Genomic DNA, 142,884 nt, shown 5'->3' with positions numbered 1-142,884 from the left:
CACTGTGTGAGTTAGAGAAAAACTACTGACACATTTAGGACAACTACCTCAGCAACATCAACATTAGTATCACATTAGTGTTACTTTGTTGAGCCGCAATTATGTAATAAATTCCCATGATGTAATAAAAGTTCAAAATGTAATAAGAATGTCACGTCATCTTGTAATAAAGCTGCATGTAATAAGCTGACACATTTTGTAATAACGACGTCAACGCATTATTTAGTAAATTTTTTTCACATTATGTAGTAAGTTATTACAGTTTGAGAAATGTATTTAAAAAAATGCACTTGACACATTTTTATTTTTTAAAAAAAGTAATAACTTGGGTCATTATGTAATAACAATCCAAATTAATATAATTTCAGAGCAATTTAGAAGAAATTAGTCACAGGAGCTACAAGTAATGTAATCAGAACTTTAACCACACAGTTTAAAGATTAATTTAGCACATTACATTTCCTTAAAATAAAAATGTTTCAGGTACATTTTGTAATAAATTTCTCAAATTGTAATAACTTACTACATAATGCAAAAAAAATTTACTACGTAATGCATTGAGGTAGTTTATTACAAAATGCATCAGTTTCTTACATAATGCAGCTTTATTACAAGATGACGTGACCATTATTATACATTTTGAACTTTCATTACATAATGGGAATTTATTACATAATGCGGCTCAACATACCTCCTCTGTCGTCTACATGTTACTTTACATTACTGACTTTCTTCTTCTCAAAAAACTTTACTCTTCTTCGTGGGTATTTGTCCAGCATGGTTAATTCAGAGTGGCGCCCCCTGGTGGATTGATTGACAAACGCTCATTCCAACACATTAAGGGCTGGCTCTACTAAGATCCCAATTTGCATGCACTAATTTGCTTAAGCAATCTAAAATTTTGTGTGTGGGGTATAACTGTGGTTTGCGGGTTGATTTACTAAGATTGCTTGCGCTAATTAAACAGGTGAAAAGTCTGCAGACCGCCCTATTTAAATGAGGGTTTTGCATGCGCTACTGGAGACAATGCGCTGTAAAAACTGCTGTGGGATAAACCAGCACTAATGGGAAGAGTGCGCTGAATGATTTGGTCATAGAAGGTATTGCATGACTCATTCATTCATTCGTTTTTCATTTTAAAGGTGTATGTGTGTGTGTGTGCGTGGGGGGGGGTTAGTTGAATTGAATGACTGTCAGACACATAATTTAATCACACTGTAGCCTAATGTCGGTGCGTAATTTTAATCACAATCAACAGGAGTGGAAAAGAGTCCCATAAAGTGTGTGTGTGTGTGTGTGTGTGGGGGTGCATACGTCTCAATTATTTTTTCTTCCGTCATTCCAAAAATGTTCATACGAGGGTGAAAAATTCGTTCTCTGCATCTGGTTTCATCATTTCTTTGTCTTCTAACCACTTCCATGTGTGCGCAATTACGCATCCAAACCGTTTGACCTCCTTTTGAGACGTGTTAAATATAGACACAATTCTCTGAGCAAAATTGCTTTCGGTTTGATAATCACTTTGCGTGTGCTAAATTGATATATTTACATTTCTCCTCCCACGCCCCATATTTCATATTCATTGTGTAAAATGTACTAACTGGATGCAGACGCGCTATTTTGCACCTTTGAAAGACGAAACCCTTAGTGCGCACTGTTAGTACATCAGTTTGTACATGTTTTTTGCAGGTGCAATGAGTTTGCACATGTTTAATACACGCAGACCTTTAATAGATCCAGCCCTAATGTCAGTAGCAGCACTTAGTTCCAGTCAGACTAATGACAACGACAGTAAAGCACATTTCAAAAGAAACTAGGGACTGGAATGGGATTATTAAGTACTCATATCGGTACTTCGGTATTGACAAGTACTCAAATGTAAGTACTTAAAAAGTGGTGTCGGTGCATCCCTACTTTTGCTGTTAATATCCTATTTTTGGACCTTGCAGATTCAATGCTATGTAATGTATGTGTGAACTAACACTATTTAATGTGTGGGTGTAGCCATAATTTAAAAAAATATTTCTAATTTTATGAATGCTGGTATTTTACATCTTACCCAGGGACAACAGTTGAAAAATAGCTTTTTTTTTTTGCTGATACTGGCACATTTACAGAACTGTTCATTAATGTGTACTGTCCCTGCTAAATAAACAAATAAATAAAAAATAAATTCATCCTGTGGGCCGGATTGAACCCTTTGGAGGGCCAGTTTTAGTCCGTATGTTTAACGCCGTCTCTTTTGAGGATGTTTTATGACTCTTATGAATATTATGTCTGCTTTGCAAGATTTACATCCAGTTTCCAAGTTTAGATTCTGTCTGTAAAATGATGCATCAATACAAAGTATAATGAAATAAGATGTGAAACAGTAACACAAATAGACATTTATTACTGGTAATAAGTCATTTACATTATGGTTAACACAGTATGAATTGGCAGGAGCTCCTCTCTTTCTGTTTTGATTTGGTTTTGATCCGACTGCCTTCGTCCGTCACAGTGGAAGAACTTTTTTCTTTTGTGGATAAGTGAAAAAATGTAAATGAAAATAAGCTGTTAAACCAGCCGTGATACTTAAACAGCGAGTCAGAGCAAATGAAAACACAACTTCTATAGAGGTAGAAGCTGAAGATGATGGAAAACATGTGTGACGTTCATTTTGTTTTGTCAAACTGTTATACAATTATTGGTCGTTTTTAGAAACTTAGGGACTGTTGACTTGGATCGGTGCAGATTCCCGCTCCATGTTTTCATTCTGATGGGAGTTATTAGAAAACCTACAAGTGAACGAAATGATCTTCTAAAAGTCAAACATGAAAAATCAGCTTTAAAAATAGGTTTTCGTTCCTTTCCAGAGCTGCGAGGATATCTTTTTTTTTTTTTTTTGACTAACTGTAAAATATTGCTGTGTTCTTTGAATAAAAGCAGAGAATACGCTCAGCTGCAAAGAAAACCTTCATGATACTGACACATTTTGGCAAGAAAACCCTCATAAATGAAAAAGGTTATGGTTGTTGACTTGTAAATGGATGTTTCCTTCACTGTCACTACCACTGAGTGCATTTATTCAGTCTAATATAGTCACTCTTTCAGGTCTATTATACAATACTTACACTTTTTTCAACCTCTGCTATAAAATCATCATATATCAGAATTTTTGCTGCATAAATTTCTTAAATGTGACTCCAAATTTTTCTCTGTGTTTTAATTTTTAAAAGGAAAATTACATGAAGATGTTTACATTTACAAACTATCCAAACAAAAAGTGTGGAAAAACCTGCACCAATATGAACAACCTGAAATGTCTTAAGAAAAATGTGTAATTGTGTCAATATTCTGTCTGTTATTAAATGCTTTGTAAATAGTAAGTAAGTAACTTTTAGTTCATAGAGCCCTTTTCACAGAGTCATAAAGTGCTTTACAGCGCAAAATACGATTAAAATACTATTTAAAAATACAAAAAAAAATTTAATTAAAATGCAATAAATACAGAAAGTGCAGTCGGTTTGTGGCAGCCCTGAGTCACTTTGGAATGAAAATGTCTGCTTGAACAAGAGTGTCTTGAGATGTTTTTAAAATTCTCAACAGAGTCCGTGGAACTTGGTATAAAGGGAGATCATTCCTGAGACGCGGCGCCACATCTTTAAAAGTTTTTATGTATTTGTAGATCTTCTGTGATCCGTAAGTTATAAAGTACATATAATGTAAATGATAAACTGAGGCAGAATATTGTTAAAATTTCACGTATTTTTCTTAAGAAATTTGAGGTTGTTCATGTTTTTTTTGAAGATACATAGGTAGATATAAATGTTTTCATATTGTAATTTTACTTTTCTCAGTTATTATGTTACTTCGTCTTTTTTTTAATTGCACTCTTTTTCTTTAGAAATTTCAGGTTGTTTGTTCTATTCACATTTTTTCAAGGGATAGTTTGTACATGTAAACATTTGCATGATGTAAATTTACTTTTTTCACTTTTAAACAGAGAAAGTTGAGTTGTCATTACTTGTAGGTTATTCTATTAGTATTTTACTGGTTTCTGACCCACTTTAGATCACATTGGGCTGAATGTGGAACCTGACTAAAATGAGTAACAGCTTGTTTCGAACGTTAATTTATATATCGGTTTATAAGCGTTAACTTAATGGACTTTTGAGACACCACATGCAGGGACCTTTAGTCTCTTAAAGGACCATAAGGGACATTTTTTCTGCATCTAAGTCTAAATAACAGGGTTCCTGCAGGGTCTTAAAAAGTCTTAGAAGCCTTGATTTTACAAATATGCATTTAATACCTTAAAAAAGTGTTTAAAAGGTATAAATTTGATATGATAGGTCTTAAGTTGTTTGCGGTGTTGTGTTTAAATTTCCAAATTGCAAAGAAAGTAAAGTTAGTCAACTCAGTTCCAGTCCAACTATTTATAGTGAAACTAGGAACCAATTATCGCTGAGTTTGCAGAAATGATCACAGAACATTCAGTCCAACACACGTGCACCCAAGAAAGCTGAGTTTTGGAACTTTAAGGGATTGGTTCGCAAGCAAAAAGTAAACATGAGGAAGTGCAACTTTAATAACGCTTGGTTGGAGAAACCATTATTCTTGACCTGGTTGACATGAGTTCTCCTAATTCTAGGTGTCACAAATTCTTGCCAGTTAGCTGTGAAACGGACATTAAATTCTGTTCTACGTAGTCTTAAAAAATCTTTCAAAATGCTTAAATTAACTTGTAGAAACCTGTAGGAACCCTAGAATTAGGAAATAACCTTAGTGTGGGACTTTAAAGCGGTTTAATTAATGTCCTACTGAAAAAACATGTCACTGCGACGTATATTTCCTGGTTTTCAGAGACAGTACCGTTTGCAGGTTGAATTGTTGCTATAATCCTTTTCAACACCTTTACGTAACTCTTTGACAGAGACTTCAAGGTAAAGTGGGAGGAGTTGTGTGCACTCCTGATGGATTATACGGACCTTATATCTGTCCTCACGGCTAACGTCACCAAGTCAAACAAACAGTCCATTCATCTAAATCTACACATTAGTTCTGGCACGCAGCTGTTAACCCGCTGATCGACCAGATTAGGCCATTACTCTATTTTATTATGACTGTATGGCTCAACAACCACAGCTAATGTTTGAGGTTTACTGTAATTGCTGTGACTAAACCCTGGACGACGACCAAATCATCAGCGGCGCTCTTTAAATGTGGGTTTTTCATTTGTCCCGGAGCGAAACGTGGAGCACTTGCCGAGGATTTTAAGGTCAGGCGTATGTTAGTGGAGCCATTTGTATTCGATAAAAAAATAAATAAAAAAAAAAAGTCCTTAAATGTATAAGAGAAGACGGGTTATAGTTACTTTTATTGAACCCCTCCTTCTATAACCTTATGTTTAAAGGGACTAAATCAAATATTTAGATCGCAGAGTTTCCACAGATCCATAAAAAGTCTGAAAGTTCCAATAAAAAAAAATGTCCCAAATAGGATTAGTTCAGGTCTTAAAAAATGGATTTAATGCTCAGTTAAAGCCAAATAATGAATTTGCAGCTTGTGGAAGAAAACTGTCCAAATTAAGAACGTTGGCATAAACATAAAAAACTAAAAAAGCTGTTGGGAAAATGCTGCCGTCACCCAGTATTGATCCGTTTTCACATCAGGATCATCAAAAGGGTCCTTAATTCGTACTCGTAATAGTCTTAAACGTTGAAACCTAAAGTTGAACCTTTTGAAACCTTAAGTGTTGACACCAAATTCAGATTTTTGTGCCACAATGTAAAAAAATTAGCTTCTGGCAGAATTTAAAGAGTAAATGGAATATTTTTTCATTCACACCGTTGTCCTGAGGGAATCATCTTTTTTGTAAATTAACCCATAAAGACCCAGTTCTACTTTTGTGTCAGTTCCTAAATAAATTTTTCTCTCTATTTAACCTTTCTTAAGTGGTTTATCACCACCTATTATAATATTATCCTCTGTGTTTGTATTTTTCCAGTGAAAATTAGATATTTTCCTATATTTAAGTCACTGATCATGTAGATGTTCATTAAAGCTCAGATTAAAGTTGAGAGTTTATTATATGAAAAATGAGAAAAACGGAAGAAAAACAGACTTTTTCAGCAAAAATATCGATAACTGAACAGCATTTTACACCAATTATTTACATGTATTGATCGGATTAGTGGATCAACAGGTATTAAACAGTTTATATCAGTAGCTGGTTTTGGTCGACAGTGGATATTTAATGTCTTCGAGGGTTAAAAGAACAATAATGCAATAATTTACACTTGACGCAGCTGCTTTTATTCAAATTGGACAAAATCAGCAGTTTATATGGAAGGAAGGTGTGATTTTTACATTGATGGAATCTGTAAAAGCCACTAAAACCACTGATATAAATGAGAGTTAATCAGACATGACGTACACTTCAAACTCAAACTACATGTAAATGAGACTAAAAGTGCTTTTTCCGTCTAATCTCTCATTAACTGAACATAAACACAGTGTGTCCATCCACTGTCATTGATCCAACTCCATGGGTTTTACTGCTGAATCATGTTGAGAAGATGACGGTGTTTCCGTGCTAACTACGCAGTCTCTGAACGTCGTGAATGGGCCACATCTGATGATGATTTAGAAGTGAGAAACTGTATTTTACCTCAATTCTTTACATGGATTCGGATAATGGATCAACAGGTATTAAACAGTTTAGATCAGTAGATGGTTTTTGGTCGGTGGTGGATGTTTGGGGTCTTTAAGCGTTAAACAATAGAAGCATCAAAATCCAATCATAAGGTGCTTAATATTTGTCTTGTTTATGTGACATGAACCTCTGCAGCAGATACCAACCTTTTACCAACCTTTTACTGGATTTTGATGCTTTTTCTATTTCATTTTGATATTATGCAGAATAATTAACATTTTTTTTGCCAGTAGGTGCATATTATGTGACAAATGACTGGTAACTGTGTTGAATTTTTCTGTATAATACGGAGCGTCTGATGATGATGACCATGAGAAGATGAAGAACTGTATTTTACACCAGTTATTGACATGGATTGATAGGATTAGTGGATCAACAGGTATTAAACAGTTTAGATCAGTAGATGGTTTTGGTCAGCGGTGGATGTTTGGGTCTGTATGGGTTAAATTAATTCTGGTAAAGACCTGTCCAACATCTCTCATTCCTTCCTCTGCTTCTGCGTCCACTGGACCGTGTTTCACTCACCGTCTTTCTTCTGGTCCTCATCTTCCATCCGTTGTCTTGGTTTTGTATTCCTCTGTCTGTATTTCGTGTAGATTTTTCGGGTCTGTCTCTGTCGCTCCAGTTTTTCTGCCGGTAAGGGCTTGTCTGTAACTGGATAGCGTTCCTCAGATGCCTCAGTTTCCAGGGCTTTCAGGTCTTGTTGTGTCGGACTCGTGTTGGCATGGCTTGCGCTGCGTTCGCGGTCTGCGAGGACGATTGGCCGCTCGGTCGGCTTTGTTTCCTTTACCACGCTTAGATCTGCAGTGGAAACTCAGCTGCAACGCTGCCTTCGAAGCAGTGAGCTCACTCCTGATTGTAAAAAAGACTTTCTGTACAGATGAGCTTCGCTGTGACCTTGTTTCAACCAACAGGGAGTTAAAATGGAAACTGTTCTTCGGGCCAAAGTCAGACAGTTCCCATGTTTTCAGTGATTTGTCAAGTTATTTTAGACCAAACGCTGCTTTTTACACGGGATCTTCAGCTTGAAGTCACGTGACGCCGGTGGTGAACTTTGTCCATCTCGCTTTATTGTTTGGCATAAACCTGTCCACAGCTGATGTATGAAGGAACGCTTCTGCTCTTGGTGTTTTTATTCCGTCACACTCGAACACCCATTTGGAAGAGCCTCAAATGCCTGATGTTAAGCAGGACCTCCTGACTGTAGCTCTGACACCATGTGACTTTGCTGCTGCCGGATGGAAAACCTGTCACAACTGAAGAGATTCGCAGAAGCCAGACCCATTATCAGAGCGATGACAGTGCACCTATCTAATTAACCCTTTAACCCCCGAGACAGTATTCAGGTCTGTTTCAGGTTCATTAAAGCGGCTGGGAGTATGTGTTTGTGTTCCTTTCTTCAGTGGTTTTGTTTTACTGTGTGTTTTATGGTCAAAACAGGTGGAATAACAGAAAAAAGACAGAGAGGAACTGAAGTTGACAGGTGTGGACTAAATAAGGCACTCAGAATGGAAATCAATAAGAGATTTAGGATGTTGAACATGAACTGTGAACTGGAACACACTGAACAACAACAAGGATTTGAATTTGAGCCCAGTAGTTTTAGTTTTGTGCTGTTTTTTTTTTTTTTTTTTTTTTTATAAGTCAGTCCAGCTGCTTTTTGACACCTGGTTTAACTCCAAAAAGCAGTTGCACGGTCAAAAAAATAAATAAAATAAGCAACAAAATGAAAAAAAAAACAGCCAAAGGGATCAATAAAATGAACAAAATGATTAATAAACCAACAAATAATAGGTAACATGAGCAAAATAAGCCACAACCGAACAAAATTGATTAAAAAATGATGAAAAATAAAAACAAAAATGCAGAAAATAAATAAGCAACTAAATGAACAAAACAGCCAAAGTGATCAATAAAATGAACAAAAAAGAATAATAACCAACAAAATAATAAGTAGCATGAACAAAATGAGTCACGAAGTGAAAAAAATTTAAGAAAAAAATAAAAAAGCAAAATGAAGAAAAATAAATAACATAAGCAAGTAAATGAACAAAAACAGCCAAAGTTATCAATAAATGAACAAAAATGAATAATAAACATACAAATAAGTAACATGAACAAATAAGCCACAAACTGAACAAAATTGAAGAAAAAATTTTAAAAAAATAAAAAACAAAATGTTTTCCTAAATCAGTCCAGTTGCTCTTGACATACCATTTACATTGATCCTTGAATAATCCGACAACTCTAGAAATCCAATAATGATCAGATCATTATGTGGATGTAAATGGGCTCAGTGTTTTGTAGATGGAGCTCAGACTGAAGCAGACTGAAACCAAAAAGATTTTATTCCTAATTCAGTCCTTATCTTTGGAAACAGTTCAAGTGGTCACTGAGCGGAGGTATAACTTCAATGATTCCAGGTGAATAAAAAAAACCCTGGAATTATGGACAATAACAATAAAAGCTCCTCAGTAGTTTCCTTTGTGTATTCTAAAAGTACACAATAGTCTGGCAAATATGAAAAAACCCCATAAAGACTGCACTGGAGTTCAGAATGATGGAGGTTTTTCACCTCGCTGTGTTTATATACGATCAGGTACCGAGTGGCGGTACGTCATCGTCATAGCCCGTCATCCTTAAGTGCTTCAGTATGGGCTGAATATACAGGACGTCTGTGGATGGCGTTGCCGAAAAACCACAGAACTAAACGGCTGTGGACCTACTGTGCGTTACTGATCTGAGGAAAAAGCTGTTCGGTTCACAATATGGACTGGACTCTTCAACTGCCCAGGACGTAAACAAAACATTACTGCGTTTATTGTTTATTTAAAAAGCATTAATAGGCAAATTAGTCGTAGAAATGAACGCAAGAAAAGAAGAGCAAAAGTGACAACAACTGGAGCACACAACACTGGATTAAAACTCCTTTCAATATATGTGGGGATTAGAACATGTAAGAAACAGTGTGATGTTAATAGAGACAAACCTTAGACAGTGGTTCTCAGTCTTTTTCTGTTGTCCCCCCCTTTGTTGGACGAAAAATCTCCAAGGTCCCCCGTCAACCCCAACAACACTGTAACAGTGGTGCATTATACTTTTATTGAAAGAAACATCAATATTGTAACAACACTTTTGCTTTCCTTGAGTAATTTTTGTTCAAATTAAAATACGTAGATTTTTGCTTGAACAGTACAATAAACTCCAACCAGACTGCCCCCTGAGACGATATTTGTCCAAATAAAAATAGGAAATTTGCAATTATCTACGACTATGACAATAAAGTGACTTTTTTTAGAACAACAAACACATTTTGGAACCAAAGACGAACATGTGACCAATATCAGTGGGTCAGCGAGCTCGTTTCCATTGGACATCTGGGAACATTAAAGTCCAAACTGGTCCAAAACACAAACATGTCTGTCCATGTGTCTTTTCCAGTCCTTGTCCAAACCTAAACTCTTTGTCTCGTCTAGTGACAGATCACCATGGCAGTAGATTTAGTGTGATGGACGTCCATAAAATAAGTCCAAAACATTTGTTTCAGCTGACATATGTTTCTAACCTGAAGAACAAAAAAACCCCACCCAGGAGTGATCCATGGCCTGCCCCACAGTTGAGAAACACTGACGTAGAAGGAGGTGTTTGAGATTAAGGTTGCACTGATCCAACATGAGGATCGCATATTGGCCCTGATATCAACATTTTAGCTGGATTGGGGATCAGTAAAAGTAAACAATCCATAAGACCGATCCTTCCCCTTTAAAATTTATGACATGAGCTATGTCATGCATGCCGAACATAATTCTAAAAGTAACGCAATGGAACAAATGTGTTGAACGTATAAAAACAAACTAATGAAACACAGACACCTGAACTTTATCCATAGGCCTGGATTTGGAACTAATTTAATCCTATTAATCCATGTCAGTAATTGGTGTAAAATACAGTTCTTTATCTTTTCATGGTCATCAGATATGACCCATTTGGACGTTCAGAGGCTCCATAGTTACCGTGGAAACACCATCATCTTCTACAACATTGACCTCACCAGTAAAACCATGGAGTTGGATCAATGACAGTGGATGGACACACTGGGTTTATGTTCAGTTAATGAAAAAGTCATTTTTTCTTCAGTTTCCTCTGTTTTTGATGTAATAACCTCAACTTTAATATGAAGTTTTACGAACATCTACATGATCAGTTTTTTTTGTTTTTTTTTTTTAAATTTAACCTTTATTTAACCAGGAAAAAAGATCCCTTTGAGATTAAGAACCTCTTTTCAAGGGAGTCCTGGCCAAGACAGCATGAAACACATCACATAGTTACAACATACAATTACCTCATACAGTTACAACAAACAAGTGAATTAAATATAAGAAAAATGCAAAATGCAGAGGATAATATAACAATAAATGGTCATAAATCACTTCAGAAAGGTTAAATAGAGAGAGAATAATACTTTGGGAACTGCAGTAAAAGTAGCTCTGGGTCATAATAATAATAATAATAATAATAATAATAATAATCATGGATTAGAATTTCTATAGTGTTAATTTTGACAGCACCACTCATAACCTTACCCCATTGTAACAGACCTCACCTGTAGACTGTGGAGTAGAACTCTCATATCTGACAGTTTTACTGCCTTGCTCAGTGAGTGACTTCACTGTTGTTTTTTCGTTCGTCCTCTGGGCCACCCGTATGAAAATCACAGTCATTCCCTGCAGTTCAAGGTGTCGGAACGGGCCGACGGTTGATGGAACATATGGAGGAGCCAAGTTTATCCAAACTAATAGGCCCCAGACTTTCCACTGGACTGAGAGGCTTGGGCAGCAGGGAGTCCCAGACGAGTCCACGCCTCTGCCTTTGTGTCGGACTCGGCTGCTTAGAAACCGGCGTTCGGAATTAAGACCCGTACAGAAGGTGACAGGTGGACGCTCAGCAGCAGCCGCAAAGACGCCTTTTTCTGGAGCTTCAAGACAATGTGCAGACAGTCTGTTAGTGGTAAGTCCTCAACCACAACAGCAGACGAGCTGCCTGTCAGGAAAACAGGTTGATTCAATAAACACAAGCTCAGAAAGTCTGACTCTGCAGGCAGCCAGCTGTCAATCACAGCTGTCAATCAAAGCCTGAGACAAAGCAGACGTCGACGGAGGAGTAATCTACCAAACGACCACCGGGACACTCATTAGTGGAGTCCAAATAAAGGGGATGAAACCAGAATGACTGTTCTAGAAGTGACAGCACCCAGTGGCCGTCGTTGGTACTACACTTTATTACATGTAAGCATTAGTTGGTTTCACACATTTAACAATGAAATGTAACCCCAGCTAACTATCACATAACTTTACAACTAATTTATTTATCACAAGTCATATCACCATCACAATATTGAACAGTGCAAAACATCTGCAAACTTCACCCATAAAGACCCAGTGCTTCTTTTGTGGTAGTTCCAAATGAACTTTTCTGTCTATTTAACATTTCCTAAGTGATTTATCACCATTTATTATAATAGTGTCCTCTGTATTTTGTGTTTTTTCAGTGAAAATCAGGTATTTTCCCTCATTTAATTCGCAGATCATGTAGATGTTCATGAAGTTCAGATTAAAGTTGAGGTTTATTACATCAGAAACAGAGAAAACTGAAGAAAAGTTACTTTTTTTCATTAACTGATCATAAACCCAGTGTGTCCATCCACTGTCATTGATCCAACTGCATGGGTTTTACTGGTGATTCAATGTTGTAGAAGATGACTGTGTTTCCATGGTAACTATGGAGCCTCTGAACGTCCAAATATGGTCATATCTGATGACCATGAAAAGATGAAGAACTGTGTTTTACACCAATTATTTACATATATTGATAGGATTAGTGGATCAACAGGTATTAAACAGTTTAGATCAATAGATGGTTTTGGTCACGAGTGAATGTTTGGGTCTGTAGGGGTTTAAATAGTGCACAGACATAAAATACCATTGATAATAAAAAAAAATACACTTTACTCTTGCATTTAGGCTCTAACAGTGATAGCATTTACATACACACTAGTCAGTTTTCTATTGACCCTCAAATTGTGTGAATATAAGTTGCGCATAAAACTTTACCTAATGGAAAAATGACGATTTTGGCCAAAACTCTTGTTTTTTCGATTAAAAGTTTTTGCTCTGGTAAGAGGTGGTTTTTTAGGTGTAGCGCAAATGGTATATCATGCAAAACTGCAATGGAAAGACCTTTTTTCGCAGCTAGAGCCGATGTTGACGGACAAGCAGTATGTGTGGACACATCAGGAAACCCAATCATTTTTTAATTTAGTACAAGATAAAGGGGTGATATATAATAATAATGAATATATCTGTAAATCAACACCATATTTACGTTCGTCGCCATGTTTATGGAATGACTTCTCGTGTCATCTCGCAATAATAAATAAACAATTTATCGCATTTGTGATTAATGGAAAAACCGACATTATGCACTTCTGTTTTTTCGACATTTAGTAAATGTTGGTAAAGTTTTGTGCAGATGTCCAGTGGAAAAGTAACTACTGAGAGTCTGTTTTTTCCTAAATTATATTCCCTAAATAAGACAATATTCTAAGCTAATATCGGAGAATATTGTTTTTTTGATGAAATCAGGCTGAGTCATGTTATCGCTCTTTTTCTTCATGTGTAACTCAGTTACATAACTTCACCACCACAAAGATGCTCTAACATTATCATTAATACCTTTATCATTACCAGCTTTATTTACTTTTACAGTCGATCATCTGTTCTTGTCCAGTGAAAACCACATATTGTCTGATGTGTTCATGTTTCTGTGATAAACTATAGAATGAGTCTTTCCTTAACAGGATTTTCCTGCTTCTAAAAGTGAATGAACTCTGTAAAAATGATACTTGCAGGCTTTTACGGACAGCGTAGTATGTTCCCAGAGTGTTTTAGTACTTAAAGTAAGAAGAGCAGCTGTAGACGGACATAAAGAGACACTATAGAGATAAATGGAGGTAGTTTGATGCAGTGCAGACTTTACACAGACAGACAGAAACATGGATAAATGACTGAATAAACAGATGCATGGACGTGTAATAGGGAGGAGATAGACAGTTGGATGGATGGTTGAATAGATCAATAGACAGATAATGGATGGATAGACGAGTGGGACGGTGGGCAGCAGTGGAAATATCTTCAGAAGTGCATTAAGTTTCCTGTGGTTTTTTGCTCAGATTTGCTCAGTGATGGACTGTGGAAAAATAGGTTTGATTTGAGGCGTCTGCAGAGCGCCACATATTCCACACTCACATGTGACGGCTGTCTGTGGCCGACTCCAGCCTCAGCTTCTTCCACAGTAAGACAGCGGCGCTCGAAACACATGATAAAAAATGCGGAGGCCGTGGAGAGCTCCCAGATTCATACTAATGGAGGCTGCAGTGGCGTCTGTGTGGTGACGACCGCACCACGGCAACGACCCCACTGCACATGTGCAAAAACAACCCAGTACATGCATCAAAGCAGCAGCACAACTGAGGCATTGACTGGAGAAGTATTACAACATCGATCAAACTGAAAGCCTGACCCGACTCCTTCTGCAGCTTTGACAGCCTGGATTAACTCTTTAAACGCCAAACTCTCAATATTATGACAAGTAAAATAACTGACTGAAACAGACCATAATAACTCCAGATAGTTCCCAAATGTGATACCACCTCCCAACCAATAGATGGCAGACATGTGCCCCTTCAATCCTAACACCATTTTAGGACATGTTTCTGTTCAAAGAGAAGAAGAAAATCCAGTTAAAGCATGGTTTAGTAAGGAAGTAAAGCTTATTTTGTTTTAGTTTGGATAAATAAGGACAGATTTGATTAAAAACACTCTATTAATGTTTAAGTTAATTTATTTAACCTCCTAAAACCCAGCTATGGGTTTTCTGTCCACATTTGTGGACAAGAGTTTCACAACTTTATACAATAAAAAAAAAAAAAAAAAGAAAGAAAACTGTCCACCACAAAGGACATTCTATAAAACTGTTAAAAACTGCATCTGAAAAAACTGTTGCATTATGATGTTTCCAATATAGACACTTATTTAATAAAAAACAAAACAAGCTTGTACTGACATTTCCTGGGTCTTAGAAGGTTAAGAATAAAATGACAAAAAACCAAAAAAACCAAAAAACCAAAACAAAACAAAAAAAACCCACAAAGAAAACATCAACGTAAATATGTTCAGAACTTAATTTTACTACAATTTCAATTCAATTCAATTCAATTCAATTCAACTTTATTTGTACAGCCCAATATCACAACAAGGTTATCTCAAAGGGCTTTACAGAGTCAGTTGGAGTAAACAACAGTCAAATAAACAGCAAGAAAATGAGTAGTGTCCAGGGCATCCCCCGTCCTTAGACCCCTCCTTCTCGGCAAGGAAAAACTCAAACCCAGTGGGAAAAGGGAGAAACCTCGGGGAGAACCACAGTGAAGGAGAGATCCACTCCCATGGACGGACAGGCTATAGATGCACCAGGACTGATGGACGTCCATTTGCAGATGTAGTTCTAGTCTGAAGGAGCAGTAGGGTGGACACAATTTACATTATCCAAAATAGAAGGTCGATTGATATGCATTTTTCCTAAGGCCGATGCGGATTTTTAAAAATTTGGTCAACCAATGGCCGATACCTGCAGTTGATTTTTGAGGCTGATATTTAAGGCAGATTTTTTTTTAAAGCACATTGACCATAAAATACAATGAAACACTCAAATAATTAAGATTTTTATGCAGCAATATAAATGAAATTATTAATACACATAGACATAGTACTGTTTTAACATTTATAGAACCTTAAGGTGCTGCCCACACAGGTGCCAGATCAAATATCTTCTCACATTTTTACTACTGATCAAATATCGGCTTTAATGAAGGCCAATGGTCAATATAAAAAAAAATCAATATATCAGTCTAGCTCTAATCCAAAATGGCTGCCTCCCTGTGACGTCACCATATGCAAATTTATTGAGAACATTTACTCCCATTGTAAACTTTGGGTCCATACCCAATATTTTTCTCATTTACTTTATGACTTTATCTCTAAACACTTCCAAGATACAGCTTTTTGAAATCTTAATATAAAAATTTAATATTTTTTGATTTTTTTTGTTTACTGAACCATATTAAAAACATGTCATAATTTTGACCTGCTCAAAAGTAAGAATTTTTACTCATGTTTTCCTACTTAAAAAGTTAATTAAAATAGCATTTATAGTTTTATTTTTCAATATTTTCAACATTTTTGTATATGATGTTTTAAAAATGAGCAGAAACTGATAAATCGTGATGCTTTTTTTATTTATTAAGTCATGGTTTTTAATTAGAAAATGAAAAACTGGATGTTGAGGTAATATGAGAATATCAGAACACACCTTTGACTCATGGTTTTGTGGTTCATGGTGATAATTTTGTCAATTTTCTCGGAAAGCTGAACTTCTGTACGTCCATTTCGTATTCCGTGTGTTATTTTTATGCACATGTGAACTTGTAATGTTAGTTTTTGTTGATTCGAACTCAGTGTTTGTGTCGTTTGTAACAGTTGTGGGTTCGTCTGTTTTCTGTATCAGTTGGCCCAGCCTTCAGTCTGATTTATGTGGGTCTCCGTCTGCTGATTACACGCCTGGATCTGATGGTTGGTGATAATTATCACGCTGTGGAAACTTGGCACATCAGTCTTTCCAGCGCCTCTTCCGCACAAACCGTCACCTTCTCTAAACTGAAGGATTATAATTCGATCACGGGCCTCCTTCATCCTCCTCCATTCACAAATATTTCCAGTGGTCTGCCGTCTGCGTGTAGGAAAGACAGCGAATGTCCAAAGTGCAGAGGATTAGATTTGGTCTCAGTTGGTTAAAACAAATCTATGAAGGTTTGGCTTCTGTGTGAGTCAGCGCTTCAGAAAGATGAGACGAGGTGAAAACGCCTCAGCTCCGTCTGCATTGGTTTCATGTGTTCTGAATATGGGTCGGTGTCATTTTTTTTTTTTAAATTTTAACCCATAAAGTTCCAAAATATGTTTTTTTTTTCTATATTTTAGTTTTCTTAAGTAATTTATCAGCACTTATCATAATATTATCCTTTCTATTTTGCTTTTTTTTTGTGAAAATCAAGTATTTTCCTGTATTTAATTCACTGATCATGTAGATGTTCGTGAAATCTTAGGCCCAGTTTACATGACAGCGCTCTCTGGTGAAAACAGTCAAATATTTGATCAGATGGGCCTTTTGTTTAGACAGCAGTGGCGGTTTTGGGGGTTGAAAATGCAAGAAGGTGAAACCACCTTCCAGAGTGTAGATCTTCAAAATGCTCCACTCTCGCGTCACGGTCTAAAGGGTTGAAAATGCAAAACTGCGTGCATACTACATCTATAAAATAGGACATTTCACACACTTTTGCATGTCCGTATGCATACAGATTTTCCCCCCAAAGCGCACGTGTAAATACATAATTAAAAGTGAGAACGCAATGCCACTTTTTCGTTTTTGGTTCAGATTATTACCATCTAAACATAGTCTTAGAATAAAGTTTAGGGTTATTAAATTAGAAACAGAGAAAAGTGAAGAAAAAGTGTCTTTTCAGTCCAATCTGTCATTAACTGAAAATAAACCCTGTATTTAGCATTTTTTTCAGTGAAAATCAGGTATTTTCCATTATTATTTTACTGACCATGTAGATGTTCATAAGATCTTAGATTAAAGTTGGGGGTTATTTTATCAGAAACAGAGAAAACTGAGGAAAAGTGACTTTTTCAGTAAAATCTGTCATTAACTGAACATAAACCCAGTGTGTCCATCCACTGTCACTGATCCATCTCCATGGGTTTTACTGGTGAATCAATGTTGTAGAATATGATGGTGTTTCCACAGTAACTATGGAGCCTCTGAACGTCCAAATATGGTCATATCTGATGACCATGAAAAGATGAAGAACTGTATTTTACACCAATTATTTCCATGTATTGATAGGATTAGTGGATCAACAGGTATAAACAGCTTACACCAGTAGATGGTTTTGGTCGACAGTGGATGGTTTTGGTCTTTAAGGGTTAATGACCTTTATGGTCACAATTAATGATTCATATCAAATTGCTATCACTATATTAGCATAAAAAACACAGGGAAGCTTCTGATCCCTGTATTCAACCCCACAACAAAACCACTGAATGATCCAAAGAAACAAAAAACAACCAGATAAACCAAAGACAACATTTCTATTGCATATATTTAAAGCTAAAATAGTGTCACCTAATGGAGCGTCATTCACTAATTCCAATTCTTTATCTGTTCAATTGTGATTATTCTTCAGAATCCTTGTAAAATTAACAGTTTGACATTTCTGGGAAAAATGTCTCTAATAGTTTATATCTGAAACATGTTTACATCCTATATCTCAAGTTTCTGTTTTCCGATTTATATCTTGGTGTTTTTATGTCAGATCCTCATGAACGGGATATCTTACAGCTGTAGACGTGATGTGTCCCAATATTTATGTCCATATAATTTAGAAACATCAGTATTTCCTTAAAGTTTAATGGGAGATTTTTCTTCTTCAGTGACATGTGAAGAAAGTCGATGGTTAGTTGTGGTAGAAAATTATTATTTACAGTCAGAGCAGGAAAAACATTTTAGAAACTTAAAGGAAGAACATTAAAATCATAGTCATGGATAAAAAAACACAAACCAAAAAACCAAATCAGTGTTGAGAGAAATTAAGTCCAAACCATCTCTGAGGCATTTTAGAAGCAAGATAACAATTGAACCCAGACTAACCAATGCATGATATTATTATCCCATAATATAAAACTATATTCTGACATCAGTCAATATTGTTTTGTTAGAAAAGAAAACACCTGAATTCAATGTGTCCACATACTTTTGTCCATATAATGTAGTTCAACAAAGGTCGAGGGATCATTAGAAAAGGATACATCTCAACCACTGTCATCGCCAACACTGCAGTTAATTTGGAAAAATTCATTCAGCTTCGTGGCTGCAAAAGACACGAGTTCCTGAAGTTGAAGTCAGTGGAAAGAATGTTGAAGTCTGTCATGAAGGAATGGACTAGAGTGAGTAAAAAAGGCCAATAAACTGTAAGCAGAGTGGTTCCTTTCAGTGTTCTTCTTCTGGCTGAGTCCATGCTCCGGGTTCAGTCCGGTTCCTGACATGTTTATGTCGTCTTTCTCTGACGTCTCCGTCTCTAACGAAGCCCTCCTTAGCGTGTGTTCTTCAGTCCCGTCTGTCCTTTATGGCTGTGGTGAGATCAGCGCTGCGGTCCAGTCGATGGCCTTTTAATAGTTTCCATTTCTGAGGAGAATCTGATCTGCCAGCACAGCCAAAGGGAGCTTTTGTTGTAAAGGGAAGATGAAGCTTAAAAAAAAGGGACAAATACTGGACAGAACACATGAGCAAACCCGGCCTGTACGACTTTATATGACATAAAAACTGTACAGCTGAGTTACACAACATCAACTGGAGGGAATTTCACACAAATAGTAGTTGCAAAATCAGTCAACCCTGTAAGGCCTACCGTTATAACAGGCTGTTTATTTATGTATTTTGTTTATTTATCTATTTATGTTGTTTTTGCAATAGTCTTTTTGCTGATTCTTTTGCACTTTTTTTTCCAGGAAAAACTCAGCTTTCAATATCTGACCATTAATTATCATTATTATATGTAATAAATATTCAAAACAGTGTGTTACAGCAAAAAAAAAATTAAATTGTAAATATTTCATGTTAAAAATGCTTTTTAGAGCATTGTCACCATGTTGCAGCTGCTTTTAATTACTCACTAAAACGCTGCTAAAAGTAATAAAAATGTTCCATCTCTCACAGACTGCACTCTGCTGCTCTCTGCTCCGCCCACTTCCACTTTTCTCCCTCAGCCAAGGCATACATTTATATAATATTTTAAGTACAGCTATCAATGAGCTATACAAACTGGAAAAATACAGTTTAAAAACTGTGAAAATAATGCAAAACCCCAGCAAAACTCACAAAACATGTCAAAACACACTAGTAGAACACTTAAAAACAGAACTTTCACTTTTAAATACAATTATTTCAAGAATTCTCCGCAAAACGACAACTATAACCTATCTAAAGTGCTGCAAAAAATAATAAAAATCTACCTTCTCTCTCTCACTGACTGCACTCTGCTGCTCTTAGCTCCGCCCACTTCCAGCCAATGCAGATGTCCACCCTATTGTGTTATATTCAAACGAAAGCTCAGAATCTCAGCTTTCAGATGCTGTTTGAATTCTGTCAATAGCTGTGAATGTAGACATATGTCACAGGAAAAGGGTTAATGTTCACAAAGACTTTATGGGAAAACTTCTGTTAAACATGTTACTTTACTAGATCTCAAGTTTTATGCTTTATGCTTCAACAAAAAGGCTGAAAAAAGTGACAGAAAATGGCTGATCTGATCTTTAAAGCTTCCTCTGTACATTTCTACGCTACATGTTTTAAACTAAATATGCATTTGGTTTCATCATTACTCAATATAACGTCAGCATTATTGTGTTTAATGGCTCTTGGTGCTTTTCAACCAACTGTAAGAGAAATTATGCAAACAAGCATGAGTGTATTTTATGGAGCACAAAGTCTGAGGTTCAAGTTGAAGCCAGAAAAAACATAACGCAATCAAGACAAACACACTGAACAACAAGAAAATCAAATCAAGATCAGCTACTCAAAGAAAAGACTCAAAACTGCTGGAACTGACAATGAAACCTCATAGAATACAATAATAATTAAAGAGGCAAAGAATAGACCAGACCAGTATGATCACACATACGCATTAAAACCAATAAATGACGATAGCACGGGAGTTAAACCCAATGAAAAGTCATAAAATAGTGAATGGAACCCATAAACCAATACGAAATAATTAACAAAATAATAGTTAATATACTCTCACATGTAGTATACATATATATTCTATGTATGCTGTTTTTTAAAATATACTTTTCTCTACTCAGTATGCATTTTATTGTCCTAAAAGTTTTTTTTATTTGTTTATTTAATGATTTTTGAGGGTTGACTTTTGAGTAGCTTTAGCATAAGACAGCAGGGTTTGGTTTAATACAAAAAAACCTCAAATATACTATAGTATAATGTAATAAAAATGACTCACTTTATTTATCATAGACTGACTTGTTTCCATGTTGGCTTTTTAGAATCTGAAGTGACCATATCTGGACAAAAGGGGTGAGCTAATGCTAAACTCTAGCTCACAGACTCAGTAAAATGATACAATTCATCAAGAACTGCATAAAAAAGTTAATTTAACGGAGTGATATAAATTTACGGAGTCAGAACTCTTTTCAGCAGTACCTAGTGGTGGTCAGTGGTGTTACAACTTTAAGAAACTCAAGCATTGGCTTCATTTAGGAACCGAGGTTCTTTCCCTTTGGTATTTATTAGTATTTTAACCAAACTGTGGTCTTTTCCTCACCATAACCAAACCAAAACACTTATTATTTAAACCTAAACCCATCAGGAGCCAGAATATGAAGACAAATCTTTCAATAGTTGCTTTTCCATTGACCCTCAAATTGCGCAAATATAACTTGTGCATAAAAATTAACCTAATGGAGAAATGACATTTCGCCAAAAGTCTAATTTTCAATTGAAGGTTTTTGTGCTGGCAAGAGGTGATTTTTTTTGGGCGTAGCGCAAATGGTATATCACGTAAAACTGCAATGGAAAGTCCTTTTTTTTGCAACTAGAGTCAAGTGAATAAAAAAAACTGGATGTTGACGGAAGCGAAGAAGACGAAGAAACATGTGTTGGTATCTGTGGACACACCAGGAAACCCGATCATTTTTTTATTTGTTAGGAGATAGAGGGGAAATATATTATAATAATGAATATATCTGTAAATCAACACCATATTTATGTTCATCACCATGTTTATGGAACGACTTCTCGTGTCATCTCACCATAATAAATAAACAAATCATCGCATTTATGATTTAATGGAAAAAACCGACTTTTACGTACTTGTTTTTTCGCCGTTTAGGAAATATTGGTTAAGTTTTGTGCAGACGTCCGATGGAAAAGTGACTTCTGATTTTAGTGGATGGTTTCAGAATTTTTTAAATCATGCAAAAATAAACAATTTAAGAATTCTGAACAAATACAAAATTGTGAAAAAACGAAGTTTAAAGTGTGTCTAATATGTTCACTCTAGTCGCTTTTCCTTTGACCCTCAAATTGCGCAAATATAACTTGTGTGTAAAAACTTATCTAATGGAGAAATGACAATTTCGCCAAAAGTCTCATTTTTCGATTAAAAGTTTTTGCGCTGGCAAGAGGTGGTTTTTCAGGTGTAGCGCAAATGGTATATCACAAAACTGTAATGGAAAGACCTTTTTCACAACTAGAGTCAGGTGAATTAAAAAAATGGATTTTGACGGACGTTACAACAAGCGCAGAAGATGAAGAAACGTAGGTATGTGTGGACACACAGGAAACCACATCATTTTATAATTTAGTTGGAGATAGAGGGGTAAAATATAATAATAATGAATATATCTGTAATCACACCATATTTACGTTCATGTTTATGGAATGACTTCTTGTGTCATCTCGCAATAATAAATAAACAAATCATCGCATTTGTGATTTAATGGAAAAACCAACATTATGCACTTCTGTTTTTTTGACATTTAGTAAATATCGGGAACGTTTGTGCACAGATGTCCAATGGAAAAGCGACTAATGACAAATAAGATCCATGGATTTTACATGTGTAAAATGTCAATTCCACTGCTGGGGTTGACTTTAAAGCTTAACTGAACATTAACAACCGAAAGAGGTGTTCAAGTTATATTAAGCTTGCATTTTTGTCTTCTTTTGTCATTTCGTCTCACTTGATATTGTGGTTTTATAGTCATTTGCTTAAAAAAATAAATCCACTGCACAGACAAACAGCAGCCGTGAATTAATCTACAAATAGAATCAGGTCTGAAAATGATTAAAATGACATCAGTGAGCCTCGTCAAACTGGGTCATGCTTCCTCACCAGCTTTTAACTCCACATTACTGATGTTCATCTTTCCATACGATTTGTTGACTTGTCTACATGGGTTTTAATTAACCCCTAAATGCCCAGTATTACTTTTATGGCAGTTCCCAAATGAATTTTTCTCTCTATTTAACCTTTCCTAAGTGATTTATCATCATTTATTATAATATTATACTCTGTATTTTGCAATTTTTCAGTGAAAATCAGGTATTCTCGTGTAGATGTTCATAGAGGCGCAGATTATGTTGAAGGTTATCATATCAGAAACAGAGAAAACTGAAGAAAAAGTGACTTTTCCAGCAAAATCTCTCATTAACTGAACATAACCCCAGTGTTTTCATCCACTGTCATTGATCCAACTCCATGGGTTTTACTGGTGAATCAGTGACAGTGAAGATGTCAGTGTTTCCACGGTAACTACGGAGCCTCTGAACGTACAAATGGGTCATATTTGGTTAAACTCCAAAAAGCAGCTCCACAGTCAAAACTCTGCAAAAACACAATAAAAAGAAAAAAAGGACAATCACCACAACACTGCAAACAGTAAGAACCAAAACCATAAGGAAAATGGTATAAAAAAGTCCAAACCGCCTGTTTTTATAGTGAGTCGGTCTCACTCACTGCTCTGTGTTTTACCCCCTATTCCACAGGTGGTGGTGGGGGGGTCAACTGAGCATGCTCAAATGTCTATGGAAAGAACAAGGTGTATTGTATCAGCACGATTTGAAATTTAACTATTGAGCAAACGGTTGAATTTACATGAATATTTAAATAAATCCTCCATTTAGAACGCTCACCGCTGACACGTCAGGGGTTAAAGGGTTAACTCCTAACATAAACTCATACATGTCCTTGTGATCGTATCTCCCGTTGTTTTCAGAGGTGGGTCCTCCTAGAGACCTGGTCACCAGAGATGTAACCGACTCCAGCTTCGCCGTGTCCTGGACAGCGGCTCCAGGAAACGTCAAGATGTACCAAGTTCGATGGAAGTCTCTGTTTTCCGACGAGTCCGGCGAGAGAAAAGCGTCCCTGGACACCAGACGGACACGTGTTGGACGGTCTGAGCCCCGAGACGCTTTACCAGGTTTCTGTCGTCGCCGCCTACGGTTACAAAGACAGCGACGCCCTGACCGGACAGGAAACCACTGACGGTGAGAATCAAACACTCTGAATGAGCTCAAAGAGATGAAGGGCGTAAATACTTAAACCGTCCCAGTGTTTGTGTCCACAACGTCTCTGAGCAAAACACTGTAGGTGACAAAATTAGTGTCAACATCAGGAAGGATAAAACACTTTATTAGGTCTTTTTAGGAACTTATTTTCAACATATTTAACCTTCGCACACATAGAGGTTCTTTTACCACCAAAACCACATAATCTGCACAGCACCGCAGTAATGTCAAAATGTTCTTCATAGAGTTTGTTTTTAACTTTTTACATTTTTTTTCTATTTCATCGACCTGAGCCACAAACAAAATTACCAAATACTCAATAACTGTCCTTTTTTTAAACCCTTTAAATGCCATGGTTGGAATGTAAACAAACCATATTGCCTGAGTCAAAAAACACTCTAAATACATATATGCATTTGACTAATTTACATAAATACTGTGACAGGAACAATGAAAATTCATTTAGCAGCAAAAACTATTAGTGAAAAAAAAAGGACTGAATAAAAAATATCACACAAAATACTGAAAAATATAAGCAGTGTACAAAAGCTACAAGAATAAATATTAGATATACATATACTACTAAAGTACTACAAAGAGTACTGAAATATACAAAACTCTAAGGATAAGAAACATGTACAACACATAAGGATATATACAGACAATAGAGGATATATACAGACAATGTAGGATATATACAGACACTATAGGATATATACAGACAATAGAGGATATATACAGACAATATAGGATATATACAGACAATATAGGATATATACAGACAATAGAGGATATATACAGACAATATAGGATATATACAGACAATATAGGATATATACAGACACTATAGGATATATACAGACAATAGAGGATATATACAGACAATATAGGATATATACAGACAATATAGGATATATACAGACACTATAGGATATATACAGACAATATAGGATATATACAGACAATATAGGATATATACAGACAATAGAGGATATATACAGACAATATAGGATATATACAGACAATATAGGATATATACAGACACTATAGGATATATACAGACAATAGAGGATATATATAAGGTAGGATTAACCCATAAGGACCCATTGTGACTTTTGTGTCAGTTCCCAAATGATTTTTTCTCTCTATTTAACCTTTCCTCAGTGATTTATCACCATTTATTATAATATTATCCTCTGAATTTTGCATTTTGTCCAGTGAAAATCATCTGTTTTCCTGTGTTTAATTGACTGATCATGTAGACGTTCATAAAAGTTCAGAGTAAAGTCAAACGTTATTGTATCAAAACAGAGAAAAACTAAAGGAAAGGTGACTTTTTCAGTAAAATATAGCATTAGCTGAAAATAAACCTAGTGTGTCCATCCACTGTCATTGATCCAACTCCATGGGTTTTACTGGTGAATCAATGTTGTAGAAGATGACTGTGTTTCTATGGTAACTACGGAGCCTCTGAAGGTCCAAATGGGTCATATCTGATGACCATGAAAAGATGAAGAACTGTATTTTACACCAATTACTGACATGGATTAATAGGATTAATGCATCAACAGTTTATAGAATAGTAGATGCTTTTGTTCATCAGTGGATGTTTGGGTCTTTGTGGGTTAAAAAAGAAAAGGTGCATGGCTGCTGACTATTGCACTGAGGTGGGGTAAGTATTGCACTGTTCATTAGACTTTATGTGTATAATATAAATGTACATAGCTTTTAAACACTCTATTATATTAAAGCACAATTACAACAACAAATGTATACAATATGTACTAGACAAATATTATCAATATGATAATCAAAGGAATGAATAAGTGTTTAAAACACTGTCGTGTAAAAATGATCATATGGTTATGAGTAATAGTTAGGCCTGTAATGGTACACAAAATTTTTGGTTTGGTACGTTTTCGGTTTTCAAAGCCATGGTTCGGTTTTTTTTGGTTCAGTACGGGAAGAAAGAAAACCCCTCAAAATGTCTATTAATGCATTTATGAATTTTTTAACATTATTCCCCCAATTTTTGGAGACAATAGAATATAGAAAAACAGGAATAATATAATTCTGCTGCTACAAATCAAATAGAAAATAAAATAAATTATTAATATTACTTAATGTATTTTTAACATTAGTATTGCATTTTTCCCTGAAAGGTAGTTTCGAACAAACAAGAAAAATCTAATCACAGTTCTGTCTGTTCACATTCTGCAGAAAAATAACAGAAAAATTCCACATGAAGTGCAACATTAACAAGAGGACAAACTGGTATTCTGTTCAAACAAACTGAAGAGAAACACTGACAACACAATGAACCAAATTATTTATTTTAGGACAGAGAACAAACTGTTTAGGACACTGTGTGTATTTGTGTGTGCCTGTGTGCACGGGGGATTTTATTATTTTCTTTGTCGGAGCCGGGGGGGTGGGGGGTGGGGGTGCAGTTATATACCTGGGGGTGCAGTCCATAACTAACGTAACGAACGCTGTCGTGAAACGAAAGTGAAACTTTACATACTTTCAATGTTCTATTTATTCCTCTATCATACAGCGTGTGTGATAGACAGACAGACAGACAGACACACAGACAGACAGACACACAGACAGACAGACAGACACACAGACAGACAGACAGAGCTAGTGTCAGTGTTTTAGAACTACCGAAGTTCCTTGGGGCCAAACAACGTCCGTCTTATTAACGTCTCTTTCCTCGTTGGTGCCTTTACCTGAACCTGAACTGATCCAAACTGGACTGGACTGATGGTGGAGGGTCTGCAGTCTCTTCCTTCCAGGTTCACATCATATTTGTTGTTTTTTTTTTAAACCTTATATCAGCTGCTATTTCATATTTCGGGTCAATGTGTGCTCCTTTATTAAGTCCATGTGAAACTTGTGTGGCTTTAAAGTGCCGCATCGAACGACATCTTTCGTTCCTTTTTCTTTTTCTCATCATACTGTGCTGTTTCGGTACAGCTGTGGACCGAACCGAACAGGTGTGTACTGAAACAGTTCAGTTCGGTACGTGTACAGGCCTAGTAATAGTAGTTGTAGTTATAGTAGTCATCTACTTTTACTACTATTCTGTTTTTTTGTTTTTTGTTTTATTCATTTGGAGTAAAACTACTTAACAATGACTTTATGGTTGTGAGAAAAATAGCAAAATGTATTTGAAAAAAAAAAAAAAAAAAAGGATATTATTGAGCCATCTGAACAGGACCCCAGAGCCAGATGTGGCCCTGGAGCCACATGTTGAACACCCAAGACTCATATATTAAAATCAAACCAACCTTAATGAACTTCATGAAGTCATTGATCTGTTGAGTCTGTGCTCTTCAACACACCTTCATACCTTTATAAACTTCCACCAGACTTCCAGTGGTTTCATATTCAGTCGATTTAAATCTGAATAAACGAAACCTTTTCCATTTGAAGGGGACGGTCTAAGTGTCAAAGTGTCTAAGTGTCTAAGTTGCCTGTGATTCATTGGATCGTTAAGCCTCGGGGCGTCAGTCCAGTACATATTGTTCCTCAGTGCATCGTTTCAACAGAAAACGGTTTGTTCAGATCAATCAACACATTGAAAAGTTGGCTGCCGTGCTTTTTTTCCACCAATAAAAACCCTCCAGAGTGAAATCAAACGGTCTCAAAACTGCTCAGGGGATCATTAACTATGCATATTACGCCTGCAAAGTTTGTTTAATCGCTAACAGAATCGGACGAATCAGTAAATTTGGTTTTATAGGCCATGCGGGGGGTAGAGGAAAATGTGGTTAGCATTTCCTCCAACTGATCACCTCTGGGTTAAAGCCTAATTCAAAACCAATTAGTTTTGGCTCCAGGTCGGCGCCGTTACTCAACATGTATGCTTTAATCCAGTTATGAATTCATAGAGATCAGCAGGAAAAGCACTGAGTCAGGGAGTAGGAGGAGACCTGGAAGAAGAATTAATGAAGCAGTGATTAGGAAATGGACAAATGAATGTTCTGCATGAACGCGTGGAAGGTGAAAAAGAGAATTAAAGGACTGACTAAAGTCTTTTACTGAACCGCTGGTGATTTGGGCTGAAATAAAACCTGTTATCAGTGGCTAAAAATAAATGAAAATAAAATCATGTAAAGTGCAGCTATTCTTAGCTTATGAGTGAAATAGAATAGAATAGAATAGATTTTTATTGTCACTGTTACAGGAACAATGGTCAGTTTAGCAGCAGATTCTTAAAGTGCTAGATAAAAAAAAAAAAAAAAAAAAAAAGATAAAAAAATATCACAGAAATATACACTGAAAATTATGAAATTCACAAAAGGCCAACTCTATACTATAGAGAAAAGAAATATATAAAGGATATATACAATGTTTAAAACAAGAAAAAAATAGGTGTATAAGATAAGATTAACCCTCTGGTATCCAGGTGAGCATATTATTCATACTTTAAACCTCATGTTATTAAAGGTTTGATTATTTTTCACAATTTGTTTTAGGTCCGAATTTAGTTAAGTTGTTTGCTCTTTGCATGATTTTTAAAATTCTGATCCATTCACTAAATCATCCCATTATAAACAATGTTAAATCCCTCCACTAACACCCTTCTACCAAGTGAGTACAAAATTCACACTGACACATTTAGCATTTAACATTTGACCCAGAACCAAAAATAATAAAGGATATTAACCAGTGTTTCCAGGATGGAAAAAATAAAAACATAACTAATCCAATTTTTACATAGTATATTGAAAAAACTAAACAAAGGGGTTAAAAATATTCATTACTCAATATTATTATTGAGTATTTAGTATTTTTGTTTATGGTTCAAGTTGATGAAATGAAATAAAACGTAAAAAGTAAAAAACAAAGTGTATGAAAAAGATTTTAACATTACTACCCCACTGTGCATATTATGCGCTTTTGGTGATTAACGGATACCAAAGAACACATCAGGTAATATTTATCTCAAACCCATGACCTAGCACAATGAATAATAATGTATATTAATCAATGTTGGTGTTAATCACTGACATATGCCAGAATGGAAAAAAACCCTTCAATTTATATGTAGTGTCCTGAAAAAAAAAACTAAATTTTTTCGGTTTTTTGCACCAAAAAATGTGGTTCATTTACATTACAAACATGGAATTTAAAGGGTTAAATATGACATTTATTGAGTTTTTTTTTTTTTTTTTTTTTTTTTACAGCCGAATTTGATGAAATGCGCAAAAACGTAAAACAAACAAACAAACAAACAAACAAAAAAACAAAAGTATGAAAAAAAATGTGACATTACTACCCTCTTTGTGCAGATTATGTACTTTTGGTGTTTAAATGACCTCTGTGGATACCAGAGGGTTAACACATCAAGTAGTATTTAACTCAAACCCAATGCCCTAGTACAACAAATAATAATGTGTATTAACCAGTGTTGGGGTTAATCACTGACATATGCCAAACTGAAGAAAAAAAAAAAACTACTCCAATTTTTATGTAGTGTACAGAAAAAAAAAGACTACTTTTTTTTTTTTTTTGCACCAAAAAATAGAGTTTATTTACATTACAAACATGGAATTTAAAGGGTTAAAATATGACAGTTACTGAGTATTTGGTATTTTTTTACAGCTGAATTTGATAAAATGCAAAAAAAAAGTAAAAAAAAAAGTTTAAAAAAAAAAAAAGTATGAACATCTTTTTTGACATTACTACCCCACTGTGCAGATTTTGTTGGTTAAAGGGACCTCTGTGGGTGGGCGCTGAAGGGCGAGTATTTCAGGGTGATGTTATTATTATTTAGTCACCAGGTGGGCAGGTGCATTATGGGTAGAAGCTGTTCCTGAGTCTGTTAGTTCTAGACCTGAGTGTATTTTCCAGTTTGTAGATTATAAATATGTCAGATGTGGTTTTTGTCGTCTGGTTTTAATCCTGATCGTTTGCTCCGTATACCGTCTATTCATTGTGGGGTTTTTTTTTTTTTGGTTTTCTTTCAGCGTCCGCCGCCGCTAAACAGCTGACGGTCTCGGACGAGACTGAGCGAACCATGAAAGTCACATGGACGCCAGCTCCGGGCAAAGTGCTCAACTACCGGCTGAAGTACGTCCCGGCCGGCGGCGGTAAAGAGGTGGCGCTGAAGATCCCGGCGACGCTCAGCTCCACCGTCATGAAGCGCCTGCAGCCCATGACCACCTACGACATCACCGTCCACCCCATCTACAAACGAGGGGAAGGCAAAGCAAGGCAAGGAGTAGGAACGACACGTACGTTGGTCCATAATTCAACCCTCTGAGAGACAGTACACCACAGAAACATGCACCATCCTAACCAAGACCTGTCCTCCTGCTCAGACTCCAAACCAGGGGTGTCAAACATAAGGCCCGCGGCCCAGAACCGGCCCGCCTAAGCCTCCAGTCTGGCCCTTCAGTGTCAAAAATTACACTGAAGATATTAACAGTCATTTTAGTTCAGGTTCCACATTCAGACCAGTGTGATTTAAAGTGGATCAGAACCAGTCAAATAAGAACAGAATAACCTATAAATAATGACAACTGCACATTTTTCTAGTTTTATTTTCCATTACATGAAAATGTGTCTTTTGACAAACTATCCTTTCCCAAAACATATGAATAATATGAACAAATATGAACAACATGACATGTCTTAAGTGTAATTTTACTAATATTCTGCCTATTATTAAATCTGTAAGTTGTAATACACATGCATAAATGATAAGCTGAGGCAGAATGTTGTTAAAATTGCACTTATTTTTCTATAGAAATGTCAGTTTTTTCAGGTTATTCACATCTTTTGTGAAATTATAGCTTGTAAATGTAAATATTTTCATAATTTATAAGATATTAAGTTATTCAAACTTTTTTGGGGGACTAAAACAGGTGTAATTATACCAAATATTCTGCCTGTTATTAAATGTTTGTGTAACATTGTGTGTAATACACATGTGTAAATGATAAGATGAGGCAAAATATTGTTAGAATTGCACTTATTTTACTAAAGAAATTTCAGTTTTTTCAGGTTATTCCCATCTCTTTATGAAATTATAGTTTGTAAATGTAAATATTGTGATAATTTATAAGATATTAAGTTATTCATAATTTTTTTGGGACTAAAACAGGTGTAATTATACCAATATTCTGCCCGTTATTAAATGTTTTGTAGATCCACTGTGATCTGTAAATAATAAAATACATGTGTAAATGATAAACTGAGGCAGAATATTGGTAAAATTGCGCTTATTTTTCTCAATAAATTTCAGGTTGTTCATGTTATTCATATTTTTAAAGGATAGTTTGTAGATGTAAACACTCTCATATTGTCTTTTTTCACTCTAAAACACAGAGAAAGGTTCAGAGTTGACATTATTTCTAGGTTCTTATTTTTGGTGTGTGGCCCCTGAACTAAAGTAACTTGGACACCCCTGCTCTAAACTGGTGTTTTTCATCAGTCCTACCAAACCTCACGCAGAAAACACAAATGTTGTGGATGAAAAAAAAAAAATGTATAAAGCAGTTTCTCAGTTCAAAACCCAACTAATCAATTTCATGTGTCCTCTAGGCCTTTTACTTTCTTACCTCCGCCAAGGAGGTTCTGTTTTTGCTGGCGCTGGTTTGTCTGTCTGTTTGTCTGTCCGTGTGCAAGATAACTCAAAAAGTTATGGACAGATTTGGATGAAAATTTCAGGAAATGTTGATACTGGCACAAGGGACAAATGATTAAATTGTGGTGGTGATTTGGGGGGGGGGCACTGATCTGCCTTGGTGGAGGTCTGCACTCTCTGAGTACTTCTAGTTTAAAATGTTTTAAATTGATCTACATTTAGTGCTGAATGACCTCAAACTGACTAAAGCACAAGTGATGAAATTTTACCTACAAACATAAAGATGTTCTGGTTCTGACATCTGGCTCATTTAACACTTCATGGGTGTCAAACATGTGGGCTGTGGGCCAAAACCGGCCCGGCAGAGGTTCCACTCCAGCCCATCAGTACAAAAATTACACTGAAAATATGAACAGTCAAAGTTGTTTTAGTTCAGGTTCCACATTCACAACAATATGATCTCTTATTAAAATTTTATTGATTTATTGATTTGTTTTGCACATACATAACACTGATCAAACACATAATAAAACAGGAAAGACAATAAAACAATGTTCTGCCTGTTACTGTTAATGTTCTGTGTTTTTGTAGATCCAATCTATAATATAGATAAACTGATACAATGAGGCGTAATATTGCTAAAACTGCACTTATTTTTCTTACAAAATTTCATTTTTTTTGCATTATTCACATCATTTTTGTGAAAGTATAGTTTGTAAATGTAAATATTCTCATAATTTAATGTTATTTTTTGCACTGAAACAACAGTTCAATTAGGAGTTGTCATTATTTATGGTTTAATTTGTTATTATTTTATTGGTCTAACCCCTTTTTGGCCTGAATGTGGAACCTGAAACATAATGAGTTTGACATCCCTGCTTTAGTTTCTTTCTTCTACTCATGTTCTGCGGACGATGGTCGGATTCCTCGTCCTGGTTTCGACTCAAACCCAGACTTTAGGCCTGAACGTTGGATCGACTCTGACTGAGAAGCAGTGTTTTTTTTTCCCACAACATTCAAGTCCCAGTTGAACACGTGCTCAGCTCCACGCCACCGTTACTAACACACAGCATGACACCAGGCTTCTTAACACAGTCAAGGATTTGTATTATGGACTAATGACAGTCTGGCTTCAACGTGCTGTGGCTCATCTTACAAACCAAAGGGTGTCCAACGTACAGCCCGTGGGCCAGAACCGGGCCGCCAAAGGGTCTAGTCTGGCCCATCAGCGCAAAAACAGACACAATCGGTGGTGTCAACATGATTTTAGTTTAGTATTACTGTCATAATAACCGGAAAATAATGACAACTCCATATTTGTCTTTTGGTTTTAGTGTGAAAAAAATAAAATGACAATGAAAATATTTACATTTACAAACTATCCTGTAACAAAAAATATAAATAATATGAACAAATATGAAGAAAATGAAAGCGAATTAAGTGTAATTGTACCAATATTCTGTCTGTTGTTAAATGTTTTGTGTATTTGTAGATCCACGGTGATCTGTACATTATAATGTACATGTGAAAATGATAAACTGAGGTAAAATATTGGTAAAATCACACTAATTATGATTATTATTATTTTTCTTTTTATAATTCAAGTTTTTATTAGAGTTTTCACTTGGCACACGACAATCATACAATGTTGCTTAGTGTTAACAAAGAGGGCTTCTATACATACAACATGTTTTTTTTTTTTTAAGGTTTTGACATTTATTTATTTATTTTTGACACTTAGTTTTTATTATTTATCCTTTTATCACACAGAACATAACAAACAACAATCGGCAATATATAATAGTCACAGTCTAATGTTCTGTGTCATATTTTTATTTTTTAAGTGTATACCAGAGAATCAAAGGTACATACATATACCAGGGCACACCGATGTCAACATTAACCATGTTTGTTTACAGCATTAGGTTTAGATTTGCATATTTTGAAGAACAAATAACAATGAAACCCGACAAACAATGCAATGAAAAGAATACTAAGACAGACTGTTTGAAATAATTGAACTGATGACATAAACATAAGAAAAAAAAAATAAATTAATTAAAAATATATATATATTTAATATTAATTAAACAGAACAAAGGGAAGGGAATTACATTGTCTCAAAAAAATCCATAAACGGTTGGAATTTATTGTAGAACAGTCTAATATTAATCATAATTTAGGTTGCAGTTATGAAATAGCAATTAAGTTACACAATTAATTTTTATTGCAGCAGTTTATAAAGCATTTCACAGACTATCAGACAAACCACACATCAATTGTTTTTAAATAAACTAATCCATTTGCCCCGTCTTATTATAGACATTTATTATATGTTTTATGTAACAGCATGAGCAACCAGAATGTCCAATTTATCTGAATAAATGGAAAAGTTGAGCATATTTTATACAGTTTCTGAAAAAAAAGGTGCGGACTTAAGTAAATCCAGTGTTAAGAGAATACTTAACACTATCTGGATAACATTCCAGCTAACGTGTTATAAACTATATCAACAGTTTATGTACTTTTCCAGTGGAGGAACAAGATAATTTTCCTTTTTTTCCCTTTTTAAAAAATTTTATTGCTGGTTTTTTTTTGCACTAATTTTTCATTTGATTTGATTTTAAATCTTTATTTCGAACACGTAGACAGTGAAATCAAAACAGAACCAACCAACGAAATATCAGTAATGATACATGAAAAGGTTGATAAGTTAACAAAAGAGAAAAAAATAAAATAAATGAAATAAAAATAAATAAAATTAAACATGCTTGAAAAGGAGTAGGAAGAAGTAAAATCTTATATACTCCTACCCCCAATCTCTATTCCTTATGATCTCTATATAAATAGTAGCAATTATAATTTTAAATGAATATCAATATAATAATAATAATAATAATAATGATAATAATAATAATAATAATAATAATAATAATAATAATGATGATGATGATGATGAAAGTAATAATAATAATAATAATAATAATAATAATAATAATAATAATAAGAAGAAGAAGAAGAAGAAGAAGAAGAAGAAGAAGAAGAAGAAGAAGAAGAAGAAGAAGAAGAAGAAGAAGAAGAAGAAGAAGAAGAACAACAACAACAACAACAACAACAACAACAACAACAACAACAACAACAACAACAACAACAACAACAACAACAACAACAACAACAACAACAACAACAACACAACAACAACAACAACAACAACAACAACAACAACAACAACAACACACATCCTTATTCCTATATACACAAATATAATAATACCCATTTACAAATAATCGTTCATTTGTTCAATTCAATTATTCAGTCATCATATTTTTCTTAAGAAATTTCAGGTTGTTCACATTATTCACATTTTTTAAAGGCTAGTTTATAGATGTAAACATTTTCATTATGCAATTTTATTTGTTTTTTACTCTAAATCATAGAGAACATGTTGTCATTATTTCTAGATGATTATGTTTGTATTTTACTGGTCAGATCCACTCCAGACCATACTGGCCTCCTGAACCCACATGCGTTTGACATCCCTGTCCTATAACCTTTGGACCAGACGCAGAATTGTGCTGAATTTCCTTCTTCTTTTTTTCCCGGTTCTTCTATTTCAGTGTCGCCCTACAAGTCCCCACGGAACCTCCAGACCTCCGAACCCACCAAATCCAGTTTCAGAGTCTCCTGGGACCCGGCGCCCGGACACGTCAAGGGCTACAAAGTGACCTTTCACCCCATTGGAAACGATGTGGACCTGGGGGAGCTTCTGGTCGGCCCCCATGACAACACGGTGGTTCTGGAGGAGCTCAAGTAGGTCATTTTACATTCAGGCCTCGTCCAGTTGGACTAATTAGTAATTTAGGCTCTAATGGGACCTGCATGACTCTTTCATTTTCTCATGGACAGAAACAAACACAGCAAAATGTATAAAGTACTTATGGTTATTTCTATTGTTGTTTGTATTATTGTTGCCATGGTAACACTACATGAGGCAAAATGTGGCAAAATCCACATTCTGTACATCCACGTAACCAGACTAACGTCAGCTAAAAACTCAACAAAATGATCAGAAAACAGAACAAAACTTAAACGACAAGCACTTAAATGTACAAATATATAAACCAGTCTAACAGTCTGAGATCAGCGTGCGTCAGGAATAACTGAATAAAACTACAGAACAATGAGATGAACTCTGCAGCGCTAAGCTAACAGTGCTAAGCTAACAGCGCTAAGCTAACACTAAGCAGATGCAACAGTACAAGGATTATTTCTATTTGCTTAAAAAAAAATTTAACTCACCTGTTGTGAAGAAAATTAAGTCCTTATGCTGTTTCAGACCAAGAAAATAAAAAATATCAGTTTGTGAACTTAAAGCTTCACTTTCTGAAACATGATCCAGTAATGATCCAGTAGGTTATCTATTATTATAACAATAGGTAATCTGTCATAACAAGTACACTGTGTGCAGTGAAATAAAATATGTAGTTTTATTTTATTTATTTATTTTTATTTATTTTTATTTATTTTTATTTTTTTATTTTTTACTTGTCTAAGGCTAAGCTAACAGCACTAAGCTAAAACTAAGCAGATCCAACAGTACAAGGATTATTTCTAGTATTTGCTTTTTTTTTGTAACTTACCTATTGTGAAGAAAATCAAGCCCTTACGCTGTTTCAGACCAAGAAAATACATTTAAAAAATCTGTTTGTGTACTTAAACTTCACTTTCTGAAACATGGTGCAGTAATGACCCAATAGGTTTTCTATTCTTCCTCTTCTTCTTCTTATTTTTATTACAATAGATATTCCATTGTAACAGTACATTGTGTACAGTGAAATAAAATATGTAGTTTTATTTTAAGGAATTGTCTTGACAAAGTGGATGAAATGGAAAAAATAAGAAAAAAATATACTAAAGTAAAAATAAAATAATTAAAAAAGACAACCATTCTGGGTGAACATCCTTCATGTTCTTCAAGCCTTGTGTTTAGTTTTGGACATAATCAGTGAAAAGTTTCCATGTATTTTCAGACTTGTGTTTGTTTTTCCACAGTTGTTCAGAACTTTTATAAACAGACTTTTTAACAGATCGGTAAACCCTGACCCCTCAGTGTCTCGGGTGCTTCCTATCATCTCTGTGCTCTTTAAACCGTACAGTTTTCTGGGTCTTTAACACACGTTTGTGCTGCTGTGCTTTTTTCCCTCAGGGCTGAAACTAAATATTCTGTGGCCGTGTTTGGGATGTTTGACGGAGGGGAGAGTTTACCTCTGGCAGGAGAAGAGAGGACCACCCTGTCCGACGCCCCCGACCCACCTCCTATCGGCTCCTCTGGTAAAACAGGGACCCTCCCCCTCCTCTAACTCCTCCTCCTCCTTCTTCCCCCTCCTCCTTCCTCCTCCTGCTCTTTCTCTTTCTCCTCCTCTTCCTCTTCCTCCTCCTTCCTCCTCCTACTCTTCCTCTTCTTCCTCCTCCTCCTCTTCCTCCTCCTCCTGCTTCTTCTTCCTCCTCCTGCTCTTTCTCCTCCTCTTACTCTTCCTCCTCCTCTCTCTTCTTCCTCCTCCTCTTCCTGCTCCTCCTCCTTTCTCTTCTTTCTGCTCCTCCTCTTCCTCATGTTTTTTCCTCATCTTCCTCCTCCTCTCTCTTCTTCCTCCTCTTTCTCCTCCTCCTCCTCTTCCTCCTTGTCCTTCTCTGTCTTCTTTCTCCTCTTCCTGCTCCTCCTCCTCCTCTCTCTTCTTTCTCCTCTTCCACCTACTCCTCTTCCTCCTCCTCTTCCTCCTCCTCCTTCTTCCTTCTTCCTCTTCCTCCTCCCCCTCCCCCTCCCCCTCCTTCCTCCTCCTTCTCCTCTTCTTCCTCTTCCTCCTCCTTCCTCCTTGTCCTCCTTCTTCTTCCTTTTCCTCCTCCTCCTCTTCCTCCTCCTTCTTCCTCTTCCTCCTCTTCTTCTTCCTCTTCCTCCTTCTTCCTCCTCGTCCTCCTTCTTCTTCCTCTTCCTCCTCCTCTTCTTCCTCTTCCTCTTCCTCCTCTTCCTCCTCCTCTTCTTCCTCTTCCTCCTTCTTCCTCCTCGTCCTCCTTCTTCTTCCTCCTCCTCTTCTTCCTCTTCCTCCTTCTTCTTCCTCCTCCTCCTCCTCCTTCCTCTTCCTCCTCCTCCTCCTCTTCTTCCTCTTCCTCTTCCTCCTCTTCCTCCTCCTCTTCTTCCTCTTCCTCCTTCTTCCTCCTCGTCCTCCTTCTTCTTCCTCTTCCTCCTCCTCCTCTTCTTCCTCTTCCTCTTCCTCCTCTTCCTCCTCCTCTTCTTCCTCTTCCTCCTTCTTCCTCCTCGTCCTCCTTCTTCTTCCTCTTCCTCCTCCTCTTCTTCCTCTTCCTCCTTCTTCCTCCTCCTCCTCCTCCTTCCTCTTCCTCCTCCTCCTCTTCTTCCTCTTCCTCCTTCTTCCTCCTCGTCCTCCTTCTTCCTCTTCCTCCTCCTCCTCTTCCTCCTCCTCTTCCACCTCTTCCTCCTTCTTCTTCCTCTTCCTCCTCCTCTTCTTCCTCTTCCTCCTTCTTCCTCCTTGTCCTCCTTCTTCTTCCTCATCCTCCTCCTCCTCTTCCTCCTCCTCTTCTTCCTCTTCCTCCTTCTTCTTCCTCTTCCTCCTCCTCTTCTTCCTCTTCCTCCTTCTTCCTCCTCGTCTTCTTCCTCTTCCGCCTCCTCCTCTTCCTTCTTCTTCCTCCTCCTCTTCTTCCTCTTCCTCCTTCTTCTTCCTCTTCCTCCTTCTTCCTCCTCGTCCTCCTTCTTCTTCCTCTTCCTCCTCCTCCTTCCTCCTCCTCCTCCTCCTCTTCCTTCTTCTTCCTCCTCCTCCTCTTCCTCCTCCTCCTTCCTCTTCCTCCTCCTCCTCCTTCCTCCTCCCCCTCCTCCTTCCTCTTCCTCCTCCTCCTCTTCCTTCTTCTTCCTCCTCCTCTTCTTCCTCTTCCTCGTCCTCCTTCTTCTTCCTCTTCCTCCTCCTCTTCTTCCTCTCCTCCTTCCTTCTTCCTCCTCCTCCTCTTCCTCCTCCTCCTTCCTCCCCCTCTTCCTCCTCTTCCTTCTTCTTCCTCCTCCTCCTCCTCCTTCCTCCTCCCCCTCCTCCTTCTTCTTCCTCCTCCTCCTCTTCCTTCTTCCTCCTCCTCCTTCTTCTTCCTCTTCCTCCTTCTTCCTCCTCGTCCTCCTTCTTCTTCCTCTTCCTCCTCCTCTTCTTCCTCTTCCTCCTTCTTCTTCCTCCTCCTCCTCCTCCTTCCTCCTCCCCCTCCTCATTCCTCCTCCTCCTGCAGACCAGACGCTGTAGTGCTTTTATGGCAGAAGTCGAGCGCTCGGTTCCAGATCAGGGCCTGAATTATCTGCTGTCGAATGGAGTTAATGTCAGTGTCGCGTTGGAAAGTTGATGCAGATGATTATGATTAGTGTGAATAAATCTGAGAGTCCTCACCTCAGTCATATCAGCTCAGAGTCTGATCTGCAGACACATGACAAACCGTTTAACAGTCGACCCAGACTATTATAAATTAACCACTTGGACGCGTCTCCTCCATCAACGCCATGTCGTCATTAAGTCCATTATATGAGCAAAAGTATGAGGAAGCTTCACAATGACTCCCATATGTTACCAGTGTACTTCTCTGTAAATCACACATGTAAATCATATCTACATTTGTGCATAAATATATCAGTGTTACTGAGTCTATAAGAACAAATCATAGGAATGATCGTCCTTTTATGGTTCAGTTTAGGCTTTAGCAGCACCAGAGTTTTGGTAAATTCACAAAAAGTCTATGAAGATGGAATTAAAACAAGACTAGTCGTGTATTTCTGGCTCACAGCTGATGAGCTATCGGGAAGGCGTCATCGTTTTCTTCATCATCGTCGTTGTCTTCGTCGTCATCATTTTTGTCTTTGTCGTTTTTATTGTTGGCGTCTTTGACATCATTGTCTTTGTTGTCATAGTCTTTGTCGTCATCTTTGTCATCATCTTTGTCTTTGTTGTCATCGTCTTTGTCATCATCTTCGTCTTTGTCATCGTCTTTATAGTCATCTTTGTCATCATCTTCGTCTTTGTCATCGTCTTTATAGTCATCTTTGTCATCATCTTCGTCTTTGTCATCGTCTTTATAGTCATCTTTGTCATCATCTTCGTCTTTGTTATCATCTTCGTCTTAGTCGTCATCCTTGTCTTTGTCTTCGTCGTCATCATCTTTGTCTTTGTTGTCATCGTCTTTGTCATTATCTTTGTCTTTGTCGTCGTCGTCATGTTTGTCAGCAATTTCTTCAAACATCTTCTCTGAAACTACCGGTCGGATTCATTTTCAGTTTTATATGCATCTTCCTTGGGACGATGTCTACAAAGTTTGTTCACAGTTTTGAGAAATTTAGATTTTTGAATTTTTGCTAATTTTTTAAATATTAAAAATGTTCCTTTCCTTCTAACGGTCCATATTCCAATGGTTTATAACATGTAAATGGTTCCAGATATCAGTCTAGTTCCTATTGATCACTGATAGAAGTCATATATGGACTGTGATTGGATGAGTTGAGTTCTCCTCCAGTGAAAGTCCCGCCCACTTCTGTTGTTAGATTGACCTCCTTCATCCAGACCACAGAACTGGAACATAGAACATGACGCTAACGCTGACATACAAGGACACTGGAACTGTTTTTCTGTGTGTTTTGGTGCTCAGCTGCCTGTTGAAACATAGATTTTCCTCCAGATTGGGCTAAATTGGAGACACACTGTTGTCGTTAAACACTGCAGCTTCACATTGAAACCTAAATGAAACCTAAGGACTGGGATCCTAAAGACAGCTGGTCACCAAACATACAAACAGACGATGACGTTCGGACGTATATTCATGAGCTCCCAGAGGAGTCGGTGCACAGACTATATCTGTCATCAAGTCATGCAAGGAGATTTTCCCCTTTTTATGTCGACCCAAGCGGAAAAAAAACCTCTGCTAGCAATTATTTCATTATTTGCAGTTTTTTTTTTTTATGATGCAAAGCTGCCGTCGGGACGTATATGGCTCGGAAAGCGCAGCCCCCGAGGAGGCGCCGACCCTGGGCAGGAATTCTATGCGTAATAGGGAGCAGACCCAGTGACCTGGACCTGGACCTGTACCAGGGCATGGACCGGGACCTGGACCAGGACTGGGCCACAACTGGGATGCTCCACCGCTCAATGGGCTCGTTCAGACGCGGCGACAACACAAGCTTTAATCCCATTTAAGTCGTCATTTGAACACGTCCAAACACAACATTTAAGAGACAAATTAGCTGGTCCAACATTTCAACAGTTTCACCAGGAGTCTGTAGTTTGGGTTGAACTTGGACGCAGAGGTTTAGTTCAGCAGAACCACATTTGGGTTGTTTTTTTTTTTTTGTTTGTTTGTTTTGTTTTTTTTCCAGGGCTCCGAGTCTGATGAACGTTGCGTAGCTGTCAACACTAGGCTTAAAAGATGTGATTAAAAGCTACTGTAAAAGGAAAATGATTCTGCAGATGAGGATGTTTGTATTTTTGTATGGACAGAGTAGATGAAAGGCTGTTTTTAATATGACATTTAGAAAACATGACAAGAAAACAACAAAACACAGTGAAATATACATTTACCCATTATACAAATACTGCACGTAGAATAGAATAGAATAGAATAGAACAGAGTATAGAATAGAACAGCATAGAACAGTATAGAATAGAGTAGAACAGTGTAGAATAGAATAGAACAGTATAGAATACAGTAGAACCAATAGAATAGAACAGTGTAGAATAGAATATAGTAGAATAGACTATAACAGTATAGAATATAATGGAACAGTATAGAATAGAATAGAATAGAATAGAATAGAATAGAACAGAACAGAATAGAATAGAATGCAATACAATGGAATACAATAGAATACAATAGAACCGTGTAGATACAATAGAGTAGAACTGTATAGAATTGAGTAGAATACAATACAATACAATAGAATATAATAGAGTAGATTAGAGTAGAACAGTATAAAATAGAATAGAGTAGATCTTTATTGTCACTGTTACAGGAACATTGAACATCTGTTCATCAGCAAAAATACTTAAAGTGGAAAAAGACTGACCGCTAACTCTATACTACAGATAAAAGAAATATATATGTATATATATATATATATATATGTATATATATATATATATATATATATATATATATATATATATATATATATATATGACCAAACTGCCTTAAAACAACATATGTTCCAGATCTAACAGACCTCCTCCATCCATTACATCATCTGAGTTCATCTGAGTTCATACTCTACACATTGACTTTGAATTAGTTTGCATCCAGAATGAAATGTGACTTAGAAAATGTGATTTAAAGCCTTGGAAACAAGTGAATAACTGGATGCTGACTTCAATTTGTTGGTCAAAATGCTGTTCTCAACCTCCAAAATGTGAATTCTTGCAAAACTTTTGGAATGTTGGAGCCAAAATACGAGTGGATTTTATTTTACTCCATCTGTTCAAAGCCCTTTTAATGAACGAAAAAAAAAAAACACTGGAGTTATCATTCAGTGTTTTAAAGGTACCGAGTGAGGCTTTTCTTCAATGACACACTTGTGATTTTGGTATAAAATCAGATTTATTTCTCAACATTAAAGCACTGCAGGCGGGTTTTTTTTTTTTTTTTTGGGTTCAGGATGGACTGATTTATGTCGCTGTGGGTCCGGCGGTCGTCTGCTGCGGATTAGACTTGTCTTGAAGCTGCCTCTGTTCATGACATCTGTTTTTATCTGCCAGCGTCAGACGGACACATGAGCTGGTTGTTTACCGGTGCTGGTATAACTCAAACCGACTGCAGCCGAGTGTTCGTCTCCTCGCATCAGTTTAGCATCTGTTTCTGCAGGATGACGCTTATAAAAGAAAAAAAAACACATAACGGAGTGTACTTTCTCCTAACCTGTTTCCAATTGCATACGCAGGGTCTGGTTTTTTAAAGGCCGGGACTCGTCCTAAGTTCAGAGGACGAGCGGCCGTTTTTCAACCCTACAGGTGCCTGAAGCAGGAATGCGCTGCAATTTGGGGGAAACTGGAGGCGTCGTATATCAGTGTCAGAGGAGAAGACCACAGGGCTGCTTCACCGCTGGACGTAAAAACCCAAAACGACTGGAAAAGAGAGAAAAAAGCACAAAAAAAAGAAGAAAAACCCAGCCTGAGGACGCAGCAGTGAATCCACCAATGACAGCTGTTATACAACCTGTGACTGTGAATGATTTGTGTTATGTAATGCTGTGTGAAACAATCTGCTGTACAAACAGTTTCTACTTGTGCTCCCGTCTTCTATCCCATAATGCTCTGCTTCCCTTCCTCCTGCCTTTACACTCATGCTAACGTTAAAGCGGACGGTCACGGCGTCTCGCTTGTCCGTCTCACGGCCGGCTTTTGTCACCGCAGACACTCAGTGTAAGACCACCGCCAAGGCCGACATGGTGCTGCTGGTCGACGGCTCCTGGAGCATCGGACGCATCAACTTCAAAACCATCCGCAACTTCATCGCGCGGATGGTCAGCGTGTTCGACATCGGCCCCGACAGAGTCCAGATCGGTAACAGTTTGACCACGTCTGCACCACTTCAGTGCATTCACAGACAATAGTTCAGTGCATTCACAGCTGTTCGGGACGTTCATTCTAATCAGACAACGACAATGAATCCGTTTACATTCACACTAAAACAGAGCATCATCTGATTTGTGGAGTAATCACATTATTAGTGATCATTAATCTGGTTCATTAAACTGAGAATGGGATCCCTCAGGGGACCGTCTTAGGCCCCATCATTTATATGTTTACACTAATGAATTTTCAGATTTAGATCTACAGATGTACACCTGTTTACATCCACACTAATACTCTGATCATCATGAGATTACCATTGATCATAAATTTGTGTTTCATTAAACAGAGAATGGGATTCTTCAGGGTACCGTCTTAGGCCCCATCATTCTTATGTTTATCATGAACTTTCAGATGTAGGTCTACAGATGTACATCTGTTTACATCCACACTGATGCTCTGATCATTAACACATTATTATTGATCATAAATCTGTGTTTCATTAAACTGAGAATGGGACCCCTCAGGGTACCATCTTAGGCCCCATCATTTATATGTTTATGATGAACTTTCAGATGTAGGTCTACACATGTACATCTGTTTACATCCACACTAATACTCCAATCATCATCAGATTATTATTGATCATAAATCTGTGTTTCATCAAATGGAAAATGGGATGCCTCAGGGTACCGTGTTAGGTCCCATCATTCATATGTTTATATATAAATAAATTTTCAGATTTAGATCTACAGATGCATACTGATGACACTGAGCCCGTTTACATCCACACTAATACTCTGATCATTATGAGATTATTATTGATCATAAATCTGTATTTCATTAAATGGAGACTGGGATTCCTCTGGGAACCGTCCTAGGCCCCATCATTTACACGTTTACAATAATGAATTTTCAGATTTAGATGTACAGATATACACCCATTTACATCCACACTAATTCTCTAATCATTATCATATTTCTGGAGTTATCAGATTATTATTGATTATGTAAACTGTATAATCAGATCTGTTTTATCAGTTAGTTTAACAGCAGTAATCTGATTATTATGATAAATCAGATTAACACGCCTGGATTTCTCTTCAGTACTCCATGTTTTCCTGCATGTATACCCTCCTAACACCCAGCTGTGGGTTATCTGTTTTTTCACAGCTTTATATATAAAAAACACTAACAACTGTTTACCGCAAAGGACACAAATGCATCTGAAAAAACTGTTGTATCACGATGTTTCCAATATCGGCAAGTACTTAATTAAAAAAAGCCAAAACTTGTACTTTCCTGGGTCAAAGGAGGATACAGGTTAATCTGATTTATGTAGTTGTTTTTTTTTTTTTTACATCAGTGCATGTGTAAACGTAATTAAAACCATAGAAAATGGAAGTTACATAGTCAAACATGAGCAGAAGACAATAACAGGAAGTTTGATTCTACCGTCACTATGTTTATACGAACTCCAAAATAAATCCAGTAATGGACAGAAACGTCTAAACCAGAGTTTATGGATTATCGTATTTCTGAAGTGTAAGTAAACGCATCAGATCTGATTATTACAATTATCTGATTATAAGAGTTAGCATATTTTTACAGTCATGTAAACGGACCCATTTTCACTCCAGAAATTAGAGTACATTAGATAAACAATAGGTTAAAGATGTGTGAATGTGTATTATTCCCACATTTTCTATTACTTTCCAGTCTTTTAAAAGCTTTCAGACACAGTCCTTCTCTTCTGTTTCCAGTTACACTTTGAGAACATCCTCCATTATTTTTATATACACACAAAACTGCATAAATGTGCATATATATATATATATATATATATATATATATATATATATATATATATATATATATATATATATATATATATATAATACTTACACATATACATAAACCTACTGAAACCATCAACTTCAGCGATAATAAAATGACTCATCAAACAGTTCTTTTAATGTAATTTTACTCCTTTCACTTTCTTTAGGAAATAAATAAGTCAAAATTATAACTCATTACTGTTCATTTTTAATAGAGCATCTAATTAATCCATAACCTTCAATATTTACATGTTTTTAGAAGTTAAGTGTCTTCCATTTGTGCTGTTTCGTCCTCCTTTATGCTAAATATTATGTTTGTTTCTACATAAGGTTGAAATGTGCTGCGTGGCTGTGAAGGTTAGTGTGTGTGTTCCCAGTTTTCTCAGACTTCACTGTGCATTTCCTGCAGGTCTGGCTCAGTACAGCGGCGACCCAAAGACCGAGTGGCACCTGAACGCCCACCCGACCAAAGCGTCGCTGCTGAACGCCGTGGCCAACCTGCCGTACAAAGGAGGAAACACCATGACAGGTGAGGTACCGCACAGTCGAGGACACTCAGACATTCAGTGGAAACAAGCGAAAATAGTTACTCAGTGTATAAATTATAAAGATTTCTGAGGCAGTAATCCATTAACCAAAATTAATTGTGGTTTTTGTGATTTCCTGTTGCTGCATGCTCACATATGACAGGATGAAAAATAAAAAAATAACTGATCCAATTTTTGTCGAATATTGAAAAAAAGGAAGATTGTTTGTGATTTTTGCATCACAAATATGGTTAAAAACAGTTAAAATATGGCAGTTATTCAGTATTTGATATTTTTATTTGTAGCTCAAGTTGATGAAATACAAAAAAAAGTTAAATTAAATGATGAAAACCATTTTGACATGACTGTGGTACTGCACAGATTGTGCTTTAGCTGTTTAAATGACCTCTACGGGTGGAATACCAGAGGGTTAAATGAGTTTTCTCTCCTTCTGTTTGGGTTTGGATGAAAAACTAGTGACGACCGTGTCTGTATTTTAGATTATTTAGTCACCGGCGCTCTTCAAAAACAGTCCAGAAGTCTGTTGTAAGTCTCAGACATTGGCCTCCTTCAGCCTCAGCTCTGACAGATGGTGTCAGATCTGCTTGTTGATCTACAGTCGCATTGATTCGACTTCATTCTACATGTCAGAGTCTGGTGATGGACTGCTCCGTAGAGGAGGTTGTCAATGTCGCAGATGAAGTACATTCCATCAGAGCCAGAGTCATGGTGGAAAGATGGAGGAAAAAATGACAGACGGCATCATTTTTTTGACTCAAATGTGCCAAGACATACACGACTTCAACTAAATGAGATGCAGCTTTAATGTCATTGCACAAGTTCAAGTACTCCACAACAGCTCAGCCTGCGATTTGTGGTGGCGTAAATAATGAAAAGAAAGCACTGCTGTAATCAAATGATGTATAGATGTGTGTTTTCTGTGTCATTACTACACTTTATGGAAAAAATCCTTGATAATTCTGGTTCAGCGTGCACAAATATTGTCTGTTTTTGCTGAATACTTTGTAAAATCTGTTTTTTTTTCCTTCTTGCAGGATATGCTCTGAACTACATCCTGCAGAATAACTTCAAACCCAACGTGGGATTGCGTGAAGACTCCCGTAAAATCGGAGTCCTGATCACTGACGGAAAGTCTCAAGATGAAATTGTCTTCAGCTCGCAGAATCTGAGAGACAGCGGCATTGAACTCTACGCTATCGGTGAGTTTTCAGCGTATAAAAAAAACCTAAAAAAGTTCCGGTGTTTTCCTTCGTTTCTCCACTGGTTAAGCACATGAATTAAAAGCCAAGCACTTCGGAGGTTGTGTCATTCAGAACAACAAGCTCAGGTCTTTTTGAAAATATAATTATATTATTATTCTTAGGAAATAATTTCATTCTATTGGACATTTTAGTTCAGGTTCCACATTCAGACCAATATGACGTCAAGTGGGTCAGATCAGTAAAATAATAACAGAATTACCTTCAAATAATGACTGATACAAACTGTTGTCTATGTTTTAGAGTAAAAAAAAGTAAAATTAAATGATGATGTTGATGTTTAAATCTACAAACTCTTCTTTGAAAAAAAAATTCGGGAAATTTCTTAAGGACAATAAATGCAATTTTACCAGTATTCGACCTCAGTTTGTCATTTACACATGTACATTATAACTTACAGATCACAGTGGATCTACAAATACATAAAACATTTAGCAATTTTGAGAAATTTGAGAAACATTAACACAAATAACAGAAAAACAAAAAATAAAAAAAACAACAAATATGATCAAATTAGGCAATAACACGAACAAAATATGCACAAAAATGAGAGACATTAACACAATGATGTTGAAATCGCACTTATTTCTCTTAAGACATTTCAAGTTGTTCATATTTGTTCAGGTTGTTCATATATTTTGTTAAAGGATAGTTTGTAAATGTAAACATTTTCATGTAATTTTACAGAGAGGAAACATTTGTCGCTGTCATTATTTATAGGTTGACTACAAATTTTCTCTTCGTTTTTGTGCAACAAAAAAAATATTAACAAACTGTTCTTTCTCAAAAAATAGGTGAATAACCTGAAAAAGCTGAAATCGCTCAAAAAATAAGTGCAATTTTTACAATATTATGCCTCAACTTATCATTCATACATGTACGTGACACTCAGTGTTACACAAACATGTGGTAACAGGTAGAATACTAGAAGCACTCAGAGAGCGCAGACCTCCGCCAAGGCTGATCAGTGGCCCCCCCCCCGTGGGCCCCCCCACGCCAAGGAGGTTATGTTTTTGCCAGGGTTTGTTTGTTTGTCTGTTTGTCTGTTTGTCTGTCCGTTAGTGTGCAACATAACTCAAAAAGTTATGGATAGATTTTGATGAAATTTTCTGGTCTGCGCCCCCCCCACCCCCGATCACCACCAAAATTTAATCATTTCTTCCTTGTCCCATTTCCAACAAACCCTGAAAATTTCATCCAAATCTGTCCATAACTTTTTGAGTTATGTTGCACACTAACGGACAGACAAACAAACAAACCCTGGCAAAAACATAACCTCCTTGGCGGAGGTAATTATTAAAATTACATGTAATTTTCTTTAGACATTTCAGGTTGTTCATATTTGTTCATGTTATTCACATTTTATTGTTAAAGGATAGTTTGTCAATGTAAATATTTTCATAATGTAATGTTATTTTTTTCACATTAAACCAAGAAGAAATGTGTAGTTGTGATTATTTATAAATTATGTTATTTTTATGTGGAACCTGAACTAAAACCCCAGTGACTGTTAATATGTTCAGTGTTTTTGTTTATGGCTCAAGTTGGTGAAATACAAAAAAATGTAAAATAGTTAAAAACAAACCGTATGAAAAACATTTTGGCATTACTACAGCGCTGTGCAGATTATGGGCTTTAGTGGGTCAAAGGACACTTTAAGAAATATTTAACTTAAAGCCCATACTTTCCATATTTACGGTGATACCAGCTGAATATGAAATAAAATAGTATTTAAATATGGTTAAAACTTTATTGAACAGTTAAATACAGAAGGTGTTTTTTTCTGTTTTTCAGTTTATTAGATGTTCTACAGTCTGTGAAAACATGTCACAGTCCGATCCCTGAATCATCTCCTGTTTATCTGGACCTTCTTGTTTTCTCGTCCGATCGTCCGTTTCCTTCTCAGGTGTGAAAAACGCAGACGAGAATGAGCTGAGGTCGATCGCCTCCGACCCCGACGATATTCACATGTACAACGTCAACGACTTCCAGTTCCTGTTGGACATCGTGGACGACCTCACTGTCAACCTGTGCAACAGCGTCAAAGGCCCCGGTAAGAACAGAACTGACCTTTGACCTCTGCGGATGGTGTCACAGCCAACAGAACCAAATACATTCATGTAACCCTTAGGAGTCTGTGATAGAACTGTCCGTTTAATATAACCTTATACCCCATGGGTTCATCAACATGTGCAGAACCATCTAGAATAAAGACTCTTCTGTCCTGGAACACAGAGAGGAAATACTGGACCCTAAAGATGACGTTTAGAAGTGAAATCAGAATCAGAATCAGCTTTACTGGCCAAGTATGTGAACACATACAAGGAATTTGACTTCGGTTTTAACAGTGTTCACGACCTACAGTTCTGACATGAACCCAGAGCAACATGTGGACCGAGACACAATATAGACAAACAGTCCACTGGAGACAGAGACAGCAATGGGTGGAGATTTACACTGGGTTTACAATGGAATATGTGCAGAAAGTACAAATTAAAGTATTTATACAGTGGGTGGATATGTACAGGAATACAGTCGGTAAAAAAAAAAAAAAAAAAAAAAAAAAAAAAAAAAATATATATATATATATATATATATATATATATATATATATATATATATATATATATACATATATATATATATATATATATATATGTATTGTAGTGCAAATAGAGTTTTTTGCATAGTGCAAATTAGACAGTTTTATAAAGAGTGCAAAATATAGGTTTATAAGTTGGTGAATGAATTGGAATTGGGGGTACTGACACTGGATGGGTCATGAAATATTTTGTGAAAACACACCTTCACTAAACTGACACTAAAATGTGGAGATTACAGATTGATTCAACAATTAGTTTTCTTCACAAAAGTAGTATAACATATGAAAACTAGACAAACACTATATAAATCAACATTTCGTTTTTTTGTATGGTTTTGGAGTAAAATCGTTGTTTTTTCACTTCACTTTCATCAGATGTTAAACTGAGGTGAAATGACATTGAATGTTGACTATTATTTCTATAGGTTCAATTGGACTGGAGCCCACTGGATCTTAGCTCCGCCTCCTTAGGTCCACAACAAACCCCACCAGACCTTAGCTCCACTGTCTACAACTAGACAGAAAGTGAACACAGGCTATCACACAGGATGCAAATGACACCAAAGAACCAAAAAGAAGAAGGAGTGCATGACCACACAATGATGTAAACCAACCACAATGTTTGAACACATGGAAAAGAGTTTAAGTTTATTTCTATAATCTCATAAAGTTTTGTTACGAACATTTACAGTTGTTTTTCATAATAAATATGATCAAAATTTCAAGTTTTTTTGTGCTATAACACACAGTTCTAAGCATTTATTACATGTAATAGAGTTAATGTTTGGCCTGATATTAAAAGTTAAGTTCTTCCTGAAAATTGTCTTTGTAAAAAATACATTTTCCGACCCTTTTCTTGCAAAAACAACATGAATAAATCTGGGCCTGTTGTAATGGTGGTCTTTAAAGGGTTGATTATAACAGTGTTTTGTGTTTTATCTTGCAGCTGTCCATTAGTTAAGCTTAAAGTGTCAAAGTTCAGCCAGTTCAAAGCTGCTCAGTCCTACTTTTCCAACCATTGACATGTAGTCACCACCTGGCTTTTAAAACCTGCTCCAGTTAGGATGAATTGTTTCGGATCTGACTCCTTTTGCAGTAAATTTTGCACAAAATTTTCATGGCTCAATGTTTGCTGCTGCTGATGGCGGGCAAATCCTGCTGAGTCAGATTTACGCCTCTGAGTAATGACTAGTGTCCTGGAGGTGAGATGGAAACTTAGTGGCTTCACAAAGTTCAACTTTTCCGGAATTTCCCAAACCATAGTTATTAAGACGACCGTAAAAAAATGTTTTGTGGATTTGACTGCAGGCTTTGGGCTGCTTTAACAGGTGCTGGGGGGCGTCGACGTTTATGAAGTGCGGCATAAACCTTCAATCCGAGGAAAGTCATGAATATCTGCAATATTCCGCTTCCTCCAGACAGCTGCTAGCAACGACCAGATTATAGACGAGCGAACAAATGACAGAAATGAGAACAATGTTTTACCATGTTTTATGAGTCAAAGGAACTAAAATGCAAATGAACTGGGGAGAATTTTTACCCGATAAGACTCATAAATGGCATAAATTTCATTCTTTTAACCTGAAATTTGTGAACTTAAAATGCACAAAAATGAAAATACTGAAAAATCGTGCACTTTTCTTTAGCTTTCCTGCGGCTGTATGACCTGTGTGTGAAATGAACTTAAGGCTTCGCTTTCAATAAAATAGCATTTTCCTTAGTTTATTTAACAACAACAAAACACTTAGCTACTATCTAACTTAAATTCACATAAATATGGATATAAAATAAGTGTATATCCAGGACCTTACTTGAAATACATGGTAGTAAAACCCTGAAGGATAGTTTTGCCACGAAAAACACTGAAAGCTGTAATGTTCAGGGAAAATTATGGTCACTTTATTTTAATTAATTGAATATTATAGTATAATAATATCTCATCTTATTTTATCTTATCTTGTCTTATTTTATTTTATCTTATGTTATCATAACTTATCTTGTCTAATTTTATCTTATCTCTTCTTATTTTTGTCTTATCTTATTTTTATCTCATCTTATCTCCTCTTATTTTATCTTATCTTGTCTTATTTTATTTTATTTTATCGTATCTTGTCTTATTTTATCTTATGTTATCATAACTTATCTTATCTCATCTAATTTTATCTTATCTCTTCTTATTTTTGTCTTATCTTATTTTTATCTTATCTCCTCTTATTTTATATTATCTGATCTTATTTTTATCTTATCTTAAAACATGTGCAAATAAAACTCAAGCTTCTTCCACCCAATCACCCTGACTGAATCAAATGTCTCCGTTCTCACCCTCTGAAGGTGTGGATGTTGAGGTCGTAGGATCTTTTCGTCTGTAAATCAGTTTTAGGAGGAAACGCAGAGGTGATTTACAGCAGAGCTCAGGCTGAAGAGATGCCTGTTGTCACGGCGACCAGGGCAGATTTGTGGCGCCGGGGTTCACATGTGAAATACTTGACGTGTCGGATCAGATCCCATCCTCCTGTTTGTTGGCTTTCAGGCGGTGGACCGGAGACCGCCAGCGACCTGGTGACCTCCGAGGTGACCCCCTACTCCTTCAGGGCCAGTTGGACGCCCCCCGACGGCCCCGTGGAGAAGTACCGCCTCACCTACATGATCGCCAGCGGAGGACCCCTGAATGAGGTGAGGATGACCAGGAAGAAGATGAACCTTTAAACACGTCAGAGAGAACCAAACGAGGACAGGTTTTAGACAGACATCCTTTAGTTCAGGTTCCACATTCACACCAATATGATGTAAAACGGGTCAGAACCAGTCAAATAATGACAAAACAACTTATAAATAATGAAAAATATAAACTTTTCTCTATGTTTTAGAGTTAAAAAAAAAGTAAAATTACAGTGTAAAACTGTTTATTATTATTTAATAGGGACCATGCATATTTATGAACATTGCTGTATAAAAAATACACCCACGTAAATCTGCCAGAATTAGTAAAACTAGGACCAATGTCCCTGGAGCTTACCGGCCAAATTCAAAGCTTTGGGAAATGTATCCAGATCCATTTATTTTCCCCCAGTTCTGTGTATTTATTCTATTACAGAAATAGTCCATGTTTTGCTCATATTCCAATCAGATCTGGAAAAAATTCAAATTCACACTTGATATCATTGATACTGATTTACTGGATCAATCCACTTCCTATCTGTTATAATGGGGACATTTTTCAATGTCGCACCAAATCCAGCATCAGATCTGGACTGAAATAATTTCAATACCTTGTGTTGACATCATCATACAGAAGTTGTATACCAAGTTTGAAGTCAATTGGAGTTGTAGTTTCAGAGAAGAAGACGATTGAAATTTTTGTAGCGGACGACAGACGCTGCATGACGACAATAACTTACGGCCTGTTGGCCGGTAAGCTAAAAATGTACAGATTAATTGATTATTAAAATGATCGTTAGTTGCAGCCCCAATACAATATAATAGAATACAACACAATACAATCTAATACAATAGAATACAATGTAATACAATACAAAACAAAAGCATACCATACAATACAATAGAATACAGCACATTACAATAGAACTCAGTAGAACAGAATACAATACAACACTACAGAATACAATAGAATATAATCTAATTTAGCACATGTATGTTTAGGACTCATATGTACATATCAAGGTTATTATTGTTAACGAAAACTAACGAAATGACGAAAACTAGAATTGAAAAAACTTTTTCGTTAACTGACATAAATAAAAACTATAATTAAAAGAAAAAAACGATAACTAACTGAAACTTTATTGTGTGTTTACAAAACTAACTAAAATGGATAAAAATTATGGATAAAATTCCCTTCGTTTTTGTCTTTGTCAAAGTCGGATTGATGCGAAAGCTATTTATTTCGCTCTAGCAATTTTAGCTAGTGTCACCTTATGATATTTAAGGGTCCGTCACTTGTGTTCACTTGTGGTTTCCAGTCGTCTTCTGGTCCCCACTCTACCTGGAAACATGGAGACTAAAGCAGCAGAGTCCTGTCTGGGATTTATTTGAATATGACGACAGAGAAGAAGAGAAAAGAGACCACTGAACTCCAACTAATACTAAAACTAAACTAAAACTAAGCATTTAAAAAAAAAAAAAGAAAAAAAAAAGAAAACTAATTAAAACTAACTAAATTTGAGAAAAAAAAGTCAAAACTAAATAAAACTAAACTATAATGAAAACTTCAAAACCTTGGTACATATTGGAATCTGTAATGAAAGGACAGTGGACGAGGACAGAGCTGAATCCAAATATGGACATAAGTCTGGACACTGGAGCGTTTATCCTTGACTCAACTGCATATTTAGACAAATGTGCAGGTTCTCTGTTGTGAATACGACCTCTTCCTTCCAGACTCTTCCATAACTCCTCATAGACTTTTTTGCTTTAATGTGCCTCTTTATTTCTACCATCTGCCAACACTGGATGAGCCTGTGAATATCAAATAGCGTCTTGTTTACTTATTAATTTGCCACGGCTTAATGGGTAACAGATCGTCCTTTTGTTTGTTTGTGTTTGTTTATGTCTGTAAAACATAAAGCACTTAAAAGGTGAGCTTTACTACATCCTGGGAATTTAGATAATGACAGGTTGGACTGAAAAACAGGCTAATTGATAGTTAAATGACCTCCTGTTGTTCCATTCAGCTGATATGTGTCATCAAACTCTCACGCGCCAGCTTTCGACCCGGTCTTCATGATACCCGGGTCTGGCTTTGATTCGGGTTCCTTGGCCCTCAGGAGTTGAAATCTGGATCCCAGTCGCTCCGGTGAACCTGCGTTTAGTTTACACTTAACCTCCTGTCAGTGGCGTCTTAAAAAAAGGCAGCGCTGGGTCTTTTCCATCCTTTGTGCTTTTATTGGCCCTGGTGTGATTAGAACAGGACCGGTCTGAGATCCAGCAGAGTTTCCACTGAATCCACTTGAATTTCAACGGTTACAGACCTCACACCGGCTCTGCACGTGTTTACATTGGACAGCGGCGCTTGAAGAACGCATGATATACGATATTTATAGGATTAATATTTAGCTAAAGATTTTATCTCCGGTGATTTAAGGCAGGCGTTAAAATACGAGAAACTGAAGACAAGGAGAAAAAAAATGGATAAAAGTAGAAGCATCTGGAATGTAGACATAATGGAAAAATATGCCCTGTATGTTTTTTAGAAGGTGGAAAAAGATGAACATGGTTTCAGAGTAAAACTATTAGTGATCAGATATCTTAATATTAGGATTATTGGGGACAGAATCAGTCCTTTTACTGAATAAAAGTCAGAAATAAAAGATCCACTATATGGACAAAAGTATGTGGACACGTTGAGTTCAGGTGTTTGTTTTTATAACAAAACAATAATGACTAATATCAGAATATAGTTTTATATTATGGGATAAATAACATTTCATTGGTTAGTTTGGTTTAAATTGTTATCTTTCTTTCCAAAACGCCTCAGAGATGGTTTGGACTTAATTTCTCTCAACACTGATAGGTTGTTTTTTTTATATATATATGATACTATGATTTTAAATGTTCTTCCTCTAAATTTCTTTAATATTTTTCTTGCTCTGACTGTAAGTAATAATTTTCTACCACAACTAACCATCTAATTTCATCACATCTCACTGAGGAAGAAAAATCTAGCATTAAACTTTAAGGAAAACCATAGTCATGGATGAAAAAGAAACAAAAACAAAATCAATGTTGAGAAAAATTCTGTCATTAGTCATTACTGTTTTGTATCCCAGACCCCTGTTAGAAAAGAAACACCTGAATTCAACATGTCCACATACTTTTGGCCATATAACGTATATTCCTGCGTCAGAAAGTGGATGATTTTCCCAAATATCTGTTACTTTAAATTACTAGCAAAGACACAACCAGCTGATAAAGGATGAAACATGTTACTCTGAAGTATCTGCAGCGTATTTATATTATTTATCACTGAAAAGTAAATGAGAGATCTAATCTAGTCTAGTCTAATCTAATCTAGTCTAATTTACTCTGATCTAGTCTAATCTGGTGTAATCTAACCTAATTAAATCTGATCAAGTCTAATCTGGTCTAATCTAACCTAATTAAATCTGATCTAGTCTAATCTAATATAGTCTAGTCTAATCTAATATAATCTAATTTAATCTAATCTAGTCTAATTTAATCTGATCTAGTCTAGTTTAATTTAATCTGATTTTGTGTAGTCTAATCTAATATAGTTTAGTCTAATCTAATCTAGTCTAATCTAATATGGTTTAGTCTAATCTAATATAGTCTAATTTAATCTGATGTAGTCTAATCTAGTCCAATTTAATGTGATCTAGTCTAATGTGGTCTAATCTAGTCTAGTTTAATTTAATCTGATTTTGTCTAATCTAATGTAGTTTAGTTTTATCTAATCCAGTCTAATCTAATATGGTTTATTCTAATCTAAAATGTTCTAATTGAATCTGTTGTAGTCTAATCTAGTCTAATTTAATGTGATCTAGTCTAATCTGGTCTAATTTAATCTGATTTTGTCTAATCTAATCTAATATAGTTTAGTCTAATCTAATCTAGTCTAATATGGTTTAGTCTAATCTAATATAGTCTAATTTAATCTGATTTTGTCTAATCTAGTCTAATTTAATCTGATTTTGTCTAATCTAATCTAATATAGTTTAGTCTAATGTAATCTAGTCTAATATGGTTTAGTCTAATCTAATATAGTCTAATTTAATCTGATTTTGTCTAATCTAGTCTAATTTAATCTGATCTAGTCTAATCTAATCTAATATAGTTTAGTCCAATTTAATCTAGTCTAATCTAATATAGTCTAATTTAATCCGATGTAGTCTAGTCTAATCTAAACTATAAATTCCTTAGTTGTAAATGTACTTGTGTGATTGTGTGACTTTAATACCAGACAGATCCAGGTTGAACTGCAGCCGTTCTGTTGTACAAACCCACTGAACACACACACACCCTTTAACTGAACACACACACACACACACACACACACACACACACACACACACACACACACCCTTTTACTGAACACACACAGACCCTTTAACTGAACACAAATCCACAAACTGTATGTCATATGTTTGTTTGTCATTTGTTTGTGGGTTTGATTCGAAGCCCAACAGTTCAGGAATGTGATGCTGTTTGTCCTCGGTGAAGACTTTCCCACCGCGCTGCGTTCACTGTTTTCATACTAACTCAGAACCTGGACCGACACCAGACACTAATGGACTGATCCTGACGGACCCATCTGAAAGTTTGAAAAGTGCTCCCACGGGTCTGTAGGTCCAATCTAAAGACATCAAGTCTGTTTGAGGATAAACATCTGCAAACACTCAATACATCAGCTGAGGTTCTGTAAGTTTAGCACATGTTTAAAGGGTTAGAACGGAAAAGGTCTTAAAACCAGGATGAATGGTGGACCCTGAACTAAACTGACCCCTCTGATCTTCTGTGTTGGTGAACCCTCAGTGTACCGCTCCGTGACCTGTTGTGTTTGTTGTGTTCCAGGTTCTGGTGGACGGGGAGGTTCCCACCATCGTCCTGGAGAAGCTGGACCCACTGACCCAGTACGTGGTCAACGTTTACTCCCTGATCGGAGAGGAGAGCAGCGAACCCCTGACGGGCACCGAGACCACCCGTAAGTTCCTCTGTAGTCCACTTCCTGTAGATCAGACCCCTTCAATGACCAGCCCAGAACCGAACCATGAGTGGGTCGAACCAGAACCGCAGAGGGCAACTCCATTCACAACATTTCAGAAATTCCTACATTGTTTCAGACCATGAATGCAACACTCTGTGTAATGTGGTAACAGTCTACCCACAATGCAGTGCATTGTTATGATGCGGACAAAAGAAGAGCAGATACTGAAACGTCTGAAACATCCTTTTCAACACTGAAATATAAAACTGATGATGAAAAGCATCAGTTTAACCCAGACTGGATGAATATATGTTTACTCTACTGTCAAGTTCAACCAGAGTCAGAATCAGAATAAGAGTCAGAGTCAGAATCAGAATAAGAGTCAGAGTCAGAATCAGAATAAGAGTCAGAGTCAGAGTCAGAGTCAGAATCAGAATAAGAGTTAGAATCAGAGGCAGAATAAGAGTCAAAGTCAAAATAAAAGTCAGAATAGGAGTCAGAACAAGAATTTGAGTCAGAATAAGAGTCAGAATAAGTCAGAATAAGAATTAGAAGCACATTCGGAGTTGTATTTTTAAAATTTTTAATTAATCTGTTTTTTAAATTTATTTTTGGATTTTTAATTTTTTTTTTTTTTATTTTATGTGACATTTTGACCAGACGCCACTGGGGTTGTGATTGTGTGTTTTTTTTTATTTATTTATTTGCTGTATTTTATTTTATTTTTTATTTTTTTTTGGGGGGGGGGTTGTGATTAAAGAGGAGCATCAAAGCCTGATGGCGTCCTCGCTCTGATGGCGTCCTCACTCTGATGGGAAACAGTTTTTTTTTTGTTTTTCCTCCATATGTTTAGTGACATAAACAGGCTGATTTCTCTGCTCATTATCCTCTTTCACACTGGCCTGTGGAACTCGTTTACTCCATTTTCGTCTGTTTATGCACCATCTGATCTGAGGCGATAAAGTGCTGAATACAAACACCGTCCCATGATGCAATGCTGTGAGCTGATTCCTGGTTGCGGTGTGCAGACTGCTGCCTGTATATAGGACCTAAATAAACTCATATTATTTAACAGCGTGTTAACGGTGCAGCTTTAGTGCTTTTATTCTTCCCTTTAGAACCTAACATCTCCTTTATTTGATCATAAATGTGTCATTAAACCATAACTGTTGTTTTGTTGTCGTCCTCTTGGGTATGGTGGCTGTGGTTTCCTTTAAACTAACACTCAGCTGGGTCAGAAAGTCGCTGTGAAACTCTGTCTGCACTTTGTCAGCATTAAGCCTTTTAAGTCTTAGTGCAGGAGTGTCCAACAAAAGGCCCGTGGGCCAAAACTGGCCCCCCCAAAGGGGTCCAATCCGGCCCTGCTGTCCAAAAATTACACTGAAGTTATTAACAGTGATCTGGTTTTAGTCCAGGTTCCACATTCAGACCAGTATGATCAGACCAGTAAAATAATAACAGAATAACCGTAAATAATGACAAGTCCACATTTTTGTCTTTAAGTGTAAAAAAATAAAATTACTTGAAAATGTAACAAACAACCATGAACGACATGAAATGTCTAAAGAAAAATCAGAGTAATTTTAAGAATATTTTGTCTGTTATTAAATGTTTTGTGTATTTGTAGATCCACTGTGATCTGTATGTTATAACGTACATATATAAATGATAAACTGAGGCAGAATATTAATAAAATTACACTAATTTTTCTTCATAAATGTCAGTTTCTTCATGGTTGTTCATGTTGTTCACATTTTTTAAAGGATATTTTGTAAATGTAAATGTTTTCATAATGTACTTTTTTGCAACTTCATGCAGGATGAATTTGGGAAGTGCAAAAATTACATTCAATATATCAACAGTTAATGATGTCAAAATCATTTTAGTTCAGGTTCCACATTCAGACCAATATGAGCTAAAGTAAAATAGTAACAGAATAACCCATAAATAATGACAACTGCAAATTTTCTTCTTGATTTAATGCAGTGTTTTTCAACTGAGGGGACACCTGGAATTAAAATAGGGTCACCCAGAATTTCTAGTAATTGATACATTTTTTTTTTTTTTAATTACTAATTAAACAATATATGGTGAGTTGAGAGAGACAATCACAATACATAGAAGACATGACAAACTGTGAAGCTGAAACTGAAGCACTGTGGTACTGTTTGTCTTTCAAATCCATAGTAATATACATTATATAGACTAAATGTCGTCTAAAATTGATGTTTATTTGCAACATAGTATAGAAAACTGTTACATGATCAAAAACAAATTAATTTTAGCTAAAAAAAAAAAAAAGGCTCAGTTTTGAATGTCTGGGGGTCAAGAGATTAAAAAGGTTGGAACCACTGATCTGATGTGAAAAAATAACATTAAATTATGAAAATATTTACATTTCCAAACTATCCTTTAACAATAAAATGTGAATAAGCTGAACAAATATGAACAACTTGAAATATGTAGAGAAAAATTAGTGCAATTTTACCAATATTCTGTCTGTTACTAAATGTTTTGTGTGTTTGATCCACTGTGATCTGTAAATTGTGTTCATAATAAGCTGAGATATAATAGAGTAGAAATTAAACTCAAAAAACTTTAACAATATTCTGCCTGTTATTAAATGTTTGTGTAACATTGTGTGTAATGTATATGTATAAAGGATAAGTTGAGCCATAATACTGTTAAAATTGCACTTATTTTTCTTTAGAAATGCCAGTTTTTTCAGGTTATTCACATGTTTTTGTGGAAGGATAGGTTTTTAAAAAAACATATTTTCATAATTTAATGTTTTTTCCACTAAAACAAAGATAAATATTTATAGTTGTCATTATTTACATGTTATTTTGTTATTATTTTACTGGTCTGACCCACTTTAGATCTTATTGGAACCTGAACTACATGAGTTTTAACACCTCTGATGTGGTTTTTAGGGGTGATGTTCACTGCGGTTCTGCTGGTAAAACTTCCAGGACATTCAACTCTTTTACAAATCCAACAGTTTACAGGTTTCCTCATAGAAAATGCCTGTGAGTTCACCTCAGAGGACAGTGGTTGTTTATCCAGTCTGGGTTCTCCAGTCCAGTCCAGGGTCTAAACAGCGGCCTGTTAACTTGTCAAATCCAGTAAAAACCTTCTGCGTCTGAAAACCGTGTGAAAAAACCCATGAAAACCTTGAACGCCTCCTGTGTGTACTGAAGCACATGTTGGTGAGGATCGAACATCAGCAAAATGAAGACCAGGCTTCAGAGAAAAAGTAAATAAATAAAGTGAAATGAAGACATGGCGGTCTGATTAAACAGACGTTCAGATGATGGTGTCGCTCACAGAAAAACACCTTTGATTTGGTCAGTTTGGGATTAGAGTCAAATGCACCACAACAGAACAGATCTGGAACCAATCTGGAAGAAGTATGGAAGAAATATGGTCATTTACAAAAAGAGTAGAATAGAAGAGAAGAGAATAGAGTAACAGAGCAGAACAGAACACAATAGAATAGAATAGAGGCTAATGACGTTCATTTTGTCTTCTGTTAGTGTAATTATACTTTTTTTTTTCTTTTGTTCAGACAAGGTATAGTTTTTATAAATGGAAAAGAATAGAAAAGAATAGAACAGAATACAATAGAATAGAATAGAACACAATGTAATAGAGCAGACCAGAATAGAACAAACATAATAAAATAGAGCAGAATAAAATAGAATTGAACAGAACAACACAATAGAATAGAATAGAACAGAACACAGTAGAACTGAACAGTACAGAACACAATAGAATAAAATAGAAAAGAACAGAACACAATACAATACTACTCCGGTCAGTGCAACAAAATTAATTTAAAAAGAAACAAAAAACAATACTCAAGAAAATAAGAACTGAGCAAATATAAAATGACAAAAATTAAAGACAAGATCAGAAAATAGAATTTGAAACTGTACAAACAGTAAAATAGAACAGAACTAAAAGTAGAATATAAATAAAAATAGACAAAATATGAATAGACACAATATTAACAATATTAACAGTATGTATATATATCTACGAACTCACGTCTATTCAAATATTACATTCATGCTTGGATGTCAGCCCTGCGATGAACTGGTGAAGTGTCCAGGATGTACCCCGCCTTTGCCTGTAAGTAGCTGGAATAGGCTCCAAGCCCAAGACCCCCGTGACCCTAGTGAAGATAAAAGCAGGTTCAGAAAATGAATGAATGAATGAATGCTTGGACAAATATAAATATTGCATTGTTGTTGCACGACTTAATGCACATAATTCACATCATTCAACAGGTGGAATTCACTGAAAACTCCACTGACAAACAGAAACAATGTTGAATCATCTGCATAGATACACACTGTCATACTGAGTATAAATGTGTGTGTAGATACACACTGTCATACTGAGTATAAATGTCCATTTATATGAAAAAAGCCTTAATGCAAAAGTATTCTGATTCCCAAAAGATTACAAACTTCAGCTGGTGATATGAGTACCTGCTTTGACCCAGACTGTCCACTTTTTAATCAGTATTACATGGTTGGATTTCTGTGGTTTGATATGTTTGTAAACCTGGTGGTTTTTATTCTCAGTGCCGTTGGCTGCACCGACGAACATGAACGTTTACGATGAGACGATGAGCACCATGAGGGTGAGCTGGGAAACGGCAGAAGGAGCCACCGGATACATGATATTGTACCGACCGATCAACGGCACCGAGCCCAAGGACGACAAAGAGGTACCGTCTATCAACCCGTCTGTTTGGATCACTACAAACTATTTACCTGTGTTTTTATTCACTTTATTCTGTGCCTCATCACAGATCAGCCACATTTTTTTTTACATAAGTGTCGTAGCATTACCATTTTAACCTCCTGGCAATCAGTAAGTAAACATTTTTGCCATTTTACATTAAATAATTGCCTTAATTGGAAAAATGATGCCACAGTTTTTTCAGATACATTTTTTAGTTTTTTTTAAAATTATAATGTCCTTTTCAGTGGACATTATGTAATTTTTTATCTTAAAGCTGTGAAACTCTTGTCCGCTACAGAGGACAAAAATGCATTGCTGGGTCTCAGGAGGATATTAACTATATGGACAAAAGTATTCGGACACATGATAAATATCATTGCATTGGTTAGTTCGGTTTAAATTGTTATCTTTGCTTCTAAAATGACTCAGACATGGGTTGGACTGAATTCCACAATATGGTGGCAGCTGAGGTGGCTCGGGCATCTGTTTCGGATGCCTCCTGGACGCCTCCCTGGGGAGGTGTTCCGGGCATGTCCTGCCGAGAGGAGGCCCCGGGGAAGACCGAGGGCACGTCAGAGAGACTATGTCTCTGGGCTGGCCTGGGAACACCTCGGGGTCCCCTGGAGGAGGTGTCTGGGGAGGGGGAAGTCTGGGTGTTCCGGCCCCAGATAAGCAGAAGATAATGGATGGATGGATGTTGTGAAATGACGTATCGCGATATATTGCAGAACCGATATTTTCGGACACCCCTGCTGGTTTGTGCAGGTGGATGTGTTGATACGTCCTGTTGTGAAATACGACTGTGAACAGACGCTAATTAATCGCTGACCTCCGCTAATGTTACGTCATGTTTTGTGCAGTTTAGTATCACACACATGTTCAGACACACTTAAACATGAGAAAACACACACAGGGGCCACACATGCACACACACACACACACACACACACACAGCCCTTCATTTGTGTGCTCAGCATTTCCACTTGGCTGTTATGAGATGGGACTGGGGGCTCAGGGCGCCTTACAGTTTCCAGATGTCGGTTCGATATGAGCGCAGGAAGTGGACTTTAGCGGCTGGGCTGAGCTCAGGCCTTCAGAAAGCAGAGCCCGCAGACACACTCTGGGGTCATGGGAAGGATTAGCTCATGGCCTGAAGTCATCAGGATGAGACGCAGCCAACAGATGGAGGTGTTCTCCTACACGTGGACGAATTAAAGGCGTGTAAAAGGATGAGGGGTCTGGACCTGAAAACATGCACCTGAGCAGGAAGAACGCACTTCAGTTCAGCCCAGTATGATCTGAAGTAGGACGCACCAGTAAAATAATGTTCTGTATTTATGAATTTAACCTTTATTTAACCAGATAAGTCCTTTAAAAAACAGTCTTATATACAAAAAACACCTGGCATCACATAACGGCTTAAAAATAACAAATAACAAAAAACACAAGGTGACTAAAATAAAAAAAAAAATAGGACCAAGGCTCCTGTAGTCCAACAGCATATTTAAAGACATTAACTGACCTTTGTTTGACCTTTCAAGATCATCTGAGGTCAAAGGTCATGTCATCAGTATTGATACTAGTATATTTCATTGTTTTGCACATGCTGGTCATTTTGAACTCAGACTTTGAACACAGAATACAATAGACTTTATTTGCCTTTTGCGCAGATGCATTGCAGTACAGGTACACTGGAATTCTTGTGCGTTTCCCTGAGTCACGAAATCCAAAGAAAAAAAGACGTGAACAAAAACAGAAAAAAAACATAAACACAGCTACAACATATAAAAACGGTTATTGCGCAGACAAACACAAATACACACTTGTAAAATAGAGTACTGATCAGACAAAAATAAATAAATAAAAGTACAGGATGGTAAAAACAACTTATTCCAAATTTGAATTAAAGTACTGGGAGGTAGAGCAGGTTATTGCACATTCCAGAAAATTTCGAAAAACTTCTTGTAGAACGGACTTTTGTCGTGTTTCTTTTCATCTTGTGCTTGTACATGTTTATACATGTACATGGATAGCCAAAATCTGCGGTCTGAGTTTGACCTTTTAAGGTCACTCAAGGTCAAAGGTCACAGCACCACATAAAAGCCCATATGTGACTTCCTATCTATTGTCAATAGTAATTAAATCGTTATGTTCAACTGTTTTGAAGTTAATGCACTTTGAAATGTCTCCTTCGATAAACCAATGGGGATTTTGAAATTTTCAAAAATTCATAAAAAATCCAAAAACCTATATTTCTCAATTCTTTGAATAATCTTGGTAGACCTTACCCCAAATATATTCCACAATAAATATCAAGACATTCTGACTGACAGTTTCAGAGAAGATTATGGAAAAATTGTTTACAGACAATGGACGGACGACTGCTGATACCAAAAGTCCATCAGACCTTAAAACAGGTGTCAAACATACGGCCCATGGACCATAACTGGGCCACCAATAAGTCCAATTCAGTCCATGGGATGAATTTGTGAAATGCAAAAATTACACCTGTATTATTGACATTAACAATCAAGGATGTTTTTAGTTCAGGTTCCACATTCAATCTGAAGTGGGTCAGAACCAGTAAAATACTAGAATAGAATAGAATAGAATAGAATAGAATAGAATAGAATAGAATAGAATAGAATAGAATAGAATAGAATATCAAAATAATTAATCTATAAATATTGACAACTCATAAACATTTCCACATGTACATTGTAACATACAGATCACAGTGGATCTACAAATACGCCAAACATATAGTAACAGACAGAATATTGATCAAATCAAATCCAATTTTATTTATATAGCGCCAAATCATAACAAAAGTTTTCTCATGACACTTTACATATAGAGTTGGTCAAAATCAGACTCTAAGCCAATTTACAGAATACAGAATAGAATATTGATACAGTTACACTTTGTTTTGTTAAATTATTAAAGTACATTTTTAATTACATTTTTAAAATTAAATTAAGATCCTTTATTGTCAGTATATCGTACATTTTTTTAACCACACACTGACATTTAACCTCTGCTTTTAACCCATCTCTAGAACATGAAGGAACATAACACACACTGCAGACTGGGAGCAGAGGGCTGGCCATAGCAGGTGCACAGGGAGCAAATGGGGGGGTTAAGTGCCTTGCTCAAGGGCACATCAGCCAACAACTTTTTCTGCCAGTCCGTGGAATCGAACTGGCGACCCTTTGGTCACAAGCAGACTCTCCAGCCGGTGATATTTTGGAAATATAAACATTTTCACATAATTTTCGTTTTTTTACACTAAACGAAAGAGAAAAATGTTGTATTTGTTATTATTTATAGATTATTCTGATGGTATTAATTAGTCTGACCCACTTCACATTGAATGTGGAAGCTGAACTTACATGACTTGAACATCCTTGTTTGTTAATATCTTCAGTATTATTTCACACATTCCTCCCATTGGCCTGGATTGGACTCTTTGGTGACAACTACAAACTATCCTTTAAAAAAATGTGGATAACATGAACAACCATGAACTGACATTTATTAAGATGAATAAGTGTAATTTTACCAATATTCTGCCTCAGTTTATCATTTCCACATGTTCATTATAACGTACAGATCACAGTGGATCTACAAATACACCAAACATTTAATAACAGGCAGAATATTGGTACAATTACACTAATTTTTCTAGGTTTTTTTTTTCTATTTTTGAAGTAACTTTACTGTTTTACACTTTTTAGAATCATCACTATTTATAGGTTATTCTGTTATTATTTTACTGGTCTGAGCATACTGGTCTGAATGTGGAACCTGGACTAAAACCAGACCATTAATAACTTAAGTATAAGTTTTGGACTGAAGGGCTGGATTGGACCCTTTGGGGGGGCCGGTTTTGGCCCATGGTCCTTATGTTTGACACCCCTGCACTAAGACCATTCAGCTGCTGAAAGAACTCATGGTAAATACTGACTTATAGTGAGTTTTAAACCTTTTTACTGAATAATTTAAATATCATATCAGTTATTTATCATTAGATCTATGACTGTAACTAACTTTATCTATAAACTGATGAATAAAACGATAAAAAAAGCCTTCTGTGACGTCTTCAGATGACTGTTTTCACCAGCCGACACCGCTGTACGTTCATGTACTTGGATCTGAGGTCAACTGTTGAAATGTAACAAAGGAGAAAACAAAGTAAAAGGCCCGTTCTGTGCATTTCCATCATGTGTTTTATAGTGAATAAATGAGTGTGTGTGTGTGTGTGTGATATCGGAGGATGTAACCTGTCTGGAATAAACAGTAAAAAAGCAGGAACACACGTTCTCTGACAAACACCCAAAAACCTTGAAGAAGAATACAAACCAGTCGCCACAGCAGCTGCAGACCGGTTCTGTGTTCATGTGCAGGTTCTGACTGTTCTGCTCAAATGGAAACAGCTGAGCACATACACATACACACACATATACACACACACATACAGATACACATACACATACACACACATATACACACACACATACAGATACACATACACACATACACATACACACACATACAGATACACATACACACATAAACATACACCTACACACACATACACACACATACACACACACACATACAAATACACATACACATACATGTAGAATAATTAAAAACCTGTTCACTGAAGAGTTTCCAACAACCAACTGGAGACAAGGACTCGGAAAGAACAAAAAAAGAACAATGTTTGTGTAGAAATACAGAGTTAAAGAACAGTTGAACATAGAATCGAATCTAATCGAATCACATAGAATGACCTTTATTGTCATTGTGCGTTCAGTCCAACAATATGAATAAACAAACCAATACATAAGAACATGAGAATAAAGTGAATATAAAATTACAAAAACTAAATGTAAAATAAGAAAATGGAATAGAAATGTTTACAAAAAGTAAAATAAGAATAAAACTAAATGAAAATAGACCCAGTATTAACAGTATGTTTGTCTATGAACAATTCTATATAACAATAGTGCATTTATCTTTGATAAATATTGAATAAATATTACATTGTTATTGTAATCACAGATGATTACTGTACATAATTTACATTATACAGAGTTAATGCACATTATTGGACATGATTGTGCAGAAGAACACCAGAGTTCTGACCTTTTGAATGAATGAATGAATGAATGAATGAATGAATGAATGAATGAATGAATGAATGAATATTTTTTTCAGTTATGTACAAAAACACATACATATGTAAAAAAAAAAACCCATGAAATTAACACAATTAGTAGCTGAATGAGGAAGAAGCTTTTCAGTTAAATGTGTAGACCAGTCTGGGAATAAACTGGGTCTGGGTCTGTTTGTCCTGGTTCTGATGGACCTGCAGCGTCTGAGGTTCAGTGTTGTGTGTCTGTGTGTGTAGTGGGTCTGTGTTTAAGGTTGTTGTGTGTATGCAGTGTTAGTGTGGTGTTGTGTTCAGTGTTGTGTTCAGTGTTAGTGTGGTGTTGTGTTCAGTGTTGTGTTGTGTTCAGTGTTGTGTTCAGTGTTGTGTTCAGTGTTGTGTTGTGTTCAGTGTTGTGTTCAGTGTTGTGTTCAGTGTTGTGTTGTGTTCAGTGTTGTGTTCAGTGTCGTGTTCAGTGTTGTGTTCAGTGTTGTGTTCAGTGTTGTGTTCAGTGTTGTGTTGTGTTCAGTGTTGTGTTCAGTGTTGTGTTCAGTGTTGTGTTCAGTGTTGTGTTCAGTGTTGTGTTCAGTGTTGTGTTGCGTTCAGTGTTGTGTTCAGTGTTGTGTTGTGTTCAGTGTTGTGTTCAGTGTTGTGTTCAGTGTTGTGTTCAGTGTCGTGTTCAGTGTCGTGTTCAGTGTCGTGTTCAGTGTTGTGTTGTGTTCAGTGTCGTGTTCAGTGTCGTGTTCAGTGTTGTGTTGTGTTCAGTGTTGTGTTCAGTGTTCAGTGTTGTGTTCAGTGTTGTGTTCAGTGTTGTGTTCAGTGTTGTGTTCTGTGTTCAGTGTTGTGTTCAGTGTTGTGTTCAGTGTTGTGTTCAGTGTTGTGTTCTGTGTTCAGTGTTGTGTTCAGTGTTGTGTTCAGTGTTGTGTTCAGTGTCGTGTTCAGTGTTGTGTTGTGTTCAGTGTTGTGTTCAGTGTTGTGTTCAGACACCAGCAGACTTTGCTCAGGTCTGTTGAACAGCTGTTCAGTCCAGAAACACAAACCAGTGCCCACCCCTCCCCCTCCCCCCCCCCCCCTCCTCCCCTTATCTCACCCCGTCTGTGTGCTCTACATCTGTCTTTGTGCAGGTACGCGTCGGACCGGTTAATAATGTCCAACTGGTGCAGCTGACGCCCAACACGGCCTACAACATCCGCCTGTACGCCCTGCACGGAGAGTCCACCAGCCTGCCCCTGGAGGGGACGGGGGTCACATGTACGCAACACACACACACACACACACACGCACACACACACACACACACAGTATTTGTTTATTAGACCATGTTGTTTATCTCTATTATCCAGTGCTACTTTTGTGGCAGTTCCCTAATTTTTGTGCCTTTTAACCTTTTTCTTGATTATTTTATGTTTTTTTGTTGATTGTATGCATCATTGTGTTCATCTTCTTAATTGTTTTTATTATTTTCTTCATCTTATGTTCAGTCTTTTCATTATTTGGTTCATTTTCTTTAGTGTTTGGTTCATTTTCTTGATTATTGTGTTCAATTTGTTCTTTACTTAGGACATGTTATTTTAAGATGACATAAGACTTTATTGACCCCACCTTCGGGAAATTTCACAGTTTACAACAGCAGCAAACAACACACAAGTGCAAAGAAAAAGACAAGTAGAAAAAAAATTTAATTATGGCAACTTCCAAATAAATTTTTCTCTCTATTTCACCTTTTTTAAGTGATTTATCAACAGTTAATACAATATTATCCTCTGTATTTTCCATTTTTTGTGTACAAATCATATATATATATATATATATATATATATATATATATATATATATATATATATATATATATATATATATATATATATATATATATATATATATATATATATATATATATATATATGTGTGTAAAAACATTTGCTTCATTTAAGATTTTTGCTTTATTCAAAATTTTTTTCGCTCAATTCAAGCAAAAAAAATCTGCCAATGGAACAAGTGAAAATTATCTTGGTCACATTTCTTAAAATCAGATTTTCCAGATCTATTGTCTATTAATCAGTTCTTCTATCTCACTGAAAAGTTCCTCTTAGGTGATTCTGTCTGATTTTAAGTGTGATGACATATTTGGACTAGAAATGAGAAAAATACCCTTGGTCAGAGTTTGATTTTTTCCAGTGTAGGTCGGGTCAGAACGTTAACAGTTTGGAGGAGTTCCGTTTTCGACGATCCCACGGTGTCGTTTGTGTTTTGGATCGACTGCTTTCACACAGAAAACAGATGCGTTCTGAACTGAAAAGCCAAACTTCCGTCTGTATCCGACCCAAAGGCGTCACTCAGCTGTTTTTACCATCTCCAAAAACATCACCCTGGTCTTAAATGTTCTGATGTTTTGACTTCTGGAGGTGAAAGTGTTGACGTTTGTTGTAACTTTCAGTGCCCATGCCTCCAGCTGGAGAACTGAGGATCACTGACGTTACTCACTCCACCATGAAACTGAACTGGGACGCCGCTCCAGGAGCAGTCCGCAAGTACCTGGTCACCTACAAACCAGAGGAAGGAGACCTGAAAGAGGTAAAAAACCAGGGAGGGGTCCGGGTCAAATCAGGTATTTAACCCTTTAAAGACCATTGTGTCTCCGGTGACACGTTTCACATCCACCGTCATTCAAATGACCTGAACTGTTTTCGATATCGACAAAATTAAAATGTCATCTTTTAGCTGAGATTGGGTTCTTTCTATTGGTCGATAACACATTAGGGTAGAGGTCTGCATTGGCTGAGGGGGAGGGGCGGAAGTGGGTGGAGCTTAGAGCAGCAGAGTGCAGTCAGTGAGAGAGAAATGGAAGATTTTTATTACTTTTAACAAAGTTTTAGCTGTGAATTCTTGTAAATAATTGTATATACTAGTGATAGTGCTGTTTGGGAGTGTTCTACTAGTATGATTTGTCATATTTTTATTAAGTTTATGCCTTTTTTTCACTGTTTTTCTCTGTATTTTTCTGGTTTCTTTAGTTGATTGATAGTTGTATTGTATCTGTAAATCTTCTCTAAATGTGTGTATATTTGTAAATCTGTATATTTATAAATCTATAGTCAGATCTCTCCAGTTCATACACAGATGCAGTGTGTGTATTTGAATCAGATGATGAATGTTTTTGTCAGAGAAATGAGCGGCTCTGTCTACAACTAGACACAAAGTGAACACAGACTATCAACAGGATCCAAATGACAGCAAAGAACCAAAAAGAACAAGACAAACATGGACACGCAGTGATCTAGACAGACTCAAATGTCTGAACACACACAGCGCCTTCATAGTAGCTCAGGTGGTGAACTGAGAACAAGACATGCAGCACACTAGATAAAAAAGTACAGACAGTATTTAAAAAGTAGCTCTGGTATGTACAAACTATTTACAGATGTACTGCAGATGTGGAGAAGTCGCAAAACCCCCCAAAAAACACCTTTTGCACCGACTGTTGAGGTTACAGTTTACCTACAGAAGCTTACACATCAGGTTAAGATGGAGAATGGTCTTTTTTTATTAGTGTCCAAAGTCATTGCTCTGTTTTGTGTTTTTTTTTGTCTGGAACATCCCAGATCTCAGTGTTTACGTGGCTTAAAGCAGGGCAGGTTACGGCACAAATGGGTTGTAATTCACAGTTACAGAGTGAAATCCTTCACTTTGTGTTTTTGGCCCGATATGCAGAGTTCTGAGCACTGGAAACTACACCATATGGACAAAAGTATGTGGACAGATTGAATTCAGGTGTTTTTCTAACAAAACTATAATGACTAATGTCAGAATATAGTTTTATATTGGGGTAGATATCATTGCTTTGGTTAGTTTGGTTTAAATTGTTATCTTTGCCTCCAAAACTTAATTTCTCTCAACATTTTTTTTTATCCATGACGATGATTTTAAATGTTCTTCCTCTAAATTTCTATAATATTTGTTTCTGCTCTGATTGTTTTAATAATTTTCTACCACAACAAACCATCTCCCATTAAACCTTATGGAAATATTGGAAATACTGAAAATTTACTTGTGCTACTTTTACTGTACATGTATTGATAGGATTAGTGGATCAACAGATATAATTTTTTGGGGGAATGATTTATTTATTTATTTTTACCATTTTTTTTAAATATTGAAAATTTACTTTTCCTTCTAATGGTCCATATTTTGATGGTTTGTAACATGTAAATAGTTACAGATATGAATCTAGTTCCTATGAATCACTGATAGAAATCATATATGAACTTTGACTTTGGTCCGTGACCTTTGACCTTGAAGGGTCATACTCAAGGTCAGCAGTGACTAGATTTCACCAATTTTCTTCTCCAAAACTACTGATCAGATTCATTTCAAAAATGTTATGTATCTTCTTTAAGACAATGTCTATAAAGTTTGTTCACAGTAGAGAAATTTAAATTTTGGAATTTTTAGGAATGTTTGAAATATTAAAAATGCAAAGCATTGAAAGGATAGAGATGACGGTGTTTCCACGGTAACTACGGAGCCTCTGAACGTCCTAATGGGTCATATCTGATGACCATGAAAACATGAATAACTGTGTTTTACACCAATTATTTCCATGTATTGATAGTTTTAGTGGATCGGCAGGTATTAAAGATGTTTAGATCAGCAGATGTTTAGGTTGAAGGTGGAGGTTTGTGGCTTTAAGGGTTAAATATTAAAGTAAAATGAACATATTCGTTGATGTGATGCTGCTGCAGCTGCTTTAACTGAATAAACTGAACGTGTGACTGGTGTTTGTGCAGGTGGAGGTGAACGGTGACATCACCACCCTGGATCTGTCCGGACTCATCTCCCAGACCGAGTACGACGTGGCCGTCACCCCCGTCTACGACGAAGGCCCCGGATCCCCGATGCTGGGCAGCGCCATCACAGGTCTGGGTCTGCATTCAAACACCTACAGTCAGGCAGTTAGTGGTGACTCTGGTTTATGGCGTGGAACGAACTGGTCCTAAACTGGGTTAGTTTAACACCTCAGATGTAATACAGTACTTTTAACAAGACAATGATCCAGTTTAACAGGAGCACAAAAGGTGATGTGTATTTGCATGAAACTAACAAAATAACACTTTTAGTTCTGATGTGTTAAAGATCGTTAATGAATCAGTTTAATAGCTGATTAGTTATAGTCAGTAGTTGATTTAATATTTGAGGTTTGTATAATAGTTTGTATTAGGCTTCTTAAGTGGAAATACTGACTTTAAGGGGAAATAATTGATCAAAATATGATGAAAATAAAATAAAAAACGTAAAAATTTTCTCTCAGCCGTAGATTTGATTGTTAGTTTGATATTCATTCTCATATTTCTTATTAATTTCTTTCAATTGGTATCCATTTTCCATCAAGATAAAGTAAATTTTTAGACATGTGGACAAGCATCTGGTACGATACTGTACATTATGATATGATCCAATGTTACGATACAATACGATACATTCAGATACTATACGCTATGAAAAGATACAATATGATGAAGTACGATACGATACATTGCAATGTGATACATTATGATACAATACGATACACTGTTACAAGACAATATGATGCGATACGTTATAATACAGGGTGAGTCAGAAAAAAACGCTCTTTTCATTTAAAGAAATTGTACCACTGAAATGGAAATGCTTATTTTTCTTTTGATCATACAGTCATATTGATGTGGTCATTGAGCATGTCTGGCGATTGAATCATTGATTTATGGCATAGCATAACAGAGGGAATGTCCATTGTTTATTGTGCACCGAAATATCTGCCAACACAGTTTATGCCACCGTGAATGAAATTGAAATTGTCAACCATTACAGCATGTTTACTCGCCATCAAAATGTTTTGTCTCAACGAAGTCGTCCGGCACGACCTTCAACCTGGCTACCATTCAGACTGATGCAAATCTGTGCTCGTTGTCGCATCTCTAACACAGCTCTTCTCGCCATTCGTGTTCGTCGTAGGGCTTGGATTTCAGCCGTGATGCGATTTCGGAGTTCCTGAAGAGTTTGTGGAACAGTCTGATACACACGGTTTTTAAGATACCCCCACAAGAAAAAATCAAGGGGGGTCAAGTCCGGGGATCGGGGAGAATTTTGTCACCATGAAAGCTCTCTGCACATCCGTAAACTGTGGTCTTGCCATGATGAAAACTCCCTGGGCACTGTCATGTAGGCCTATGTCCTGAGTGTGAAAGCAAAGCCCCGACTCCTGTAATTGTTGTCAATTTCAAGTTTGTTCACTGTGGCATACATTGTGTTGGCAGGTATTTCAGTGCCCAATAAACAATGGACCTTCTCTCTCTTATGCAATGCAATAAATCTATGACTACATCAGCAGACATGCTCCATAACCACATCAATATGACTGTATGGTCAAAAGAAAAATCAGTGTTTCCGTTTTAGCAGTACAATTTCTTTAAATGGAAAGAACGTTTTTTCTGACTCACCCTGTATGACGCGATACGTTACAATTCTTAAATCATTGTATAAATTCTTTTAATTTTAGTTCCTTAGTTTTCTTGTCGATATCGACAGTTTGTCCCTCTTTCTAAACCTCTTCGTTGTTCGTTTGTCGTGTTTCGCTCAGATGTCGTTCCTGCTCCGAAGAACCTTCGTTTCTCTGAGGTCGGTCAGACGTCGTTCAGAGCCACATGGGAACACGGAGCTCCGGACGTGGCCCTGTACCGTCTGGGATGGACCAAGAGGGGCGACAGCGAAGCCAAATTTGTAAGATACGAGTATTTACTCTCAGATTATGAATGCAAAAATATGTCCGTCATAGTACGGACACTGTGAAGTACACTATATGGACAAAAGTATGTGGACACGTTGAATTCAAGGGTTTCTTTTCTAACAGGGGTCAAGGAACTTTAAGGAAATGTTCATGTTTCCAAAGTATATGGACAAAAGTATTGGGACACATCATGTCTACAGCTGTGAAATGTCCTGTTTATGAGGATTAGACAGAAAAACATCAATATTTTGCTCATTTTGATGCTTATTTTGTTCATTTTGATGCCTGTGTTCATTTTTATTATTTTTGTTGCTTATTCTGTAAATTATTCTCTAAATTTCTAAAATATGTTTTGTGCTCTGACTAAATAGCCCTTTTCTACCACAACTAACCATCTACTTCCATTTTTTGTGTGTATTTATCTCATTATGATCCTCTGTTATTTATTTTTGTTCATTTTGATGCTTATTTTGTTCATTTTGATGCTTATTTTGCTCATTTTGATACTTATTTTGTTCATTTTGATACTTATTTTGTTCATTTTGATACTTATTTTGCTCATTTTGATGCTTATTTTGTTCATTTTGGTGCCTGTGTTGTTCATTTTTATTATTTTTTTTTGCTTATTATGTAAATTATTCTGTAAATTATTCTTCAAATTTCTAAAATATGTTTTGTGGTCTGACTAAATAATAATTTTCTACCACATCTAACCATCTACTTTCTTCACATCTCACTGAGGAAGAAAAATCTACCATTAAACTTTAAGGAAATATTGCTGTTTCTAAACTATATGGACATAAATATTGGGACACATCATGTCTACAGTTGTCAGATGTCCTGTTCATGAGGATTTTAGATAAAAACATCAATATTTCCTCAAAGTTTCATGGTAGATTTTTCTTCCTCAGTGAGATGTGAAGAAAGTAGATGGATAGATGTGGTAGAAAATTATTATTTACAGTCAGAGCAGGAAAAATAGTTTAGAAATTTAGAGGAAGGACATTTAAAATCATAGTCATGGTTGAAAAATATCAATAAGCATCAAAATGAGCAAAAATAAATAGACCATCATAATGAGCAAAATACACACACACTAAAAAGAAAGTCAGTGGTTAGTTGTGGTAGAAAATGGTAATTTAGTCAGAGCACAAAACATATTTTAGAAATCTAGAGAAAAATTTACATAATAATTTACAGAATAAGCACACGCAGAAGAAAGTAGATGGTTAGTTGTGGTATAAAATTATTATTTACAGTCAGAGCATGAAAAATATTTTAGAGATTTGGAGGTAGAACATTTAAAATCATAGTCACAGTTGAAAAAATATTAAAATTGAGGTAAATTAAGTTTTGGAAGCAAAGATAATAATTTAACCCAAACTAACCAATGTAATGATATTCATCCCATAATATAAAACTCTGTTCTGACATTCGTCCTTATTGTTTTGTATCCCAGACCCCTGTTAGAAAACGAACACCTGTGTCCACATACTTTTGTCCACATAATATACTTATGGAAGCAGTTAAACCCCAGCTGATTGTCAGGAAACGATAAAGGAAGTGACCTGCAGATTCAACCTGTTCATGGAGCTGTTGATCAAAAATGCACCTTCAGCAGCTGGACTGTGTGTTTTTTTTCCTTTAAATTATGTAAATGAGCCGGTGTGGACAGCCTCTGACAGCTACACACATGGTTTCAGTTCCTACGTCCGTTTTTTTTTTTTTTTTTTAGTTTTTCGCCTGCAGCCTGACGGTGTTTCCTTCCTGTGATTAAAATCTGAAGCCTGAGTTTAGAGGACGTTACAGCTCTGAGTTCAGCTGAACAGACACACACCTGCACCGATTTAAACCCACAACTGTCCAGTGTCACCGTCCGACAGGAACCCACCGACTTAGGACATTAGAACCGGAGGTCTGTGTTCCCTGGTACTAAGTCATTTAATGGTGAAGAGTTTAGTTGAATAAAATATTTTGTTTCTTTTTTTTTAGTCTGTTTATTTTTACCTCCACCAAAGAGGTTATGTTTCCACCAGTGTTTGTTTGTCTGAATTAAAAACGTTTTAAATGTTGGTAATAATCGATCTGTAATGTACCTTTGATGAAACTGGTGAACGTACTGACTACGTATGTACTAGGCAACTTAGGCACCAGGGAACATGGGTACTAGGCAACTTAGGCACCAGGGAACATGGGTACTAGGCAACTTAGGCACCAGGGAACATAGGTACTAGGGAATATATGTACCAGGGAACATAGGTACTAGGGAATATATGTACCAGGGAACATAGGTACTAGGGAATATATGTACCAGGGAACATAGGTACTAGGCAACTTAGGCACCAGGGAACATGGGTACTAGGCAACTTAGGCACCAGGGAACATGGGTATTAGGCAACTTAGGCACCAGGGAACATAGGTACTAGGGAATATATGTACCAGGGAACATAGGTACTAGGGAATATATGTACCAGGGAACATAGGTACTAGGGAATATATGTACCAGGGAACATAGGTACTAGGCAACTTAGGCACCAGGGAACATAGGTACTAGGCAACTTAGGCACCAGGGAACATGGGTACTAGGCAACTTAGGCACCAGGGAACATAGGTACTAGGGAATATATGTACCAGGGAACATAGGTACTAAGGAATATATGTACCAGGGAACATAGGTACTAGGGAATATATGTACCAGAGAACTTAGGTACTAGGGAATATATGTACCAGGGAACTTAGGTACTAGGGAATATATGTACCAGGGAACATATGTACTAGGCAAATTAGGCACCAGGGAACATAGGTACTAGGGAATATATGTACCAGGGAGCATAGGCACCAGGGAACATAGGTACTAAGGAATATATGTACCAGGGAACATGGGTACTAGGGAATATATGTACCAGGGAACTTAGGTACTAGGGAATATATGTGCTGGGGAACATATGTGCTAGGGAACATAGGTACTAGGGAAGTTATGTACCAGGGAACATAGGTACTAGGGAATTTATGCACCAGGGAACATAGGTACTAGGGAATTTATGCACCAGGGAACATAGGTACTAGGGAATTTATGTACCAGGGAACATAGGTACTAGGGAGCATCTGTACTGGAGAACATATCTGCTAGGGAACATAGGTACTAGGGAACATAGGCACCAGGGAACATAGGTACTAGGGAGCACCTGTACAGGGGAACATATGTACTAGGGAACATAGGTACTAGGGAACATAGGCACCAGGGAACATATGTTCTAGGGACATAGGCATCAGGGAACATAGGTACTAGGGAAGATAGGCACTGGGGAACATAGGAACTAGAGAACATATGTACCAGGGAACTTAGACACCAGGGAACATATGTACCAGGGAATATATGTACTAGAGAACATATGTACCACGGAACTTTGGCACCAGGGAACATAGGAACTAGAGAACATATGTACCAGGGAACTTAGGCACCAGGGAACATATGTACCAGGGAATATATGTACTAGAGAACATATGTACCAGGGAACTTAGGCACCAGGGAACATAGGTACCAGAGAACATATGTACCAGGGAATATATGTGCGAGGGAACTTAGGTATTGGGGAACATAGGTACTAGTAAACATATGTGCTACGGAACATAGGTACTGGGGATCATAGGTACTGGGTAACATAGGCACTAGGGAACTTATGTTCCAGGGAAAATAGGCACCAGGGAACATATGTTCTAGGAAACATAGGCACCAGGGAACATAGGCACTAGGGAACATATGTACCAGGGAACTTAGGTACCAGAGAACATATGTACCAGGGAACTTAAGCACCAGGGAACATATGTACTAGAGAACATATGGACCAGGGAGCTTAGGCACCAGGGAACATATCTACTAGAGAACATATGGACCAGGGAGCTTAGGCACCAGGGAACATATCTACTAGAGAACATATGGACCAGGGAGCTTAGGCACCAGGGAACATATCTACTAGAGAACATATGGACCAGGGAACTTAGGCACCAGGAAACATATGTACTAGGGAACATAGGTACTAGTGAACATATGTACGAGGGAACATACTGTAGGTATCAGGGAACACCAGCTGAGTCCAGGAGTGGAGGTGGATTTGTGCAGGTCCAGAGTAAAACATCTTTTTTTTTCAGATCTGTCAGGGAACATTTTTCTAATTAGTGGAATAAAAAAGATGTCAAGTCTGATCCATGGTGGTTTCACAGATCCGTCAGACCGCCATGCCTCACGAAACACGGTTATTGTTTTCTCCAGGACTTAAGTAAAAACATCCACTTTGACTGAAGCAACAATAACGCTCTTTGTTTCTTTGCTTTCACGCTTTGGCTCAAACTGAACATTTTTGGGCCCGTTTTGCTTCCCCACCCAATTCACATTCTGCACAGCGAAAAAACTGACTTTATCTCACAACTCCACATCATTACACTTCCTTTATTGACCAATTAAAGCCGAAGCTGTAAAATACCTTTGCTTCTCTCAGGGGTTTGGCTCCGGCAAAGTGGATCTGCAGAATTTTTACTGATGGCAGCTTCTCAAACGTGTGAATTTAGCTCTTCTTTTCTTACCAGCACCACCGTCATTCAATTTAACTTCAATTTACCGTAACTCCTGAACCAGTTTCGCTATTGATAAGATCCAAACGTCATCTGAAAGCTGAGATTCTGAGCTTTTGTTTGCTATATTACCCACTGGGATAGAGGTCAGCATTGACTGAGGGGGAGGGGTGGAAGAGGGCGGAGCTTAGAGCAGCAGAGTGCAGTCGGTGAGAGAGAGATGGAAGATTTTTATTCCTTTTACCAGCGTTTTAGTGGGGAATTCTTGTAAGTAATTCTTAATTAATTCTAGGAACATCTTCCAATTGTTGCAGAATTCCGAAGCTCTCTTTCTAATGAGCCAAACTTGAGGTTAAATTAGTTAAACCAGAAGTCAAGAGAGGGACAACCAACAGTTTTCCAACATAAAGCAACAGACCGCTTGGCCTGTATTAAACCTAAGTCAACCATTTTTCTTCCTTTAACTGTAGACAAACAACAGTTGTCAGGATAAATGCCTTCCAGGTCTGTTCTAACGGTAGTTATTATAGGGTGAATCTGATTCATACTCGTCTCTTTAGTCTAAAATGCTTTCATTCCCTTTCATTTCCATTTAATTCCTTGCGTCATAAACAAAGAAACCGTCAGAAGAATTGAATGATAAATGAATCTACGTCCTCTGCCTTTTCATCTGTACATAGTTTGCATTAATTCACTTCTGCTCCAATGCTGTGCCAGAAACTTTTAAGGTGGAATGTTTTCTTGCTGCTGTGAATCAATCACCGCGTTAATATTCCGCTATTATTCTAAATATGACAACGTTGTGAATTTAGTACAGGTCATGAAAACACTGCGGTATTTTTGGAGAGTGTGCAGCTTTAAGACCTGATTTAGATGGATGTTCTTCAGGTTTTAGGAGCGTTTTATGATCATGTTTACAGCACGTTCACAATATAAGAGTATTACAAAACAATGGAATGAAATCTGCACGTCAGTGTAGCTCCTGTGGTTATTTCAGGCATCTTAAATACCCACAATCCCTTTGTGCTGCATCGTGTGATTGAATAGAATAGAATACAATAGAATTCCTCAGATGAATGAATGACGAATACTGGAGACAGTCTGTGCCTCTAATTTGTTCTCTGTCAGAAAAGTACAGAAAAATCTCCAAATTTATCCATCGTGTGTAGAAAATAGTTGCACAATTGGCCTTAATCCCTCTGGTTTTGGTGTTTGTGAGGAGATGCTGCCTGTTGTTTGAAGTAAAAAAGCTTTTTGGATGAAAAACAATTTTTTTTTTAAATTCTTTTTTTCTTTTGTATTGTTTATTTCTGGGGAGGTATTCATACAGGCCTTTTTTGGCTTCTAACCTCTCCTGCACAATGATGTTACTTGTTTGAATGTTGTTGTTTTTTTCTTTCTTTCTTGCTGTTTTATGATGTGCAAATAAATAAATAAAAAATAAAAAAAAACAACGGTGGCTGTTTCCTCACTGTGATCATAAAAAGCAGATAGTTTTAACAAGTTGTTTTTTCCTTTTTTCCCTCCTCCTTATTCAGGCCATTCTGAATAACGATGAAACCACCCACCTCCTGGAGGATTTGGACCCCGACACCGAGTACACCGTCACCGTCACCGCCATCTACCCGGACGAGTCGGAGAGCGAGGACCTGATGGGGAACGAGCGCACACGTAAGCCAACCGCCGCCCTCTGCCGGCCTCGCACATATTTGAATATAATCACCAGAGTTAGAATGAGCCTAAAATAACCCTGTTGTCCTTCTGACGTCTCTTCTAGTGTTGAAGGCTCGAGGTAGGTGGTAACAGAAGGACCAGCTCCTTTTCATTACTGATCAGTTTGTGTGGGAAGTGGACGATGAGCGACAGTGTTGATGGAACCGCACTTTAATTTCATATCTGTGTTCACACCATCAGGAACAGTTACATTCACCCATCTGGAAACTTCCCACTCATATAATTACATTCAACTCTGTCATTACACATGCACAAGTACAAGGTAATGAAACACAGTTTAGCATCTAAACCATGAGTGTAATCAGTAGATGTACCGTATGGATATAAATATACAGTATGGATATAAATATGCAAGATTATTGGAGTTCTATAAATATACTATACAGATTATTATATACAGATTAATAAACACATTATAACATACAGTATTAAAGTACAATGAATTTAATTTTTTTCACATTTTTTATTATATATTTAGTTTATATAATAATATACTAATATACTATATAATGCTATACAGATTATTATATACAGATTAATAAACAGATTATAATATACAGTATTAAAGTACAATGATTTTTTTTTTTTTTAACATTTTTTCATTATATATTTAGTTTATATAATAATATATTAACATACTATAATATACTATACAGATTATTATATACAGATTAATAAACAGATTATAATATACAGTAATAAAGTACAATGAATGTGTTAATAGACATAATAAATAGATATATTTGAGTGATACAGACATATAGTAATATACAGATGGACATATACAGGTGGATAATGAACATCATATACAGACTGATGTGATATCTATCTATCTATCTATCTATCTATCTATCTATCTATCTATCTATCTATCTATCTATCTATCTATCTATCTATCTATCTATCTATCTATCTATCTATCTATCTATCTATCTATCTATCTATCTATCTATCTATCTATCTATCTATCTATCTATCTATCTATCTATCTATCTATAATATGAAAAGAAATAAAATAAAACAAAATAACATTTAAATGAACAGAATCTGTCTTCAAGTACAAACAAGTCCAAATTTGCAGTCGAAAAGGAGTAGGGAGTAGTATAAACTTATTTAATCCTACCCCTCATGAACCTACTATAGAATATAAATACTATAAACATATACAGGCAGATGACAGACACATATTTAATCATTATTTAAGACCAATTTTAGACAATATTGAGCTGTAATATCAATAATAAATCAACATACTTACTGATTTAACTTCAGTTCAGGTGCAGTTTTCATATTAGATCATTTTAAGTCAGTTATTTGACCTTTTCATAAACATGGTTCTGGTATGGACGTAGATTTTTAAGCTCCAAATGTGCATTTAAAGTGTGACCAGTAACACTTCGTTCTCCATTTTTGTCCCATAATTCACCAGTTTGTCTTTGTCACAGTCGTCTCACATCATAACGTCATGTCATCGTATCTTCACATCATCCTTCACCTTTAATTAATGTTCATTAAAGTTGTTGCATGTCGTTGCTGTGTGCAGGAGGGTTGGAGGTCATGACCTTTACTTTACACATACAGTATGTTCTCTAAATGTACTGCTTTACCGTCTAAAATAAGAGTAATGTTGTTAATATTTGTGGTACAAAACATCACATTTTACTCCCCTTAATACCTAAAATATCTTTTTCCCAATTTCCCCAAGAAATTTACAGCTATTTCCACATTTTTATGGTAATTATATTTTGTTATATTAGTGTAGCAACAACAGTGTGAGACCTGATGATAGAAATCACTTTATTATAATTCCAATGAATTATTCTTGTCAAATTTTGACACCAAATATGCACAAACAACTACTGCAGACGAACTTTCTGATAAACGTCACTTTGTCAGGGCCAGATGTTTCCTCTTTATCTTCAAACTTTATCGTCTAAATCAAGGAAAAGCAGCTGAAAACCTCAACAGTAGGATTTGATTTCAAATAAATGTTGTAGCTAAAAATACAGTCTTCCATGTTCATCTAATCTGTCAATATACAACAAAAGTACAAATTCATTTTTTGAAATTCTGTGTTTTGCGAACACTAAATTACTGTAGGCTTTAAAATTTAGCTCTGTAAGGACTGCCCTTAGAACAGGCCTAGATTTCTTTATGGTTTTTTGTTTGTTTATTTCTTTTTTTGTTTTTTGTTTTTTGTTTTTTTTGCAATAAAACAGCCAGAAAATGTCTGTTTTGCCAAACCTTTTGCCCCTTTCTTTCAGTGTCTGCCCATCAATTATCATGATTATTTGTAATAATTACTTAAATGACTTGCATTTTTTGTCATAGTTATTATGAAAAACAACTGTAAATGTTCAGAATGAAATTTAATGAGATAATAGAAATAAACATTCACTATTTTCCATCTGCTCAAACACTTTAGTTTGTATAGATCATTCTGTGTCCATGTTCCAGCTTCTTATTTTTAGTTATTTCTAGTCATTTTTATCTCTGTTCACTCTCTGCATATAGATTTACATATATTAAAAAATGTACATACATTTATATAATATTTACAGCTTAAAAATTAACTGTATACACCATAAAAATACAGATAATGAGTGGAAAAAGTGAAAAAACTGTGAACCCTGACAAAAATATGATAAAACACACTAGTAGAACACTCTCAAAGCAGCAGGATCACTATTATATACATTTATTTACAAGAATTCACAGCTAGAACTTCACCAAATGTAATAAAAATCTTCCATGTCTCTCTCACTGACTGCACTCTGCTGCTGGAGTTGCAGTATTTTGAATGATGGTGAATGCAGAATGTGGCTCTGGAGACACAGCTGTTTTAAAAGGGTTCAGAGTATTTACATTTTTATTTTTTTAATATTTTATTCATAGTTCTTGTATTTCGGTGTGAATGAGAACATCAGTAAATGACTCCAGCCCTCCTCGGCTCCGTTGCTGCTCCTGTTTTGTTGCTTTTATCGTCACCTGACCCTGCAGCTTCATCATCATCATCATCATCATCATCATTGTGGGAGCCTCACCATCCCCATGGCCAACCTCCTCATCCTCATCTTCACCCCTAACCCAAACCTCCAGCTGCACTGACTCCACAGCTGATCTAACTCCATGTATCTGTATGCTCTCAGTGCGTCCTGATCCTCCTCAAAACCTGCGTGTTTATAACGCCACCATCACCACGCTCAGCGTCAAATGGGACCCGGCGCCCGGAAAAGTCCAGAACTACAGGGTCACGTATCAGCCGCTCGCTGGAGGAGAGCCCAACACAGTGAGTTCACCCGCACTTTTATACTTTAACACAAGCTTTATCGGCCTTTTTTGATCCACACCCCACTCATGGCATCATGAGCCCCCCCATGCTTTGGTGGTGGTGGTGGTGGTGCTGGTGGGGTATAATTCTAAAAAGTAATGTGACGCGGTCCTGTTTGTGGAGGACGTGGTGGGTTTTTTAGCTCTGTAGATAAAGCTGTGAGAAAGTGAAAGTGAGCTCCCCTCATACAATACTTTTCCATTGACCCTCAAATTGTGTGAATCTAACTTGTGCATAAAAAATTTACCAAATCGAAGACGACAATTTTGCCAAAACTCTTGTTTTCGATTAAAAGTTTTTGCACTGGCAAGAGGTGGATTTTCAGGCGTAGTGCAAATGGTATATCACGCAAAACTGCAATGGAAAGACCTTTTTCTGCAGCTAGAGTCACCTGAATGAAAAAAAAGCAGATGTTGACGGACGTTACAACAAGTGAAGAAGAAGAGTTTAAAAGAAATGTGTGGACACACCGGGAAACTGAATAATTTTTAATTTAATACAAGATAGAGGAGTAATATATCATAATAATATGAATATATCTGTAAATCAACACCATATTTATGTTAGTCACCATGTTTATGGAAAGACTTCTCATGTCATCTCACAATAATAAATAATGAATAAACAAATTTGTGATTTAATGGAAAAACCAACATTACACACTTCTGTTTTTCGACATTGAGTAAACATTGGTAAAGTTTTGCAGATGTCCAATGGAAAAGCCACTACTGACTACCTGCTGGCCCCACTGTAAGTCACTGTAAGTCACTGTAAGTCACTGTAAGTCACTGTAAGTCACTGTAAGTCACTGTAAGTCAGTGGTCTTTATCTAAACCCACTGTTCTTAGTCTGTGCTTCATTTCTTTGTGTATTTGGACCCTAATAGTTCAGACAGTTTGAATTTGAACCCTCCAGCTGCTGCAAAACTATCTTTAGATTCATTTGGGCAAAAATCCAGTGGATTTCTACAACCTGTTTGAATTCCTTTTTAATTTGTTACGTCTATAACTCGTTCTGTCTCCACATTTGCTCATATCAGGTCCAGACGTCAGACCAACATTTCTCCAGTGTTTCTCCATAATTGTTTGTCAACAGCAGCGGTTGTAGTCCAGACTGAAAATATGTCCAGACTTGAAGCCCATTCCCTAAAATGTTCAGTTGTTGTTTGAACAGGACAGAGCAGAACAGCCAATAACCTGGAGGGGGCGGGGCCTGAAGTGGCTCATGTGCATTTAAAGGGCCAGCGCTCCAAATCAGCTTTCTGGTGTCATTACTCAGAAATACACTGCAAAAATCAAAATTTTACCAAGTGTATTTTTCTCATTTCTAGTCCAAATATCTCATCACACTTCAAACCAGACAGAATCACTTAAAGAGGAACTTTTCAGTGAGATATAAGGACTGATTTATAGACAATAGATCTGGAAAATCTGATTACAGGAAATCTGACCAAGATAATTTTCACTTGTCCCACTGGCAGATTTTTTTGCTTAATTCAAGAATTTCTTTGGCTTAATTTAAGATTTTATGCTTTATTCCTGTATTCAAGGTTTTGGTTTTTTTTGCTTAATTTCAAGAATTTTTTTTTGTTTGCTTAATTCAAGACATTTTTTTTCCTTAAGTCAAGATTTTTTTTTCTTAATTCAAGATTTTTTTGCTCAATTTAAGATTTTTTTTTTTTTTTTTTTTTGCTTAATTTAAGATTTTTTTTTTTTTTTTTTTAAACTTAATTCAAGCAAAAAAAAAAAAAAAAAAAAAAAAAAAAATCTGCCAATGGAATGAGTGAAAATTATTTTGGTCAGACCTCCTGAAATCAGATTTCCCAGATCTACTGTCTACAAATCAGTTCTTATATCTCACTGAAAAGTTCCTCTTTAGGTGATTATCTCTTATTTTATGTGTGATGAGATATTTGGACTAGAAATGAGAAAAATCCACTTGGTAAGATTTTGATTTTTGCAGTGTATTGTTGAAAATAGACCTGTGGAGTTGAATTAATGAAGAATTCAGACCCAAGCAGAGCATTTACAGTTTATGGAGACCACAGGGAAATGTTGGAAAAGGAAGAATTCCATCTAAAAAAAAAAAGCTAAATATCACAGCTTTTAGGTAAGGTTATGAAATGGTGTCGTTACACAGTAGAAGTAGAAAAAAACAACCCACCAGTGTTTGATTTAACCTCAGTCCCCCTCAGCTGTAAAACTAAAATAATGGTCCTAAAAAGCCCGGACCAGCTGGCTCTTCATTTCATCAGGGGAGACAGAAGCTGGAGCTGAAGAGCGACTTCAGAGACTCAAAGCATGTTTATCTGTGTTTTTACAACCACCTGGCCTGGGCTCAACCATTGTTCCTCGGACATGACCACTGACTGAATCCACTGTGGGTCCCGTCGCTGTGACCGCTGTGGATAAATTCCATCTCAGGGTGTTTTTTTTCCTGACACTTTCTCACCGTTCTGCCTGTTGTTGTGCTGTTTGGGGTGTTGGGAACAAGTCCACAGTGATGTATTCAGCTGAAAGTGATGAAAACCTCAACATGATGGAGAGCTTTGAATCCATCAGGTCGGGGTTTGTAGTACAAATCCCAGTGCACATATAGAAACAAATCAATTACAGAGGTCTGGAGTCAATGTGGAGGCTTGGCTTCCTCTAAAGATGCATTTTTCAGGTGTCCAACGCTGCAAAAAGAGTCTGCACTTGAGCTCAGTTTTGGATCGTGGTGAGCTACAGTACGGATAATAATTCAACTTATCTACTCATTTGACTTTGGCTTCAGCGCAGCCATCATATGAAATTATTTAGAAGTAAATTATTTGATCTTTTTTCACCTTGTTTTCAGTCATTATCTTTACTATATGTGTGCCAGAAAGTACTGGAAAGTCAACCATTAAAGGCGTCCAAAATAATCTGACAATGGAAGAGAAAACACTGGTGGAATTTCCATCAATTTATTCTGCTTTTTCACTGTATTTTATTTCATCCACATCATCTACCTTCAATTCTGAATAATCTGTTAATTTATTTGATAAAATTACCATTTATATCCTACTGTATAATGCACGTTCTGTGTCTGATCGATCGATGTTGCAGCACAGGAGGGCGTTTGTACAGGTTTTCCTCAGCCTTCACAGGCCTGATCACCGCCAAACTCACCAAATGAATAGAAACATTACCTGACTATCTACTAGCCACAATTTTATGTCCGTATTCAAATGTTGTGAGGTATGCTGGGCCATTTTAGCCTCTCTCTGCTTTGAATTCTTCATCCCTGCCGCCATACTCCATTTTCGGAAGTGGTTATACCGCCGTTCATGAGACTTTGACTGCTAGCAGACGATGCTACAATGTGAAGGCTGCATTCACAGTAATGTCGAGGCACTTTTCACACACAATGGCACCATGGGTACAATGCTGCTAGGGATCAATAACTTACAACATAACCATAAATATTTCCTCTAAATTCAGTGCAGTTCAATTCATTTTTATACCTAAAGCACTAAAACAGTACTAAATAGCTGTTTTCTATAATAGAATTAATCAACTGGGTGTTGAACAGTTATTCAACTGCAACTACAGCCAATTAAAATGCTTGAAAATTCTTAATTTAGTCACTAATGAAACACTATTAAAATGGGTACATATAGGTCTTTTTCCCCAACGTCAATGCCAGCTCACTGCTAGTAATGTGCTAATGCTAATGCTAGGTACTATGTGCATTATGGGTAAAATGCAGACTGAATTTCCTTATAAATTGAATCCCTAGTGTTTTTAGGTGGAATTTCTATCAGTGTATCCTGCTTTTACACTGTAATTTATTTAATCCACATCATCTACCTTCAATTAATCTATTTGTTTCTTTTGATAAAGTAGAAAAAAAATGTTGTTTGTCATTACAATTTATATGATCAATAAATATTTCCTCTAAATTCAGTTCAATTTAGCTCAGTTTTGTTCCTTAAGTACTTAAAACAGTACTAAATACAGTAGCTGCCAAGTAGCTTTTTTATTATGGAATTAATCAATCACTGCTAGTAATGGGCTAATGCTAATCACTAATGCTAATGCTATCTACTATGTGTATTATGGGTAAAATACAGACCAAATTTCTCTATAAATTGAATTTATAGTTTTTTAGGTGGAATTTCTGTCAGCGTATCTTGCTTTTTCACTGTATATTATTTAATCCACATCATCTACCTTTGGTTCTGACTAATCTGTTAATTTCTTTGATAAAATACCATCAAGTAACAAAAAATATGTCATTTGTCATCACCATTTATATGATCAATAAATATTTTCTCTAAACTCAGTTAAATTCAACTCAGTTTTATTCCTTAAGTAGTAAACCAGTCCTAAATAGCTGCTAAGTGGCTTTTCTATAATGGAATTAGCCAATCAATGCTAGTAATGTGCTAATGCGAATTGCTAATGCTAAGTACTATGTGTATTATGGGTAAAATGCAGAGACCCAATTTCTCTATAAACTGAATCTCTAGTGTTTTTAGGTGGAATTTCCATCAGTGTATCCTGCTTTTTCTCCGTATTTTATTCAATCCACGTCATGTACTTTAAATTCTGACTAATCATTTGATTTTAGAAAATAAAATACCATGAAGTAGCAAAAGAAAAAAAAAAAAAAAGGTGAAATATGGTTAAAAGAATAAGAGCAGAACGCTTCAACGTCCTGTCGATGTGAATCAAACAGTTTCTGGGGGAGTAACAGACAGTGACACATGACCCTGTGTAGTCATTTAGTTTGGAAACAGTTCCCAGCGAACTGTAACTAATGGTCCTGCCACTTTCTGATTATTCATTCAGTCTGTAAAATGTCAAAACACACGTCTCCAGGGACACACACATCATCTTCAGAGTTGGTTTTTTTCCGTTCGATAGGCTCAAAACCCCCCAGAAACATTTCATAGAAGACGTTTGAAAAGATAAAAACAACCAAATGTTTGGTTGGTTTGGAAACAGTCAGTGGATTATTTAAGGAACACACACACACACACACACACACACACACTAATAAACTGCATTAACCAGCGTCCACACGTTTAACCCTTTAAGATAACTATTTTTGTAATGACTTCCAAATGAGTTTTACACATTAAACCTTTTCTAAGTCATTTATCAGCATTTATTCTTACATCATCCTCAGTTTTTTTTTTTTTTTTTTTTTTTGCACATTTGAGTAAAAATCAGGTATTTTCATGCAGATCATTCATCAAAACATCAATTTCTAGCAATTTCTCCAAAGATCATCTTCTCCAAAACTGCAGGTCGGACTAATTTTAAATTTTATTTGCATCGTCCTTGGGACAATGTCTATGTCAGGGTAGAGACTGCGATCTGGTAGGATCGGCGATTCTACCAGTAGAGACTCCGATCGTAGTCTCTACCAGTAGAAATTCCGATCAGAGTCTCTACTGGTAGAAACTCCGATCCTGCCAGTAGAAGGGTTAGGGTTAGGGGTTAGGGTTAGGGTTAAGGTTTGGATTGGAGTTTCTACCAGTAGAGACTCCGATCGTAGTCTCTACTGGTAGAAACTCCGATCACAGTCTCTACTGGTGGAAACTCCGATCCTGCCAGTAGAAGTGTTAGGGTTAGGGGTTAGGGTTAGGGGTTAGGGTTAGGGTTAGGGTTAAGGTTCGGATCGGAGTTTCTACTGGTAGAGACTACGATCGGAGTCTCTACCGGTAGAATCGCCGATCCTACCAGATCGCAGTCTCTACCCTGACATCTACAAACTTTGTCCGCAATTTTGAGAAATTTAAATTTCTGAATTTTGATGAATTTTTTTTTAAATATTAAAAATTTGGCTTTACTTACAATAGTCCAAATTTTATGGCTTATAACATGGAAATAGAGATATCTATCTATCTATCTATCTATCTATCTATCTATCTATCTATCTATCTATCTATCTATCTATCTATCTATCTATCTATCTATCTATCTATCTATCTATCTATCTATCTATCTATCTATCTATCTTCCTTAGGACAATGTCTGCAAAGTTTTGAGAAATGTAGATTACAAAAAAAAAAATCTGATTATTTATTTATTTGTTTGTTTGTTTATTTTTGCAGATTTTTGAAACATTGAACATTTTCCTTTCCTTCTATTGGTCCATATTTTGATGGTTTATAAGATGTAAATCCAGATATCAATATAGTTCTTATTGATCACTGATAGAAGTCATATATGGACTTTCATTTGGGTCCATGACCTTTGACCTTGAGTGACCTTGAAGGGTGAAACTCAAGGTCATCAATGTCTACATTTTAACAATCTTTTTCTCCAAAACTACTGGTTGGATTCATTTAAAATTGTATGTGTATCTTCGTTGGGACAGTGACTACAAAGTTTAACAGTTTTAAAAAATTTCAGTTCTTGAATTTTTGACGAAATTTTTAAACACTAAAATGTTCCTTTCCTTCTAATGGTCCATATTTTGATGGTTTAGAACATATAAATGGTTCCAGATATTAGTCTAGTTCCTATTGATCACTGATAGAAGTCATATATGGATTTCATCTATTCATTTTGTCGATTATTTTGTTCATTTTGATCATTATTTTGTTCATTTTGTGGATTTTTTGTTCATTTTTTATTATTTTGTTGATTATTTGGTCCATTTCTGTTCATTTTCTTGATTACTATGTCCATTTTCTTGATTATTATGTTCAACTTTGTTCATTTTCTTGAGGATTTTGTTCAATTTTGTTCATTTTCTTGATTATTTTATTTCATTTTCTTCATTATTACATTAAATTTTGTTCATTTTCTTGATTATTTTGTTCAGTTTTGTTCCAGATATCAGTCTAGTTCCTATTGATCACTGATAGAAGTCATATATGGACTTATTTTATTCATTTTGTTGATTATTTTGTTCATTTTTATCATTATTTTTGTTCATTTTGTCAATTTTTTGTTCATTTTTGTTGATTATTTTGTTCAGTTTTGTTTCTTAATTACTTCGTTAATTTCTGTTAATTTTCTTGATTATTATGTTCATTTTCTTGATTATGTTCCATTTTGTTCATTTTCTTGATGATTTTGTTCAATTTTGTTCATTTTGTTCATTAGTTTGTTCAATTTTGTTCATTTTCTTGATTATTTTGCTCATTTTGTGGATTTTTTTAAATTCATTTTTGTTCATTTTGTTGAAATGTTAAAATGTTCCTCTCCTTCTACTGGTCCATATGTGGATGGTTTAGAACATGTCAATGGTTCCAGATCTCAGTCTAGTTCCTATTGATGACTGATAGAAGTCATATATGGACTGTGATTGGATGAGTTCAGTTCTCCTCCAGTAAAAGTCCCGCCCACTTCTATAGTTAGATTGATCTTCATCCAGGCCCAGGACTGGAACACAGAACAGAACCAGGACTGGAACACAGAACAGAACCAGGACTGGAACACGGAACAGAACCAGGACTGGAACATAGAACAGAACCAGGACTGGAACACAGAACAGAATCAGGACTGGAACACAGAACAGAACCAGGACTGGAACATAGAACAGAACCAGGACTGGAACACGGAACAGAACCAGGACTGGAACATAGAACAGAACCAGGACTGGAACACGGAACAGAACCAGGACTGGAACATAGAACAGAACCAGGACTGGAACATAGAACAGAACCAGGACTGGAACACGGAACAGAACCAGGACTGGAACATAGAACAGAACCAGGACTGGAACATAGAACAGAACCAGGACTGGAACATAGAACAGAACCGGACAACCTCACACATTCAACATAGAACAGACGCTGATGTACAGGGACGTTGGAACTATTTTTTTGAAAAGGGACAAATATTGCTGCAGCAGATCCTCCAAACTCCAAAATCCTGGACACAGATCTGATTTTTTACAGTGTGACCTCAGTGTGAACACTTCTCACTTCTCTGGAGGGACTCACTCACATTCTGTAAAGCACAGAACATGATCTGAACCAGCAGTAAAATAGAACAAACCCATGAAAACAACAGTCAAATGAATCCAATTTAATGGGAGGAAACAATAAAACGCTGACAGGGACCATTTATTTACCTGAAGATAAGGTTTTAAATGCACAAATTTACTCAGAGTGCTGGATTTTCAGCATTTTTTTTTTTTTTAACTTAACCGTGACCAGTTTGCATTAGAATCTGAAACCGGCCTTGTTTTTAGAGAATAATAGAAACAAACGACCAGAAAAATCACAATTTAACAATAATTCTGAACCGAGCGCAAAGGCAGAGGGTGGGTTTTGATGTTGAAAACCAGATTTTAGCTGAGTTTTGGAGAATTTACAAGCAAAGAAAAAGAAAAATGACTTGTTTTAATGAACGTTTTTAACACACTTAAAACGTGTACATTAAATTAAAAAAAATACAAGTTACTGTAAAGATTCATGAGATGTGGGGAAAAAAATGTGAAGTTACTCTGAATGAAGTAGCAGATTCTTTCCATCTGTTGTTTTGGATTGACTGGAGAAAGTCCATTTTCTTTATCAAATTTACTAAAAAAAAAAGAGAGAGAAGATTTTCCATTCTTTTATTTGAAATCATTGTCATCATGACCAAAGCAGAGAAATGGAGCAACAGAACCTGCCAGGAGGACGTCGAATTCTACAACATGTTGGATTTAGTTCTAGAACAGGGGTGTCAAACATAAGGCCCACGGGCCAAAACTGGGCCACCAAAGGGTCCAATCCGGTCCTTCAGTGAAAAAAACTACACTGAAAATATGAACAGTTATTTTAGTTCAGGTTCCAGAACGATTTGATTTGAAGAGGCTCAGACCAGGAATATAACAACAAAATAACCTATAAATGATCTTCCCTTTTAATCGTATTTATTGTACCCTGCCTGTAGTACTTTAAGATTTTTAGATAAAAATGTTAAGTGGATTACAAATAAAATGTATTATTATTGATCTTATACATTATGCTAACCTCAGTTATTTTTGTTTTAATGCAACAAAGTGAAATTAAATCAGGAAAATTTTTACAAGTATAAACTATGCTTTCACAAAAAAAAAAAAAAAAGAAAACGAAATTTGGTCAGAAAAATAAGTGAATTTTAACAATATTTTGCCTCAGTTTATCATTTACACATATGCATTACAACTCATAGTTGTCTATTAATAATGGTAACTAAATTTTTATCTGTTTTAGAGTAAAAAGAGTGAAATTACACAAAAGTGTTTACATTTACAGTCTATCTTTGAAATACGGAAGAAGAGTAGGGCCACTGGGAAGAAAAAGGTCCAGTATACAGTATATTTATTATTATTCTGAGAAAAAAGTCAGAATTCTGAGATTGAAGTCAGAATCCAGATTTTTTTTTTTCTCAGAATTCTGACTTTAATCTCTAATCTGACTTTTTAATTTTTTTTTTTTATTATTATTATTGCTCTGAGAATAAAGTCGTAATTCTAAGAAAAAAAAGTCTGGATTCTGACTTTAATCTCAGAATTCTGACTTTTTTTTCTCAGAATTCTGACTTTTTTCTCAGAATAATAATAACAAATATATTCAACCTTAATTTTATTTTTTCCCACAGCAGCCCTAATCCTCTTCCGTATTGAAAGAACAACCACGCACAATCTGAAATGTCTGAAGAAAAATACGTGTAATATTTCCAATATTCATCCTGTTCTTAAATATTTTGTGTATTTGCAGATCCACTGTGATCTGTACGGTGTAATGCGCATGTGTTAATAAATATTGCTAAAATTCTGCCTAAACTGGTTTCCATTATGAACAAAAATGCTGGTTGACTTCCGTTATAGGCCCATTTTTTAACCTCTCTACCATTACATTATATAACTGTACACTGCCAGCATTTCATCTGGATGAAAAATACTGATATTTGACATTTGATGCATGAAACTGTATCAGCCTTTGGAAAAAAAAGCAAAAAAAACGACTGATGTAAGATGATTTAATAGCAGTTTTTTTTTTTGTGCCTGTGCATTTTTGTCATAGCTGTAACCAGAGGGCAGTGAATTTAAGGCGGACTCGAGGGTGAAACATAGAAAAAAGTTGGAGTTAGGGTTCCTATTTTACTGATCTGACCTGTTCCCGCAGGACTTCGGCGAATCGGTACGACACCTGTCTGGCCGCTACGAGCCGCTTCGTCACATTTCGCCATCGTGTTTTACGGCGGCGTCCCGCAGAGCTGAGACCCGTGTTTTTGGCCGGCGCGCTCGCATTCCTGCCCCGTGACCGAAACCGAACGGCGATCTGAGCTGGAAGTCGGTTCAAAACGACACTGGCGAGGAATTCAGGTTTTATTGTGTCTCTGAGATGTTATGACAGCGTTCCCCCAAACAGCGCGTCAGGGTCAGGGTCGGAGCGCCGTCGGCCCAGCGCTTGATTGTACCATCCGTCATGTGACAGCGGACAGGATGTTTGTTTGTGCAGGATGAGCTCAGGCTTTTCCTCGCTGAAATGGTGGACAACGGCCAGTTTGGGAATTGGACAAATATTATGGAAAACTACAGGATGATTTTAGGTCAGGCTCGGCGCAGATGTGCTGATTTGTGTAGCTGCGGATCCATTAGCATGTGACACGCTATAATTTTAGAAAATAGAGGAAAAAAAAAAAAAAAACGCAGAGAGGAAGAAGAACGGCTACAGACTGAGGTCGCTCTGCTGAGAATAAATCACACTGAAGCTCCACGGAAAACAGAGCTTTACCTAACCCTAACCCTTAAAGACCCAACGTCCACCTTTAACCCTTAAAGACCCAACGTCCACCTTTAACCCTTACAGACCCAACGTCCACCTTTAACCCTTAAAGACCCAACGTCCACCTTTAACCCTTACAGACCCAACGTCCACCTTTAACCCTTAAAGACCCAACGTCCACCTTTAACCCTTACAGACCCAACGTCCACCTTTAACCCTTACAGACCCAACGTCCACCTTTAACCCTTACAGACCCAACGTTCACCTTTAACCCTTACAGACCCAAATGTCCTCCTTTAACCCTTACAGACCCAAATGTCCTCCTTTAACCCTTAAAGACCCAACGTTCACCTTTAACCCTTACAGACCCAACGTTCACCTTTAACCCTTGAAGACCCAACGTCCACCTTTAACCCTTACAGACCCAACGTCCACCTTTAACCCTTACAGAACCAACGTCCACCTTTAACCCTTAAAGACCCAACGTCCACCTTTAACCCTTACAGACCCAAATGTCCTCCTTTAACCCTTAAAGACCCAACGTTCACCTTTAACCCTTACAGACCCAACGTTCACCTTTAACCCTTAAAGACCCAACGTCCACCTTTAACCCTTACAGACCCAACGTCCACCTTTAACCCTTACAGACCCAACGTTCACCTTTAACCCTTAAAGACCCAACGTTCACCTTTAACCCTTACAGACCCAACGTTCACCTTTAACCCTTAAAGACCCAACGTTCACCTTTAACCCTTAAAGACCCAACGTCCACCTTTAACCCTTACAGACCCAACGTCCACCTTTAACCCTTACAGACCCAACGTTCACCTTTAACCCTTAAAGACTCAACGTCCACCTTTAACCCTTACAGACCCAACGTTCACCTTTAACCCTTACAGACCCAACGTCCACCTTTAACCCTTAAAGACCCAACGTCCACCTTTAACCCTTACAGACCCAACGTCCACCTTTAACCCTTACAGACCCAACGTTCACCTTTAACCCTTAAAGACTCAACGTCCACCTTTAACCCTTACAGACCCAACGTTCACCTTTAACCCTTAAAGACCCAACGTCCACCTTTAACCCTTAAAGACCCAACGTCCACCTTTAACCCTTACAGACCCAACGTTCACCTTTAACCCTTAAAGACCCAACGTCCACCTTTAACCCTTACAGACCCAAATGTCCTCCTTTAACCCTTAAAGACCCAACGTTCACCTTTAACCCTTACAGACCCAACGTTCACCTTTAACCCTTACAGACCCAAACGTCCACCTTTAACCCTTAAAGACCCAACGTCCACCTTTAACCCTTAAAGACCCAACGTCCACCTTTAACCCTTACAGACCCAACGTTCACCTTTAACCCTTACAGACCCAACGTTCACCTTTAACCCTTAAAGACCCAACGTCCACCTTTAACCCTTACAGACCCAAATGTCCTCCTTTAACCCTTAAAGACCCAACGTTCACCTTTAACCCTTACAGACCCAACGTTCACCTTTAACCCTTACAGACCCAAACGTCCACCTTTAACCCTTAAAGACCCAACGTCCACCTTTAACCCTTAAAGACCCAACGTCCACCTTTAACCCTTACAGACCCAACGTTCACCTTTAACCCTTAAAGACCCAACGTCCACCTTTAACCCTTACAGACCCAAATGTCCTCCTTTAACCCTTAAAGACCCAACGTTCACCTTTAACCCTTACAGACCCAACGTTCACCTTTAACCCTTACAGACCCAAACGTCCACCTTTAACCCTTAACCACCCAATGTCCACCTTTAACCCTTACAGACCCAAATGAATAAATTAAACCAAAATGTAAGAATAAAATACAAGAGTAGATTAAAAAAAAAAAGAAAGTCAGCAGATAGTCAGTGAGAAATGGAGCTAATAGACCTGGGTGCTAATCTGATGCTAAGCTAATGGACTTCCTGTTGCAGTAGTCATGTTGCGTTCAGGGGTAACTGCTGATGTAGGATTCCACATCAACCCACATCTGATCCCGCCCAAGAGATTAAACAACAAAAAACAGCTGTACAATTAAAAACAATACAATTATAAACCAACACCAAATAAACAATAGAATAAACAAATAATTATACATTCAAACACATCACATCGTGTCAAAAAGATGGAATTTAAGAAGGGATTTAAAAACAGACAGATGGATTTGATAATATAATTAGAACTGAAACGATTAATCGACTCAAAGTGATCCAAAAAAAATCATTCAACCACAGTTCTCCTGAATCACAGCTTTGTTTCCTTCATTTCTCTGCTGTTAAATATTGGTTCCACTGTTGTGTTTCACACGGACACTTATTGTGACACACAAAGAAGCTTCAATTCAGGAAAACTGCAACAGAATATTTACCTTCAATCAATTCAAGTCGATTAATCGAATTGTGAGTTTTTGCATTCGCTTCAAGCGCCTAATCGATCAATCGTTTCAGCTCTAAATAGAATATAATTATGTAAAATAATTAGAATTATCTCTGAGAACAATGATGTGTTTCTTATGTAATGAATCTGAGCGGCCAAAGCAGAATAATGACTGTAAACTCAGTTCGGTGTCTGTTCCACCCGGTGCGTTCTAAAATGACAAATACTGTTGTTCAAATAAAAGCGTCTGATGCCGGTCTGTGTAAATCAAGTGTCCGTTTGAGTGGGATTCCCACAGGAGCCGCACCAGTCGAACCAAACAACTGCAAACACACAGACGTGGAACCCTGATGGGAACGGCATGTGCACATCCATCTGTGAGCTACCAGGAAAACTGTTTATGCCAGTAGTGGATGTGTTTACAGAGCGCCATCCCCACCCTGATGTGGGTCGAACCAGGTCGGCAGGGTTCCCCAGAGGCTCACCAGTAAATAATGTCCCTCCAAAACCTGATGCTGGGACGTTTATTCAGCATTTTAGGGGTTTTATTTCAGACTCTGAGATGATAACGGGTCTCAGTTTAGTTTGAAGAGTTTGTTCATTATATGGTATTTATTTATTAACCCTTTTAAGACGATTGTGTCTCTGGTGATACATCTTACATTTTACGTCATTCAGTTTATCGTAACTCCTGAACTGTTTACACTATTGACAAAATCCAATCATCATCTTTTATCTGAGATCGGGTTCTTTCTATTGGTCTACAAACACATTAGGGTAGACGTCTGCATTGGCTGAGGGGGAGGGGTGGAAGTGGGCAGAGCTTAGAGCGGCAGACTGCAGTTGGTCAGAGAGAGATGGCAGATTTTTACTACTTTTAGCAGCATTTTAGTGAAGTATTAGCAGTGAATTCTTGTAAATAATTGTATATAACAGTAATAGTGCTGTTTTGGGGTGCTCTAGTAGTGTGTTTTGATGTGTTTTTGCTGCGTTTCACTGTTTTTTTTCACTTTTTTTTTTCACTATTCTTATCTGTATATAGTTCTGTTTATAGTTCAGTGATAGTTGTATTCTAGCTGTAAATATTTTGTAAATATATGTATATTTGTATTTATTTTTAAATGTATATGCAGAGAGATATCCAGAGAAGAAAGTGATGCAGTGTCTGCAAAAGAATCAGACTCATTAAACTTCAAGGAAATATTAATGTTTTTAACTCAGATCCTCATGAACAGGACATCTTACACCTGTAGACATGATGCATTCATGCTGATCTGAGATAAAAAAAAAAAAAAGTCAATATTTTCTTAAAGTTTCATGGTAGATTTTTCTTCCTCAGTGAGATGTGAAGAAAGTAGATGGTTAGATGTGGAAGAAAATTATTATTTACAGTCAGAGCAGGAAGAATATTTTGTAAATTTAGAGGAAAAACATTTAAAATCATAGTCAGGGATTAAAAAAAAAAAAAGAAAAGATCAATGTTGAGAGAAATTAAGTCCAAACCATCTCTTGGTTGTTTCGGAAACAAATATTTAAACAATTTAACCCAAACTAACCAATGCAATGATATTTATCTCAATATAAAACTGTATTCTGACATTAGTCATTATTGTTCTGTTGGAAAAGAAACACCTGAATCAAACATGTCCACATACTTTTGTCCATATAGTTTGCTATACTATCCCATTTGGAATCAAACCGCCCCAGACTGTCTGTTTGTCGTCCACTGATGTGTTTTTCTATCAACAGTTGCAGGTCGGAGGCAAAAAGACCAACATCATCCTGCAGAAACTTCAGCCTGATACTCCGTACTCCATCAGCGTGGCCGCCGTGTTTCCCACCACCGTCAGCAAAGACCTCAACGGCCAAGGACGAACCAGTAAGAAACCAGTTCACACCGTCCAGTCCAAGGGTTTCAAACATACAGACCCTGGATCTGTGGTTTTTGTTCAGTGGGCGGCTTATTTGGGTTTGTTTTGGTCCATTTTCTGGCCTATTTTGTTCATTTATTATTAATTTTTTTTCATTTTGTTCATTTTTCACAAATTTTACTGCTTAAGTTTTGTTTTTACACATTTTTATGCATACATTTGTCCATTTTTGTTAACTTTTTTCCTTATCTTGTTAACTTTTTTAATTGATGTAACATTTTTTCCCATTATTTATCAATCTACCTGTAGCAACAAAATGTTAATATTATCAATTTGTTCATTGTGCTACTTATTTGTGTTAATTTTTTTTTATCCATTTTCTTGTATATTTTGTTCAGTTTTTTTCTCATTTTCTTCATTTTTCACACATTTTTTCGTCTTATTTTTTGTCTTCACTCATTTTGACATGTACATTTGTCCAATGTTGTCGACTTTTTTCATTATTTTGTTAACTTTTTTAATCGATCTGACTTTTTTCATCTGTCTTTCTGTCTGTCTGTCTGTCTGTCTGTCTGTCTGTCTGTCTGTCTGTCTGTCTTTCGCAACAAAATGTTAATATTATCAATTTGGTCATTGTGCTACTTGTGTTAATTTTTATCCATTTTCTTGACTATTTTGTTGAGTTTTTGTCTCACTTTGTTCATTTTTCACACATTTTACTGCTTTTTCTTTGTCTGTACTCATTTTGATGCATACATTTATACTTTTTTGTTGACTTTTTTCCTTAATTTGTTAACTTTTTTAATCAATCTACTTATTTGTGTTTGTCCATTTTCTTGCCTATTTTGTTCATTTTTTTAATCATATTTGTCTCATTTTGTTCATTTTTCACAAATTTCACTGCTTATTTTTAGTTTTTACTCATTTTGATACGTACATTTTTTCCTTATTTTGTTAACTTTTTTAGCTTTCAACTATCTATGTATGAAGAGATAAACTAGTGATAACAATAGTGACAAAAGCTTGTAAATCTGCAGTGTTAGTGACGCTGCTGCTGAGTTTCCTGCTTTAACGTTTGCGTTTGCGTTCGTCTCAGAGCCTCTGGGCGGAGTCAGGAACCTGCAGGTGTTGAACCCGACCATGACCACCCTGAACGTCCGCTGGGAGCCCGCCGAGGGCCGAGTGAGAGAGTACAAAGTCATATACGCTCCTGCCGCCGGAGGACCCGAGAACATGGTAGGCCCGGTAGGATGAACCAACGGCAGCTTCCTGTCGGATGCATGAAGAGAGAAAGTTCCAAACTCACCTGTGTCGTTTTTCTGACTTCAGAAGTGTCAAACTGAGTCGCCTCTTCAGGAAACTTGGGAAATGCTGTTACTTCAGTCACTGTTGTTGTTCCTGCAGTCGTTTAAAAGACTCCCTGTGGTTTTTCAGATGTCCTGTGTGTCCCGTTCAGCTTAGATTTAGTCAGATTTAATCCATAACAGTAAGAATAATTAAGAATAATAGGCTTTATTTGTGTAGAAGATATAAAAATACAGTCATAAATTTGAGATCCAATAAAAGATAAGCATAAAAAATAAACAAATAAATAAAAATAAGAGGATAAAAACTCAAAGTAGATCTATTACAAGGAGGTTTTCTTGTAATGGAATGTTTCAAGAGACCAGCTGAGATTTTACAAACTATAAAATCCTAAATCGATCGATTTGAAGCGATCGATTTAAAAGCCGTTTCTAACTGATGTGGTGCGAAATCGTGGTGAAATGAAGGAAAATGGGAAAAAAAATTAAATCACACAAATGCGAAGTTCTACGCATGACAATTTTCCAAACCGGATCCAGTGCGAATCATCCACATCCCAGGTTTGTTAAAAAAGTTGACTTTGAGAAGAGGAAGTGGAGATGTGTAGTTCCACCGACGGGAAGGAACGAAGAGTTTTGTAGAGGAACCAGTCCAGTCCCGGGAACCCCATCCATCCAGGATCCACATCGGTATCAGTCGCTCATCCGGTAGTTTTGATGACCGTGGAACAGTCCGAGGTTTGTTTAATCTGCCTTCTGCTAACCATAGCCCTGTTATTGGCTTTTTTAACATCATGCCTCGGAGATGCTTGACTCCAGGCCGAGTTTCGGTAGAAACTCGAGATCTGCCCGAATATTTTTGTCCGTGTGAATTTTTTCGCACGAAAACCCGGGAAAATGCTTGGTGTGAAACGGCTTTAAGTCTCTGGTTTAAGTTTAGATGAGAGAAATGAAACTCATGTATGACTTTTCAAGGTGTACATGAAATGTCCACTGTAATATTGATCATGAGTAGCTTTGGCTCAGACTTTTCACAGTATTTTATGCAAATCAAACTCCTGTTTCACACTTTCTGCTAATATGAAAATGCAGCTTCAGCCATGAAATCTAACAACACTTCAATTACTCATGGTTAATTTTGTCCTATATACAGTACATAATTTTTGCATATAGCTTTTTTCTGTTTTTATAACTGTTTGGAAGCAGCTAAGCTGAGTTATTTGCCGTTGATTTTCAGGATCTAGTGTCAGGAGGCAACACCAGCACTGTGCTGACAGGCCTGACACCTGACACCGTCTACAACGTTTCACTGGTGCCTGTTTATGAGGAAGGAGATGGAATGACAATGTCTGAAAATGGAAAGACAAGTAAGGCCTAAAGTATTTTAAGATAAAAATGATAATGGAGTCAGTTGTGTATGTGTAATGAGACCTAAAGCAGGGAGATCAGCCGTTAGAAGTTAAAATACAACCATACCGTACCGACTTTACTGGCAAAAACTGGCTAACATCTGACATTATCAATGTTGGAGTCATAAGGAGACCTAAAGCAGGGAGATCAGCAGTTAGATCAGTGTTTTTCAACCTTGGGGTTGCCTGGAATTCAAATGGAGTCACCTGAAATTTCTAGTAATTGAAAAAAAATAAAAATAAAAAATGAATAAAACATATGTTTTGATGACTCATTGAATATTTCATTATAATTAAAACAACACACACTTTTCTTATAAAAATCCAGTTCAAATAAAATGCAGGATATAATATCTGAGAGGGCATATCTTTATTGAATTTGTCATTATTGTTTTGTTAGAATAGAAACACCTGAATTCAACGTGTCCACATACTTTTGTCCATTTGTGGATGAGTTGGGCAGTTATGCTGTGAGGCTAACGATATGCAGATGTAACTTAGATTGATTGAAGAACCTCAGATAAGCTTAACTATTTAATGATGAAATGGATTGAACCTTAATGTACTTTTTGTGTCTGTGTCAGCGCCTCTGAGCGGAGTCAGGAACCTGCAGGTGTTGAACCCGACCATGACCACCCTGAACGTCCAGTGGGAGCCCGCCGAGGGTCAGGTGACAGAGTACAGAGTCATATATGTTCCTGCTGTCGGAGGAGACGAAACCATGGTAAGCAGAAGACCAGTTTATGAAAAGGAGAGTTTTATTTCACACTTATGTTGTTGTTTTAGCAAATATTTCACAATATTTCATTGCAATAAGTAGTTAATAGATTAAGGTTAATTAGTCAACTGCTGTTCTGGGTTGTTTTTCTGATTTTATGAAGGTTTGTAAGCGGTTTATGTGTGTGATTTCTTGTTAATTTTCAGGAAACAGTATCAGCACAGACCACCAATACCGTGTTGAAAGGCCTGACCCCCGACACCCTCTACACTGTTTCACTGGTGCCTGTTTATGCTGCAGGAGATGGACAGAAAATGTCTGAAAATGGAAAAACAAGTAAGACTCAAACTAGATTCCCCCCCGATCACCTCCAAAATTTAATCATTTGTTCCTTGTGCCAGTATTAACATTTCCTGAAAATTTCATCCAAATCCATCCATAATTTTTTCAGTTATCTTGCTAACAGACAAACAAACAAACAAACAGACAAACCCCGAAGTAATTAGCAAACGTCTCTTCTTGTCCCGAGGAAAAAACTAGAATTGAAAAAACACTTTCCTTAACTGAAATAAATAAAAACTATAATTATAATAAAGAAAATGATAACTAACTGAAACTGTATTGTGTGTTTACAAAACTAACTAAAACATCTACAAATTATGGATGAAATTCCCTTTGTTTTCGTCGTTGTCAATGTCGGACTGAAATGAAATGGATTTATTTCGCTCAAGTAATTTTCTGTGCTGTCACCATACGACACTTTTTGCTCCGTCACTTGTGTTCACTTGTGGTTTCCAGTCGTCTTCTGGTCCCCACTCTACCTGGAAACATGGAGACTAAAGTTGGGAGAAAGCAGCAGAGTCCTGTCTGGGATTTATTTGAATACGACCACAGAGAAGAAGAGAAAAGAGACCACTGAACTATAACTAAACTAAAACTAAGCATTTAGAAAAAAAAAAAGAAAACTAATAAAAACTAGCAAACCTACTCTAAAAACCAATTAAAATGAACTGAATTAAAGAAAAAATAAGTCAAAACTAAATAGAACTAAACTATAATGAAAAATCCAAAACTATTAGAACCTTGGTTAGCATTAAGGCTAATTAGCATGAAAGGAGCCGTCTGAGCTATTAAATAAGTTACTCTGAAACGGGTTTTCAGGAGTTTTTGTCATTGCCGGTCCCATATGAAGAATTTATTTTAATCGACAAATCTTCAAAGCGCACATTAATGTAGTTTTTTTTGTGTCTGTGTCAGTGCCTCTGGGCGGAGGCAAAAACCTGCAGGTGTTGAACCCGACCATGACCACCCTGGACGTCCAATGGGAGCCCGCCGAGGGTCAGGTGACAGAGTACAGAGTCATATATGTTCCTGCTGCCGGAGGAGAGGAGAAAATGGTAAACAGAATACTTTTAATAATAATAAACCTTCATTTCAGGTTTTTCTGATGATATGAAAATGTAGCTGTGATTTCTGTGTTTATATTTGGGGTCAGTGAAAGTTAATTTTGCCGCTGAAAGTCTTTAATAGTTGATATTCTGAAGGTTCACAAGCAGTTGATTTGTGGTTTTTTGCTTTTAATGTTTCAGGAAAAAGCTCCATCAGGCACCACCAGCACCGTGTTGAAAGGCCTGACCCCCGACACCCTCTACACAGTTTCACTGGTGCCTGTTTACGCCGCAGGGAGACGGACAGAAAATGTCTGAAAACGGAAAGACAAGTAAGACTGAAATGAGCTCTAAATGATTTTGTTCCAGTTAACGATAATTACAAAAATTATGATGCAGCATGAAAATAGAAGCAGGGTTGGAAGCAGATCGCAAAGTACCTTAACGAGGAAATAGTGAGATTAATGGAGCTAAGCAGATTAATGGAGCTAAGCGGTCTAAAGATGGTCGACTGACTGCATGTCCTGCCTAAACTAACACTAAACTCACATTTCAGTGAAGTTACAAGTCAAATATTTAAACGACAGCAAATCAGTTTGACGATGTAATGATGAGTAATTATTAAAAAAACTGATGTTGTGTAATGACTGTGTTCCATTAGAGCCCCTTGGTGGAGTGAAGAACCTGCAGGTGCTGAACCCCACCATGACCACCCTGACCGTCCGCTGGGAGCCCGCCGAGGGTCAAGTTAACGAGTATAAAGTCATTTATGCTCCTGCTGCCGGAGGAGACGAGAGTATGGTAGGTAAAACACACTGTGGGCTGAAAATACAACTGCTGTTTTACATTTATCTGTATGCTGACGTCCTTTAGTGGAGTTATTTGGGTGGTAACTGAGCGGTAAGCGCTGCTCAGGATACTCAGAGTTCAGTGTCGGCTGTTCGTCTTTCAGACAGGGGAAGCTCATTGTCGGCTTACATTAAAAAAAAATTGTCAAGTTATTTAAACATAAATTCATCCTCCGTTCCTTTTTAAGAAAATGCTCAGTGACCTTATTGTACCAAGTCAACAAGAAAGCATTGAAATTATGTTAAATTGAAACAAGTTAGTCCAGTGGTTGTGTTTTCTTTCAGGTCAGTAAATGAACAGTTCATTTGGTTTCTGTGATTCCACAGCAGAATGTGTGACGGTATTAAACTGAACTGTGTCAGTGAAGGAGCAGATCTGAAAACAGCTGTCAATCAAATGGGATTCAGCCTTTGGACCCATCCTCCAATCAGCACGTGGAAGCTCAGCGTCCGGCCCGGCCAAGCTCCGCCCACAGCTCCATTCACCCCCAGAGATGCTGAGCGTCCAGGGGCGGGACAACATGGTGTCATTTATCCAATGATGGTCCAGTTTAGAGTCAGTTTAAAGCAGTTCCACTCAGTCCCATTGAAGTGCATGGACGCTGAGCGTCTACAGACAAATGCACTGAGCAGAGATGGAGGAGAAGTGAACAACATCCAGTCCACTGATCTGGGATCAAACTGATTCTGAACCAACTGGTCTGAGAGATGAACGTGTTCCAACACATTTGGAGTCAATGAAATGAAAACAACTGAACAGATTTGAACATTTAATTGGAGTCATTTTAGGGGCAGATGAGCTTCCACTGCAGTCTGACAGAAAACACCTCTGTCAGAGTAATTTTTGTGTTCTTTAAAGCTTTGTAAACGGCAGCTTTGTGTTCTTTGTTGTTGGTTCACAGGAAAAAGTACCAGCTGACAACACCAGCACTGTGCTGAGAGGCCTGACACCTGACACCCTCTACACTGTTTCACTGGTGCCTGTTTATAATGAAGGAGATGGGAAGACCATGTCTGAAAACGGAAAGACAAGTAAGACACAAATTATTCAGTACTTTATTTGAGCAGGTAAAATCAGTTAAGAACAGCTTCTCATTTACAATGACGACCTGTCAAGAGGAGAGGCCCCGACAGACAAAAACAAAGACAAAACCAAAGAAAACAAAAGAAAGCTGGATGAAAGGAAACAGTACAGATGAATTCACCACTCACAACCAATGGTGAAGAGACGATGAAGTTAAAAACAATTTAAAGTAGAAAAGCACTTGGAGAGCACAGACCCCCCCCCCCCCCCCAGCTGATCACCACCAAAATTTCATCGTTCATCGTTTGTTCCTTGTGTCAGTATCAACATTTCCTGAAAATTACATCAAAATCCATTCGTAACTTTTTGAGTTATCTTGCTAACAAACAAACAAACAAACCCCGATGAAAACACAACCTCCTTGGCGGAGGTAAAAACAAAAACCTAATTCTACAAGTCTTCTATGTTTCTAAATGCTAAACCTAAAGCAGGGAGAGCAGCATCACTGACAACATGGATCTACAGTTAATACACACTAGTGAGTTCCCAAACCGAACCTTAACGCTGATGTTTGTCTCCTGTCAGAACCTCGGGTCGGGGTGAAGAACCTGCAGGTGTTGAACCCCACCATGACCACCCTGAACGTGCGCTGGGAGCCCGCCGAGGGCCGAGTGAGGGAGTACAAAGTCATATATGCTCCTGCTGCCGGAGGAGCCCAGAGCATGGTAGGCCTGGTAGGACGAAGCCAAACGGCAGCTTCCTGTTGGATGTTTGAAGAGTTAGAGCCAAAGTTAACACTGTCAGCTGTCTGTCTGTAATATTAGAGTATGAGGTAAGAGGTTGGAGGCGGGGCTACGTAGAGGCTCGGAGACGACGTCTTCATCAGGAAACACTGGATGTAAAAACTGTGCAATGAAACCTATCCGATGCATTTGTTCAGTCGGCAGCCGCTGTTGTTTTTGGTGTAATAATTAAAACCTTTGTGTTTGTGTTTTTGTGTCGTCCTGTTCTGTGTTTGTTGTTGTTGTGTTAATTCCATTACATCGAATCTACATTAATCATCAAAACACATAATGATTAATGTAGATATTCAGCACCATAAATATAGTTTTAAGGTGCTTTACATGTTTAAAACAGAGAAAATAAAGACTCAAACTCCAATAAAACAACATAAATAACATCAAAAATTATATATCTAACAGACATATATCATGGCTGTACGTTAACTTTCTACTTTTTTTACGACTACCTTGCATTAAAATAATCTAATCAGGAGTGTCTCAACTCTTCCAAAACACCCATGGCTTTATTTTCTCAGTGGTGATTTGTCTGTGACAGTGAAATATTCTGAAGGCATTTGGTCGACAGCGGGCAATAAAACAAGTCATTAATGTTTATCTTAAGGTACAGGTAGAAATACAGCTTTTTAAAAGAGTTTTTACTCAAGTTATTATATAAGAGTGAAGTTTTTTCCTTTTCATTCACCCGTGAAAATAACTTAAATGTCTTTAAACACATATTCGTGCATATGTTTTCAGAGCAACACATTCTTTACCTCGACACACATGCAGCTCAAACCCATCTACAGTCGTGGAAATAATTCTTAGACCATCCAAAGTCCTCAAAAACAGTGGTTCTGCAATCCAGTCCTAACTTCTGTGTGTATCATGTGACGAAAACAGACAGAAAAGAAAACACGGAATGTCTAAAAGCACTGTTTTTGTCAGTACAATGACATAGATACTGATGGAAGAACTGAAGTGATTTTGGTTTTTATCCAGAAAACATGTTAAATGGGTAGATATCAGGTTCTGAAATTAAACTACTATGAGACATTTTTGTTGGTATCATTATATATGTACAAACAAATGGACCTTTAGTTGGACCAGGCATTAAAATGAACACGAAACTGAAGAAAACAAGGAGTGGGCGAAGAATTTTTGAATTTTTTTCCGCGACTGTAAATACAACTCTGCATCATACTGATGTTAATGTACTGTACAGCCATGCATATGTCTATATTTAATACTTAAAGGTCTTAAAGGGTGGCTTGTGTACTTGTACTACATAAATATCTACAAAAATCCAAACTTTCACTCCAGAGTTCTTCAGTGCCTTCGTTGTCCTTCTCTACCAGTGCAATAGTGTGTAATTCTAATTATAGGAAGATAAGCTAATGTAAATAATGACTGGCTTTTAATAGAAAATATACCCCAATGCAAGTTAACACAAGCTAAACCTATAAATAAAACAAAACAATTTAAATTAAAATCAAATAAAACTACTTTTCTATCTATATTTAGGTTGTAAAGTTTATCAGCATTTCCCAATATTTACATCAATATTATTTAAATAATCTCACGATAAATGAGTGTGAATTGTGTGACTCAGTCTTCTTACAGTGTGTGAAACTTGCTTTCTTTCGTCCTGAAGGTTTATAAGTACCTAATGTCAGTTATTATTGTTAATTTTCAGGAAAAAGTATCAGCAGGAACCACCAATACCGTTTTGAGAGGCCTGACCCCCGACACCCTTTACACTGTTTCACTGGTTCCTGTTTACACTGAAGGAGACGGAAAGACCATGTCTGAAAACGGAAAGACAAGTAAGACGCAAATGATCCTTAAATGATTTTCCTCCACGTTAAAAAGTCTTCTATGTGTTTAAATAGACGAGCTAAAGCAGGGAGAGCAGCATCAGTGACAACAACACGACATGAATTTAAAAGAACATTACCTACAGTGTGTTAGAAGTAAAAATGTATTTGTGTAAGACAACAAACCCCCTTTTTTCCTTTGGTCCAAGCCTGCTTTATGTTAACGATGATCTAGATTAATATTCTCTGTGTGTATAAATCAAAAACCCGAGGCAGGGAGAGCAGTGACAACAACATGACATTGAGACCTAAATTAACAATAGATACATTTGTTGTATATTAAAGATAAATATAGAAGTTTGAATTTGTTCTGCACCAATGTCACAAATAATGGAATGGAAAACCTAAAGCAGGGAGAGCAGCATCAGTGACAACAGTATAACATGAATTCACAATACATTAATTTGCAGTTTGTTAAAAGTAAAAATGTGTATGTGTAAAAAAAACAAAACAAAGTGTTATTTGCACAAATGCTCTTTTTTTCCTTTGTTACAAACCATCCTGCTTTCGATTATTTACTGTTTGACTCTTATATATCACAAAATATCTGTTGTTCTGTATGTTTCTTAACCAGGAATACACAGGTATGTTTTCTGTCGTCTATATTTCCAATGAAAAATCAAATATTAAACTTGTTAAAGGACGATGACTAAAACAAAATACACAGATCTGCTGAATATAAAAGACTATACTGGGATGCTAGTATTAATGTAAAATAATAAATATTATTAAAACAGTAGATGTTCCACTTGTATGTTTTACATTTATTCATCAAATATTCAAAATTATGAAATATATTTAACTTAACATGCAGTTGTATGTAGGGATGTCCTGAACCGATCTGCAGATCAGTATTGGCTGCTGAGCTGGCATTTTTTGTGGAGTGGGCCAATCAAGACCTAGTTCGGGGGGGGGGGGGGTGTAAACACATATCCTGCTCCCTCAAATTAAAGTTTCCGAAAATAGGGAAAAGGAAAATTAGCTGCACAACAACGGGAGGCTTAGAGAAATTAGTAAAGCATCTATAAGTTTCAGTGTCACTTTAATGCAGTAGTGATGCATGAGTTTTTCTACTCACCGGGCTTTTGTGGAATTATTTGATCTGACCCAACCTGACCTGTGAGTAAACCGCTGATCTGCACTAACGTACGTTGCAGAACACACCCCCATATTATACCTGGATGGACCTGTCCATAGGCGTGCTACAGCAGTGGTAAACATATGGCCTGCAGACCAGAACCAGCCCACCAAAGGGTCTAATTTGTCCCACAGTCTGAATTTGGAAAGTGCAAAAATGATACTAAAGTTCTTCAGAGTCAAACGTGTCATAGTTGTTTTAGTTCAGGTTCCACGTTCAGACCAACTGGGATCTACAGTAAAATAATAGAATAATAACCCATAAATAATGACTCCAAATTTAAATCAAAATTTCATTGTAAAGAGTCGGTATCGGATTGGTATCAGCAAAACTAATCCTAAAAAAAATTGGTTCGGAAGGAAAAAAATCCAGGTCAGGACATCACTAATTGTTTGGTTGTTATATTATGATTTGTTAAATGAGTGTGTGATGAATGTGTAATTGCTGCTCAGGGCCTCTGGGCGGAGTCAAGAACCTGAGGGTGACCGACCCCACCATGACCTCTCTGAATGTGAACTGGGACGCAGCAGACGGCGCCGTCCGACTCTACAAAGTCTTCTACGTCCCAGCAGCTGGAGGCCGAGAGGAGATGGTGATGACGACTTCTACAATACGTTTTACTATTTAGACTTTTTTTTTTTTTTTCACTTAAGTTTTTATTGAAATTTTACAAACATATAGTCACCAAAAACAACAAACAAAAAAACAAACAACTCTTGCTCGGGTAGCAGCACTGCATTCACATTATTCATTCCTTCCACCATTCCAGGTTCTATAATCAGTCCATTTATTCCTTTTTTTGTTCCTTTGTGCTTCTTGTAGTCGTAGTTTATGAGTTATTTTTTTCCATTGTATACGTTCCCTCATTACAATTTACACTGTAAGACATTTCAATCAGCTGGTTTTATTTTTCACCGTTTCTTTCAGTTTTTTTCCATTTCAGACACTAAGTTAATGATATTTCTACTGTCATTTCAGTCCATTTAGCATCAGTTTAAGATAACTCTAATTTTTACGCTTAAGCCAAAACTGTTTTTTTACACTTAAAAACACCAAATCTTAACTCAACATTATTGGTTTCATAGTCTTTTTTTATCATTCTTTTTTTTTTTTTTAATTGCTTTTTATAATTATTTATTTATTGCTTTTTATAATTATTTGTTCATTGCTTTTAATAATTATTTATTTATTGCTTTTTATAATTTTCTACTGACATGTACATCTTAGGCACATACATATATTCACAGATATGTACATTCATTTATATTTACATATGTACTGTAGATTAATTTTCTCAAATCTGTATGTCTAATATATCCTTTTCTCAACAGTTAGTGGAAGGAACAGTTATTATTATTTTATTTTATTATTATTTTTATCATTATCAAGAGGTTATTCATGTGTTCAACAAATAAATAGAGTGTCTGACACAAAAACTTGGTCAACAATTTTATGTAAATCATTTTCTGGAGGCAAATGTCTCTGGGGTCAGATTGACTCCAGGGGTAAAATGTGTGACAGATACTAGAGGATACTAATAGGAGGGTTCAGAACAGTTCAGTCAGTCTGTGTCCATGTTTGTAGAATGGATTCAACACTAAACGAGTTCACGTTCACATCAACAGGAGCAGGTTCCCGCCGGCACCACCTCCATCGTCCTCAGGAACTTGTCTCCGGACACTCCGTACACGGTGTCGGTGTTACCGGTGTACCCCGCCAGAGAGGGAAAACGCCAGTCAGAGAACGGAAAGACGTGTAAGTCACGAAATATGATCGTAACGTGGTTTTATATGAATGAAGCTTCTGCGGTCGATGCTAATCCGTTGTTTTGTGTTACGTTGAAATGGTTCCGACTTGAAACAAACGGACCAGGGTCTAACAGGTCTAATGTTAGGGTTTTGTTGAACATATTTCCCCCCTCTCAGTGCCTTTGGGTGGAGTAGGCAACATGAAGGTCACCAACCCGACCATCACCACGCTCACCGTATCCTGGAGTCCAGCCGACGGCAACGTTCAGGGCTACAAGGTCATCTACGTCCCAGCTGATGGAGGCATGGAGATAGTGGTAAGAGCCATAACACACCAATTTACACAAACAGGAAACAAGACCATGACCTTTGACCTTGAGTGGCCTTGAAGGGTCAAACTCAAGGTCAAAGGTCGACATTTCAACAATCTTCTTCTCTGAAGGCATATTTGCTTCATAACTGAGGTTTTATTTTGTCCTCTTCTGAAGAATGTTTTCACAAAGAATGTAACAACAGGTCAAATAATAATGTATAATTACTTCATAACTAACACTTTTCTATTATAGTTTGACATAATACTTTTAATGAATTTTTGAAATATAAAAAATTTGCATTCACTTCTAATGGTCCATATTTTTATAGTTTATAACATATACATGGTCACAGATATCAATATAGTTCTTATTGATCACTGATAGAAGTCATATATGGACTTTCATTTGGGTCCATGACCTTTGACCTTTAGTGACCTTGAAGGGTCAAACTCGATGTCACCAATGTCCACATTTCAAAATTCTTCTCCTAAACTATTGGTTCGGATTCATTTCAGGTTTTTTACGTATCTTTCTTGGGACAATGTCTACAAAGTTTGTTCACAGTTTTGAAAAATTTAGATTTTTGAATGTTTGACAATTTTTTGGAAGTATTAAAAATTTGCATTCACTTCTAATGGTCCATATTTTAATGGTTCATAACATGTAAATAGTTCCAGGTACCAGTCTAGTTCCTATTGATCACTGATAGAAGTCATATATGGACTTTCACTTGGATCCATGACCTTTGACCTTTAGTGACCTTGAAGGGTCAAACTCAATGTTTACATTTCAACAATCTTCTCCTAAACTACTGGTTGGATTCATTTCAAATTGTATATGTGTCTGCTTTGGATCAATGTTTACAACTTTTATTCACAGTTTTGAGAAATTTAGATTTTGACACATTTTTGAGCTTCAGTGAACATCTACATGATCAGAGAATTAAATATTGGAAAATACATGATTTATACTGAAAACATACAAAGAATAACACCATAATAAATGGTGATAAACTGCCATCTTCTCCTAAACTATTGGTTGGGTTCATTTAAAATGTTATATGTATCTTCTTTTTGACAATGTCTGCAAAGCTTGTTTACAGTTTAGAATTTGTTTTAATTTTGACACATTTTTTATACATTACAAAATGTGCTTTTCCTTCTAATGGTCCATATTTTGATGATTTAGAACATGTAAACGGTTCCAGATATCAATCTAGTTCCTATTGATCACTGATAGAAGTCATATATGGACTTTGATTGACACATCCAGTGAAAGTCCCGCCCACTTCTATTAGGAAATTGATCTGCTGCATGAAAACCACAGAACTTTGTAATTGGATCTGTTTGTCTGGTCGGTGTCGATGCTCGTATGAAGGAAGCGTGTTGAAACAGTTCGACCGCCTCCTTCAACGCCATGACAGAACGTTTTAACTCCAGCCTCTTAAAACCCCTTCAGACTTTACAGAAACATCCAAACATATTAACAAAAGCGTCTCTTACCAACTGATGAGTCATGACAAAGCTGTGAGAGCTCAGAGGACACCAAGCGTTCAGAGTGCTCTTCAGGGTTGAACAGTGTGAGCAGATAATCCCAGCGTCCTGACAGAGTGGATCTGCAGCGGCAGAGGAGGAGGCCATGTGTGTGTGGTTTATGTTTCTGGGGTGTAGTTTTGAACACTTAAGTATGTGTAAATCCTCCCGTAAAGAGCCGTGAAATAACAGCTCTGCTGAGTCTCTGTGTTTAGAGACGGTTCGTTTGTCTTCACCGATGACAGAATTTACACCCGGCAATTAGTCCGTCAGAGTAAATGTGAAAGAGGAATTTTCATTTCTGCTGCCAGAGGAGCTCAGATGTTGTTAGAAAACATTAAACAGAGACAGAAACGGGGATATTTTTAATGTTTGGGCAGAAGCAACGTCATAGAGAAAATAGCTTTAATAAAAGGTGTTACTGATGGATTTATGCGATCTAATTATGTGGATGTGAAGTTTGTTTGTCAGAGCATGAAAAATGTTTTAGAAATTTAGAGGTAGAACATTTAAAATCCAAGTCATGGATTTAAAACAAAAAACTATTAATGTTGAGAGAAATGAAGTCAATATCTCTGAGGCATTTTGGAAACAAAGATAACAATGTAAACCAAACAGAAACCAAACAGAATAAGCAACAAAACTGATAAAAATGAACAACACGGACATCAAAATGAACAAAAAAAGCATTGAAATGAACAAAATAAGTATCAAAATGAACAAAAATGAAGAAAAGACCACCATGAGTAAAATACACACAAAATAAAAAAGTAGATGGTTAGTTGTGGTAGAAAATTATTGTTTACAGTCAGAGCAGGAAGTTTTTTTTTTTAATTTAGAAGAAGAACATTTAAAATCATAGACATAGATCAAAAACAAAATTATGTGGATTTCAATTCGGTCCAAACCATCTCTGAGGCATTTTAGAAACAAAGATATCAATTTAACCCAAACTAACCAATGCAATGATATTTATCCCATAATAAATAAATAGATAGATAGATAGATAGATAGATAGATAGATAGATAGATAGATAGATAGATAGATAGATAGATAGATAGATAGATAGATAGATAGATAGATAGATCAGATGAACAAAATAGGCAAGAAAATGGATAAAAATTAACACAAATAAGTAGCACAATGAACAAATTGACTAGAAGCACTCAGAGAGCGCAGACCTCCGCCAAGGCTGATCAGTGACCCCCCCCGTGGGCCCCCCCACGCCAAGGAGGTTCTGTTTTTGCCAGGGTTTGTTTGTCTGTCTGTCTGTTTGTCTGTCCGTTAGTGTGCAACATAACCCAAAAAGTTATGGACAGATTTGGATGAAATTTTCAGGGTTTGTTGGAAATGGGCCCCCCCGTGGGCCCCCCCACCCCCGATCACCACCAAAATTTAATCATTTCTTCCTTATCCCATTTCCAACAAACCCTGAAAATTTCATCCAAATCTGTCCGTAACTTTTGGAGTTATGTTGCACACTAACGGACAGACAAACAGACAGACAAACAAACAAACCCTGGCAAAAACATGACCTCCTTGGCGGAGGTAATAATATTAATATTTTGTTGCTATAGATAGAGATACATAATGGGAAAAAAAAAATGTTGGATTGATTAAAAAAGTTAACAAAATAAGGAAAAAAGTTGACAAAAAAGTACAAATGTACACGTCAAAATGAGTAAAAACAAAAAATAAGCTTAAAAATTTGTGAAAAATGAACAAAATGAGACAAAGACTGAACAAAATAGGCCAGAAAATGGATAAAAAATTAACACAAATAAGTAGCAGAATGAACAAAAGGATAATAACATTTTGTTGCTACAGATAGATAAATATTGGGAAAATCTCATATTTTTTTGTTTCCTTTGGCTTTGCCTTTCCTATCTGAGGTTAAATAACAGTGAATGTGTTTGTTTTGCAGGAACAAGTGTCAGAAAGCACCACCAAAACCATCCTGGACAAACTCCTCCCCGACACCCGCTACAGCATCACCGTGGTCCCGGTTTACGCCGAAGGAGACGGACCGAGCCTGTCCGACACCGGAAAGACCCGTGAGTAAAAAAAGACACAAGACAGAAATCTGCAGGTATTTAACACCAGTGAAACACATACAGGTGTGTTTAACCCTGACAGACCCTGAACCATCTGCTGATCTAAACTGTTTAACACCTGCTGACCCACTAAAACTATCAATACATGGAAATAACTGGTGTAAAACACAGTGCTTCATCTGTTCATGGACATCAGATATGACCATATTTGGACGTTCAGAGGCTCTGTAGTTACCATGGAAACACCGTCATCTTCTCCAACATTGATTCACCAGTAAAACCCATAGAGTTGGATCAGTGACAGTGGAGAAAATGAACAAAGATGAATAAAAAAAAACCTATAAAATAAATAATGTGGAAAAACTAAGTGAAAAAGATGAAATAAGTAACAAAATTAACAATAAATCGACAAAATAATGAGTAAGATGAACAAATATAGCCACAAACATGCCTCCTTTCATGCTAATTAGCCTTAATGCTAATCTAGGTTATAATAGTTTTGGATTTGTCATTATAGTTTAGTTTTATGTAGTTTTCACTTATTTTTCTCTAATTCAGTTTTAATTAGTTTCTAGAGCAGGTTTGCTAGTTTTTATTAGTTTTTGTTTCTTTTCTAGATGCTTAGTTTTAGTTTAGTCGTCTCTTTTCTCTTCTTCTCTGTCGTCGTATTCACATAAACCCCAGACAGGACTCTGCTGCTTTCTCCCAGTTTTGGTCTCCATGTTTCCATGAAAATGTTTTTTCAATTCTAGTTTTTGTCATTTCGTTAGTTTTCGTTAACGATAATAACCTTGGTTTCAAGTTTATTTGTCATGTGTGTTCAGGGTACAAGTACCATGGCAACGAAACACAGTGTGCCCTGGCTCTCTCTCTCTTTGCCCAATATCAAAAAATAAATAAACAAATAATAACAACAATAAAAAATGCTTAAACATAAATCGCACTAGCCCTCCTATTGTAATGTAAAAACACTAGATACATAAATCCACAGTGGTGCAGTCATCAGTAGAAGCAGCTGTTGGGTTGGCGTCCGTCCATCCATCTGCCTAACCCCTCCCCCTGGACGGCGCTGACGCTAACCTCAGACTAGACAGCAGCTGTGTGGAGCTCCTGTCCAGCCGCTGAAGCCTCTTCCTCTTCCTCTTCCTCTTCCTCTTCCTCTTCCTCTCCCTCTTCCTCTCCCTCTCCCTCTCCCTCTTCCTCTCCCTCTTCCTCTTCCTCTCCCTCTCCCTCTTCCTCTTCCTCTTCCTCTTCCTCTCCCTCTCCCTCTCCCTCTTCCTCTTCCTCTTCCTCTTCCTCTCCCTCTTCCTCTCCCTCTCCCTCTTCCTCTCCCTCTCCCTCTTCCTCTCCCTCTCCTTCTTCCTCTCCCTCTTCCTCTTCCTCTCCCTCTCCCTCTCCCTCTTCCTCTTCCTCTTCCTCTCCCTCTCCCTCTCCCTCTTCCTCTTCCTCTCCCTCTTCCTCTCCCTCTCCTTCTTCCTCTTCCTCTCCCTCTCCCTCTTCCTCTTCCTCTCCCTCTCCCTCTTCCTCTTCCTCTCCCTCTTCCTCTTCTTCTTCCTCTTCCTCTCCCTCTCCCTCTCCCTCTTCCTCTTCCTCTTCCTTTCCTCTTCCTCTCCCTCTTCCTCTCCCTCTTCCTCTTCCTCTCCCTCTCCCTCTTCCTCTTCCTCTCCCTCTCCCTCTCCCTCTTCCTCTCCCTCTTCCTCTCCCTCTCCTCCTCTCCCTCTCCCTCTCCCTCTCCCTCTCCCTCTCCCTCTCCCTCTTCCTCTTCCTCTTCCTCTTCCTCTCCCTCTTCCTCTTCCTCCCCCTCTCCCTCTCCCTCTGCCTCTTCCTCTGCCTCTCCCTCTCCCTCTCCCTCTCCCTCTTCCTCTCCCTCTCCCTCTCCCTCTCCCTCTTCCTCTTCCTCTCCCTCTCCCTCTGCCTCTTCCTCTCCCTCTCCTTCTTCCTCTCCCTCTTCCTCTCCCTCTCCCTCTCCCTCTGCCTCTTCCTCTCCCTCTCCTTCTTCCTCTCCCTCTCCCTCTTCCTCTCCCTCTCCCTCTGCCTCTTCCTCTCCCTCTCCTTCTTCCTCTTCCTCTCCCTCTGCCTCTCCCTCTCCTTCTTCCTCTTCCTCTTCCTCTTCCTCTTCCTCTTCCTCTCCCTCTGCCTCTCCCTCTCCCTCTTCCTCTTCCTCTTCCTCTTCCTCTCCCTCTCCTTCTTCCTCTTCCTCTCCCTCTCCCTCTTCCTCTCCCTCTCCTTCTTCCTCTTCCTCTCCCTCTCCTTCTTCCTCTTCCTCTTCCTCTCCCTCTCCCTCTTCCTCTTCCTCTCCCTCTTCCTCTCCCTCTCCTTCTTCCTCTTCCTCTTCCTCTTCCTCTCCCTCTCCCTCTTCCTCTTCCTCTCCCTCTCCCTCTCCCTCTCCCTCTCCCTCTCCCTCTCCCTCTCCCTCTCCCCTCTCCCTCTCCCTCTCCCTCTCCTTCTTCCTCTCCCTCTCCTTCTTCCTCTTCCTCTCCCTCTCCTTCTTCCTCTTCCTCTTCCTCTCCCTCTCCCTCTTCCTCTCCCTCTCCCTCTCCCTCTCCTTCTTCCTCTTCCTCTCCTTCTTCCTCTTCCTCCTCCTCTTCCTCCTCCTGTGTGTGCTCAGGTCCGCTGGGCTTCGTCAGGAACCTGCAGGTCACCGACCCCACCACCAGTACACTCAACGTCCGCTGGGAGCCCGCCGAAGGCAGCGTCCGAGAGTACATCGTCATCTGGGTACCGACGGCAGGAGGAGAACAGGACGTGGTGAGTCTGACCCCCCAGACCAGTCTGGAAGGTCCAGGTCCAGTTTAGTTCTGGAGCACATTTACAGCAACGCAACAGTGTCCAAAGAGTTGTACAAGAATAAACCTACAAAATATAATATAACTAATAAAATATGTTGATAGAAAAAATCCAGTCTACTAAAACTGATCAAACAGATACAGTCATATAGAACAGTTTATACAGACCACAGAAGAAAAGACAAACACTGTCACTACCAGAAGAAAGACAGAACATATCCTCCACTTCTTCAACTTCTTCTTCTTCTACTTCTTTTTCTTCTCCTACTTCTTCTTCTTTTTCTTTTTCTACTTCTTCTTCTTCTTCTACTTTTTCATCTTCTTCTTCTTCATACAGATTTCTTATAAATAAATCCTTAATATCACATCATTATCATGGCTGAACTCATGTCTGATCTCTCGTTTCTTTCCATCTTCATCACAGTAATCTGAATACATCTACAAACAAACTCAGATCATCAGAGTAATCTGAATACATCTGCAGACAAACTCAGATCATCACAGTAATCTGAATACATCTACAGACAAACTCAGATCATCACAGTAATCTGAATACATCTACAGACAAACTCAGATCATCACAGTAATCTGAATACATCTACAGACAAACTCAGATCATCACAGTAATCTGAATACATCTACAGACAAACTCAGATCATCACAGTAATCTGAATACATCTACAAACAAACTCAGATCATCACAGTAATCTGAATACATCTACAGACAAACTCAGATCATCACAGTAATCTGAATACATCTACAGACAAACTCAGATCATCACAGTAATCTGAATACATCTACAGACAAACTCAGATCATCACAGTAATCTGAATACATCTACAGACAAACTCAGATCATCACAGTAATCTGAATACATTTACAGACAAACTCAGATCATCACAGTAATCTGAATACATTTACAGACAAACTCAGATCATCACAGTAATCTGAATACATCTACAGACAAACTCAGATCATCACAGTAATCTGAATACATCTACAGACAAACTCAGATCATCACAGTAATCTGAATACATCTACAAACAAACTCAGATCATCACAGTAATCTGAATACATCTACAGACAAACTCAGATCATCACAGTAATCTGAATACATCTACAGACAAACTCAGATCATCACAGTAATCTGAATACATCTACAGACAAACTCAGATGGATGTTTTTAGGGGAAACCTTCCATCTCTGAATCCTTATTTTCATCTCTAATAGGCTGATGTGAGTGTGACTGTGGCTGGTGGAGTAGAGTGCAGTTCTGCTGGTGTCAGATGGATCCTAAACACCACCTGGTTCTGATAGAACACACACATGAACGCAGGCCTGAGGCTGGAACACCACCTTTGAACAGGACTTATCTGTTCATGACTTGTGATTCATCTGTCTACGCTTTAATCGTTCTTCTGGCTTCAGGTTCAACTCTGGACTCATGCCGGTGGTGTCGGACCACCACACTTGTGTCCAAACCACTTTGATGCAACAGCTTTTTGAGAAAAAAAACAAAACAAAAAAAACAAAACAAAAGGCAAAATCCAGTTATGATAAGAAGAAAAAGTGTTTTTTTTCTTCCATTTACTGGAAACCATTAGACAGCTGTGGGACAGACAGCTGGACTCACTTTCACACCACTGTGCCTCTTTCTGTAGAGCTCAGACTGGATCTACTGGGGCGCTTTCATTACCCCCAGCATGATGTCACTGGGTTCCAACAGCATCCTGAAAGAGGAGGAGTCCATGTGGAAGCCAATGGAAATTCTCTCAGTTTTACTGGCAGGTTGAAGGCTTTACTGTTAGATTAAACTGGTGTTTTCTGCTGCCAGTGCAGCCGAGCTCACATCCAGAGGGTTCAGGAGGGATTAGAACCAGCAACTGTTCCACTGAGCTGTACACCTGAAACACCTACACCTGAAACTGTTACACCTGAAACACTTACACCTGAAACACCTACACCTGAAACTGTTACACCTGAAACACTTACACCTGAAACACCTACACCTGAAACACCTACACCTGAAACTGTTACACCTGAAACACTTACACCTGAAACACCTACACCTGAAACACCTACACCTGAAACACTTACACCTGAAACACCTACACCTGAAACTGTTACACCTGAAACACTTACACCTGAAACACCTACACCTGAAACACCTACACCTGAAACACCTACACCTGAAACTGTTACACCTGAAACACTTACACCTGAAACACCTACACCTGAAACACCTACACCTGAAACACTTACACCTGAAACACCTACACCTGAAACTGTTACACCTGAAACACTTACACCTGAAACACCTACACCTGAAACACCTACACCTGAAACTGTTACACCTGAAACACTTACACCTGAAACACCTACACCTGAAACTGTTACACCTGAAACACCTACACCTGAAACACCTACACCTGAAACTGTTACACCTGAAACACCTACACCTGAAACACTTACACCTGAAACACCTACACCTGAAACACCTACACCTGAAACACTTACACCTGAAACACCTACACCTGAAACACTTACACCTGAAACACCTACACCTGAAACTGTTACACCTGAAACACCTACACCTGAAACTGTTACACCTGAAACACTTACACCTGAAACACCTACACCTGAAACTGTTACACCTGAAACAGTTACACCTGAAACTGTTACACCTGAAACACCTACACCTGAAACACCTACACCTGAAACTGTTACACCTGAAACACCTACACCTGAAACTGTTACACCTGAAACACCTACACCTGAAACACTTACACCTGAAACACCTACACCTGAAACACTTACACCTGAAACACCTACACCTGAAACTGTTACACCTGAAACACCTACACCTGAAACACTTACACCTGAAACACCTACACCTGAAACACCTACACCTGAAATTGTTACACCTGAAACACCTACACCTGAAACTGTTACACCTGAAACACTTACACCTGATACACCTACACCTGAAACACCTACACCTGAAACACTTACACCTGAAACACCTACACCTGAAACTGTTACACCTGAAACACCTACACCTGAAACTGTTACACCTGAAACACTTACACCTGAAACTGTTACACCTGAAACACTTACACCTGAAACACCTACACCTGAAACTGTTACACCTGAAACACCTACACCTGAAACTGTTACACCTGAAACACCTACACCTGAAACACTTACACCTGAAACACCTACACCTGAAACACTTACACCTGAAACACCTACACCTGAAACTGTTACACCTGAAACACCTACACCTGAAACACTTACACCTGAAACACCTACACCTGAAACACCTACACCTGAAACTGTTACACCTGAAACACCTACACCTGAAACTGTTACACCTGAAACACTTACACCTGATACACCTACACCTGAAACACCTACACCTGAAACACTTACACCTGAAACACCTACACCTGAAACTGTTACACCTGAAACACCTACACCTGAAACTGTTACACCTGAAACACTTACACCTGAAACTGAATCCAAGAACCCCTCTTCTTCCTCCTCCCCCTCCTCCTCCTCCCTCTTCTTCTCCTCTTCCTTCTCTTTCTTTTTGTCCTCCTCCTTCTCCTCCTCTCTTTCTTTCTCCTCTTCCCCCTCCTCCTCCTCCTCCTTCTTCTTCTCCTTCTTCTCCTCTTCCTCATCCCTCTTTTTCTCCTCCTCCTTCCTCTTTCTCCTCCCTCTTCTTCTCCTCTTCCTTCTCTTTCTTTTTGTCCTCCTCCTTCTCCTCCTCTCTTTCTTTCTCCTCTTTCTCCTCCCTCTTCTCCTCCTCCCCCTCCTCCTCCTTTTCCTTCTTCTTCTCCTCCTTCTTTTTCTCTTCCTCCTCCTCTCTCTCCTCCTCCTCCTCCTCCATTCCTCTCAGTTCATATATATGTCTCCTCTGCTCCTCCAGGACCAGGTCTCTGGAACCACCACCTCCACCGTCCTGAAGAACCTGGAGTCTGACACTGAGTACACCGTTACCGTGGTACCGGTTTACCCTGAGATGGAGGGGAAGTCCATGTCTGAGAACGGAAAGACCAGTGAGTCCAGCATCTGCTCAGTCTGACAGCAAACTGGTTTAGACTGGAAAACCTCCTGAACTTCACAAAACCAGATCAATACATCAGTGGTTCTAAGACAGAAGAAGACGATAAGAAGTATTTATGCACTTGAGTATCTAAAAATAGCGAGGTTTATATTGTACACTACAGTCAACATGAGGTTTGGTGGTTCAGTAAAGATCTAATGTCCACATTTGTTTGTATTTAGGTCCAGTCTGATACAAGTGAACAACAGGAACAACTCAAGTTTAATGGAATTAAACACAAACCAAAGTGGTCGTATTATGTGTGACACTGTTGAAAATAATCAACAAGAAGCATCAACAAAATGAACAAAATAATCAGCAAAAATGAATTAATTAATCAACAAAATGAACAAAATAATGAACAAAATGAACAAAAACGAACAAAATAATGAACAAAATGAACAAAAATGAACAAATTACCCACATGAACAAAATAATCAATAAAAATTAATTAATCAACAAAATTAACAAGATAATCATCAAAATGAGCAAAAATGAACAAAATAATCAACAAAATGAACAAAATTATCAACAAAATAAACAAAATTATCAACAAAATAAACAAAATTGTCAACAAAATGAACAAAAATGAACAAATAACCAACATGAACAAAATAATAAACAAAAATTAATTAATTAATCAACAAAATTAACAAGATAATCATCAAAATGAGCAAAAATGAACAAAATAATCAACAAAATGAACAAAAACGAATTAAATTAATCAACAAAATGAACAAGAATGAACAAAATTAACTACAAAATAATCAAGAAATCAAACAAAATCATCAACAAGTTGAACAAAAATTTGCAAAATAACACAAATTTCCCCAAGTCATCAGGTTTGATTGTTTGTGCTGGAGTTTGTCGTGGGGTCAAAGGTCACTATAAACAGTGACTTGTATCTTTTAAGGCTTTCACATATTTCCTGTATTTTCTTGTAAAAAAAAAAAAAGAATTAGAATTGAATGTCTGATCATTTCATCCCTGAGACATTTCCACAGTACTGTATGGATTCTTGATTTGATTAAATGTTTCCAACAATGTTTAAATTAGAAGAAATGCATTCATTTATTTCCTGTTAAATCCACATTTGATCGACTGTTAATGGCGTCGTATCCTTTTTACTAAGTTAACATGAAAAGTGTTGAGATTTTAGGGGCTTTTTGTCTCTGAATCTTTGTGTTTGTACATTTAGGACTTTTAGTGTGAAAGGTAATAACAGAATTGATGGATGCGTTTATTTCTTTGTGACAAATGAATGAAGACATGTCTAAAAATCATCTGAAACTCTGACGGCTGCGTTTGCCAAACTTTAATTTAGAGCAAAAATCCATAAAGTAGTTCTGTAACACACGGTCCAAACATCTAAATGAGACACAAATCTAATCTACTCCGCTGCGTATTCACCCCCCCTCTGGGAAATCAGAACCTGATGTGGAAATATTTCAGATTTCAGGGTTTTCAGGGTTCGGTCTGACGGTTTTAAATAAAATATCATATGATTCAGAGCCGACCTGCAGACATCAGCCTGACGTAATAACGAGCGTTTAGACGACTGATTAAAGCTGTGGTTTGTGCTCAGATCCTTTGGGCGGAGTCAAGAACCTGCAGGTGGTCGACCCCACCATCAGCACGCTGACGGCGCGATGGGAACCGGCCGTCGGAAACGTACGAAGCTACAAGGTTTTCTACACGGCCGAGCCGGGAGGAGAGCAGCAAATGGTACGAACGCATGAAAAGTCGCAGATTTTAGAAGAAAGATTCTGAATCAGATCAACTGGAACAGGTTTTTGGGTCGTCAGCTGATCAGCCATGAGCTACAGGGAAGGCGCTGTGTCCGGCGTAGATGTTCTTACAGGTTTCAGAAATTGTGATTATTATTATTATTTTTATTTTTTATTTTTTTACTGTTTCCAATGTGAAAAACCTAAACTTTTATTTTTTTTAAATTTATTTATTTTTATTTTATTTTTTAAAAATTCTTTTTATTGAAATTAGAACAAGGACAATATAAAAAGTAAAAAGTCATGTATAGTATCCACTATATGTGATGTCAGAATGACAAGAACACTACACCATCACTCACATGTGCACATACACAAAAAAAAGGGGGGGGGGGGTCTGTCTTAATATTACTTACTATTACTTAATATTAAGTTATCTATAAAGGGCTGCCAAATTGAATAAAATAACTTTACATTATCTTTTAGTGAAAATGTGATTTTCTCCAAATGTAAGTGTTGCAGAATGTCTTTGAACAGAACCTGATGAGTGGGAGGAGTTTTGCTCTTCCAGTTTAACAGAATAAGGCGTCTGGCCTTGGAAAAAAAAAGGACATTATTTTATTTTTTAAAAATCATACAAGTTTATTTATTTCTTTGTACAAATTAATTTTTGATTAAAAGTTTGGGGTTTTTTTAGGAGATAGGGTTTTTTCATGCAAGTCTATTTTTATTTAAGGGGTACATTTATTTTCAGATACTTCTTTTTAAATAAATCATAATCTCCTTTTTTTCTTATAGTGGATAAGTTTTGGGCTATTGTCCCTCTGGGCCACCGTAGTAGTGGGCTTTAGATATATTTACTTAAAAAAAAAACGGGTTTCCTTCTGTTTCCTCAAGAAGAACATGATACAATAAAGAGGCTCAGTGATGATGAGTAGATTAAATACAGAAAAAAACAGGATGTTCACTGAAAAATGAAAGAAAAAAAAAAAATAGTGATAAATCCCTCAGGAATTAACAAGGATTTAATGTCCAGTTTGACCAAAAGGAACCAAAACATATTTTTTTATTTATTTTTATGGATATTTTCAGCATTTATAAACACAAAACAACAACACTGTTTGGGAGTCACATTATTCATAGTCCATCCATACTTTGTTTCTTTCATTTTCCTTTTTTACTTTGTTTTCAATCTCTGTTTTGGGTTCTGAATAAAGTCCATTTTCCCCCATTTTTCTTCAGGAACCCAAACATATTTCAGTTGTCGTTTGAACCGGTCCTTGAACAGGTCTTTCCCCAAATGATGTTGCATTTAAATCATAAACTCATATGAACTTTATACTTCTGAGCGCAAATAGAAGCGACTACATGTGACTGAGTGTGAGTTGTGCCTCAGTCTGTTAATGCTTCCATGTGTCCGTCCGTCTGTCGTCGTCACACATTCTCGGGTCATTATTAGATGAACTTGTTGTCGTTGTGACTCTTTGACCTCGGCTCCAACAGGAGGAGGTTTCAGGAGGAACCACCAGCACCGTCCTGAGGAACCTGCAGTCTGACACCGTCTACAACGTGGCCGTTGTTCCCGTCTACCCCGACGTGGAGGGAATCCGCCAGGAGGAGAAGGGCAAGACAAGTGAGTGATTGAACTGCAGGAATGTGTCCAGGACAGGCTGCATCTGTCCCACAGACACTCCTGCCATAGTGTCCACTGTGGACGGCAGGGGCGGGGGGGTTATCTGTTACCCACACAGGAACGCATTACAGGCAACACAATGGTTTTATATAGATAATAGAAGCTGTCAAGTCCAGCACATTCTGAAAATAAACACCAACAATTTAATATTCAGCTCAGAGACAAGACATTAAACTGAAATTAAAGCTCAGTAATCGACTAAAAAACAAAACTACTGTAGATTTGATCACATTAAACAGGAGGAAACTCAGCTGTGGTTTAATGAACATCTGAAAAAGAACAGATCTGTATGTATATGTATGTGTGTATGTATATATATATATATATATATATATATAAAAAAAAAAAAATATATATATATATATATATAATATATATATATATATATATATATATTATTTTTATTTTTATTTTTATTATTTATTTATTTTTTTGGTCCTATATTTTCTTTTTTTTTTTTTTTTTTTTTTTTTTTTTTTTTTGATTGTCATGATTAATTTAAAGATATTAAATTTGGAGGAGAGTGGAAAGAGATGGAAAAAACAAAAACTCAGCCATTGTGTACCAGCTGTATGTGGAATCTATTTTATAAATGTTCAATAAAAGTTAATTATAAAAAAAAAGAAAAAGAACAGATCTGTTAGATTATACACAGATACGACCTCAAATGTATATATACAGAAGAAATAATAATACAATATCTATAAAAACAGTAGTGAAAAACAGGCAAGTGCACATTAGAAAGTATTAGTAGAAATAAAGTAGTAATAATAGAAATAAGTAATTATGCTAGAATATTTACATATATATATATATATACTACAAAGAAAAAGTCAGGATATTTCCTTTTTTTTTGGTCTTTTTTTTTTTGCAATTTTTGCCATTTGTAAATGAAACTATGTCTGGTCAGTAAAAAATGTATCCTTAAACCTTTTGTTTGTAGTGTATACACACACACACACACATATATATATATATATATATATATATATATATATATAGATATATATATATATATATGAAATATAACAAGAAAATAATATACAATAACTATAAAAACTGTTGTGAAAAACAGATAAGTGCACATTGGAAAGTACTAGTAGAAATAAATGATAAAGTAGTAATAATAATAATGAATAAGTAATAATGTTAGAATATTATAATATACACAATATGCATATATTCATGTATAGATAGAGAGATAGAGATTAATAATGACAGGATAAAAATGATAAAGTGATAATAGTTTTAGCAGTAACAATGACATATAAGTAATATGAATATGTAAGTAATAATAATAAGAATAATTAACAATAAGAAAAACAAATTGACAACAACAAACAAACATTGCCCAACGTAAACTGCACAGTTCATATTTAGTTGTTAATAAGAAGGTTTATGTGAAACCACAGTGTCCAAGCTCTGTTCCAGAAACCAGACAACTGTATTAAAAACTACAGTTTTAGTAAATAAAGTAGAAAATTACAACAGGAATTAAACACCACCTGATAAATTGATGATTTATGGAAGAACCGAGACATAAACGTCCAGTGGTCCGTGGTTCATCTTCATGACAGACTGTAGACTGTGTTTGTGCCTCAAAGCCTCATGGGAGATGCAGTTTTTGATGCTGAAACCCTTTTCTGTTCTAAGGTTTTGTAGTTGAGACAGTTTGACCTAAATTTTGAGAAATAACAGAGTCGAGGCTGTAAAACTGAGACTGGATTGGATGTCAGGGCTTTGTGTCTGGAACTAAACATTTATTTGGAATGAAGTCACTGGTGTTTGGACGTTAAATCCTTTTTCAACAGCTCACTTTCACAGACCGTTTCTGCATAAAACAACACCACCACATTACATTAACAAAACATGAACATTAGAAAAGCACCAAAATGAGCTGAAACCACAAGAAGCTGGAAAATCTGCCAGTTATGCACAAAGAATTCAGGTTGTAGTAAAAAAAAAAACAACCCAGCAGCGTGGCCCTTTAAACCTGTGACTGAGACTCCAGACTATGTTTACATGGCTCACAAAAGAGCATAATGAATGCCAGAGAGTTTGGGCTGCGTTCCCGACTCTGGCACATCCGGACGGTCCTGATGTGGTTAAACCCCACCCGCCTGGTTTGCCCTAGAGGATAAAACAATCACTCAGCAGAATCTGCAACAGTTACTCAGACATTTATCCACTTGAATCAAAAATAAAAGTAAAAACGAGACATTTCTGACAGTGTTTTTTTGTGCTGAGGGGTAAACACCACCCGCCTGGTTTGCCCTGCAGGTTAAACAAGCGTCCTGCTTAATATGCAGCAGTTATTCAGAGGTTTAATCCTTTAGAATCAAAAATAAGAATAAAAACAAGACATCTGTGACATTGTTTTTTGTGCTAATAGATAAACACCACCCGCTTGGTATGCCCTAGAGGTTAAAACAAGCGTCCTGCTTAATCTGCAGCAGTTATTCCAAGGTTTTATCCTTTAGGATCAAAAATCAGAATAAAAACGAGACATTTCTGACATTGTTTTTTTGTGCTGATGGGTAAACACCACCCGCCTGGCTCAACCCTAGAGGATAAAACAAGCATCCTGCTTAATCTGCAGCAGTTATTCAGAGGTTTTTGAGTCTGATCTTTGAATAGAATAATAAAAAAAGTGCATATTTCATTGTTTTGTTGTCCTGACGTGTTCATTCTGAGCATTGTGGACGGTCGTACTGTGTCCCGTCTGTTTCAGAACCCTCTGGGCGGAGTCAAGAACCTGAGGGTGATCGACCCGACCATCAACTCCCTCAGGGTTCGATGGGAACCGGCCGAAGGCGAACGTCCGACAATATAAAATCCTCTACGTTCTGCTGCCGGGGGAACCGAGAGTGTGGTAGGTTTATGACCTCAGAATCCTGATGGAAATCAGAATTCAACTCTTAAAGTGTTAAAAGAGGAAGAGTTGAAGTTCGTTTGTTGATACTTTACGTATTTATTCATTTATTAATTTACATATCAGGGACAATGCAGTGGAACATAGCAATGGTTAGAACATTTGTTGTTCTGCATATAGAGGATTTAGCATTTAGCATTTAGCTTGTTTGCAGCTCCTGAGAAATATATTTACAGTATAAGATGAAATAAAAATGAAATATAAAGAAAAAAAAAGAAATCTGGTATTTATATAAACGTTTATATACATTTAGATTTAAATATTATTAATATATTTACACTGCAGTTGCACATGGTGGGGGGGGGGGGGGGGGGTACTGGGAACTGTAATAGAGTCTAATGGCAGTAAATGTAAATGCTGTATAAACGACAACAGTATACATTTTTCAGTTCCAGATGCCTGTTACTGAAATGCCTTCAGAAAAATAACTGTAATTGTACCAATATTCTGTTAGTTCTTAAATGTGTGTGTTTGTAGATTCACTGTGATCTCTACGTTATAGTGTACATGTGGAAATGATAAAGTGAGGCAGAATATTATTAAAATTGCACTATTTTACTTTAGAAATTTCAGGTTGTTCATGTTATTCACATTTTGTTCTTGTTTTTGCTGAATTTGATCATATTTATCAGCTTTTTGTTATTTTTTTTGTTTATGTCTGTTCATTTGGTTCATGTTTTGTTCCTTTTTGTACAAGTTTTGCACTTGTTATTCTTTACTTTGTTCGTATTGTTTTTTTTGTTTGTTTTTCTGGTAATTGTGTTCATGTTTCTAAAATTTCTCAAAATCACTAAATATTCTATGTATTTGTAGATCCACTGGGATCTGTAAGTCATAATGAACATGTGTAAATGATAAACTGAGGCAGAATATTGATAAAACTCCACTTTTTTATCTTAAAAATCTCATGTTGTTCATGTTATTCACATTATTTTAAAGGATAGTTTGTAAATGTAAAAATTTTCACAGTGTAATTTAACTTTTCCGCTGTGATATGTACGTTATAATGTACATGTAGAAATAATAAACTGAGGCGGAATATTATTAAAACTGCACTATTTTACTTTAGAAATTTCAGGTTGTTTATGTTACTCACATTTTTTTAAAGGGCAGTTTTGCGACTACTATTACTTGGTACTAAAACAAAGAGAAACAAATTGGAGTTGTCATTATTTATAGGTTATTTTGTTATTATTTTACTGCTCTGATCCACTTTAGATCCTATTGGACTGAATGTGGAACCTGAACTAAAATGAGCTTGACATGAACGTGCGCACAAATCCAAGATATTAAAGATGTGAAACCCGGAAACCGAACCACAGTAAAAGCCTGTGTTCATCCTCTGGAGATCAGGAACATTCCATCCAGTAGTTGTTATGATTCGGTGGTTGTCGGTTTTGTGATTCGACGTGTGTTTGTTTCATCTCAGACTCAGGTTTCGGGGATGACGACCAACACGGTGCTGAGAGACCTGAAACCAGACACCGAGTACAAAGTGACACTGGTACCAGTTTACACCGACGTGGAGGGAAAACCCATGACTGAGAACGGAAAGACAAGTGAGTCCAAAACCTGAACTCTGTAAGGACAGGACCAGGTTTATGTAGGATGTTTTTGCAATAAAAGTGTCAGAAAAGACCCTTAACTTTCAATATCTGTCCATTATTTATCATTATTATATGTAATAAATGCTTGAAACAGTGTGTTATAGCAAAAAATAAAAAACAGACCAGAATTTTTACCATATTTATTATAAAAAACAACTGTAAATTTTTTAAATGTAACTTTATGAGATTATAGACCTAAACTTCCATCTATTTGAGTTCATAGATCATTGTCTGTCCATGTTCTTCTTCTGTTTGGTTCTTTGGTGCCATTTGGATCCTATGTGATAGTCTGTGTTCACTTTGTGTCTAGTTGTGTAAATCTATAGATTTACAGATATATATATATATATATATATATATATAATATATATATATATATATATATATATATATATAAATATACAGACATTTATAGAATATTTACAGATCAAATACAACTATCAATGAACTATAGAAACTGCAAAAATACAGATGAAAACGGTGAACAAAACGACAAAAACACGTCAAAACACACTAGTAGAACACTCCAAAACAGCACAATCACTATTATATACAGTTATTTACAAGAATTTGCCCCAAAAACACTGCTAAGACCCCCATTAAAATGCTGCTAAAAGTAATAAAAATCTTCTCTCTCTCTCTCACCGACTGCACTCTGCTCCTCTAAGCTCCACCCACTTCTACCCCTCCCCCTCACTGAATGCAGACACACACTACATCTCTCTCTCTCTCTCTCTCTCTCTCTCTCTCTCTCTCTCTCTCTCTCTCTATATATATATATATATATATATATATATATATATATATATATATATACACACACACACACACAAATATACAGACATTTAGAGAATATTTACAAATCACATATAACTACCAATGAACTATAGAAACTGCAAAAATACAGATAAAAACAGTGAAAAAAACAGCAAAACTCCACAAAACACATCGAAACCCACTAGTAGAACACTCCAAAACAGCACCATCACTATTATATACAATTATTTACATGAATTCACCGCTGAAACACCACCAATATGCAGTTAAAATGAACAAAAATCTTCCTTTTCTCTCTGACTGACCGCGCTCTGCTGCTCTAAGCTCCGCCCACTTCTACCCTAATGTGTCATATATCAATCAAAAGCTCCCAATCTCAGCTAAAAGATCATGTTTGAATTTTGTCAATAGCATAAAGGGTTCAAGTGTTACAGTAATTTGAAGGACGGTGTCACCGGAGACACTGTCATCTTTAAAGGGTTGTGTAGTCTTATATTCAGAGGTTTCATTTAAGGACCAGATGTACATTTTCCCTCCTTTCCTGTGTCTGTAAGCCCCACCCATCTGTTACTATGACACGTATTTGGACTCCACCCTCATACTGACAGTGGACCTGTGGTTGTGTTTGATTGACAGAGGCTCTGGGCGGAGTTAAGAACCTGCAGGTCACAGATCCAACCACCAGCTCCCTGAAGGTTCGATGGGAACCAGCGGAGGGAAACGTCCGCCAGTACAGACTGTTCTATGTCCCTGCAGCCGGAGGAGCCGAGGACATGGTGAGACTGGACAATAATAATAATAATAATAATAATAATAATAATGAGTAGGATGATGATATATATAATAATGATAATAATGATAATAATAAGAATAATAACAACAATGACAACGACGATGATGATTATAATAATAATAATAATAATAATAATTGTGATGATGATGGTAATAATGATGATGAAGATATAATAATAATAACGATAACAACAACAATAAGAATAACAATAACAATAATGATAACAACAACAACAACAACAACAATAATAATAATAATAATAATAATTATAATAACAAAGAATACATTTCAGGTTGTTCTTGGTTGTTTCATTTTCATGGTGTAATTTAACATTTTTCCGTTTTAAAACTGTTATTATTTCTAGATTTTTCTGTTATTATTTTACTGGTTTGGACCGTATATGGATCTAACATGAGGTTGACGTGTGTGTTGTAGAATAAACCTAAATGCTGAAATTATATTTGCTGTGTTTTCGTCATCACCTGTGACCTCATGCCCAGATGTGTGGTTGGTCAGTTGTATGGTGTCTGGTCTTTAAACCTCTGTGGGGTCAGTTCTTTTAACCCGGGTCTGTTCTGGTCTGAACAGGAGCAGGTTTCAGGTGGAACCACTAACACCGTCCTGAGGAACCTGCTGTCAGATACCCCCTACACCGTCACCGTGGTCCCGGTTTACCCCGAAGGAGAAGGTCTACGGCAGTCTGAGACCGGGAAGACACGTGAGTCCACCAGACCCCCTTTACTTCATCAGCTTCTGCAGGTTCCTCCAACACCTTCGACAAACACAACGTCCGTAGAACTGCATTTATACGACTAAAACATGAATCCTTACAGACCCAGATCCTCTTTAGTGTCAGTTCCCACATGAATTTTTCTCTATATTTGACTTTTCTTAAGTAATTTATCTCCAATTCTAATAATATTATCTTCCATATTTGACATTTTTTCAGTGTAAATCCTGTACTTTCCTAAATTTAATTCACCAATCATGTAGATATGTCTTAAAAACTCAAAAGGTATTCTAACAAAACCGAGAAAACAGACTTTTTCAGCCAAATATATCATTAACTTAACATAAAAACAAACGTCTGCAACCTTATTTTGTTCAATTTTAATTCATTTTGTTCATATTTATTCATTTTATTTATTATTTTATTTGGTTTTGTTCAATTTGTTGCTTATTTCACTTATTTTTCTACATTTTGTTTCCCATTTTATTATTTATTTTCTTCAATTTTGTAAATCCATGTAAATAATTGGTGTAAAATATTTCAGTAACCTTTGAATTTACTCATCAACGTCTACATGATCAGTGAAATAAATATAAGAAAATATGTGATTTTCCACCGAAAAATGCAAAATACAGAAGACAATATTAGAATAAAAGGAAATAAATAACATAGGGAAGATCATATATGGAGAGAAATTCATGCACAAGTCGCCACAAAAATACTAGTTGTAATGAGGATTTTTCTTTAAGCGGATGTGGATGCTTGTTTTTATGTTCTGTTAATGGTATATTTTACAGGAAAATGCCACTTGTTCTTCAGTTTTTCTCTGTTTTGATTGAATAACCTTTGAATTTACTCATAAACATCTACATGATCAGTGAATTAAATATAAAAAAAATGCATTATTTACACTGAAAAATGTCAAATACAGAGGATAATATTACAATAAATGATGCTAAATCACTATTTCATTTGGAAGTCCCCACATAAACAGTTGTAAGTCTTCGAAGGGTAACCGGTACGGTATGTTTTTTGTTATTTGCACTAGTTTTCCTCTTCAGGTCAGAGGTGAAACTGCATTTTATCAATGACTAAAGTTGAATCTACTCTTAAAAAACCATCAGAATGTTTTTTTTTTTCGTCAGTGCGGATGTGAACTGGGTCTTAAATAACGTGGATAATCTTCTTAAATTCACTTGTTAAAGCCGGTGTTGTGGATACAGTCTGACTTTAGGGCTGTTTAGTGTTTCCTTCTATTTCCTAGAGGACAAACATGTCTGCTGATGCATGTTAGAGGTTCACTGATGGGTTTTTAATGGTTCTCAGACCACAGCCGAGCTCCAAGCTGTAAAATCACCAGACTGGTTTTTAAACCACGGACCCCCCCAGTTCAGTTCCACCTCCAGCTGACTGTAAAAGGATGAAACAAACAGAAACTGAGTCTGTAGGTGAAGGAGCTCAGGCACATGGTTATGTTTTTTACCGTCCTGATGTGAACCTGAGCGGGATTCACCCTGAACCCACTGGAGCATTTATAGACAAACCCGAACCCCCCAGGTGAGCCTGAAAACCCAGAGGAAAAAAGAACAGAACCCGAAGAACTAACCGAAAAAAAAAGACAAAAAACAGGCGAAAAAAAAAAAACAGAAACAGTGGATGAGAGTCCTGTAGGAGCCATGAAAAAGGCTGAGAGGAAACAAAGACGGACTGTTCGGACAAACTGAAGGAAAACGACAGGAAAATAAGAGGAAAAACTACAGGAAAATAACAGGAAAACTACAGGAAAATAAGAGGGAAAACTACAGGAAAATAATAGGAAAGTAACAGGAAAACTACAGGAAAATAACAGGAAAATGACAGGAAAATAAGAGGGAAAACAACAGGAAAATAATAGGAAAATAACAGGAAAACTACAGGAAAATAACAGGAAAACTGCAGGAAAACAAGAGGGAAAACTACAGGAAAATAATAGGAAAGTAACAGGAAAACTACAGGAAAATAAGAGGGAAAACAACAGGAAAATAATAGGAAAATAACAGGAAAACTACAGGAAAATAACAGGAAAACTGCAGGAAAACAAGAGGGAAAACTACAGGAAAATAATAGGAAAGTAACAGGAAAACTACAGGAAAATAAGAGGGAAAACAACAGGAAAATAATAGGAAAATAACAGGAAAACTACAGAAAAATAAGAGGGAAAACAACAGGAAAATAATAGGAAAATAACAGGAAAACTACAGGAAAATAACAGGAAACTGCAGGAAACAAGAGGGAAAACTACAGGAAAATAATAGGAAAGTAACAGGAAACTACAGGAAAATAACAGGAAAATGACAGGAAAATAAGAGGGAAAACTACAGGAATATAATAGGAAGATGACAGGAAAACTACAGGAAAATAAGAGGGAAAACTACAGGAAAATGACAGGAATATAATAGGAAAATAACAGGAAAATAATAGGGAAAAGAACAGGAATATAATAGAAAATAAGAGGGAAAACTACAGGAAAATAATAGGAAAGTAACAGGAAAACTACAGGAAAATAACAGGAAAATGACAGGAAAATAAGAGGGAAAACTACAGGAATATAATAGGAAGATGACAGGAAAACTACAGGAAAATAAGAGGGAAAACTACAGGAAAATGACAGGAATATAATAGGAAATAACAGGAAAATAATAGGGAAAAGAACAGGAATATAATAGGAAAATAAGAGGGAAAACTACAGGAAAATGACATGAAAACTCCAGGAAAATAACAGGAAAATAATATGGAAACTACAGGAAAACTACAGGTAAATGACAGGAAAACTACAGGAAAAAAACAGGGAAAAAAGCAGGAAAACTACAGGAATATAATAGGGAAAACTCCATATGTCCATCAAAGTCGAAAGTTTAATTTAGTTCAGGTTCCATATTCAGACCCATATGATCTAAAGCAGGGGTGTCAAACATGTGGCCTGGGGTCCAAATGCAGACCACCAAAGGGTCCAAATGCAGACCACCAAAGGGTCCAGTCTGACCCCTGGGATGAACTTCTGGAACGGAAAACTTAAACTGAACATGTGAATCCTTTTGGTTCAGGTTCCGTGTACAGACCAGTTCAGTCTCAGTGGGTCACATCAGTCAAATTCTATCATAATAACAACTTTACACACGTTTCTCTTTGTAAACGTAAACATTTTCCTGTATTTTCACTGAAACTATCATTTCACATTAAACCTGAATAAACAGGACCAAGCTGCAGTGTCATTTTAATAATATTCCACCTGTTTCTAAATGTTTGTAGATCCACTTTCGATCATGTTGGTCTGTTTGTGGAACCTGAACTAAACTGTTTATATTTCCAGTGTATTTTCTGGGACGGTTTTGGACTCTGTGGGTCCAGTTTTTGGTCCGTGGGCCTTATGTTGGACCCCCTGGTTTAGCAGCAGCAGGTCGGTCTGTGTGGTCGGTCGGTTTTCCCTCTGCCCAGACGTCATGCCGTGCCTTGCTCGCTCAGCACAAATGCATCCTGGGTTGTTTTTTTTTTAATGGGCCCGCTGTGTGAGAGGAGCTTCAGCGTTTATTCCTGTATTTACAGTTTGACTCGTGGAGGTTTGACCGACGTGCTGTCACCCAGACTTTTATGGAAGCGTCTCCGACTGATCGACCTCTGAAAGTATTTTTATTGGTTGGTTTTTGTGACGTTTTAGCATCAGCAGACGATGGGTATTTAAGGTATAAACGTCTGATTATGTTTAGGGCCACGTTTTCCTACAGTGTCATAAAACAAAGGTGGTGAAATGAGGGAAAGACTGAGGTTATGGAGAAGTTTAATACCAGTCCAATTAACACAAAGACACGCTTTAACCTGCATTAGTTTAGTTTAGCACCAAACAGATCAACATCCAGTAGACACGTTTCATCATCTGTCTTTGTTTAGTCCAGTTTATTTATTTATTCTGTTCATAACAGTGAAGAAAACCTGCTTTTACACGTCATGAAATTGATCATATTAGGAATAAAAAGGAACAGAAAGAACTATCTTATATTTTCTGCCTCTTTAACCAAATACTTAGTCATATTTTCAAACACAGCTGTGAAATCAGCCTCTTAATTCAATATCTGTCGTTACTTACTGCAAAAATTCATCAATTTATTCTTTAATTTCTCATTTTCTTTAACCTTTACCTAAACGCCAGTCATTTAGAAAGAAAAAAACAGAACGAAAAAGCTTGAAATCAGCATAAAACAAGCAAGTAATCAACAAAAATAACATTTTAGATCAACCTTCCAATGTTACATATTTTTATTTTCTGTGGGATTCAAACTAAACTATGAGGTGTCCAAGAACTACAATTATTATTATTATTATTATTATTATTATTATTATTAATTAAAACATAACAATAGAAACAAATGAGTCACCAGTTCTATCAGGGATTGTAAACTTATGAACACAAAATGCAAGTTCGATTAAGTTCATTTTGTCTCTTTTTTGATGCTGTTGTCTGAAAAAACAACAACAAAAAATAAAAATTTCACTTTTTTTTTTTGTCCATTAAACTATACAGACAAAAGTATTGGGACACGTTTTTAGTGAAAATGAACAAATAAAATGAAAATGAAAATCGCATGAAATAAGTGATGTTTATGTTGTTTCATTTGTTTGTTTGTTTGTTTACTAGTTTGCACATTAAACCATCAACTCATGTGTCTATTTGTGCAAAATGGAGGCTTGTAAACTATATGGACAAAAGTATTGGGACACATCATGTCTACAGCTGTAAGATGTCCTGTTCAGATTTGATAATTTCAGATAAAAATACCAATATTTCCTCAAAGGTTAATGGTGGATTTTTCTTCCTAAATGAAATGCGAAGAAAGTAGATGGTTAGATGTGGTAGAAAATTATTATTTACAGTCAGAGCAGGAAAAATATTTTAGAAATTTAGAGGAAGAACATTTAAAATCACAGTCAGTGTTGAGAGAAATTAAGCAAACATCATCTCTAAGGCGTTTTGGAAGCAAAGATAATAATTTAACCCAAACTAACCGATGCACTGACAGTTATCCCATAATATAAAACTATATTCTGACATTAGTCACTATTGTTTTGTTAGAAAAGGAACACCTGAATCCAACATGTCCACATACTTTTGTCCACGTAGTTTATGATTTGTTTGAGCTCCTCATTTTCATATTTTGCCGTCTCTCAGTGACCACACCCCCTCCTAACTCCACTTGACCTCTGTGACCTTTCAGTCCCGCGGACCCCGCCCAGGAACATCCAGGTGTACAACCCCACCCCCAACAGCCTGAACGTGCGCTGGGAGCCCGCCTCCGGTCAGGTCCAACAGTACAAGGTGGCGTATAAATCCCCCAGCGGAAACCTGGAGACGGTGAGTAGCACTTGACTGTTAACCCTTAAAGGTCCACGGTCAGATGCATTCCAAAGTGCAGACTTGAAACATTCTCCCACTTTTTATTTGATGTTGATATCGCAAATACAACCGGAGATATGACGGTTTGAACTTGGAGCAAACAAACGTGAAAAGTAAGAAAACCGCAGAAAACGCCACTGTAAAGATCTGCTTTTATGGCAAATATTTGAATATAGTTTAAATTTATTACAGTTTTAATTTTCTATACCTAATATTTGGAACCAATATTCACTTTTAAAGTCTTTGTAAAGGTTCATTAAGCATCTGTGTGTTATTTATGTAATAAGTTATATACATTTTTCAAATCGTATTTTATATTTTTTGTGTGTTTTTTGTCCTTTTGTGTTGATATAGTAGGTTAAAGTGAAAAAATAACTGACAGATGAGATAGATGAAGTTGTGCTGAAAAAAAAATCCCAAACATGGGTATAGTAAACATTTGTTTGTGTAGTATATAAAGGCAAAATCAAAAGGACTGAAAAACAGACAAAATAGGCTCAGACCACTAAGGGTTAAACTCCAACGTATAACCTCACAATCAGAAGTAAACACAAGAAGATTTTTCCACACTTATTTATGTATATTTCTTTAATACTTGAACCCCTGAGACATTGCATTTTGACACCTGTTTAACTCCATAAAGCAGTTCCATGGTCAAAAATCTGTAAAAACACAGAAAAAAAAATAAAGGAAAATCACCACAACACTGGAAACAACAGGAAAAACAAGAAAACACAAGAGAAATAGTTTTTTTTAAAAAAAAGCCCAAACCGTCTATTTTAATAGTGAGTTGGAATTAAACACAAGAAGATTATTCCACACTTATTTATGCATATTTATTTAACCTTTAACCCCTGAGACATTACTTTTTGATGCCTGTTTAACTCCATTAAGCAGTTCCACAGTCAAAAATCTGTAAAAACACGGAAAAAAAACAAAGGAAAATCACAACAACACTGGAAACAACAGGAAAAACAAGAAAACACAAGAAAAATGGTGTTTAAAAAAAAAAAAGCCCAAACTGTCTATTTTTATAGTGAGTCGGTCTCACTCACTGCTCTGTGTTTTACCCCCCATTCCACAGGTGGAGGGGGGTGAACTGAGCATGCTCAGATGTCTACGAAAAGAACAAAGTATATTTTATCAGCATGATTGGAAAGTTTTCTTATTGAGCAAACGGTTGAATTTGTATGACTATTTAAAATAAATCCTGTTTTCAGAACGCTCACCACAGACACATCAGGGGTTAAAGGGTTTATTATCATATTGATAATATATTGTCGAGTACATATTGTACAAGTATCTGTTCTAATTGTGTTTAATAGAATGGTTAAATATGTCTATATATTCAGGACTATATATATGTTTGTATATTTAGAGCTTTATGTATTGATACAAATAGAATATATGCATCAAAATGAGTAAAGGCAAAAAAATAAACAGCAAAATTAGTGAAAAATGAACAAAATGAGACTAAAACTGAACAAAATTGGCAAGAAAATGGACAAAAATGAACGCAAATAAGTCGCACAATGAACCAAAAGGGTTGAGAGATGACAGATGACAGATTACAGTATATTACAGAAATTACAGTATAACAGCAGCATGATAATATTGAGATTTTGTTGCTATAGATAATGGAAAAAATGGAAAAAATGTCAGATTGTTTAAAAAAGTTAATAAAATAAGGCTAAAAGTGGACAAAGCATGGACGAACATATGCATCAAAACGAGTAAAGACAAAAAATAAGCAGAAAAAAATGAACAAAATTAGACAAAATTGATTAAAAAATGAAGAAAGATAAAGATAGATAGATAGATAGATAGATAGATAGATAGATAGATAGATAGATAGATAGATAGATAGATAGATAGATAGATAGATAGATAGATAGATAGATAGATAGATAGATAGATAGATGTGACACAACTACAGAAAATTCCAAATCTAATCTCAGACTAATCTTATCTCAAATGAAATATCATCAGATTTTTGTTTGAGTTTCTTTGCTGCTTTTGTTTTGAGAAGATAAAGATGAAACAAGTGTCTTTTTAATCCTGTCATCAAGAGTTTTATTTATAAAACATGTTTTATTAAGAACAAGATAAAGACGACACAAACCAAATGTTGGGAGTCAGATTCACACTGAACATGAGTTTTATGGGAACCATTTAACGTCCATCTGACTCCTTGAACCAACTGTTTTCTAGGAAAATCAGTTAAAACTAGAATTTTATTATAAATCGGTGAAAGGTTTTGAGTTCCAGTTAGAAATATTAGATAGATAGAATACATAATGATACAATACGATAAGGTAACGTAAGATAAGATACAATATGATATGGAAGATATGATACGATGTACAACACAATAAGATATGTAAAGAAAAGAAAAGAAAAAAGAAAAGAAAAGAAAAGAAAAATTCAGACTTTACTGATCCCACTGAGGGGAAATTTCAGTTTTTCCAGCAGCAAAAATTAAAAAAACAAAGAATGAAACATTGAAGAGTGATCAAGAAATATAAAAGAGAATCTTATGTTCCTATTACTAATTATATATATATATATATATATATATATATATATATATATATATATATATATATATATATATATATATATATGTATATGTATATGTATAATTTCTATATTTACATATAGTTGTACATACGCCACCAGTTTAAACCAGTTTAGAAACCAAATAAGTGTTTGATAAAGTTTCAGTTCCAGATCAGAACCAGACTATTTCCTGCTGTTTCTGTTGTTTGTGAACCTGGTCCAGTCCGTTCTGCTTCACTATGATCCATTCCACGTCGATGACAGATGAGTGTAAATCAAACATAAGGACTTCAGCTTTACGTCACATCTTTAGTTCCATCTACAATCAGTGTTCTCCTGTGATTAGACGGTGACGTGAGCGTGGGGTCAGCGGATCGGTCTATTTCATGGAAACAACAGGTGGTCCCGTCTCCTATTATTGGTTTCGCTGAGCGTCCCCTGTTGATGCTGCACAGATGTTTGCGTTGCACTAATTATCATAATGCATTTAAATTTGGAAATCATGACCCGTCAGCTTTTCGTATCTCTCCATCAGCGCCGATTTCACGCACCGGCGCAAAAATCTGGATCACAGCGAAAGAAAATAAAGCTTTAGTGTTTCCCTGCGAAGAGGTTGAACTCTGTGACTGAAGTGTGGAAATACTGCGATCTGGACCCAGAGGAGGCTTTAAGGCTGGAATCCACTGTAAAAAATCTGAATCTACAAAGTGTATTTGTCTCATTTCCAGTCCAAATATCTCATCACACTTAAAATCAGACAGAATCACATGAGAGGAACTGTTCAGTGAGATATAAGCAGTGGTGTCGTGGTCCCTGGAGAACTGGGTATACTCTCAATTTTTGGCTTTTTTTTTTTTTTTTTAAAGTCCAGAAAAACGCCGTTTTAGAGACAGTGACATGTAACACTACTCTATTTATTTTAGCCAAAAATCCATCAGTAGTATTTGCTCACTATTATGAAATGATCATGACTCGATCAGGAGCAGTTTGTAGGTTTTACTGGAAACACAAACAGCTGCAGGAATGGAAATGGATTCAACAGGAGGAAAACATAGGATAATGGTAGCCTTTCATAACGTTAGCCTTTCATAACGTTAACCTTTCATAACATTAACCTACTCATACAGTTTAACTATTGGTGACACCATGTCTTCTCCTCTAAATGTGCAGTCATATTTTCACTAGTTTAAAACAGTGACTCATTCTGAAACCACCTTAAAACTCACCTCAGAATTATGGATTCCATCAAAATAGGTTCTCTCCATATGTGTCACTCAGTTGAAAGACGTTTATTCTGCTTTTCTCATTTGCGTTTCCAATAATCGTGCATCTTTCAAAGAGACGTGCAGTGACCTGTCAATCAACTGGGGTGGAACTAGCATCTGAGGTGTCCAATCAGGTTCCAGAGGTGGACAGCGCTAGTTAGCTATAGTTTCCTCGGCATGACCCGCCCTACTCTGCCTCTGATTGGCTCATCAGTCCTCATGCCTAAAGTTAACCAATCGAGTCAGTGAAGGCAGTGAGTACTAGCCAATTAGAGGCAGAGTAGGGCGGGTCATGGCTTCACCATTTGGCTGCAGATACGACTGAATGTACACATCAGGGGGATTTAGCCGTGGGTATACCCAATGCTGACTGAAAAATAAGCGGGTATACTCCGTATACGCCCGTATACCCTGGACTACACCTCTGGATATAAGAACTGAGTTTTAGACGATAGATCTGAAAAATCTGATTTCAAGAAATCTTACCAGGATAATTTTCCCTTGTTCCATTTAAATAATATTATTCCACCTATATTTGGTTAAAACAAAGCAGAAACGACTAAAAATGAGTCTTTTCTTAAGGTTAACCCCATGGGAAAATAAAACAAGACTTAAAAACCAACATAAAAGTGGACAGTACAGATAAAGCGGCTGAAGGAAGTCGACTTAAAGCAGGAAAAAGCTCCTGAGATCCGCAGATCCTACAGCTTATCTCCACAGACAGTAGACCCACTGAACAACCCCTGAACGCATCACCGCCATCTAGAACCTCATCATCGTTTCCGATCCACGTGAACTGGAAATCTGATGACGGGATGGGTTTACATCTACCATTAATGAACGGTTTGTGGATCAAAACCAAACCGAGGAGAGGAAAGGTTTACATCACAAGTAGAAGACGCCGCACCAGCAGATTAAAAAAAAAAAAAAAAAGTGGAATTTGACTGTTTAAACCCATCATCCATAGATGTTCAGGCTGAGGGTTTCTCTGTGCTCTGCTTAGATAAACCAGATAAACCACTGGATTAACTCTAAACCTGACATATAAAGCATTTAGACATGAATATTTAACAGAAATACAAGCTTCACAAACTGATTTTATAAAACATCATGTCAAACTTCACAGCAGAAATAACACACACTAGTGAATTTTCCAGGTAAATTTATATCAGACTCACTGGTTTCGATTGTATTAATGGTTTAAGGCTCATATAATAAGGGACAAGGCCTCTACAGCTGATAGATAACTGAGTCAGTCTTGATGAATAACGTATTTTTTAGAGATGCACAATGAGTATCGATAATTATCGGTCCGATATTTTTTTTAAAAATGACGTAATTCAGCTAATTCTGAAATTAACCCATAAAGACCCAAACATCCACCTTTAACCTAAACCATCTACTGATCTAAACTGTTTAATACCTGTTGATTCACTAATCCTATCAATACATGTCAATAATTGGTGTAAAATACAGTTCTTCACCTTTTCATGGTAATCAGATATGACCATATTTGGACGTTCAGAGGCTCTGTAGTTACTGTGGAAACACCGTCATCTTCTCCAACACTGATTCACCAGTAAAACCCATGGAGTTGGATCAGTGACAGTGAATGGACACACTGGGTTTATGATAAATAATAAATAATGATAAATAATAAACAAAACAAACAATAATGGATAGAAAAAACATACAATGTAGACTAAAATGAAATTTAAAAAAAAAAAAAAAAAAGCAACATAAGTTACATGAACCAAATAAGCTACAAACGGATCGAAATTAAAATAAATAAACGAAAAAATATACAATGAAACAAACAAAAACACATAACACCCATGAAACAAAAACGAATAACAAAATTTACAGAATAATAAACATCTATAAAATAACAAACAAAATGAACAAAAACAGCCAAAGTAACTGATGATGACTGATGAAATGGATAAAAAATAAAACAACTAAACAACAGAAAGAAAACCCATGGAGTTTTCTGGGTTTTTTGGTATGATGATCCTCAAGTGTAA

General features: G+C 36.7%; 2 protein-coding genes across 2 annotated transcripts; both read left to right on the top strand.

Moving 5' to 3' along the window:
• The first annotated feature begins 22,191 nt into the window (after positions 1–22,191).
• LOC115414887 (collagen alpha-1(XII) chain-like) lies at positions 22,192–130,851 on the top strand. Its single transcript, XM_030128248.1, is given in 36 exon segments — positions 22,192–22,201; positions 23,662–23,828; positions 23,830–23,932; positions 29,932–30,198; positions 35,171–35,363; positions 36,760–36,884; positions 42,977–43,126; positions 45,383–45,502; positions 46,556–46,720; positions 48,687–48,833; positions 51,913–52,055; positions 56,931–57,060; positions 61,656–61,801; positions 68,101–68,227; positions 69,414–69,550; positions 71,764–71,893; positions 73,593–73,732; positions 79,847–79,979; positions 80,086–80,100; positions 83,192–83,331; positions 98,202–98,331; positions 99,420–99,559; positions 100,865–100,994; positions 105,600–105,739; positions 107,490–107,619; positions 109,261–109,400; positions 110,434–110,563; positions 110,734–110,873; positions 114,328–114,457; positions 117,066–117,205; positions 121,176–121,305; positions 122,938–123,077; positions 124,583–124,712; positions 127,504–127,644; positions 129,134–129,263; positions 130,725–130,851. Coding segments are annotated over 35 exon segments (4,695 nt in total). The 3' UTR covers positions 129,250–129,263; positions 130,725–130,851.
• LOC115415288 (collagen alpha-1(XII) chain-like) lies at positions 101,895–103,940 on the top strand. The gene is made up of 4 exons (XM_030128807.1): positions 101,895–102,090; positions 103,012–103,151; positions 103,344–103,474; positions 103,804–103,940. The coding sequence occupies exons 1-3, from the start codon at positions 102,069–102,071 to the stop codon at positions 103,458–103,460; spliced, it is 279 nt and encodes a 92-aa protein (XP_029984667.1). The 5' UTR covers positions 101,895–102,068; the 3' UTR covers positions 103,461–103,474; positions 103,804–103,940.
• Positions 130,852–142,884: the final 12,033 nt, after the last annotated feature.

This window comes from Sphaeramia orbicularis, chromosome 24 (genome assembly GCF_902148855.1).
Source record: "Sphaeramia orbicularis chromosome 24, fSphaOr1.1, whole genome shotgun sequence".
Classification (NCBI taxonomy): Eukaryota; Metazoa; Chordata; class Actinopteri; order Kurtiformes; family Apogonidae; genus Sphaeramia; species Sphaeramia orbicularis.
The sequence above is the reverse complement of the archived record's forward strand: the minus strand, read 5'-3'. Positions and strand labels throughout refer to the sequence as shown.

Coding starts and splice junctions, on each gene's coding strand:
- LOC115415288 (XM_030128807.1), top strand. CDS start 102,069: ATGTCTGAAAATGGAAAAACAA. Junction 102,091..103,011: donor GTCTGAAAATGGAAAAACAA/GTAAGACTCAAA, acceptor TGTCTGTGTCAG/TGCCTCTGGGCGGAGGCAAA. Junction 103,152..103,343: donor CCGGAGGAGAGGAGAAAATG/GTAAACAGAATA, acceptor TTAATGTTTCAG/GAAAAAGCTCCATCAGGCAC.